General features: G+C 46.2%; 2 protein-coding genes across 2 annotated transcripts; one reads left to right on the forward strand and one right to left on the reverse strand.

The window, feature by feature from the left end:
• Nucleotides 1-40122: 40122 nt before the first annotated feature.
• DNTTIP2 (deoxynucleotidyltransferase terminal interacting protein 2) lies at nt 40123-60284 on the reverse strand. Its single transcript, XM_082269311.1, has 7 exons — nt 60192-60284; nt 52160-53892; nt 48736-48874; nt 47260-47355; nt 46985-47149; nt 46312-46421; nt 40123-40253 (listed from the first exon to the last, which is right to left on the reverse strand). Exons 1-7 carry the CDS (start codon nt 60249-60251, stop codon nt 40160-40162), a joined length of 2397 nt encoding a protein of 798 aa, XP_082125437.1. The 5' UTR covers nt 60252-60284; the 3' UTR covers nt 40123-40159.
• A 152-nt stretch (nt 60285-60436) lies between these two features.
• On the forward strand, nt 60437-115989 carry TFAM (transcription factor A, mitochondrial). Its single transcript, XM_082269546.1, has 7 exons — nt 60437-60641; nt 82350-82534; nt 83929-83999; nt 95846-95995; nt 100922-101017; nt 107578-107634; nt 115447-115989. Exons 1-7 carry the CDS (start codon nt 60565-60567, stop codon nt 115678-115680), a joined length of 870 nt encoding a protein of 289 aa, XP_082125672.1. The 5' UTR covers nt 60437-60564; the 3' UTR covers nt 115681-115989.
• Nucleotides 115990-144179: the final 28190 nt, after the last annotated feature.

Raw genomic sequence — 144179 nt, forward strand, 5'->3', positions numbered from 1 at the left:
CCTTTTCACCTAGAAACCCTGGCTGGGGGTTGTCGTTCTTGGATAAGTCCCTATCTTTCCACGACTTTAGTAAATTTACGTGGTACACCTGCTCCGGCTTCCGCCACCCTGGCTGGTGTACTTTGTAATTTACTTCCCCTATCTTTTCGAGTACCTCATAGGGACCTTGCCACCTAGCTAGGAACTTGCTATCTACTGTTGGTACTAGTACCACTACCCGATCACCCGGGTTAAAGTTCCGGACCCTAGCCTGTCGATTGTAGATCCTACTCTGGGCTCGTTGGGCTGCCTCCATGTGTTCCCTGACCAATGGCATCACCTTTTCCATCCGTTCCTGCATCTGGGTGACATAGTCAACTACACTTTTGTAGGGGGTGGGTTGTTGTTCCCAGGCCTCTTTGGCTATATCCAACAGCCCGCGAGGATGCCTACCATATAACAGTTCGAAGGGCGAGAACCCCGTGGAAGCCTGAGGTACTTCTTGCACTGCAAACATCAGGTAGGGTAGAAGCAGGTCCCAGTCCTTACCATCCCTGGAAACTACTCTTTTTAACATGTTTTTTAATGTTTGGTTAAATCTCTCGACCAGGCCATCTGTCTGGGGATGGTAGACGGATGTACGTAATTGTTTTATGTGGAGCAGCTTACGAGTTCTCTCATAACCTTGGACATAAACGGTGTCTCTTGGTCAGTCAGGAGCTCTTTAGGCAGCCCCACCCGGGAAAACATTTCCATTAACTCCTTAGCTATAAGCTTGGCGGATGTATGTCGCAGGGGTATCGCTTCCGGGTAGCGAGTGGCGTAGTCAAGGATGACTAGAATATGTTGGTGACCCCTGGCAGATTTTGGAACAGGGCCGATTAGATCCATAGCAATTCGCTCGAATGGGACTTCAATTATTGGGAGAGGTATTAGGGGACTACGGAAATGGGGCTGGGGGCTAGTTATCTGACAAACCGGACATGACTTACAATACTCTTCCACTTCTCTGAATACCCCAGGCCAATAAAACCTCTGTAGTATGTGGTCCTGTGTTTTCTGCCACCCTAAGTGTCCCCCAAGAACATGTTGGTGGGCAAGCTCCATAACAAGCTTGCGGTACGCTGTGGGCACCACCAACTGTTCAACCAGTTCACCCCGGATTTGATTCACTCTATATAACATTTCCTGTTGAACAATAAAATGTGGAAACATCAATTCAGCCCCAGGTATTTTGGGTTTACCATTAATTATTACAACATTCTCCCAGGCCCTGCTTAGGGACATATCCCGGTGTTGTGCGGTCCCAAAATTTTCCCCGGAGACATTGAGGTCTGCCAACTCAGGGCCGGATGGCAAGTCCTCCACGTCTCCCACCATTACATTTAGTGGGGTTGTGTCCCCCTCTATCACAGAAACTGTGGTCACCCCTACCGAGGGCCCTTCGGACTCTGGCCCCCAGGGCTCTGGCCTCGCACTGGAACCAGGCCATTCTGCTAGGGTTGTCCCTGTCTCAGGCTTGTCAGACCCTTTTAGCGTAGGCCACAGTTCCGAAAAACCTGGAAAGTCCCTTCCGAGTATTAGTTCATGTGGCAATTTGGTAGCGACAGCCACCTCATGGGTCCACTGGCCGGCCGCTGTGGACAAAGTTACCAGCGCTGTGGGATAGTCCTTTAAGTCTCCATGAATACATACGACCCCGACTCTGCGGCCGGTATACTCAGCAGGCCGTATTAACGCCGTTCTTACCAGGGACACCAGACTTCCTGAGTCCAGCAGAGCCTCCGCCAAAGTGTTTACCACCTCCACCTGACACAGATGGTTACTGCCTATCACCTCACCGGTGCCTGTGGCGCACAGCTTTCATGCATACAACGAGTGGCGGTGTCCATAGTTAGTCTCCATAGGCTCGTCCTGTTGTGGACACTCAGCCCTCACGTGACCTGGCTCCTGACATCGCCAGCAGACTATTGGGGCCGGGCGTACAGGGAGTACGTCCTGAGTGTGTCTCATTGCCATCAAGCGTTGGGTCTGTGGCGGAGATTTCCGGGGTTTGACTGGCCCCCTCCCCCCTGTACATCCCTGCAAGTTCTTGGTGGCCTCATAGCGCTCCACCAGGTCAACCATATCCAGAGCATTGTCAGGAGAAGCCTGGCCGATCCAGTGCTGGAGGGGATAAGGCAAGGCCCTCCAAAACATGTCAGCCAACAAGCGGTCCAGCATATCAGTGGGATTTAATAGATCAGGCTGCAGCCATTTTTGCAATCTGTGCAGTAAATCGTAATATTGTGGCCGGGCCGGTTCGGCCGCTTTGTAGCCCCACTGATGCACCGGCTGAGCGTGGACTAAGACATTTACGCACAATCTCGCCAGGATCTCACCCTTTACGGTCGGGTAGTCGGCAGCTTGGTCATCTGTCAAATCGAAAAACACCTGCTGGGGTCTGGATGCCAGGAACGGAGCGACCACCTCAGCCCACTGGTCACGGGGTAGTTTCTCCCGGACCGCCCCTTTTTCAAATATGGCGAGGTACGTCTCGACGTCATCCGCGGGAGCCATCTTCGGTATTGCTGCACGGACCGCTTTCCGGACATCATACACTCCCCGAGACACCTCAGACTTTTCCAAAGCCAACACATGTTGCAGCAGCCGTTGATTAGTCTCCTGCTGTGCACACATAGCCTCCTCATGTCTTTTTTGCTGTTGCAGGTTGGCCTGGGCAAGCTGCCTTATCATCTCCTCCATCTTTTCCTGTGGCTGCAGCTTAGCAGGCTTAATATAGGACATGTAAAGTCACGTTCAGCAGAACAAAAATATTTTGGCGTCTTACGCCAGCCTCACTGCGTTTGCCCGCATCCGAGCACCAAATGTGGGGATTTGCTCTTGTAGGTAGGATTTGCAGGTGCAGTATAGAGGCAAAACAGATGATTCTTTAAGTAAACCAGGAGTGTTTTATTTACACTTCAGGAACACAAAAGTAACAGTCTTTTTTGGTGTTAACTCACACCCAACAAAAAGGAAAACGACAGTCTTTTAAGGCAGGTTTAAACACAGCAACAAGTCCATTCACCTGTGTCTCTTTGGTGCTGTTCACACACAGCAACGGATCAGTTCACCTGCTTGTGACTTTTCCAGCCTCAGCACTCACTTCCACAGCCTTCTGGTGCATGGAGATAATTCCCCCTCACCTGTTAGCCTGTCTGCCTTATAAACCCCAGGCAAGACCTGGCCTGGAGCGTGGGGAGCAGCCACCCACCCATACCTTAACTGCTCCCAATAAGAGCCGGCCCGGATTCGGCTTTGCAGCCACACTAAAATAAAGAAAAAGGTCAAACAGCACTAGCTGCTGCCGACACAGAATTACCGGCTCTTATCTCACCGAGGCCAGGAACCTCGGTGACACGTATCTTCCGTCGACCACGGATCCATGTGCCCTGCCACAATATATATATATATATATATATATATATATATATATATATATATATTTGAAAATGTATCTAACCTGATGTACTGACTGCCTATCTCATTTCTTGAGGTCAAAAATGCCAGGACTGTACAAATACCCCCAAATGACTCCTTTTTGAAAAGTTCATAGTCCAAGGTATTTATTCGGAGGCATGGTGAGTTTTTTGAAGTAGCAATGTTTTGTCACGATTTTTTTGAAAATTAATAAATTGAATCATGTTTTTTTTTTACAAAGTTGTCATGTTAACAAGTTATTTCCCACACAGCACAGGCATACTTATAATTACACCCCCAAACACATTCTGCTATGTGTTTGGGGATAGAGATACCACGTGTGGAGTATGGAGATACCACGTGTGAGACTTAAACTACCCAACACATTTTTGAAGGCCCTGGAGCACCAGGATAATGAAAACACCCATAAAATGACCTTATTTCAGAAAGCAAATACTTTAAAGTATTTTCGGAAATGGCATGGTGAGACTTTTGAAAATGTGATTTTTCACTACAGGTTTTTGGAAAATGTTTTTTTTTTACATAAAGTTGGCAATTTATTAAGATTTTTCTCACTTGCAGCATGGGTATACATAGCATTACACCCCAAAACACATTCTGTTCTCCTCTTAAGTATGATGATACCACTAGTGTGAGATTGTTTTCATTGTCTGGGCTGATAATATACTGTACTAAACATTGTATATTTTGTATCACACAAATTAACCAATTGTGTCAAAACTAATCTAGTGTTATGGTCACCTCTACACTAGCGGTCAGGGAATATGATGTAGTATAAGTATAGCATCATCTATAGCAGTCTCAGTTCCTATAAGCCAAGCAAGCCTAGCCTAAAGATACATTGGATGCCCCCAGGAATGCCACATTCACTGACCTGGTGTCTCGCAGGAACCTAGTCAGTTGTATGTGCTGATGGGTCAGGTGCAGGATCAGTTCAGGCAGCCCATCAGAAACATGATCAATAAACAGGTATTCACCTTGGACCAATGTAAGTATGTAAGTGTCATACCTGTTGTGTCCCCTGGAAGTTACAAACCACTGTATCAGGCACCATTACTACAGTGATCTTCACTAGCTTCCAAGTACCAAGTAGCTGCCCTGCTGCACTCTGAGCACAGGAGGTCACCCGCATGACAAGGTCATTTTCTCAATGAATGCACAGGTTTCTTTAGTGTAGGAGGTGTAGAAACGGGGTGATGACATCCCTGAGGCAGCCCATAGATGAGCCATGTTTTTTTTTTTTTTTTTTGTTTAACAAGTGGGTTGAGCAGGAAAAGATGACCTGGTTCCTCTAACCACACACACTATGTGGATGGGGGAATCCTCCCTGCTGAGGTATTGTATTCTGACAGCAGCGAGACTTCCCCGCCATCAGAAAACACCGATCATCGCTGATCAAGCTGGGAAAATCCAACAGGGTAAAAGTAAATTAGTAGATTGACTTCTATAAAACCTCCCTGCCCACACATTAATTGAAATTCATCCAGTCTCTGCTGGACCAGCCAAATTTGGATGAATGTAATGGCCAGCTTTAGCTGTGTTCACTTAGCTGCAGGGCAGCTGCTAAGCCCAGGACCTAGAAACCAATGGGGATCACTGTAGTAGCTGTGCCTACTACAGTGATTTTTAGCTTCCATATAGACTGACCAGGTATGAGATATACACACTTATACTTATTTTGGTCTAAGCTGGTCAATGTAATTATGCAATAAATTCCATACCTAAACTTCAACTTTAATAGAACAAACATTCAGTAAAGAGACAATGCAAGTCTCCTGTTTAGATCTGGGCTCATTCATGAAACCTGGCTTACAGCTGTGATTTGTACACAGTTATCAGATTGTACAAGGCCGCTGTGATTGGTCCTGGTACCATGTGATCAATCACAGAGATCACACACTAGTAAGCAAGGCATCATGAATGACAGCCTTGCTTACTACTGTGACTGTGATTGGCACAGTGATCACATAGTACCAGGCCCACTCACAGCAGCTCAGTACTGTGATTGGTTATCTGCTGTGTCTGGTGGACACAGGGGTAACAGACTGCGTAGCTGTGTGCCCTTCTGGAAGGACGTACAGGTGCACCTGACCAGCTGTTTATGTACATGGGCTGGGCTGGAAGCAATTAAAAAAGGTTTGGATATATTATACATGCACTGCTCATAAAAATTAAAAGAACACTTTGAAAACACATCAGATCTCAACAGGGAAAAATATCATGCCGGATATCTACACTGATATAGACTAGGTAATGTATTAGGAACGAAAGGATGCCACATCGTTTGAAGAAAATTAAAATGATCAACCTACAGAGGGCTGAATTCAAAGACACCCTAAAACTCAAAGTAAAAAAATTATGCAGTAGGCTATTCCATGTTGTAGAAATTTTATTGCAGCAACTCAGAATGGTACTTACTAGTTTGTATGGCCCCCACGTGCTTGTATGCATGCCTGACAACGTCAGGGCATGATCCTAATGAGGAGACGGCTGATGTCCTGTGGTATTTCTTCCCAGATCTGGACCAAGGCACCACTGAGCTCCTGAACAGATTGAGATGCAACCTGGCGGCGTCGGATGGACCGAAACATAATGTCACAGAGGTGTTCTATTGGATTTAGGTCAGGCGAGTGAGGGGGCTATTCAACGGTATGCATTCCTTTATCTTCCAGGAACTGGCTGCATACTCTTGCCGCAAGAGGCCAGGCATTGTCATGCACCAGGAGGAACCCATTGCACCAGCGTAGGGTCTGACAATGAGTCCAAGGATTTCATCCTGATACCTAATGGCAGTCAGGGTGCCATTGTCTAGCCTGTAGAGGTCTCTGCGTCCCTCCATGGATATGCCTCCCCAGACCATCACTGACCCAGCACCAAACTGGTCATGCTGAACGATGTTACAAGCACCATAATGTTCTCCACGACTTCTCCAGATCCTTTCACATCTGCCACATGTGCTTAGGGTGAACCTGCTCTCATCTGTAAAAAGCAGAGGGCACCAGTTGCGATTCTGGTGTTCAATGGCAAATGCCAATCAAGCTCAACAGTCCCAGCAGTGAGCAAAGTGCCCACTAGAGGACCTTGGGTATTCAGGCCCCCCTCATGAAGTCTGTTTCTGATTGTTTCGTCAGAGGCATTCACACCATTGGCCTGAGGGAGGTCATTTTGTAGGACTCTGGCAGTGCTCATCCTGTTCCTCCTTGCACAAAGGAGCAGATACCGGTCCTGCTGATGGGTTAAGGACCCTCTATGGCCCTGTCCAGCTCTCCTAGAATAACTGCTTGTCTCCTGGAATTACCTCCATGCTCTTAAGACTGTGCTGGATGACACAACCAACCTTCTGGCAATGGCACATATTGATGTGCCAGGATGGAGGAGGAGTTGGAGTGCCTGAGATACCTCTACAGGGTAGAGGTAGCTCCTCAGAATCATCTTAGATCCTCATTTGCCCATTGTAGGTGCTTTGGGCTGTGAACGTGGGTCAGATGGGCACCCTGACTGCTCTGCAGCTATGCAGACCCATACACAACAAACTGTGATGCGTTGTGTGTTCAGTGATTTCCAGCTTCCAGGGCATCAGCCAGATATAGTATATACATACAGTGGGGATCGAAAGTTTGGGCACCCCAGGTAAAAATTTGCATTAATGTGCATAAAGAAGCCAAGGAAAGATGGGAAAATCTCCAAAAGGCATCAAATTACAGATTAGACATTCTTATAATATGTCAACAAAAGTGCGTGACAGACAGCCCAGAAATCTCAAAGAACTGGAAGACTTTTGTAAGGAAGAATGGGCAAAGATACCTCAAACAAGAATTGAAAGACTCTTGGCTGGCTACAAAAAAGCGTTTACAAGCTGTGATACTTGCCAAAGGGGGCAGTACAAGATATTAACTCTGCAGGGTGCCCAAACTTTTGCAGACGCCATTTTTTTGTTTTCTGTAATTTTGAAAGTGTAAATGATGGAAATAAAATCTAACTTTTAAATAATAGGAGTAAGAATATAAAAAACCCACTCAACCCAGCGCTAATATAAAAGAAATTCTAAAAACAAAGCAGCCGCTATAAAAATCAAATAATATCAAAAAGGTGTATAATGAGAAATGGAGGAAGCTCACATACACTAGCAGCGCTAATTATATTAACTTATGTAAACAATACATCAAAAAATTATAAAATTATACATCAAAAAAATTATTCTCTGTAAATGATGTCCATGCAAAGTCAGTAATGTCCATAAATGATAGGTGATACAGTTCATATACTGAATGGGGTCCTGGAGTGCAAGCCCATGAACACCCAATGGTGCTTCCTGTTAAGGTGGACCACCGTCACCACACCTCAAAGTACGTGCCCCCTTAGGTAGTAAAAACTCACCACAGGATGGCAAAAGGGACGCCTTATATGGGATATATTCCACAATGTGGTGAACGAATTCCAGGTAATACCTCTCCGGATTGACCAAAATCTGATATATAATCAGGACTTCCGTTCAGCATAAACTGCACCAGACACCTCAGATCATGTATGGGAAAAGAAAGGGGGAAGACCCATAGTGTAATTCCATAAAACAACACTTTATTAGAATTCCCAATCCCCCATACAAGATACACTCACAATGTTCAAACTCAAATAGTAGCATGTAGAAAATATGTGGAGCCCGTCGTGTGCCGGTAGACTCACCGCTGCCTATTAAGGAAAGCCAGAGCTCCCGCACACCGACTCTGCGTGACAGCTGATGGATGCGTGCTCACGCCCTTACATGTTTCGTCACACGGACTTCTACGGAGGGCGCGAGCACGCACCATCACGCTCCTCTCAAATACACATACCATCCGGAAGAGGGAAGAGATATCATCCAATCACCGGCTCTCGCCCGTGACCGCCCATAGAGAGACACGTGGACCAATCACCGGCCCGTGCCCCAGACAGTCCCCTTCACCTCCAACCCGGAAGGTAAACATTCTCACTCTGGAAAGGCAGCGCGACTCGAGCCAATCAGCGGCATATGACCGGACCAGCCCCTTTGGGACCCGCGGACCAATCATTAGCTTAAGCCACGGCTCGGACCGTCACCACCATAACCCGGCAAGAAAATATGCCTAACCATTTTCATTGGATAAGGCTCATAAAAAAACTCATGTATCCTCTCCTCACCGGTACACACGATGCCCGGAAATAAAAGTACTTCCTACTTGGATGCAAGTGACCAGATCCCAGGAGATTCATATACATATAACAGAAATTGTACCAGTTGTATTGTCTACAAGCGCGGGACTCCTTATATAGGTATTCCCGTGGGTATAAATTTCCTTTATCAGATTAGCATATACATAGGCAGATCTATGCTCCATGTTATTGTACATGCTACTTTACAAAGTATAAAATCTATTATAGACATATAAAAATAAGTGATTAAAAAGCATATAATCAAAAAAACTTTAAAACCGATATATTGAATAAAAATTATGCAATCCTCTTATTTAAAAGTATACATATTTAAAAATAACACGTCACAAAAAGAAGGCAAAACCATGTCAAATAAGTAGATAAACACATGGGAAGGGGAGGATTAATTTTTTTAAACCCCGCCTAGGTGGCAAGTAAATCACAGACAGGTGCGTAACAATCAATAAAACTCAGGCCATCATTATTTTTCAAAAATTAAAATTTAAACACGCATCTGCCTACTGCTTTTAGTAGTTGCTTATAAAGCAGTTAATATCTAGCTCTACGTTTAACCCATAAGGGTGCAAAGCGTTGGTAAGGTAGATCCAGTGAGTTTCTCTCTTCGAGAGTTCACGCACTCGGTTAGAGCCCCTCCACACTGGATCAACTTTCTCGATCCCCCAAAATTTAAGATTTGTTGGATCTTTATTGTGGTGTCGTTTATAGTGCATTGAAACGCTGTGATGTTTAAATCCCTTTCTGATGTTGGCAAGATGTTCCGCTATGCGTACACACAGTTTCCTCTTGGTGCGGCCTACATAAATAAAACCGCATGGACATTCCATAGCATAAACAACGTGTGTGGTATGACACGTGATGAGATCTTTAATCTCAAATGTTTGATTGTTGGCCAAAGAATGAAAGGAGGTGAAATTGCGTAAGTGTGTCCGTACTTATCTGCAGGCCTTGCAATGTCGACAAGCATAAAAGCCACTTCTCTCATCCCAAAACATTCTTGGCTTGACTGGGGGATCCAGCACCTTTTGGACCACCTGGTCCCCAAAGGTTGGACCCCTCCTGTAGATGAAAGAAGGAGAAGGTGGTAAGACTTTACCCAGGATGCGGTCCATACACAGCACATTCCAATGAGTTCTTACTACATTTTCTATTTGTTTATGTTGTGTGTTGTACTGTGTAATGAAGCTCCACTCATGATTAGTAGTGGAGCTCCTGTTACTAGGCGCCAGACATGCATCCTGGGACAGTTGGGCTACTTCATTAATGTCCCTATCAAGATGTACGGGATTATAACCCTTGTCAATGAACCTCTGTTTAATCACTGCGGCTTGGGCCAAGAAATCACTGTCCAGTGAACAATTTCTCCTGACTCTCAACAGTTGGCCTTTAGGAATATTTTTTAGCCAACTGTTGTGATGACCACTCTGAATGGGCAGATAGCCATTCCTATCTGTGGGTTTGAAGTAAACCTTCGTATGTAAGATGTTATTCATTAACATAACTTCCACATCAAGATAGTGAATGGATATCCGACTCCAATTAAACTCCAAACGGATATTGTTATGATTGGAGTTCAATTCAGATGCAAAATTGTCCAAAGTGCTTTCAGGTCCCGACCATATGAAAAATAGGTCATCTATGTATCTGCGGTACATAATGAGCTCTGATCTTTGTGCTCCATATATGTAATGATCTTCCCATTCCCCCATGAAGAGGTTCGCCAGACTCGGCGTGAATTTCGCGCCCATCGCAACTCCTCTTTTTTGGTTATAAAACATCCCGTTATACCAAAAGTAGTTATGCGAAAGGCAAAACTCGAGTACATGTTGTAAGAACCTCTTCTGGGGGTCAGGAATATCCGATCTTTTACTAAAAGCCCAATTGAGGGCTAAAAGGGCATCCTCATGTTGAATTATTGTATATAGGGATGCTACATCCGCAGTTACAAGAAATATATCTGAATTGGTGGGCAAAACTACCTGTTTTAAGGACAGCAGGAAATCTTTTGTGTCCTTCAGATATGACCTTAATTGTATAACACTAGTCTGAAGAAAAAAGAGTCTGACGAACCTCTTCATGGGGGAATGGGAAGATCATTACATATATGGAGCACAAAGATCAGAGCTCATTATGTACCGCAGATACATAGATGACCTATTTTTCATATGGTCGGGACCTGAAAGCACTTTGGACAATTTTGCATCTGAATTGAACTCCAATCATAACAATATCCGTTTGGAGTTTAATTGGAGTCGGATATCCATTCACTATCTTGATGTGGAAGTTATGTTAATGAATAACATCTTACATACGAAGGTTTACTTCAAACCCACAGATAGGAATGGCTATCTGCCCATTCAGAGTGGTCATCACAACAGTTGGCTAAAAAATATTCCTAAAGGCCAACTGTTGAGAGTCAGGAGAAATTGTTCACTGGACAGTGATTTCTTGGCCCAAGCCGCAGTGATTAAACAGAGGTTCATTGACAAGGGTTATAATCCCGTACATCTTGATAGGGACATTAATGAAGTAGCCCAACTGTCCCAGGATGCATGTCTGGCGCCTAGTAACAGGAGCTCCACTACTAATCATGAGTGGAGCTTCATTACACAGTACAACACACAACATAAACAAATAGAAAATGTAGTAAGAACTCATTGGAATGTGCTGTGTATGGACCGCATCCTGGGTAAAGTCTTACCACCTTCTCCTTCTTTCATCTACAGGAGGGGTCCAACCTTTGGGGACCAGGTGGTCCAAAAGGTGCTGGATCCCCCAGTCAAGCCAAGAATGTTTTGGGATGAGAGAAGTGGCTTTTATGCTTGTCGACATTGCAAGGCCTGCAGACAAGTACGGACACACTTACGCAATTTCACCTCCTTTCATTCTTTGGCCAACAATCAAACATTTGAGATTAAAGATCTCATCACGTGTCATACCACACACGTTGTTTATGCTATGGAATGTCCATGCGGTTTTATTTATGTAGGCCGCACCAAGAGGAAACTGTGTGTACGCATAGCGGAACATCTTGCCAACATCAGAAAGGGATTTAAACATCACAGCGTTTCAATGCACTATAAACGACACCACAATAAAGATCCAACAAATCTTAAATTTTGGGGGATCGAGAAAGTTGATCCAGTGTGGAGGGGCTCTAACCGAGTGCGTGAACTCTCGAAGAGAGAAACTCACTGGATCTACCTTACCAACGCTTTGCACCCTTATGGGTTAAACGTAGAGCTAGATATTAACTGCTTTATAAGCAACTACTAAAAGCAGTCGGCAGATGCGTGTTTAAATTTTAATTTTTGAAAAATAATGATGGCCTGAGTTTTATTGATTGTTACGCACCTGTCTGTGATTTACTTGCCACCTAGGCGGGGTTTAAAAAAATTAATCCTCCCCTTCCCATGTGTTTATCTACTTATTTGACATGGTTTTGCCTTCTTTTTGTGACGTGTTATTTTTAAATATGTATACTTTTAAATAAGAGGATTGCATAATTTTTATTCAATATATCGGTTTTAAAGTTTTTTTGATTATATGCTTTTTAATCACTTATTTTTATATGTCTATAATAGATTTTATACTTTGTAAAGTAGCATGTACAATAACATGGAGCATAGATCTGCCTATGTATATGCTAATCTGATAAAGGAAATTTATACCCACGGGAATACCTATATAAGGAGTCCCGCGCTTGTAGACAATACAACTGGTACAATTTCTGTTATATGTATATGAATCTCCTGGGATCTGGTCACTTGCATCCAAGTAGGAAGTACTTTTATTTCCGGGCATCGTGTGTACCGGTGAGGAGAGGATACATGAGTTTTTTTATGAGCCTTATCCAATGAAAATGGTTAGGCATATTTTCTTGCCGGGTTATAGTGGTGACGGTCCGAGCCGTGGCTTAAGCTAATGATTGGTCCGCGGGTCCCAAAGGGGCTGGTCCGGTCATATGCCGCTGATTGGCTCGAGTCGCGCTGCCTTTCCAGAGTGAGAATGTTTACCTTCCGGGTTGGAGGTGAAGGGGACTGTCTGGGGCACGGGCCGGTGATTGGTCCACGTGTCTCTCTATGGGCGGTCACGGGCGAGAGCCGGTGATTGGATGATATCTCTTCCCTCTTCCGGATGGTATGTGTATTTGAGAGGAGCGTGATGGTGCGTGCTCGCGCCCTCCGTAGAAGTCCGTGTGACGAAACATGTAAGGGCGTGAGCACGCATCCATCAGCTGTCACGCAGAGTCGGTGTGCGGGAGCTCTGGCTTTCCTTAATAGGCAGCGGTGAGTCTACCGGCACACGACGGGCTCCACATATTTTCTACATGCTACTATTTGAGTTTGAACATTGTGAGTGTATCTTGTATGGGGGATTGGGTACTCTAATAAAGTGTTGTTTTATGGAATTACACTATGGGTCTTCCCCCTTTCTTTTCCCATACATGATCTGAGGTGTCTGGTGCAGTTTATGCTGAACGGAAGTCCTGATTATATATCAGATTTTGGTCAATCCGGAGAGGTATTACCTGGAATTCGTTCACCACATTGTGGAATATATCCCATATAAGGCGTCCCTTTTGCCATCCTGTGGTGAGTTTTTACTACCTAGGGGGGCACGTACTTTGAGGTGTGGTGACGGTGGTCCACCTTAACAGGAAGCACCATTGGGTGTTCATGGGCTTGCACTCCAGGACCCCATTCAGTATATGAACTGTATCACCTCTCATTTATGTATATTACTCACTTTGCATGGACATCATTTACAGAGAATAATTTTTTTGATGTATAATTTTATAATTTTTTGATGTATTGTTTACATAAGTTAATATAATTAGCGCTGCTAGTGTATGTGAGCTTCCTCCATTTCTCATTATACACCTTTTTGATAAAATCTAACTTTTGTTGACATATTATAAGAATGTCTAATCTGTAATTTGATGCCTTTTGGAGATTTTTCCATCTTTCTTTGGCTTCTTTATGCACATTAAAGCGGAGTTCCGGGCACAGAAGTCATTTTTTACTAAACATACCCCCGGGACAGTCAGGGCTAGCACATTCCACAATGGCTAGCCTCTGATCTGTCCCAGTTCGCACTTACCTTTTAGAAGAAATACTTACTTATAAAATTTCTTCCACAGCGTTTCCATCTCTCTTGTGGGCAGCTGAAGCCGGCGCGCTCCTCTTCTGTGTGTCTGTTCTTGTCCCAGAATGCGCCTGCACCGGCCCCTCTCGTCACTTCCGGTGCGGCGCCGCATTCCTCACATTGTAATCGCTCTGCAACGTAAGGGGGCACACTGTAATCGCTCTGCAACATAAGGGGGCACACTGTGATCGCTCTGCAACGTAAGTGGGCACACTGTGATCGCTCTGCAACGTAAGGGGGCACATTGTAATCGCTCTGCAACGTAAGGGGGCACACTGTGATCTCTCTGCAACGTAAGGGGGCACACTGTGATTGCTCTGCAACGTAAGGGGGCACACTGTGATCGCTCTGCAACGTAAGGGGGCACACTGTAATCGCTCTGCAATGTAAGGGGGCACACTGTAATCGCTCTGCAACGTAAGGGGGCACACTGTGATCGCTCTGCAACGTAAGGGGGCACACTGTGATCGCTCTGCAATGTAAGGGGGCACACTGTGATCGCTCTGCAATGAAAGGGGACAAGCTTTGAGCGCTCTGCAACGTAAGGGGGCACACTGTGATCGCTCTGCAATGTAAGGGGGCACACTGTGATCGCTCTGCAATGTAAGGGGGCACGCTGTGATCGCTCTGCAATGTAAGGGGGCACACTGTGATCGCTCTGCAATGTAAGGGGGCACACTGTGATCGCTCTGCAATGTAAGGGGGCACACTGTGGGCGCTCTGCAACGTAAGGGGGCACACTGTGATCGCTCTGCAATGTAAGGGGGCACACTGTGATCGCTCTGCAACGTAAGGGGGCACACTGTGATCGCTCTGCAATGTAAGGGGGCACACTGTGATCGCTCTGCAATGTAAGGGGGCACACTGTGATCGCTCTGCAATGTAAGGGGGCACACTGTGGGCGCTCTGCAATGAAAGGGGACACGCTGTGATCGCTCTGCAATGAAAGGGGACACACTGTGATCGCTCTGCAATGAAAGGGGACATTCTGTGATCGCTCTGCAATGAAAGGGGGCACGCTGTGGGCGCTCTGCATTGAAAGAGGGCACACTGTGGTCACTCTGTATTGAAGTGGGCAATGTGATATGCAGGGGGGACAGAGGACACTGATGTAAGAAGAACATTGTTGCACCACCACTACAACCACCAGGAGAGGAAGGGAGCACGTGAATCAGATGAACTGCGCACTGTAAGTCAATATTCTTTTTGGTTACTGGGATTTGTACGCCTCTATAGCTGATGGTATTTTTCACTGCTGTATTATGTACTGTTGGGATTTGCAGTCCTCTATAGCTGGTGCTATTCTGCAGTAATCTGTATTGCTCCATTCTTGTTCTCTGTAGAGATGTGACACCTTCCTATTCAACAAATTCACCTGACCTTTCTCTTCATTTTTAAAGCCTTTACAAGTCTTTGAAAGCACGTAAAGAAACATGAAACAGAGCACATTAAACTTTTTCATTAAAGCAAAAGCTCAACCTACTATAGTGGAGTCACAATCAAACCCTATAGAAAAAGACTCAATCAAGAATCAAGAATCAAGAGCAAATCCAGCTGCTAGTTGTAGTTTGCCTCACAACTCAACTGCCTTAACACCTAAGAGGAAAAATGATGGTGATGCTGACAAGACGTCTAGAAAACGCCCTTTTAATACTCATTGGCTGGAACAATTTTCATGGCTTATTTTCTCAGAGGATACAGATACAGCTACGTGTAAAGTTTGCAGTCGGTTCCCCCAAAGTTCTGATGCAAAATGGAAAGAAGGGATAAAGGCTCCATTTAAAAGGGAAACCTTTGTATGGCACGAGAAAAGTAATAAGCACAAGGAGAATGTTGATAAAGTAAAGGCTAAAGACAACCCTGAGGAGAGACCTTTAGCTGTATGTGTCAGAAGAATGGACGCAGCAATGTTTCAGCACATGACACACGTGTTTAATATCGCTTATTATGTAGCTAAAAATGAGAAGCCATTTCGAGATTTTCCTGATTTATTAATGTTAGCTGCTTATCTTGATGTGCCAGTTCTGCAGAAGTATGGAAATGATGTGCAGTGCAAACAATTCATTCATTTCATTGCAAAAACTATCAGAGAAAGTCTTTTGGAAAACATTAAAAAGTCAGCTTTTATTGGTATCATGATTGATGGATCTACTGATCGTAACTCCACTGAACATGCAAACATGTATGTCCGTTATATTTCAGAAGGAGAAATAAAAGAAGATTTTTTGGGTACTTTTGCTCTAGAAAGAGCTACAGCTCAAGGTTACTTCATAAGATTGACTGGCTTTTTGGATAGTTTACATCTTAATTACAAAGGCACTTCTTGGGTTGCAGGTTTGGGAACGGATGGGGCTGCAAGCATGCTTGGCCACAAGTCTGGTTTGGCAGTCCAGATGAAAGACATCTGCCCACAGATGATCAGTATCCATTGTGTGGCTCATCGCTTGCAGCTTGCTATCTTGGATGTTTGCAAGGAAGTGCCATACCTAAAAACATTTGATGATGTGGTGCGGCGTGTTTTTAGATATTATCATGGCTCTGCCAAACGCCTAAAGCAACTAAAAGAAATTGCTAAATCTTTAAGTGAGGAAATCTTGAAACTAAAAGATATACACACGTGCGTTGGTTATGCAGCAAAGTTGATGCTTTGCGTGCTTTTCTTCAAAACTGGAAAACAGTGGTGAGGCATTTTGAGCAGATATCAACTGAAGGATCAATTGATTCTGCTAAGGTTAAAGGTATCCTGAAAGACCTAAAACAGGTGAAGTTTGTGAAACTTTTGTATTTTCTACTGGATTTTTATGGCAAACTGAAACCATTGTCAGAAGGTCTTCAAAACAAGGAACTTATGATATGTCACATAAAAACCAAACTGGAACATGCCGTTAAAATTCTCCAGGATCTTTGTAAAGGGAGAGGTACAAATGAACTTGAATTCCTAAATAAGTTTACAGGTGATGGAACACTTCATGGACTACAGCTGACCAACCTTGAAGCCGGTGAAAGAGAATTTCAGTCTATACGCCAAACAGTATTGGCTAAAGCTGAAAGATATCTGATTTTGAGGCTTTCTTCAGTTTCCTCAGATATTGTGCAATCTTTTAATATATTTGACAGCCTGTCCTGGCCAGACAAAGCACACATCCTCAATTTTGGATTGACTGAGTTGCACAGAATTGCAAAGCATGTTTTGCATGAGTTTGAGGACAATGTTGCACTTTTAGAAGCAGAGTGGAAACTCTCCATTCAAAGTGGACTTTCTTTCAATGAGACTTTGAAAAGAATGAACCAGCAGAAAGAGGGATTCCCCACAATCCTCCGTCTGGTCAACTTTTGTGCCGTATTGCCCCCAACAACAGCATCATGTGAACGTGGCTTTAGCTACCAAAACAGAATAAAGATGGTGTATCGTTCATCATTGGCATTAGAGACTTTGGATGACCTTTTGATGATTGCTGTTAATGGACCATCACTCACGGATTACAATCCAAACACAGCCATTGATAAGTGGTATTTTTCATCAGAAAGGGGACGTTACACAGGGCTTGCTACTTCTGTACAACGCACGCCATAGAAAATCTCTGTCTGAAATTGGCTTCATATTGTTATGTCATATTGTTTGGCATGAAGGGAAGCCCTGCTTTATTTGCCTTAATGCCACACCTATACTCAGGGAAAGCATTTTTTTGCTTTTATGTTTACATTGATACTGTTAAAGTTGTTGTTAATAATATTTTTTTTGTAACTTAATTCTGAATAAAACATTCAAAACAGTGTAATTTTATGAGATATTTTACGGGGGCGTGTTTAGGGGCGGAGCAGGGTAGGGTTTGGGTGGGGCAACAAGTGGTGAGTAACTCTTAAGGCCTGGCTAGTAGCTCATGACTTGAAATTTTGAGCCATATTTATATATATATATATATACACACACACACACATGCATACACACACACATGCATACACACGTACACATATACACACATAAATACACCCACACATTCCCATGCGCGTGTATGTACATACTCCTAGATAAATGCAAATCGGACAATACTTTAAAAAACACAAAATTGTCTCATAATACCGCCTCGTTAAAAGAAAAGGGAGACATAAAGCTATTGGGTTATTTGAGTAAAGTTATGCATTTCTAGTTCCTCATTTAACCCATTAGGTGACAACGTATTAAGCCTAAAAATCCAGAATGCCTCACGTTTACACAATAGTACAAATCTTTCATTATTTGTTAAGAGTTTTCCCAGAAATATGTTCAATTGCTAAGACTGTTAAAAGCTAAAAATCCTTATTGTGATGAACTAGAAAACGTTTGGGAACGCTGTTTGTTGCTGCCACCCTTAATTAATTTTCTATGTTCACCGATTCGCACACGTAAAGTGCGTGTAGTGCGGCCAACATAAAAAAGATTGCAAGGACATTTTAGCAAGTAAATAACGAGCTCAGTCGAACAGGTAATAAAGTGTTTATGTTAAAATTATGGAATTAATAGTCCGAAAACATAGATGTGCCATGTGGGATAGATTGGCACGTAAGGCACTCTCTTTTTCTGCACAGAAAAGCTCCTACCCTAATATCAAAATAGGATCAGATGTCCATTGTGTGTTCCATCTTGGTATTACAGATCTTACTTGGCGCTATAACATTTTTAAGAGTCCTAGCCTTTCTAAATGTTACTTGTGGATTAGGGGCCAGAAAATCCGCCAATTTAGGATCTAATTTTAAAATGCTCCAGTGTTTATGGAAAATCTTAGTAATTTTCCGATACTCATTGTTATAATGTGTCACGGACCTTGCCAATATAGCATTATCCTTCTTTTCTTTATATATATCTTACTTGTAGAGGGTGAGAACGATTTATGCGATTGGTAGGCTTCTTCCAAAAGGGTATCAGGAAAACACTTTTCTGATAATTTTTTGACTAACAAACTGCCTTGTTCGATATAGTCATCAGTTTTGGTGCAATTTCGTCGCAGTCTTTGAAATTGACCACCAGGGATATTATTTTGCCATGATGGATGATGGCAGCTGGCATAATGTAGATAAAAATTGCCACTTCAGCTAGCTGTACAGCTAGCTAACCTTAAAGCGGTAGTATACTCCGCTATATGACTTTTACCTACAGGTAAGCCTATAATAAGGCTTACCTGTAGGTACAATTAATATCTCCTAAACCTACACGGTTTAGGAGATATTCAACCTGCATGCAGCCGCTGACGTCTGCGGCGCATGCGCTCTGAAGGTCAGGCGGACCTTCAGAGTTCCTTGCTGGATCTTGCTGGAAAGTGAAACTTTGTGACTTCACGTCATTGTGGCTGCGGCCACTCACAGCAAAAGTTTTGCGCAAAAGTTATAGCATCTACAAACTATGGTGTAAATACTGGAATTTATGCAGCTTTTACTTTCTGACTGCCTATCTCATTTCATGAAGTGCTAAAATGGCAGGGCAGTAATTACACCCCAAAATATATTCTGGTGCTTCTCCTGAGTACAGGGATACCACATGTGTGAGAATTTTTGGGAGCCTAGCTGTGTACGGGCCCCCGAAAACCAATCACCACTTTCAGGTTTTCTAATGGCGTAAATGTTTGAGTTCACTCCTCACTACCTATCACAGTTTCGGAGGCCCTGAAATTTCAAGATAGCACAAAAACCCCCCAAATGACCCCATTTCGGAAAGTAGACACCCCAAGCTATTTGCTGAGAGGCATGGTGAGTCCATGGAATATTTTATATTTTGCCACAAGTTTTGGGAAAATTTAATTTTTTTTTCTAATTTTTTTTAACACAAAGTTGTCACTAAAAGATAAATTGCTCACACATGCCATGGGTATATGTGGAATGACACCTCAAAATACATTCTGCTGCTTCTCCTGAGTACAGGGATATGACGTGTGAGACTTTTTGGGAGCCTAGCTGTGTACGGGACTCCGAAAACCAATCACCACCTTCAGGTTTTCTAATGGCGTAAATTGTGTATTTTACTTCCGCACTACCTATCACAGTTTCAGAGGCCCTGAAATTTCATGATAGCACAAACCCCCCCCCAAATGACCCCATTTTGCAAAGTAGACACTCCAAGCTATTTGCTGAGAGGCATGGTGAGTCCATGGAATATTTTATATTTTGCCACAAGTTCCAGGAAAATTATTATTTTTTTTTCATTTGGGGGGGTTTGTGCTATCTTGGCATTTCATGGCCTTCAAAACTGCGATAGGTAGTGAGGAGTGAAATCAACAATTTACGCCCTTAGAAAGCCTGAAGGCGGTGATTGGATTTCAGGGTCCTGTACGCGGATAGACTGCCAAAAAGTCTCACACATGGGGTATCCCTGTACTCAGGAGAAGCAGCAGAATGTATTTTGGGGTGTCATTTCACATATACCCATGGCTTGTGTGAGCAATATATCATTTAATGACAACTTTGTGTAAAAAAAATAATAATAATTTTCCCGAAACTTGTGGCAAAATATAAAATATTCCATGGACTCACCATGCCTCTCAGCAAATAGCTTGGAGTGTCTACTTTGCAAAATGGGGTCATTTGGGGGAGTTTTGTGCTATCTTGAAATTTCAGGGCCTCTGAAACTGTGACAGGTAGTGCGGAGTTAAAATAAGCAATTTACGCCATTAGAAAACCTGAAGGTGGTGATTGGTTTTCGGGGTTCTGTACACAGCTAGGCTCCCAAAAAGTCTCACGCAGGTGGTATCCCTGTACTCAGGAGAAGCAGCAGAATGTATTTTGGGGTGTCATTTCACATATACCCATGGAATGCGTGAGCAATATATCATTTAGTGACAACTTTGTGTAAAAAAAAAAAATGTCACATTCCAGAAACTTAGGGCAAAATATAAAATACTCCATGAACTCAATATGCCTCTTAGCAAATAGCTTTGGGTATCTACTTTCTAAAAAGGGGTCATTTGGGGGGTGTTTGAACTGTCTTGGCATTTTATGCTCAATCTTAGCCACACATCATCAGATGCAGCCATGCCCTTCCGAGGTCCCTCAGGAAGGACAAAGAGGGAATCCGTCTTCTGAAAGGACTCCGTAGACGACAGGTAAACCCTGATCGCCCTGACAACATCCAAAGAGTGCAGAGCAATCTCCTTAGGATGCTTAGGCTTCGTACAAAGCGAAGGCAGGACAATGTCCTCATTAATGTGGAACTCCGAGACCACCTTAGGAAGAAAGGAGGGATGCGGACACAAAACCACCTTATCCCGGTGAATCACCAAGTACGGAGAACGGCAAGATAACGCTGCCAGTTCCGACACCCTGCAAGCCGAAATGATCGCCACCAAAAAGGCAACCTTCTTAGACAGCAGAGGCAACGATATTTCCCGAATGTTTTCAAAGGGAGCACACTGTAAGACGGACAGAACCAAGTTCAAGTCCCATGGAGGTAAGGGCTCCTTCCTGGGAGGAGCCAAATGTCGCACACCTTGAATGAAGGTGCGAACCAGGGAATGAGACGCCACAGGAAGTTGAAAAAGAATAGCCAGTGCGGACACCTGGCCTTTGATCGTGGCCAGCGCCAGGCGCTGGTCCACACCAGACTGGAGGAAGGCCAACACCCTTGACACCGATTGCGAGCGAGGGGAGAACCCCCTGGACTCACACCAGGCGAAATAAGCCTTCCAGGTATGATAATAGATTTTACCGGAGGAGGTCTTTCTAGCCTTGACAAGGGTAGGGATGACCTCAGAAGAGAGACCCCTGTCCTTCAGGACCTGGGTCTCAACAGCCAGGCTGTTAAAGCCAGTGACCGTAAAGCAGGATGGAAGATCGGACCCTGAGACAGGAGAACAAGGTGAACCAGGTGAGAACCAGGTGAACAACGTCGGCGTACCAGGACCGGCGTGGCCAGTCCGGAGCCACCAGAATCACCAGGTGCGGTTCCGAGACCAATCTGCGGAGGAACCGGGATAGTAACTGAATCGGAGGAAAGGCATATATCAGACGATACTGATGCCAAGGGGCTACCAACGCGCCCGAGCACTCCTGGTGCCCCCTTGGTGGTTGATGTAAGCCACCGCGGTAGCATTGTCCGTCTGTACACGGACAGGACGGCCCGAAGACGGCCCGACCACTGGAAGAGACAGAGTTTTATCGCTCGCAGTTCCAGCACATTTATCGGGAGGGAGGACTCTTCCTCCGACCAAGTGCCCTGGGCAGACAGGTTGCCCAGGACTCCACACCAGCCTGACAGGCTGGCATCTGTGGTAATCACCGTCCACACCAACGGACGGAAGGACTTGCCTTCCGCCACCGACGGGAACTGGAGCCACCACAGAAGAGCCAATCTGGTCTGACGACTCAAGGAGACACACAGATCCAGGGACTGAGGCAGTCTGTCCCACCTGGCCAGGATCTCCGCTTGGAGAGCCTGTGTGTGAAACTGAGCAAAGGGTATCGCCTCGAAGGCTGATACCATCAACCCCAGACCCCGCATACAGGTCCTGAGTGACGAGGACGGGTTGTCCCTGAGGGACCTGAGCTCGTCCTGCAAAGTCCGGAGCTTGTCCTCCGGCAAGAACACCTTTGCCTGAGCAGAGTCCAGAATCATTCCCAGGTAGGGAAGAAGAAGCGATGGAGACAATGTCGATTTCTGAACGTTGATGGTCCATCCAAACTCCTGGAGCGTCTGCACCGTGGTGGACAGATCGCGCACAAGGTCCTGGCTGGCACGTGATCTCAGAAGTAGATCGTCCAGGTAACCCAAGACCGCAATGCCCTGAGCCCTCAGCAGGCCCAGAACTGGCGCCAGCACTTTGGTAAACACCCTTGGTGCCGAAGCGAGACCGAAAGGTAACGCCACAAACTGGTAGTGGTCCTCTGCGATAGCAAACCGAAGGTACCGCTGATGACCCATGAAAATGGGGATGTGCAGGTACGCATCTTTTAGATCTATCGAGGCTAGGAATTCCCCTGGACTCAAGGAGGCCACCACTGAAAGGAGAGACTCCATACGGAACTTCCGAACACGCACGAAGCGGTTCAGCGCTTTCAGGTCCAGGATAGGACGCACTTTGCCCTCCTTTCTGGGCACAGTGAACAGATTCGAATAAAACCCCCGAAACCTGTCCCGATGATGCACCGGGACAATCACTCCCTGAGCAAGCAGGTCCTGCACCGCTTGATGCAAGTCCTGCAGACGCCCCGGAAGCAGATGAAGATTGGAGGGAAAGAATCTGTCCGCCGGCCGGGAAAGGAATTCGATCTTGTATCCTGATAGAACGATTTCCAGAACCCACCTGTCCGATATCCGGAGCAAGGTTGGAGGAAACCACGCAAACGTCCCCCCACCCCTGAAATGGGTGAGGGCGCCCCTTCAGGCAGAGGCGGATTGACCCGCCGAGCCAGCATTGCCGGACTTCTGCTTACCCACCCAGGGCTTCTTCTGACTGCCCTGGGCCTTGAAGGGCTTGCCCTTGGATTGGTTCTGAAAGGCACGAAAGGACCCCTGATTGGATCTAGGAGCAGAACCCCGCTTGCCTCGAAAAGACTTGTTCTTTGGGTTCTGGGGCAGCATAGTGCTCTTGCCCCCACCTGGCGAGAAGGCGAGAACCAGCATAGGGAAAATCAGCAACTGTTTTCCGTGAGGACTGGTCAGCCGACCAGCTCTTCAGCCATATCAGCCGCCGGTTAAGCACCGCGACACTAGAGAGGCGAGCCACTAAGGGGGCCTCATTCAAGGCTGCTTCACACAAATACATGACTCCTTGGTGGATTTGATCCACCATTTCCAGCCGGGCAGGCGGAACACCATCAGACACGAGATTGCTCCTAGGCATCTTAGTCCAATCAGCCACCGCCTGAGCCAACAGAACGGAAGCGAAAACGGGTTTGAGCAACGAACCCGCCACCGTATAGGAATGGCGAGCTAGAGACTCCAACCGCCGGTCCGTGGGATCCCGGAAAACCGGGGTATCCTCAGTAGGAACCAAGGTAGCCTTGTTCAACACGGCCACAGTGTGATCTACCTGTGGAGGCACACACCATCGTGATTCCGTAGCCGGCGCAAAAGGATAAAGCAATTTGAACCGACTAGGTACCAGGAATGGACGTTTCAACGTGCGCCACATTTCATTAACAGTGTAATGAAACTCAGCTGGGCAGGGAAAAACCTGCGCCGACTTGCGGGTCCTGTGCGTCCCAAATGAGGACACAACGCCCGGAGGACAGGGCTCATCCTCTAAATGCAAGGTTTCCTTAACAGAAACAATTAACTCATCCGTGGTCGCCCGTTCTTCAGGTGACCCTGGGGAGGAGGTATCAACCCCCTCCATCTCAGCCTCCCCCTCAGACCCCGAGGGGTCCAAGGATGAGCGGGACCCTGAAAAGGGCACGCTCGCAGCAGCAGCCATATCCCCATCTGAATCAGAGGAGAGAGACAATCTGGGCCTCTTTTTTGCAGCACGTTCAGACATCAGCATTTCCATATTAGACACCAAAGTCGCCACCACAGCAGCCAAATCGGGTCGCAGCGGGGCCACAGGAGAACTGGGGACCCCCACTAGAGCTGGGGGGAACTTGCTTTCCTGAGAATCCATTGCTCCAATTATCAGAACAAAAAACAGTGCAATAAAATGTGTACTGTCCTTTTTAAAATTGCTGCAGTATGCGCAGCCCACCGCTACAGTTACAGTGACAAAGACCCCCAAAAGGAGAAGAGAAAACTGAGCCAGAAGCGATAATACAGAGGAAAATTGAGAGCGATAACCTGCAGAGCACCGCAGAGTGTTGCTACCGATGTCCTGCTGCAGATGGAAAGGAAGTGCTGCTGAAGTAGGCTGGACTATAGACTGCCAGACTTGGGGAAAATGGCTGCCCCATAGGAATGCATTGGAGGCTACGCCAAAATGGCCGCCGAACATGCGGTCGGACCGATCGTCCACCTCCCACAAAATGGTGGTGGATGGCGCCAAAATAGCAGGCAGTGTCGCCCCAGGGGAGCTACCCATGGCCAAGATGGCGGACCGCGCGAATATACACCGCTGCGGTCGCCACAAAAAAAATGTCTGCACCCCCAACAATGCACCGAAGTGACACAGGGAAAGGGACCCCCAGACAACATACAGTATCTGCACAAGCGATCCCCGCAGGGATCGCACAGGGAGTCACACAGGCACAGACATGGGGAACACGCAGCAACACAGACTGCCACCCCAGACAGAGGCCCCACACAGAAGTACTTACCTGTACCAGATGGCGTGGGAAGCCTCTATGCACGGACAACCCCTGTCCTCACCTGACAGGGAGTGCTGTGAGCCAGGGACATGACACTGCAGCACCGCAGATGTGTCCTGTGAGGTAGCCACCTCACGGCTGCATCCCTGCAGCGAACAGGGATAGGTCGTTCGTAATGCCAGGGCGAACCATAGCTGAACGCTCGATGGCGGGATGGGGGTCCATCTGACCCTCCTGCCCTGGGGAACCAGGGCGGTCAGTCCGAATCCCAGCACCGCATGATCCATCTTCATCCGAAGAGAAGACTAACACTAGAAGCTGACAAAAATAAACAGCTAGTAAAGTAAGAAAAAAACTGACATTTTCAAAGAAAATCAAATAAAAGATTAGGAAGGCTGAGACTGAAGCCCCAGCACAGGGAAGCCTGACTACTCCTGACGCTAGGCAGATTAAAACTGAGTTGGGAGTGGTGATGCAGGAGGGGTATTGACCAAATGGGACAGCCCCCATGGGTGTGTATATGCTAATGCTTTTGTCTTTGGACTAAGTCTATATGCCTAGCTACTCCTGCGGATGGGAAGTCAATACCCAACAGTGATGACTTAGAGGAGGCGGCGACTGTCGGAGGACGTAAGAGAAAATTCCATGTATACCTAATGGTTTTTTAACCGCGGTGGTGAAATCACCTCCTACAGCACTGCCATCAGAGATTTGCATATATGCTGAGCGCAAACGCTGTTTGTATCAGAATATATAAAATCAGTGTGGCAGCCGATGAGTGTACCTGCAAGGCAAACTGGTTAACAATAGAATGAAAAACAAAGTACAGTAAAAGTATAGTAGGAAAAGTAGAAGTAGAAGAGCAGAGTAAGAACAGAAAAATAACTCAAACGACAACTATTTTTGGCTTTTTTATTTTATATTTTTTTGTAACTTTTTTTTTTTTTACACTTTCTTTTTTCAACTGCAACTTTCCAGGTTAGGGTTTCTCAATATGTCGATACATCTTTGGAGACCCTGTGTTAGTGTGCCCTAAACTGTGTCGTGCTGTACCCTACGCTAGTACTCCACTAGTGTGTGGTAGCGTTGGAAACATTTCCCGATGCAGAGACCAGGTTGGTCAGGACAGAAGGGACAATAATAGCAGGTGTCAAGCCTAAATCCGCACCTGCTACAGACACGACATCTTCTTTGGGAGTGTCTTTGGGTAGGGGTACGTGGGAGGACATATGGAAAATGCCTCTCATGCAGCTGGCTCACTGCATCTGGTAGGGGAATTTGGACAGGAGCACCTCCTCGATATAGGTAGGCTCCGATGATCTCTTCCTGGAATTCTAGGAAGGATCCAGTTCGTCCTGACGCTTTGTATAGCACAAAGGCGTTCAGCATAGCCAATTGGAATATATAAACAGACACTTTTTTGTACCAGCGTCTGGCTTTACGGGCAACTAGGTACGGCGATAAAAGCTGGTCGTTGAGGTCCACCCCTCCCATATTAAGGTTATATTCGTGGACACAGAGGGGTTTCTCCAAAATGCCAGTTGCCGTAGGAATTTGGACCGTTATGTCTGCGTGAAGGGAGGACAGAACAAAAACATTCCGTGTATCCCTCCACTTCACTGCAAGCAATTTGTCCGTTTTCAAGCAGGCTCTCTCCCCCCCGACTAAGACGGGAATTTACAAGCCGTTGGGAGAAGCCCTGGCGATTAGGTCGCACTGTGCCACATGCGCCAATTTGTAATTCGAGCAGTGACTAAATAGTGGTACGCTAGAATAAAAATTGTCCACGTACAAATGGTACCCCTTTCCGAATAAGGGTGACACCAAATCCCAAACTATCTTGCCGCTGCTCCCTATGTAGTCTGGGCAGTTGGGGGGCTCCACAGAGCTATCTTTTCCCTCGTAAACCCAGAAGCTAACTGTATAGCCTGTGGCCCTGTCACACAGCTTGACCCCGTATCTGGCACGCTTGCTGGGGAGATACTGCTTCATAGCTGGGCGGCCAGTAAACTTAATCAGGGACTCATCAACACAGAGAACTTGTTGGGGGGTAAACAAGGCTGCAAACCGCTGATTGAAGTGGTTTACGAGGGGCCGAATTTTGTGGAGCCGGGCATATTCAGGGTCTCCCCAAGGACGACAGAATTCATTGTCGTTGAAGTGCATGAACCACAGAATTTGCTTGTATCTCGCCCTGGACATGGAAGCAGAGAACACGCGCATATGGTGAATTGGGTTAGTGGACCAATATAACTGCAACTCACTCTTTTTGGTTATGCCCATGTTAAGGGAAAGGCCCAGAAAGGTTTTAAACTCTAAAACCGTTATAGGTTTGTAGCCGAATTGTCTGGCAAGGGGCGAATTTGGGTTGGTGGCAATGAATTGACCAGCATATACATTGCTTCGGTCAACAATAGATCTTAAAAGATCTTCTGTGAAAAACAGCTCAAAAACATTCAGGAGAGTAAAATTGTCTGTTTCAACGTGGATTCCAGGTTGGGCAGTGAATGGGGGGGGGGGGGGGAGTACGGGAGCTGTAGTATCAGTGGGCTGCCAATTAGGATTTGCCAGCGTATCAGGGAGGGCACTATGGGCTCTACGGTCCTGCCTTCGAATTTGCGGTGGCTGAGGGCCACTACTTGTGCTAGCCACCGCACCAGCTTCAACTGCAGTTATGGGACTCGCCACGTCACCAAGTGATATTGCAGTGCTGGTTGTTCTAAGTCCAGGGTGTACTAGGCCGCTGGTGCTTGCCAGTTCACCAGAAGGTTGAGCAGCACTAGTACCGACACTCTGCTCCATACGAGCACCCTGCAATTGCTGCACCTCAGCGACTTCCGAATGGGTTCGGATACACCTGATCTTAACAGGGACCCATCTGTCAGGGAGCCACTGTTCTCTAAAAGGTTCGTATACTGACCCTGATTCTGCCAGTGAGGCTTCCCCATCACTCTCATCTGACATGGTCAGTATACTGTAGGCCTCTTCACTACTGTACCACCGTTAGGACATTTTAGCAACTAAATGTACAGGTACAGTAGTGTGACACACAGGTAAAAAAGCACCTGGTTGTCAAGGACTATTTCAACCGCTACCAAAAAACTGCTAATGCTTGCAAGGATCAGGCCTGACTCTGCTAACACAGCGGTTTTGGGTTTTTTGGAAGTGACAGTAATCTATTGATTACTGCACTTGCCTGGGTGGGGTGGGTGGAGAGGCTAAACGAAGGTGCTGGCAGGAATCAGTGCTGATCGTGCAAACACAGCGTTTTTGGAACACTAAACTATGGGGACGCTAGTATAGTTCTGATCAGATATTGATCTGTTCAAACACTATACTAGTAATGGAGGTGTGTGTGTGTGTGTATGTGGTAATCAAGGGGTTAACTAATATTTCTAACTATGCGCCGGGGATCTGGGCTCCTAGACTGATACTAACTAATGTCACCTGTGACACTAATAGTGATCAGAAAAAAAACTGTACACTATAAAAGTGACACTGACAGGGCAATGAAGGGGTTAAATCTTTATGGGGGGTGGCCTAAAAGGAACGGTCGCAAGCGCTAAACCAAGTCACGCTATTACAGAAATATAGGCAAATGCTATATACTGTTTATAGTGTGCAATGTGACAGGGGGTATAGGGGTTAACTGGGGGTGATCAGGGAGTTAAATCTTTATGGGGGGGTGGCGGAGACCCTAAACCTGCTTGGGACAGAAACGAACTCGCTAGCGCTAACTGAAGTCACAATCACACTAATACAGAAAACCACTATATTACCTGAATATAGTGTGCAATGTGACAGGTGGAAGGGGTTAACTGGGGGTGATCAGGGGGTAAATCTTTATTTTGGGGGGGTGGCGGGTATCCTACACCTAAAAGGAACGGTCGCAAGAGCTAAACCAAGTCATATTAATACAGAAATATAGGAAACTACTACATACTGTATACAGTGTGCGATGTGACAGGGGGTGTAGGAGTTAACTGGGGGGTGATCAGGGGTTAAGTGTGCTAGCTAGGTGTGTGGAAGTGTGCTTGGTGCAGTACTCAGTTTTGATCCTCTCTTCTCTCAATGAATCCAAAAAGGATTATGGGAGGAGAGAGCGGGTCATTTCTGTGCCTGTGTTTAAATTACACAGGCACAGGTCAGTTTCTGATTGGGCAGGACCGATAAACAGGTCCCGGCCAAAAATCATTGGCCTGGACCTGATGACTGATCGGTTCTTAACCCAATCAGATCATCAGTGGGGCCGGGAGCGAGCCCCAGAGCGGTGGGAGCGAGCGACGTAGTACTACGTCACTTTGCCCAGGAGCGCCTGCTGCAGTAAAACTGCGGTGGGCGGGCCTGAAGTGGTTAAAGAGGAGCTACAGCCCCCCACCAAAATAATTAAAAGTCAGCAGCTACAAATACTGTAGGGATTCAGCGGTGTCATCGCATGGGCAAATCGTGCTGCGCATGGGCAAATCGTGCTGCGCATTAATGGTCCAGGTGTGGCAAGGGTTGAACTTTCAGCTGAGTTCGCCACGGACAACACAGCAAAAAATGGGAGCAGGTACCTGTCCCCCTCCCACAATGTGCCAAATGAGACGCCATAGGGGGGAGAGAGGAGGCAGACAAGCAGAGCTTCTCCTTTTGGGTGGAGCTTTGCTTTAAATACATTACTGAAGCACCTCCATGAGTCCATGTCCATGAGGTACCATGCATGCCAACCCTGTATACTGGTCGATTGACTTCTAGAATGTCTTGGATCTAGGATTTATTAATGCTCGTTTTATACTGGATTTCTGTATGTGTTTAGCACGGATTTATTTTAATAAACTATCAAGCAGTATTACACTATGTGGCTGTTTTATCTTTCCTTAACCACTTAAGCCCCGGAAGATTTTACCCCCTTCCTGACCAGGGCCTATTTTGCGATTCGGCACTGCGTGAATTTAATGGACAATTGCGCGGTCGTGCGACGCTGTACCCAAATGAAATTGATATCCTTTTTTTCCACAAACAGAGCTTTCTTTTGGTGGTATTTGATCACCTGTGCGATTTTTTGATCATGCGCTATAAACAAAAAAAGTGCGACAATTTAGCAAAAATAACAATATTTTTCAAATTTTTTTTATATGAAATCCCCCCCCCCCAAAAAAAAATCTAAATTTAACATTTTAGGCCAATTTGTTTTCTGCTACATATGGTTGGTAAAAAAAAAAAAAAAAAAAATCGCAAAAAATGGATTTTTGTAAAATCTTACCGTAAAATCCTTTTCTCTTAGCTCATTGACAGACGTAGTCCTCGGTGATACAGCACCTTCGGGTTATGTTGCCTCCACAGGAGCAGGACTAGACAGGAAATTAAAAAGCTCTGGCCACACCCTAGGGGCAGTCCCAGAGGGTATATCCTCTCTCTCTCTGCCTCAGCAAATCAGTTATGTGAAAAAGCAGTCTTTAGAGATTTTAACCCAACCCAACTCAAAAAACAGAGGGGCGGGGACTACGTCTGTCAATGAGCTAAGAGAAAAGGATTTTACGGTAAGATTTTACAAAAATCCATTTTTCTCTAGCGCTCATTGACAGACGTAGTCCTCGGTGATACAGCACCTTCGGGACGTCCCAGAGCAGTATCACAAATGAGGGGTGGGAAAATGAAAATCAAATCCCAATCTAGAAGGCCCAACCGGTGCCAACTAGAAGTTTACAATGCTCATCCTTAATGATGAGACTCAACAAAAAAGAGAAAAAATTTTTTCTCTTTTTTGGGAGGGAGAAAAGGGAGATTTGTCAAGGTCTTTTTGGAACCTAGGTCAGCTGACCAGCATTTTAACCACAGCACACGTCTGAGGATGACCGATGACATAGATGCATGCCCTAATAAGGGAGTAGTGTCCAAGGCTGCGTCACAGATAAACTGTAGCCCTTGTATAATCTGTTCCATCAAATCAGATGTCTCCTGGGGAATATCTTTTCCCCTAAGGTCTAGGCGTACCATTCTCGCCCATTGCAGAAGTGTCTGGGAAACTAGACCAATAACAATTACTGGTCTAAATGCTGACCCTATCAGAGAGAAGATGGTGCGGGACTCTGCTTCCATCTTTCGATCCACCGGATCCTTAAAGGACGAAGTGTCCTCTACTGGGATAACCGTGGCCTTATTCAGCCTGGAAATAGGTGGATCCACCACTGGTGGTACCGTCCATTTCTTAATGATGGATTCCTCAAACAGATAGCGTCTAGCAATACGCTTGGAAATAGTAAAGGTACGTTTAGAATGCTCCCATTCTCCTTTAATCTGATTACCGAAACACTTGGGTACAGGAAAAACCTTCACCGTTTTGATGGGCTTATTAGTACCAAAAGGAATCTCTGTTTCAGTTGCCTCTGCCGGTAAAGCCTCAAGTTTTAAGGTTTCCTGCACTGCCACAACTAGTGCGTCCACCAATGCTTCTTCCTGAATTATAGCGGGATTTTACAAAAATCCATTTTTCTCTAGCGCTCATTGACAGACATAGTCCTCGGTGATACAGCACCTTCGGGACGTCCCAGAGCAGTATCACAAATGAGGGGTGGGAAAATGAAAATCAAATCCCAATCTAGAAGGCCCAACCGGTGCCAACTAGAAGTTTACAATGCTCATCCTTAATGATGAGACTCAACAAAAAAGAGAAAAAATTTTTTTTTTTTTTCAAACAGAAAAAACCCTCGAGGTAGACCACCGGTCTCCTCAAATTGCGGCCTGCAAAACCTTGCGGCCAAATGAGGCATCCGCCGATGCCGTCACATCAATTTTATAGAACTTTGTAAAGGTATGTACCGACGACCAGGTGGCCGCCTTACATACCTGGACCACTGACGCCTGATGGCGAAAGGCCCAGGAAGTACTGAGCGCTCGAGTGGAGTGCGCCTCAACAGGGAACGGAGGACTCTGACCCTTAATAGAATAAGCCTGTACCACCGTTTGTCTAATCCATTTAGCAATGGTCGCGGCAGATACAGGCAAACCCTTTCTGGGGCCATCCGTGATCACAAAAAGTGAATCCGTCTTACGGAATGATTCCGTAGCTTTCAGGTATACCCTGATTGCCCGAACCACATCTAAGGAATGCAACGCATGTTCCCGATGATGCTTGGGCTGAGGACACAAGGAAGGTAGTACAATATCTTCATTCAGATGAAAATCTGAAACCACCTTAGGAAGAAAAGATGGCTTAGGATGAAGTACTACCTTATCCCTATGAATCACTAGGTATGGGGACTGGCATGATAATGCAGCCAGTTCTGACACCCTGCGAGCAGAAGTAATAGCCACCAAGAAGGCCACCTTCTGGGATAAAGTAAGCAAGGGAATCTCCCTGATGTTTTCAAAGGGAGGTTTCTGTAGAACCGACAAAACCAAATTAAGATCCCAGGGCGGTAAGGGCGCGCGGACTGGTGGAGCCAGGTGCCGCACCCCCTGGATGAAATTCCGCACCAAGGACTTGGTAGCTAAAGGCTTCTGAAAGAAGATTGCTAATGCTGAAACTTGACCCTTGATGGTGCTCAAGGCTAGCTTCTGCTCAACCCCTTGTTGCAAAATGGCCAATATTCGAGTCACCGAATAGGCACGTGGAGGAAATCCTAAAGATTCGCACCACGCAATATAAGTCTTCCATGTGTGATAATAGACCTTGCTGGAAGTCGCTTTCCTTGCTTTAATAAGGGTAGGAATGACTGAAGCTGACAAACCTCTGTCCTTCAGTACTTGGGTCTCAATGGCCAGGCCATTAAAACCAGCGACTGTAAAGCATGATGGTAAATTGGTCCTTGAGACCACAGACACTCCCTGAGACGAGGTTCCCACGGAACGTCTGCGACTAGCATGTCCAAGTCGGCCAGGCCGGCTTGAGGAGGCCAGCCTAGAATTTCTAGGACCACTGGCGCTGATAGAATCTGAACCAGGCGTCCCTAGAGGTATCTGGCCCCGACCATCCGAGAAAGTCTGGTCGTTTTCTGTTCCCACACATTTATCAGATACCTGATTGTTATCAGGAAGGGTGATCTTTTCTGGTTGAACCTCAGGGACCGAAGTCACCCGACTAGAGGCTACTTGGCCTATCTGGTCAACCAGATCCAATTCCTGTGAGGTATAGGGACTAATCTTAGGAAAAGGTAAAGGAAAAGATCTATTCAGGGAACGGTAACTACCGCTTCCTGTAGTACTTAAATGTTGGAAGGGAAGAATCGCACCGGTAGTAGTGGTTGATGCTCGATCTAATGTCCTGAATACCGGTGAAAACGTCCCCCCACCCTGAAACCGGGTGGGGGCGCACCTTCAGGCTGTGTACTCCTTTGCTTCGGGTTTGGCTGGGTTGGTCCTCTGCTTGTCCGACCAGCCCTTCTTGAACCCTCCTGGAGGAGTCTTGCCTTTCCCACTTGTACCAGCCGGGCGCCCTTTATGGGCGGTAAAGAAAGGTCCTCGCTTGTTGCGAGGTCCCTTAGCTTTAGCAGCCTGTGGCAAAAAAGTGCTCTTGCCCCCAGTGGCATCCTTAATGATTTCATCTAGGTTGGCCCCAAATAGACGATTCCCCTGAAAAGGGAGATTTGTCAAGGTCTTTTTGGAACCTAGGTCAGCTGACCAGCATTTTAACCACAGCACACGTCTGAGGATGACCGATGACATAGATGCATGCCCTAATAAGGGAGTAGTGTCCAAGGCTGCGTCACAGATAAACTGTAGCCCTTGTATAATCTGTTCCATCAAATCAGATGTCTCCTGGGGAATATCTTTTCCCCTAAGGTCTAGGCGTACCATTCTCGCCCATTGCAGAAGTGTCTGGGAAACTAGACCAATAACAATTACTGGTCTAAATGCTGACCCTATCAGAGAGAAGATGGTGCGGGACTCTGCTTCCATCTTTCGATCCACCGGATCCTTAAAGGACGAAGTGTCCTCTACTGGGATAACCGTGGCCTTATTCAGCCTGGAAATAGGTGGATCCACCACTGGTGGTACCGTCCATTTCTTAATGATGGATTCCTCAAACAGATAGCGTCTAGCAATACGCTTGGAAATAGTAAAGGTACGTTTAGAATGCTCCCATTCTCCTTTAATCTGATTACCGAAACACTTGGGTACAGGAAAAACCTTCACCGTTTTGATGGGCTTATTAGTACCAAAAGGAATCTCTGTTTCAGTTGCCTCTGCCGGTAAAGCCTCAAGTTTTAAGGTTTCCTGCACTGCCACAACTAGTGCGTCCACCAATGCTTCTTCCTGAATTATAGCGGGAGAAGAAACGTCCTCCTCACTGTCTGAGGGGGCTTTACCTGAGACAACAGCCCTTGCAGAGGAACCTGCAACTGCAGTGACCATCTCTGAATCTGAGTCAGAGGTGTCAGATAGTATAGGGGTAGGCGGGGGTCGCTTCCTTGACCCCCGTCCCTGACAGGCCGCCTCCACCCGAGCCACCATAGACTCCAAGATTGCTGTAAATGACTCTACACTCTGTGCACCGGCGGGTCCCGTGGCCCCCTCGAGGGAAACAGGTGGGGGAATATGTGTGGCAGGGTCCATGATAATTCCAGTCACTTCCTGGATAATATAATTCAAAAATAAAAAACTTTTTTTTTTTTTTTTTTTCCAGACCCCCAGCGCCACAAAAAGCCCCTTAGTGTTACCTGCTAGGGATCCCTATCGATTGAGAGAGAGAGAGATAGACCCCCAGGCTCACCACTTGATGCTCAGAGTCTAACTGCAACAGGTTACAGCGCTGTCTTGACAAACAGGAAGTCTTTTGGCTGGCTGCCCAGGAAGAAAGGAGGCGGCTCCGCCCCTCTGCACGCCTTCCGGCGCCTCCCCTAGCTCCACGAGGTGTTTGGATCACCTCAAACATGGCCGCCCCCATGCTGGAGACACGAGGCTACGCCAAAATGGCGGCTCGTGCGATCCAGCAAAAAAAATGGCGGCGGCCTGTACTGAATAGCGGTGTGCTGCAGGGCACACAACACTCTTCTGCATGGGGATTTGGCGTGGTTGGCGGTACCGGCCCTGGCGGACCGCATGGCCATTCGGGAGGCCTGCTAATAGCTGGAGATCTGATTAGGAAGACAGTCTACATGTCCGTGGCTTCTGACTGGTAGGTAGCTTATTCTTATCACCGTAAGATTCCCAGAATGCCACTGATTACAATCTTTTTAACATGTATACAATTAGATTGTTAGCTCCCAAACCAAGCCTCCTGGCTTTTTGCACATAAAATCACACTCAAAGTAGGAGGATCTGTGTCATTTATAGGATAGAGAGGGACTCTATCTTACCATACAGAGAGGGGCCCGCGTTCACCACAAGACCCGTCAGGGGAAAAGGGGGAACACACTACTCACCATACCGGAACCAGGCGGGCACCAACTCCTCACAGTACCCCTCTCCACCGGGGCGGGAGGGCTGTCGACCGATATGGACGCCGTGACTCATGGTCTTTGGCGTTTCAGCGAGACGTTTAACTCGCGGGGTCAGTCCTTTAATGGGACTTTGTCGCGGCCGACCCAGCGCGGAGCTATGGCCTGCACGCGCTCGTAGGCTGAACTGGGGTGACCACCGGATCTCAACATCCAGCCCGTCGCCCAGTTCAGCTTTCTTGCTTGAAGATCTCACAGGAACACTGGAGAAAAAAAGCTGTCTAAAAAATCTTTTAAGAAAAAAATCTTGCTAGGACCTAAGATCCCAGCAAGGTATCTAGGTCCTTACTCCTAACTAGACAGAAAATAACTGATTTGCTGAGGCAGAGAGAGAGAGAGGATATACCCTCTGGGACTGCCCCTAGGGTGTGGCCAGAGCTTTTTAATTTCCTGTCTAGTCCTGCTCCTGTGGAGGCAACATAACCCGAAGGTGCTGTATCACCGAGGACTACGTCTGTCAATGAGCGCTAGAGAAAAGCTTATTTTGATTGGTTTGCGCAAAAGTTATTGCATTTACTAAGGGAAAGATTTTTGTCATTTTTATTTTTTAACGAGTAATGGCGGCAATCTGCGTTTTTTTTTTTGCGGGACTGAGACATTGCGGCAGACAGATCGGACCCTTGACTGACATTTTTGGGGGTACCAGTGACATTATTACAGTAATCAGTGCTATACATGTGCACTGTTACTGTAAAATTGACACTGGGAGGGAAGGGGTTAACTTTATTGGAGAGGGAGGGGGTTAAGTGTGTCCCTAGGGGCGTGCTTCTAACTGTGATTGGATGTGGCTGTGTGTGTAACAGCAGAGATCAACGGTCCTACATAGCAGGACCGTATGATCTGTGCTTTTACACAGGGGAGAATGACAGGCGGCTGTGTTTACATTAGCCGCCTGCCTTTCTCCCTCTCCACCCGACGATCGCGAGTGACCGGCGGACATCGGGTCCGTCGGTCACACACGCGGGCTGCCTAGGGAACGAGCGGGGGCGGGAGCGCGCCTCCGGCGGCACGCTCGCTCGCCCCCTATTGGCTCACAGGCTAGTAATGTACCTGTACGTCAGTTTGCCTGTGAGGGGCTGACCACCGCCGTAAATAGTCGGGCGGCGGTCGGCAAGTGGTTAATGGGCCCTACTCTGGAGTAAACTTTACCATCAGCCATGACAATAACACCACCTGCAATATAATAGAGGAAGCTGAGTGGATCTTCTAAACTTGCATAGCACACCAGTCTAGCCCTCTGGTAAGGAGGTATTTTATAACAATACTGGTGGAGGTGCACTTGGGTGATCAAAACGCACATCAAATTACACTCGCTGTTATTGGATGTTCATCAAGGAATTCACCTGCATTATTTTGAACAGTGTTCATTAAATCCCCTTGCCAAAAAAAAAAAAAAAAACAAGTTATTACCTTGTAAAGGGACCAATTACATGATTAGTGTGCTGTACATTGCTCCTGTGCAGAGAGCAGACCTACAGGGAACCCAGCCAGCACAGGCTGCCTACAGAAAACTAGGGGAACGGATACATGACCAGTCACCCAGCACAAGGAGAGAGAACAGCAAGTTTTATGCTGAGTTGATGCACAGAAAAAGAAACCACACACAAAGCACACAGAGTCAAGTAAAAGTACTGTACCTAGTTTCTTGCATATAGACAATATTTGTTTATTTGGGACTTCTGTTTTAATATATTTCCTACTCGGGTAAGCTTTGGAAACCTTATATAGCTAATTTTGAACTTTAAACCACTCCACAAAAAAATCTGGCCCCTCCATTTCCTATCAGTTCTGACGTTGGTAGAACAGGCTGGACACTACAACACAACTTCATCCCCTAGCGGCTTCTTCAGGCCACACAAACTGCACTCCTGGGCAAGGCACTCTCTCATTCTACATTGGAACTCAGCCACTGCAGCTACAGAGGGACAGAATACAGAGTTTCAATGTCTCAGTGCAAATGAGAGGTACACAAATTTAGTGTCCAGAGTGATTGAGGGGGTAGCGTTTCTTGCACAAGGATTCCCCCAGAGCTGCAGGTGTATTATTATACAGGATTCATAGAACACCAACAGTTTACACAGCGCTTTACATCATAAGACAGTACAATTACAACACAGTTTATTAAAGTAGGAATTTAGAGGGCCCTGCTCATTAGAGTTTACAATCTAAGGAGGGTCAAGAGAAACAAAAAGTAATAACTGTGGGAGGTGGCCTGATGAGTTTTCAGGGATCACCTGAAAGTGGACAGAGTAGGATAGTCTGACAGATTGAAGTAGGGAGTTCCAGAGGATGGGTGAGGCTCTGGAGAAGTTCTAAAAGGTGAGCATGGGAGGAGGTGACAAGGGAACTAGAGAGCAGGAGGTCTTGGGAGGAACGAAGACAACAATTTAGTTGGTATTTTGAGACTAAGTTAGTGATGTAGTGTATGAGTTGTGGATGGCTTTGAAAGTTGTTATGAATTTAATTCATTGGGTGAGCAGAAGGCAGCAGAGAGATTGTCAGAGAGGGGTAGCAGACACTAAACGGTAAGGAGGGAGTCCGGCGGCAGCCTTCATGATAGACTGAAGGGGGATAGCCTATGTAAGGGTAAGCCAATGAGGAGGGAATTGAAGTATTTGAGGCGATCAATAACCAGGGAGTGAATTAGAAGTTTTGTGGCGTCATTGGTTAGGAAGGGGGATGTCTTGGAGATGTTGCAAAGATTGAAGAGGCAAGCTTCGGACAGTGATTGGATATGGGCCAAAAGAATAGTTCAGAGTCAAGGATTACACCTAGAACCTTGGTGTTTGGGGACAGGTTGATAGTTGAGCCATTGATTTTGACTGAGAAGCCAGGGGAAGGGGCACGGGGGGGGGAGGAAATATGAGCTCGGTTTTAGATAGAGGTTATGGAAGTGGTGTTCCATGCACTCTGATCAGTCTTAATGGGGGCTAGAAGTTTTCCCACTCTGTCTCCGTTCTACTGAGTATGGGGGGGGGGGAAGAGTTCAGAGAAGGCCACCATGGGAGAAGAAAGCAGGAGAAGCAATGTTGGATTCATGAAGCCAATTTTCAGTAGTGGCAAGTAGGTTTAAGGAATTTGGGATAAAGTGGTCATGGAGGGAGGTGAGTTTGTTACAGACAGAGCGGGCATTCCAGAGGGTGCAGAAGGGGGGGGGGGGTGATTTGGGAAGAGGAATGGAAACTAAATTCCGTGGATTCCAGCTGCTGCCAGAGGGTGTAGGGTGGAGCGTTGGGCACAGATGATGGAGGCCTAGGGTTTGGGGATATGTTACCAGAAGTTACAAAAAGCAGAGTAATAGCAGGACGATCGCCGCAGCTCTTCCCCGATCGTCAGGGAATCGAGTCTGGAGATCCGCCCGCTTGTGTAAACAGAGCGGGCGGATCTCCTAAGTGACAAATTGCAGTGTTCAGCGTAGCTGAACATGCGATCTGTCCCTGTGTCACTCAGTCACCTCCCCCCACACACGTCAGTAAGCACCAGGCATACATTAAACCTCCCTCTCCAATAAAATTAACCCCTTCCCTGCCAGTGTCATTTTTACAGTAACAGTGCATATTAATAGCACTGATTACTGCAGTAATGTCACTGGTACCCCCAAGTGTGTCAAAAATGTCAGTCAAGGGTCCGATCTGTCCACCGCAATGTCGCAGTCCCGCAAAAAAAAAAAAAAAAAAACATCGCAGGTCGCCGCCATTACTCGTTAAAAAAAAACAAACACCAAAAATGACAGAAATCTTTCCCTTAGTTAGTAAACGTAATAACTTTTGCGCAAACCAATTTAAAATACGCTTATTGTGATTTTTTTTACCAAACATAGGTAGCAGAAAACAAATTGGCCAAAAATGTAAAAAAAAAAATTTGATTTTTACATTTTTTTTTGGGGGGAATTTCATATAAAAAAATGTGAAAAATAGTTATTTTTTCAAAATTTACGCTCTTTTTTTGTTTATAGCACAAAAAGTAAAAATCGCACAGGTGATCAAATACCACCAAAGGAAAGCTCTGTTTATGGGAAAAAAAGGACGTAAATTTTGTTTGGGTACATCGTCGCACGACCGCGCAATTGTCAGTTAAATTCGCACAGTGCCGAATCGCAAAAAGTGGCCTGGACGTAAGACAGCAAAATCCTCCGGTGGTAAAGTTGTTAAAAAGGTATGAAATTGTATAGAATGCTTTTTGGAAAATGTTTCTCAAGGTGAACTCACACTTTATATACAAGAAAGCCAACACAAAAGAAAAATGCCACTGATGCAGGTCTTCAAATGAAGAATTTATTTCTAGTATGCAAGTTGGATCAGAATACCATAATATCTGTATTTGTCAGCTAACTTTTCTGGGATTTGTTTCACTGAATGTGTTTCTGATGACAGTGTTCTTTTATACAATGGGCAGTCTCCAAAAAAAAAAAAAAAAAGAAATACTTCTAATGATTCATGTGGTGTGTTAGATTGCATTTATGCATATATCCAAAAGAAGCAATTAAAATCATCAGACTTGTTTCAGTTACAACCCCATCCCAGGGCTTTTATTGCACATAATTTAGTCCAATATTTTTGTCTATTTTACCCATACATTTGCTGTGGATTGCCTCAGCAACCTTATAAAAATAGGTCTTTCACAGGCACTTATGTACAAAACCTAATGAAACTTAGGTTTGGGGTCTCGCTCTCAGCAGTTTGGTGAATCAGCTCTTTTCTTACTGGTCTTTAAGACAATATACAAAAAATGGAATAATATTATGTCCGAAATTTTTTCTTTTTACGGTTCTTCTTGCCCTCGGCGCGGGCAGCCTTTTCTGCTATGATCTCCTGGTATTTCTTTTTATTGTATCTAGAAAGGAAAACATTTCATGTTGAAAAGGCTAAACAGTAGGAGTATAGTGTAAGAGTTGCAAAGCAATTGTGACAAAAAACTGGTGCTTTAGTTTTGTCTGGCTACTGGCTTAGATCTATTTTGCAATACCAGAGTTCACACTTCTCCTTGGATAAAAAAAAATTAGACTGGTCAACGATGGCTAGATGCCCAGGCCATATTTAGCAGAATCAACATGTGTAGGTTAACTTAATAACTCTGACAACTTTGCACACATAAAATCATTTTTTTTATAAATATATATTTTTAAATAAATATAAAAACTTTGTTTGGTGCACTGTTAAAAAAAAAAAAAACCCCCAACATGTTCTGTTTTTATTTTAAACCTTAGAAACATTTTTTTTTTTTTTTTTACTTTTTTCCTTCTAGGTTTTAATTAAAATTTTAATACTATAATCTGATAATTACAACAATTAATCTATAGAACTGCAAAAAAAACAATGCTGCCTGAAGGTGGCAGTATCTGGAAGCTAAAGGCTTTCATCTTCTTAAAGCGGAGTTCCGGGCACAGAAATGATTTTTCAACAAACATAACCCCGGGACAGTCAGGGCTGGTACATTCCACAATGGCTAGCCTCTGATCTGTCCCGGTTCGCACTTACCTTTTAGAAGAAATACTTACTTATAAAATTTCTTCCACAGCGTTTCCATCTCTCTTGTGGGCAGCTGAAGTCGGCGCGGTCCTCTTCGGCGTCTTCTCCCAGAATGCGCCTGCACCGGCCCCTCTCGTCACTTCCGGTGCGGCGCCGCATTCCTCCACAGCTTCTGGGCAAGCTGTTTAGCAGGGGAATGCGGTGTCGCCCGCAGCAGCGATGACGTTCAGCTCCCAGGAATCATCGCGAGACAGGAAGTGACGGCGGAGCCGCGGCGCTGAGGGAGGAAGTACACTGAGGTGAGCATTTACGATCTTCAATTACAAGGGGAGTAAACAAAAAAAAAAAAACCTAACTATCCAATTCCTTTTCAGGTGATGTCGAACTAGCGGACGGGCACAAAAAAAAAATATCGATTTTGTGCCCGGAACTCCGCTTTAAAGTCGTAGTAAAGTCACAATGTTGATTTTTACCTATAGGTAAGCCTAAAGTAAGGCAAATCTTCTAAACATGAACCTTTTAGGAGAAAACTGGATTTTTGACTTACCGTAAAATCCTTTTGATTCATTGATGGATGCAGCCCTCATCTATATCAGTAGGGTTATACAGCCCCCTACAGGAGAAAGACACTAGGCAGAAAAAAAGTTCTGACTATGCCTATGGGCAGTCCCGGAGGAGGGTACACCCTCTCTCTTCCTGCATAGGATGTCCGTTTTGTATCAAATAGAGGGGCGGGTACTGCGTCCGTCAATGAACTTAAGAGAAAAGGATTATAGGGATTTTAAGTCAGAAATCCAGTTTTCTCTATAGTTCATTGACGGACGCAGTCCTCTGATCCATATCAGTAGGGACGTCCCAAAACAGTGCCATAAATGAGGAGTGGGAACAGCAAAAAAAAAAAAAAAAGAACTCATCAGAACAAAAAATGAGACCCACCTGCAACAAACAGTAAACACCCTTAAGGATGGCCAAAAGCCCTCCAAAACTGCAGCCAGCAAAACTTTGCAGCCAAAGGAGACATCTGTAGATGCAAGCACATTCACCTCATAAAATTTGGTAAAGGTGTGAACAGACGACCAGGTAGCGGTCTTGCAACCTGAAGCACAGATGGCTTTATGGCGAAAAGCCCAGGAAGCACTGGGCGCCCGAGTAGAATGCGCCGAAACAGGAAAAGGTAGGACCTGACCCTTAATTGAATAGGCCTGCACGACCATCTTTCCGTCCATCTGAAAACAGTTGCAGCAGACGCAGACAGCCCTGTTCTTGGGCCATCAGTGAATACAGAGAGAACCTGACTTACGAAAAGACTCAGTAGTCGCCAAGTACACCTTGAGTGCCCGAACTACAGCCAGAGTATCCTGTGAGATCTTCAAGCAACTATGCCGGACTGGGCATCTAGATTCAGTGGTCACTCCAGTCTGGCCAGCGAGCGCATGCAGGCCTTTGCTCCGCGCTGGGTTGGCCGTGACATAGTCCCACTGGACGGGGACTGGCCCTGCGAGTTACACATCTCGCCAGATCGCACACGACAGGGTCTAGGCCTATGTCGCAGCGTTCCTATTTGGCCGACAGCCCCCACACTTCGGTGGAGAGGGGTCCTGTCAGGAGATGGCACCTGCCTGTCTTCCTGGTACGGTGAGTAAACGTTACCCCCAACTTCGCTGGCGGATTTTGAGGTGGACACCGGCCCCTCCCTGGGATGGTCGGTCCCTCGCACTCCTGGGTTTCCCTCTGTCCTGTTGTGCCTCCCCCTCCTCCTCCCCCTCCCAGTGGGGGACTGTTTGGGCCTACATTGAGCTGGGACCTCGTTTGCAGGCCCCATGGGGGACCGGAGAGTGCGCCGTCCGTGTCGCTAGGCCAATCGTGCGGGGGTGTAAAAACATGATTAATCAGCGCTGACCAATAAACAACTGATAACCCCAATTAATTGCTAAATAGCTAGATAAGGGGCTGCTGACAAAGTGTATTCACCTAACACTAAAAATATTCAAAAATAGTAGAGTATGTAGCGCCAAAGGATAAATAGTTCCTTGCTGCTCACAGGTATTGACTGACAGCAGCTGAAGCCAATGCCTCTCACTGCTTTCAGCCAAGCCTATGAGAGCCGTGGAGAGAAGCTGCTGCAGACATACACAGTGCTTGACTAAGATCGGGCTGAGGGGGTATCTGCATGTAAAACGTTTTTACCCGTTTTACCTTAATACCGAGAACGCATTAAAAGGTAAAAAAAAATAATAAATACTAGATTTTTGTAAGATCTTACCGTAAAATCATTTTCTCTAAAGTCCACTGACAGACGCAGCAGCTATGCTTCCTGACTATTGGGTTATGCGCCATCTACAGGAGTAGTACTAGGCAGTAAAAAATAAAGTCACTGACACGCCTACAAGGGATGTCGTTCACAGCATAACCCCACATACACTCTGCCACAAGCCAGTTTCGTAGCAAGCAGTGAAAAGAAGACAAAACCATCCCCAGTAAAGAGGGGCAGGTGCTGCGTCTGTCAATGGACTTCAGAGAAAAGGATTTTACAGTAAGATCCTACAAAAATCCAGTTTTCTCTATCGTCCATTGACAGATGCAGCAGCTATGCTTCTTGACCATTGGGACCTCCCAAAGCAGTGTAGGCATGATGGGTGGGAAAAACGCAACCAAAAAACAGGTAACGTATTTACAAAGGCTAAAAATAGCCAACTGGGTAACAAAGTTCAACCAGGAACAACAGGAGCTCACCCATAGAGAAAAAAATATAAACCCCTGAAAGAGAAAAACTAAGTTCTTTAAACAGCAGCCTCCAAAACCTTGCGGCCAAAGGATGCATCCGAAGATGCCAACAAATCTACCTTGTAGAATTTTGTAAAAGTATGCACGGACGACCAAGTCGCTGCCTTACACACTTGTGTAACAGAGGCCTGATGATGAGAAGCCCAAGAGGCACTCAGCGCTCTGGTAGAATGCAGCAGACGCAGCCAAACCCTTATGAGAGCCCTCAGTAAGGACAAAAAGAGTGATTTCCTAAAGGACTCCATGGCCAAATGGTAAACCGTGATCGCCCGAAACACATCCAGAGAGTGCAAGTCAATTTCCTTGGGAAGTTTAGGACAGAGTGAAGGCAAAACAATGTCTTCATTTAAAATGGAAATCAGACACCACCTTAGGAAGAAAAGACGGATTAAAATCGGAGAACCACTTTATCACTGTGGACGACCAAATAAGGCGAACGACAGGAGAGTGCCGCCAACTTAGACACTCTTTAGGCAGAAGTAATAACTACCAAAAAGACAACTTTCTGAGATAAAGGCAGAGATATGCCCCTAATATTCTCAAAAGGAGGTTTTGGAAGAATAGACAAAACCAAAGTCAAATCCAAAAGGAGGCAAGTGGGATCTTCTCGGAGGAGCGACATGACACATCCCTTGAATAAAAGTGCGAATTAAGGTATTAGCAGCCAACGGGCATTGGAAGTATATTGCCAAGGGCGACACTTGGCCCTTGACGGTGCCCAAGGCCAACCGTAGCTCAACTCCTTCTGCAAGAAAGCCAAGACTCTAGCCACCGAAAAAAAGGCGAGGGAGGAATTTTTGCGATTCACACCATGAAATATACATCTTCCACGTGCGAAAGATAAATCTTTCTGGAAGTCGCTTTTCTAGCCCATTTTTACTTATTTTAATCAGGTCTTAGTTGCCTTGTTATATTTGACGGTTATTACTTTTGCATGTGTGCGCTATCCTCTGTAGTTATGTCTTATGGTTTTCATAGCAGCCCCATCTTTAGAAATGCATGTTCAGGGTGTGCCCCCCCCCCCCAACCCTTTTTTTGTTTGTTATACATTCAGTCCCGACCAGACTCCTGGGGTTGAGCACCCCACCCTCCCACACCTGTACTTTGTTATCAGTGTCCACTAATAAGCAGATATAGGAGGGAGTTCCTTATAGTGCATTTCAAGCACATCTCTCCCATGTAAGGAGTAAGTATCTCCAATGGTTTAGAGAAATTGGATTTATCCTTAATTTTATGGATAAGTGTGAGACCCACTGACAATGGGGTACTTTGACATAGCGGTGGGCTTGAGCACGAATTGGCCATATGGTGGGACCAAATCCCCATTTTTACTTATTTTGATCAAGGCTTAGTTGTCACTGTATACCCCCCCAGGCATCGAAAATATAGGGCCCCCATGCGGGAGCAGGGAGGGCAGGGCCGGAATCCTGAGAGGCCAGGGGGATCTTTTAGGAAAAAAGGGTCCTATTATACCCAGGAGTAGGCCCACATCCCCCCCAGAGGCCACTAGGGACATGGGGGCTCTGTTTACTCGCATATACCACGGATCGGGTGGGTTCCGCTCTGGACTGACCACCTCCCACTCCGAGTGGGGGTGCTGCCAGCTAAGGGGTACGCTACGACTCAGGGCATTCCAGGTTGATGCGTCCCGGCGACACATCCACTCGCAGGCTCATCCCCGTCCACAGGGGCTCTGTCGTGGTGAGGCCTAGTGCAGGACTATAACCTGCTCACGTAGGCCAGGTTGGGAGACCGCAAGGATCTATATTGTCCAGTGCGAAACCTCAGCCAGAGGCTTGTAGTTCACCAGGAGGATCCCCCTGACACTAGCTAGCGTTAGTGAGTAAAGATAAATAAACAAATATTCTTAAAAGAATAAAAAACTGAGACCGAAGTCCCAGCAGGAAACCTAGGTCCGACTCCTTCACTAGGCAGCAGGGAACTGGCTTGTGGCAGAATGTGTGTGGGGTTATGCTGTGAAGGACAGCCCCTGTAGGCGTATCAGTGACTTTTTTTTTTTTTTTTACTGCCTAGTACTACTTGTAGATGGCGCATAAGCCAATGGTCAAGAAGCATAGCTGCTGCGTCTGTCAATGGAGGATAGAGGAAAAAAAGAAAATAACCTTTACAACCACTTTAGTCTCCCTGAACAAAGTGGCTGGGAAATAGCAAAAACTACCTTGGACAAAAGGGAAGTCTGGGCCTTAACACCGCTTTGTGCCTACGCAAAACCAGAAACTGTTTCTTGCAGAATAGGTCAAAGGTGTAAACTAAGCCATAGGGAGTCTGAAGAAACGGGGCAAGCACTGAGGCAAGGTTTGTGGACTTTGTGTCCAACTTTGATGTTCAACAAAGCTGTGTCATTTGCACAACAATAAATTGCTCAGCAAGATCTTTTTATTTAGACACAATAAAAACAATTCAGTATTTTAGGGCCAAACAGGGTCTCTTGTGCAATCTTAAAACATTGCTTAGTTGTGGCTAAACAAAAGGCTCTTTCTGAGCCGTTTCTGGAGAGTGGTTGACATACTTTGTCTTGTATTTGTGAACGGGTCTAGTTACTGAAGTACAGTGAGTGATTTCTTACAATAATTCTGATGCTCGTCTACATTAACCAACAACAATTTATAGAGTATTACCTTCTGAACTCAGAATCCACAAGAAGTTCCTCCACAATTGTTCTCTTTCGTTGGCTTTTAGGAATTCGAGAATGGTAGTAGTCTAAGGGATTGTCTACCACAGTTCCAACCTAGAATAGAAACAAAAATTATTACGCAGCCTAAATAACAACATGCAAACCCACATGCACTGGCAATCTAGCTCATATCAGCAAGAACCATCTACATTGTTTTCCTTTTTTTTTTTAAATGCGTAAAATAACTTAAAGCGGAGTTCCAGCCATTCACTCACCTGTCCAACGGTCCAGCGATGCGGCCGCCCGAAGCCTCGATCCTCTCCCTCGGCGCCGGCATCACTGCTGTGGGCACCCGGCTGTGACAGTTGCGGCTTCACAGCCGGGTACCCACTGCGCATGCGCGAGTCACGGTGCGCGTCTTGATTGGCCTGGCAATCTTCTGGGACCTCTGACGTGTCCCAGAAGATTGCAGGGAGGGAGGGGGAGATGAGAACTTGCGTTCAGGGCGCCGCGGAGCTCCGAGCGGAAGTGGGAGCGGGTACCTGTCAAAACTAGGTACCCGCTCCCCCCCCCCCAAAAAAATGACATGCCAAATGTGGCATGTCAGGGGGTCAGGACTCCCTAAAGCGGAAGTTCCAATTTTGGGTGGAACTCCGCTTTAAGTCTAGCATCAGTACCTGGAAATATTTGGGGAAGCCCTCTCGGTCATTCTTTTTGTAGAAACGTTTGGGGTCCATGGCTGATCTCATTTTCAAAGCCTTTAGATCATTCTTCAATTCTTCTGTCATTTCTGGAGCCTTCATGTCAAACCAGCCCCGTCCAGTTGTTTTCTCACGTTCCTCCTATAAATCAAATGCACATCAATTTAAGACCATAGTAGTCTCAGTCACAATGCTGTTAAAACACAGATAGGGTAAATAAATAAAGCTTAACTGAATATAACAACACTTACTTTTCTCTGTTTTTTCAGCTTTTTCAAAGACTCTCTATAAGGTGGGACAGATTCTTTCTTCTCAAAGTCAGGAGTTATTACACTTTTCTTTAGGAGCTGAAATTAAGAAAAATAGGTTTAAAGTAAAATAGCACAAAGGGATCCTTGGTGCATCTAAAAATAAACTGCTACATTAAACAGTTTGTAATTTTGTGCAACTGTGATATACAGCAGCCTTGCTGAACCAAGTACATAGATGAAGGAAATGCAGGATATTCGTTTCAATTAATGGCAATGTATAAAGGATTTGTGGGGCTTTCTGCTACTCTTCACATTTTACCGGGACACTTTAGCCCCTTTATTCAGAAAAGAAAAGCAGCACCCAATCTCCCTCCTTCAGATGGCTGTTAAATCAAAGTTTCTGCTAGGTTCTCCCTCTTTAAAAAACCCATAATGTTCTGTGAAGCCTGTGTCATGGGAGCACCATAAAAAATATGTTAAAAACGAACATTACGATTATATATATATATATATATATATATATATATATAAAAATCTGCTGAAAAATGTATATTACTAAATTATAACAAAGACCCCAAACTGTTCCAGTTCCCTTTAAATCACAACTCACCTGTGTCGCCTATGTAAGTGATAGGTCTAATTTTAGCTTTATTACCATGAATAGACATAATAAAACACCAATATTCAACCGTAACTGAACAAAACGCAGTAGGAAACTAAGGTTAAACTCAAGTTGTTGCAATGCATCAACATGCACATTATCATGTTTTCCATAACGGTAGACTATTAATTTAAATGAGCTGCCTATCACATCAAACAAGGTGCATGCACCATTTTTGTACACACTACATGTGTGTTACCATGCATTGTGTACTGTGCAATGCATATGCAAGGTCAACACACATTGACATGAAAACTCTGCTGTTTTAAAGAGGAGCTCTAGTCTCCCCCGAAAAATTACTAGTCAGCAGCTACATATACTGTAGCTGCTGCCAAGGATACTTACCTATCGAGGGATCCAGCGATGTCGGCACCCGAGCTGATTCTTCAATTAGCTTTAGGTGCAGGCATCTTAGGTAAGGGAAACCGGCAATTAAGTCTTCCGGCTTTAAAGCTTGTTTCCTACTGCGCATGCATGAGACGCATGGCGCTTTGTGAATGGTCCTGCAGCCTTCTGGGCTCTGTGTGCTTCCCAGAAGGCTGCGGGGGGGGGGGGGGGGGGGGACGAGGAGGGGCTGAACTTTCTCATAGATCGCCGTGGCGATCTGTCGTGGAAGTGGGAGCGAGTACCTGCCAAAACCTGGTACCCCCCAAAAAGTGCCAAATGCGGCAGTGGAGGGTGCAAATTAGCGGAGCTTTTCTTTTTGAGTGAAGCTCCGCTTTAATTATAGGGTGACGGATACCCAAAAATGTGAAATATATTTTACATTTACTATTATTTATTAGTGCTCTGTATGTGCGTACGTATCATCTTACCTCATCTTTTTTTTTACTTTCTTTTTTCATTTTGTCTTTCAAGCTTGGACCAGGATTTGCCTTTTCTGCATCAAAGTTGATATATAAGCCACCCAGCTCCTTAATATTCAGTCCAGTGTCAATACTGGTTGACAAATCACTGGAAAAGAAAAAACAGAACTTTAAGAGTAAAAAAAAAAAAAGTGGCATCTGTGGTCAATGGCAATGAAAATGACATATCTAATGTTTGCCAGAAATTCTTTTCACAGCATGGCATGGTATTTAGTCTAAAATGACACACCTTGATGCTTCTGCAGCCAACAAGCAGATGGTCTTTAAAGTGTTTGTTAAGCCCCCCCCAAAAAAAAATAATAAAAAATAAAATAAGATCCTTATCCTTTAAGGCGTGAATAGCATAACAGTGATTGTGCTGCAATTCTTCTCTTCCTAACTGGTAATAAACCTGGTTAATCCGGCCAGTTCCTGAGTCCTCCTGCCTCTGCCGACCACGATAATCAAGGCTGCTGAGCCCTGACTACCGTGGTCAGGTTATGTGTCTCTCATCCGCAGCCCTTGTCTCTTCCCCCTCCCTTCCTGTCCGCATGAAAGCATTTCCTCCTCGCCCCTCCACCCTCTATTCTGCTGCATAATCCAGCAGCTTTCAATACATGTAATGCAGATATCCAGCCATTACCAAAACTGTATGTGTTAGTTAGATATGAATAGGATAAATATAGTTTCTGACACAACTGTGCGGTCCCGTGATCCTCGGTGCTGGCTGGCCTCAACCTATGGAGAGAAGCAGGAGGGGCGGAGATTCCCCTCTGCTGGCCGGCTGACGTCACGGGGGAATCTCGGCCCCTCCCACTTCTCTCCGTAGATCGAGGCCGGCCAGCACAGGGGATCACGTGACCGCACAGCTGCCAGAAACAGTATTTATCCTTTTCTTATCTAACAAACACATACAGATTTAGTAATGACTGTAGATCTGCATTACATACATGTAAAGTCACTTTAGTGACAAACACTTTAACAAGAGAGTAAAGCTAGCCACAGATGGGTCAGTTTTTTAAATAAAAAAAAAAAAAAAAAAAGAAGAACTGACCCAAATTTCCTGTCCACACACTTGAGGGGGGTGAGGGAATCCTCTGCCCTGCATCATTGTATTCTGACAGTGAGGAGAGCACAGTGCCCATACACGGATCGAAATGAGGCAAGTCCCTGCTGAATTGGCCAAATTTTGATCCATGTAAGGCCAGCTTAACCACTTCCATACTGCAGTACGTCATATGATGTCCTGGGCTTTAAGTGTGGATATCTGAATGATGCCTGCTCTTGCAGGCATCATTCAGATATTTTTTTCAGCGGGCGATTCCCTGCACCAAAAGAACAATCATAGCGGCTGTTCAGCCGCTTGATCGTTCTTACAGGTGGCGGGAGGGGACATTGCCCCGCTCCCGCCGCCCTCCGGTGCTTCTACCCACTCGCCTGTGCGTTTGGCGAGTCGGAGAAGCAATCAGCCGCCTGCGGCAGTTCACCATAGATACTGCCGATGACCAGATGGTCCCTGGAAGTCTCTGACTCTTGGAGGCCCAGGCGCGATGTGATGACATCACGCCCAGCCTGGCAGTTCTCAATAGTGCCCAGATCTCGGCTAGGATAGCCGAGATCATTTTTTTTTTTTATTTCAGGCTTTCCAGCCTGTAGGGTTTTACTGACCCCTGATCTCTCCATAAAGAGGACCTGTCATTCACTATTCCTATTACAAGGGATGTTTACATTCCCTGTAATCGGAATAAAAGTGATCAAAAAAAAAAAAAAAAATTAAAAGGGAAAGTGCAAGAAAAAAAAAAAAATTAAAGTGCCCCCCGTCCCCAGGACGCAGAAGCGAATGCCGGCGTACATTGCGGACACATATGTAAACGGCTTTCAATCTATACATTCAAGGTATCACCATGAACATTAGAGCGAGAGCAGCAATTCTAGCCCAAGACCTCCACTGTAACTCTAAACTGGTAACCTGTAAAAAAAAGCACATCCTATGGAGATTTTAAAGTACCGAAGTTTGCCGTCATTCCACGAGTGTTCGCAATTTTAAAGCCTGACATGTTAGGTATCCATTTACTCTGTGTAACATCTTCTTTCACATTAAGCAAAAAAATTGGGCTAACTTTAGTGTTTTTTTTTTTATTTCATAAGAATGTTTTTTTTTTTTTTAAGTTTGAAAAATTTCTGCGCAAATACCGTGTGACATAAAAAGTTGCAATGACCGCCACTTTATTCCCTAGGGCAGGGATGGCGAACCTTGGCACCCCAGATGTTTTAGAACTAAATTTCCCATGATGCTCATGCACTCTGTAGTTGAGCATCATGGGAAATGTAGTTCCAAAATATCTGGGGTGCCAAGGTTCGCCATCTCTGCCCTAGGGTCTCGGCTGAAAAAAAAAAAAAAAAAAAAATATTATATTATATATATATATATATATATATATATATATATATATATATATAATGTTTGGGGGTTCTGAGTAATTTTCTAGCAAAAAAATTATGATTTTTACATGTAGGAGCGAAGTGTCAGAAATCGCCCGGTATGGATGGAAGTGGTTAAAGCGCATTTTAACAATAGGGTCATTTGTACACCACACACCTGAGAGTTCCACTACCTGCCACAAAAAAAAAAAAAAAACACATTACAAGCATAAAGGATACCTCGTTGTTGAGGAATCCTGAAGGCTGTCGGTGGTGACCATTCTTTCTAAAAATGCTAGTTCTCTGGCTGTCATGATTTTACAATGGCTTCAATGCCAGACACAACAAAGCAACAAGTTAAAGCGATGTTCCAGCATCCAGCCTTCCCCTCCAAAAATTAAAAGTCAGCAGCTATACATACTATAGCTGCTGACTTTTAATATTAGGACACTTACCTGTCCTGGAGCCCAGCGATGTCGGCACTGCAGCCGATGTTTCCATCGGCTGTGGGTGCTGCCGCCACCATTGCCGGTGAGGGAACCCGGCAGTGAAGCCTCACGGCTTCACGGGCGGGCCCCTAATGGGCATGGGCGAAGCGTGCTGCACATTCGGATTGGCTCGGCTGTAGGGGGAAGGAGGAGGGGGCCAAACTCCCGAGGGAAAGCGCCGCGGCGCCGTCTCCCAGAAGTGGGCAACGGGTACCTATCAAAAACAGGTACCTGTTTCCCCCTCCCCCCCTGAAAGGTGCCAAATGTGGCACCGGAGGGGGGAGGAGAAAGCAAATGGGCGGAAGTTCCACTTTTGGGTGGAACTCCGCTTTAAGGAGATCAGGAATGGCAGACCCCATATTTCTTTCATGACAGGCTCACTCAAGAGTTTTTTTTTTTTTTTTTTTTTAAACAATTAATAAATGACAATACATATTTGTATGAAATTTGTATAGTGGGTAGCAAGCAGTTAAAAACACACTTACAAGCCTCTTTTAGGTCGGTTTAATAACTCTTCTTCTTCATTAACATCATCATCCACCTCTTCATCCATAAAATCTTCCTCCTCTTCATCAGGCTCAGACAGTTCCTCCTCTTCACTTTGCTCTCTCTCTGAGTCTTTGTCATCTACATAATATTTTTTACTTGAATCAAGCCCCGGAGCTGTATCAATTATAAAAAGTCCATCGTCTACTGAATCTTGGGATTGCTCAGTTAAAGTCTTTTTAGTTTTTTTCGTTTTCAGGTCTTCATGGTCCTCTTCCAGTTCCTCCTGGATCTCCATTTCTTTATCAGTTTCTTCCTCACTGTTTTCTGATTCTTCACTTTCATCACTATCAAGCAGCAAAGATATTTCCACACCCTTAGTGACATTGGATGGTCCAATTTGGGACTCTGTGTTTAGATTTGAAAAATCTTTGTTTGAAATCTCAGCAGTCTCACTGTTACTATCATCCCCATCTTTGTCTTGATCTTGGAGTTGTGGCTCACTCATCTCTTCTGTAAGATCAATCACTTCATTTACCTCATTTATTGTTGACTGAGACGGTTCAGGTAATTTTTGATCCAAAACTGAACTATCTTCTACAGACAAGTTTGAATTTCCACCTTCCAAAGATTCTCCATCGTTTGGTTGGTCCAGACAAGCATCTTTGCTTGAGAACCCCTTACTCTGAGAGTCCGTGTCTGAAAGTACTACAATATCACTGCATTCATTTACAATGTGATTTCTCAAACTCCTACGAGGAGTGGACAAGATGTTCTGCTCTTGCACGGAGGACAAAGGCTCTATAACCTTTACTCCGCGTAAACTATACCTTTGTTTTTTTGGCGAATCTTGTTCTTGACTGCTGGTTTCACTGACACTCTTAGCATTACCTGCCTGTGGTTTACTCTGAATTCTCCTGCTAGAACGTCTGGCCTGTGTTTGAGAAACAAAGTCGGAACTGCAAGACTCTGCTTCGGATAATTCTTCTTTCTGGGGTTCACTATTAATGGAGAGTGGATGGGTTGCTTCAGATGTTCTTGTAGACCTGATGGCAGTATTTTGCAACCCTGAAACAGAAGAGCAGATTGATTCAGCCTCAGATTGATCAGAGACGGGTTCAGAAAGCAAAGCAGACTTCCTACTTCTTGCTCTAGTTGAACGTGAAGCACTTGCTGGCGTCCTCCTGCTAGCCCTTGTAGAAACAGAAGAGCAGATTGATTCAGCCTCAGAATGATCAGAGACGGGTTCAGAAAGCAAAGCAGACTTCCTACTTCTTGCTCTAGTTGAACGTGAAGCACTTGCTCGCGTCCTCCTGCTAGCCCTTGTAGAAACAGAGGAGCAGTTTGATTCAGCTTCTGATAGCTCCTCATCTTCTTTAGACTCCAAGATAGGCTCAGTTATAAAAGCAGAAAGGTGGCTCCTCAATTTCCTAGCGGAGTCTGTTATGCTTCCGAGACTTTGTCTACTTCGTGTAACTCTTGTGGAAGAATTGGATGTAGTAGATTCTGCCTCTGAGACATCTGCATCCGATTGACCACTCCTATGCCTACTACGAGTGACCACCTGAGACGGACCCTTTCTAGAATCATTCTTGGAAGGGCTGCCAGTTGTTACTGTAGATTCATCACTCTGATCTTGACTATTTCTACCACTGTCCTGTGCCGAAGAGTCGCTCCTAACTGTTCTTTGTGCCCGCTTTGGAGAAGACATTGTTGCAGGTTCCACTGCAGTCTGAAAAAAAAAATAAAAATGATATATCTTTACAGGAAAAGACTAATGGGAAAAATGTAAACAATTTTTTCTATATTCATTTTTGAAATATCAAAATGAAAACTAAATATAGTATTGTTCATGAGTTTGGTGGGCTTATTTCTGCTCCATACAGGTACATAGTCTGGTTGAAAAAAAGACACAGGTTTAACCTAAAGAAAAAAAAAATAAAAAACAAAAACAAAACACACACACATACACCTCCATATATAAAATCAGATACCCACAGGGGATCCAGAGGAAGGCAAAAACAAAACATAATAAAGCATGATCCAATTTGCTCCAGCAGGAAAAATAAATCCTTCCTGATCCCAAAGAACCAATCAGATATTCCCTGGATCAGCTTTACATATAAATATTAGTCAATCCAGTTACACGGGGTGTTCACAATTATTAGGCAAGTGAGTATTTTGACCAAATCATCGTGTTTATGAATATTGTCTAACTCTGTATAAACTTGAATGCATTGCAGGGCTTGACACATTTGCTTTGAATCTAGGAGCCAGCTAAAAAAGTTATCTGCTTGGGTGTAACTATTTTTTTCAATAAAAGGTTTTATTTATTTTACTAAAGAGTCCCCTTTTGTGATGATTTATTTTTGGTGACAGGTTTTCTTTAACAAGACATCAAGGGTCAAAAAGACCTTGCAAGTCTCCCCTGTGCTCCAGTGCATTACATTCCTTCCTGGCCTTGATGGCCATGGAAACTGTAAACAGGGACCCGGAAGTGAGGTGTCATTTCACTTCCTAGTCAAGTAGACACGACACACGTCCGCTCTTCTCCCTCTCCTCTACCTGGAGGCACCCGCTAAGCTGGTTCCGGGCCTGAAGATGGCCAAGCAGAGCCTGGGATACATAGCGGCGCACGTGGGATGTGGGGATAATTTGGGCGGCAACATACCTGGAGTGCTCAGAAGTACAAGGTGTTTGGTGTTCAGAGACATGGCCAAGGTAAGGAAGGCTGAAAGTGGACCACCACTGAACAAGACACAAGTTGAAATGTCAAGACTAGGCCAAGAAATACCTGAAGACAGATTTTTTCAAAGGTTTTATGGACTGATGAGAGTGACTCTTGACCGACCAGATGGATGGGCCTGAGCTTAACCAGTAATGGGTACAGAGCTCAACTTTTACTCAGATGCCAGCAAGGTGGAGGTGGGGTACTGGTATGGGCTGGTTATATTAAAACTGACCTAGCTGAACCTTTTCAGGTTAAAGTTGAACTCAAAATCAACTCCCAAACCTACTGCCAGTTTTTAGAAGACACTTTCTTCAAGCAGTGGTACAGGAAAAAAATTTGCATCTTTCAAGAAGAGCATGATATTTATGCAGAACAATGCTCCATCGCATGCATCGAAGAACTTTACTGCATGGCTACCCAGTAAAGGCCTTAAAGTGATTGCAAAGTCTTTTTTGGCAAAAAAAAAAAAACATGCTATACTGACCTGCTTTGTGCAGTGGTTTCCCACAGAGCATCCCGATCCTTCTCTTGTCAGGTCCCTATTCAGCTCTCCTAGCCCCTCCCTCCTGTTAAGTGCCCCCACAGCAAGAAGCTTGCTATGGGGGCACCTGAGCCAAAGATCCCTGTGTCCATTCAGACACAGAGCCACAACCCAGCCCCTCCTCTACTGATTGGCTCACTGAATTTGAATGACAGCAGCAGGAGCCAATGGTGCCGGACTGCCATCTCAGCCAATCAGGAGGGAGAGTCTAGGGCAGCCGAGACACTTTTGCAACATAGCTGGATAGAGATGGGCTCAGATAAGTATTAGAGGGGCTGTTGCACACAGGCGGCTTTTTAGCTTAATGCATAGAATGCATTAAGATTAAAAAAAACCTGACTATACAACCACTTTAAGGATGAAAGAATAATGACATGGCTCCCTTCCTCACCTGACCTTAACCCTATTGAGAACTTGCGGGCCCTTCTTACACGGGAGATTTACGGTAAAGGAACACAGTAGACCACTCTAAACAGTGTCTGGGAGGCTGTGGTTGCTGCTGCAAAAAGTTGATCTTCAACAGATCAAGAAACTGACAAACTCCATGAATGGAAGGCTTATTATGACTTATTGAAAAGAAGGGTGGTTATATTGGTCACTGTTTTCTTTTTTAGAAGTCAGAAATGTTGTTTAGTAATTTTTGAGTTGCTTGTTTATTATTCTCACTTTAAGTGCCGGTTCACACTTATGCGATGCGGGAAGGCTGCAAATTCGCAGCCTGTTCCCGCATCGCAAGCGCACCCCTGGCAGTTCACACTGCCATATGCGATACGCTGGGGGTGTCAATGAAATCTTAACGACACCCCCAGTTTGATCGCATATCGCAGTGTGATCTTACAGTTCGCACAGGATCGGATCGCACAAGTGTGAATCACTGTGCGATCCGATCCTGATGCGGCTGCAAAAAAGGGTCCTGTGCGTCTTTGCTGCGGGGCGAATTTAGCCATACAAAGTGTATGGCTAAACTCGCACCGCACAGCCGAACGCATGTAATGAAGGAGCAGTGCGCTCCGACATTACATGCGATCGCCGCAGCCGCACTAGTGTGAACCGGCACTAACAAATGAAAATTTTTTGTTTTCATTTAGTTGCATAATAATTCTGCACACTAAGGGCTCTTTCACACGGAGCGGACCGCATTGCTTTGAATATTAAAATAGAATTATTAAATAGCGCTTTTGGTTTGTGGTGCTATACAGTGCAATTCCACTTTAACAATGGATAGACCTATATTCCACTGGGTTTAGTACACCAGTTAGAGAAGTGAATCCATGCTAAGTACTCCTTCTGTCTCACCCTGTATATGGCTTGTAATTACACTGACCCCCTAGGTTTCGTTCACACAGGTAGTCCATGAATGGGCCATGTGTTTGAGCTGCCAGGCCCTTCATGCAGGCAATCCATTCCAGTCTATAGGGATGCAGCAGATGTATGGACACAGCAGCTTGTCCCAATCTGACAGACGTGCAGATGCCTATGCCCCCGGATTGCAGACAGTGTGCTTTTGGGGCTGCGCAACTGCATGCCTAAAACAAAAAAATCACGCGCTTGGTAAACTCAGGGTGGGGTCTAATTGAATAAACCCTAGTGGGACTGCTGCAGACTAAAAAACAGCTGAAACAAGGCAAATCACTTTGCAGTCGCTTTCCTGTCATACTGTGATGTGTGGCTGTGTCCTTCCAGCTGCTTCTTCATCCCAAAAGACTTGAATAGACTGCCTACATGCAGCACTTGGTGATTCAAGCCACATAAACACACGGCCCATTCATGAACTATGGATCTCAGTCTATTTCTGTCTGTGTAATATGTTTTTGGAACGATCTTCTAAATCAGTGGTCCTCAACTCCGGTCCTCAGGGCCCACTAACAGGCCAGATTTTAGGTATTACCTTGGGGAGATGCAGACTAGAGTACTGCAATCACTGAGCAGCAAATTATATCACCTGGGATGCATTTCAGTTATCTTGCAAACCTGGCCTGTTAGTGGGCCCTGAGGACCAGGGATGAGGACCACTGTTCTAAATGACTGAGGGGGAAAAAAAAAAAGATCTATGGACAAAAGATACACTATAAAGTCTAACCTTTGCTAGATTTGGATACAGTAACAAGGGGAAAGGAACACCCTGCCAAATTTTTATGGCTGTCTATGCCCCCGATAAGTAGATTTGCACTCTGAAATTGTCCTGATCACTAATGTCACTAGGAATGAAAGGGAAGGATGAATCCAACAAATTTTCGAGTTCCCATCAGGACAGGAATAGAGGAGGAATCCTAGAATTACAGGTACTTGTATAGCGCCATCAAATTATGGAGAGCTTTACATTAGGGCTATTGATTCCTCTGACAGCTATCTAAGGGCTCAATTACACAGACAGCCAGGAGCAGTAGAAGTAGACAGTGGAAGCAGTTTTATTGCCCCCCCCAAGGAAAGGCATGGAGCCACTCACAGCTGTACATATGCCGCAGTTTTGATGCTTTATGGCAAAAATTAAACAGCATGTCAGATTCAGCAAGTGGTACAAATGCAAACCATTTAAAAGATATATAGGCGATTTTATTTTTTTCAATCATACTTACCTAGGTGGCCGCAGCATCTGTCCTCTGGTGCCTCCAACACTGAGAGCCGAGCAATCTAACACCCCTGATTGCTCAGAGCTCCATGAGCAGAAAGTTGCTGACTCTGCTCTGACCCCCACCCCGTGCTCACTTAAGCACTGAGCTGAGGAGGAGGGGGAAGAAGTGTCACACGAACGATCCGATCAGATCTGCCTTTCAGTTTTTTAGGCGGATCTGATCAGATTCCTCCATGCATCCCTATGCGGCAGCGGATGTTAGCGGAGACACCTGCGCTGACACCCGCTGCTATCCGATTCCGATCCTGTCCGTGAAATCCGAACAGATGGAAACCCTATTTTCCATCCGTCTAGGGGATCGGATGAGAACGGACAGGCGGTCCGCTCTCATCCGATTCCCCCATACAGAGCAGCACGCAGAGCGCAGAGGGAGATGTCACCTGCCTGCTCAGCAGGGATTGGCGGATCGATCCCTGCTGAGCAGCACGGAGGAGGACTGTGTGAAAGGATCTTAAGGCTCTCATTGTCGCCATCTTGCTTGAGCCTGGACTGACTCTGATGTCTGCTGAATCCTGGCCACAGGAGTGCAAAATGAAGTGCATTCCTGTAATCCACAGGAGAAGTACTGCAAATGAGCTTTGGCTGTACTTCTCCCTTAGGCATTCAAGGCAACGTAGCAACAGCCCTGGAACCACGTCCAATGCAGCGATGGGTCAGCCTGTTTAGGGGTAACGCCAAGACGGGAGGACGCAACATATTGCCTCCACATCGACTGACAAAAGACCCATGAAAACAATCCACTGCAGATCGCTTTTCAGAGGGGGTGGCAAGGGCTGCAACAAGTTGGAACAATTCCTAATCGGGGAAGATATCCTGCCAATTCCTGTGGAGGAAACAAGACAGGACATTAAATGTCATTAACCAGACACATGAGCAAACTGACAGCAGCTTTAACCCTTCCCTACTCCATATAAAAATCAGGAAAGTTTGCGCTTTAGATCTGTTTTAACCGGTTGCCGACCGCCGCACGACTATATACTGCGGCGGTCAGCCCCGGCCAGGCAGAGTGACGTATCGGTACGTCACTCGCCTGTCACTGACTTGCGAGCCTATCGCGGGCGGGCGCGCGCCAAGTCAGTGCGTGTGACCGGCGGACTCGATGTCCGCCAGTCACACTGCGATCGCTCCTGTGAAGGGAGAAAGACAGAGCAGCTTGTGTAAACAAGCTGCCTGTCAGTTCTCCCTGTGTAAAAGTGAAGATCTGACCGTTCTACTATGTAGAACGGTTGATCTTTGCTTTTACACCAATAGGAATGTCCCTACACAGTAGAAAGCACGCCCCTAGGACACACTTAAACCCTCCCTGTCCAATAAAGTTAACCCCTTCCCTGCCAGTGTCATTTTTGCAGTAACAGTGCATATGTATAGCACTGATTACTGCAGTAATGTCACTGGTAACCCCAAAAGTGTCAAAAATGTCAGTCAAGGGTCCGATCTGTCCGCCGCAATGTCGCAGTACCGAAAAAAAAAAACGCAGATCGCCGCCATTACGCGTTAAAAAAAAAAAACACCAAAAATGACAAAAATCTTTCTCTTTGTTAGTAAACGCGATAACTTTTGCGCAAACCAATCAAAATACGCTTTTTGCGATTTTTTTTACCAAACATAGGTAGCATAAAACAAATTGGCCGAAAAATGTTAAAAAATTTTGATTTTTACTTTTTTTTTTGGGGAATTTCATATAAAAAAATGTGAAAAATATTGTTATTTTTGCAAAATTTACGCTCTTTTTTTGTTTATAGCGCGTGATCAAAAAATCGCACAGGTGATCAAATACCACCAAAAGAAAGCTCTGTTTGTGGGAAAAAAAGGACGTCAAATTCGTTTAGGTACAGCATCGCACGACCGCGCAATTGTCTGTTAAAGTCACGCAGTAAAAAATCGCAAAAAAAACCCTGGTCCTTTAGCAGCCAAATCCTCCGGGGCTTAAGTGGTTAAAGAAGATTTTACGGTGCCATAGACAGTGTGATGAGAACTGCTCCTGAGTGGAGACCTACGCTGGCCCATAGAACAGCATGGCTGGCTGCACATTTCATATTATTATCTAGACCCTACAGCGGCTTAGAAATGAATGTGCCAGTGATCTCCGATCATCCTCCCGTCCATATCACATCTCCCGTACACTACCTGCTCCCCTCCGCCGCCCTCCAGCGGATCTACCCTCGTGCCTCTCCTGGTCGCCACCATCTTTCCTGCTAGCAGTCACTTCACGCATGCGCACCACACACGCTCTACCGGGCGCACCATCGAAATTGCTCCCTGCGGAAACACAACCCTGTGCAAACGTTCCGTTGTCACTCCACAGTTCCGTCACAAGCACCTGATAATTTATGATGGGATTTAGAAATATAAGTTTTGTACAGTCCGGTATACAGTGCACAGGACAAGCAGTAAGGCGATAACAAGAAAAAGTGTAACTAGGCAGAACACGAGAGGAAGTGACGTTGACAAGCCCGGCATGCCTTGCGGATGAGCGGGATTGGAAGATCGTGCCGCAATCATGGTGTCCCTGCTGTCTAGAGGTGTCGGGGTCTTTGCCAAGTCGCTGGTCGGGCTCACCTGTTCACAGGCTGCAAGGTGTCACATGGAGGGGGATGGGAAGACTGTGGGTGATGGGTACTTCTCCCCATCTCCTGGCTGTACAACTAGTGAGAGCTATAGAACTAGAAGACCCAGCATTCCCTACAGGAACCCGGCTGTCACACACCATGTGTCTTCCAGCTATGCTGGGTCTCCGCTCTCTTATAGTTCTATGTGCATGGCTTGGCCAAATTATGGTTTATTGATTTACTTCCACCCATTGCAGGACGTACATAGTCATGCTTTCCCTTCCCTGAAACTCAATCCCTCTTTCCTTCTGGAACCGAATCCCTCTGTCCTCCCATCTGTCCCTCTCCTGGAACTAAATCCCTCTGTCCTCCCATCTGTCCCTCTCCTGGAACTAAATCCCTCTGTCCTCCCAGCTGTCCCTCTCCTGGAACCATATCCCTCTGTCCTCCCGTCTGTCCCTCTCCTGGAACCGAATCCCTCTGTCCTCCCATCTGTCCCTCTCCTGGAACCAAATCCCTCTGTCCTCCCATCTGTCCCTCTCCTGGAACCATATCCCTCTGTCCTCCCGTCTGTCCCTCTCCTGGAACCATATCCCTCTGTCCTCCCGTCTGTCCCTCTCCTGGAACCATATCCCTCTGTCCTCCCGTCTGTCCCTCTCCTGGAACCATATCCCTCTGTCCTCCCGTCTGTCCCTCTCCTGGAACCATATCCCTCTGTCCTCCCGTCTGTCCCTTTCCTGGAACTAAATCCCCCTGTCCTCCCATCTGTCCCTCTCCTGGAACCAAATCCCTCTGTCCTCCCATCTGTCCCTCTCCTGGAACTAAATCCCTCTGTCCTCCCATCTGTCCCTCTCCTGGAACCAAATCCCTCTGTCCTCCCATCTGTCCCTCTCCTGGAACCATATCCCTCTGTCCTCCCGTCTGTCCCTCTCCTGGAACCATATCCCTCTGTCCTCCCGTCTGTCCCTCTCCTGGAACCATATCCCTCTGTCCTCCCGTCTGTCCCTCTCCTGGAACCATATCCCTCTGTCCTCCCGTCTGTCCCTCTCCTGGAACCATATCCCTCTGTCCTCCCGTCTGTCCCTTTCCTGGAACTAAATCCCCCTGTCCTCCCATCTGTCCCTCTCCTGGAACCAAATCCCTCTGTCCTCCCATCTGTCCCTCTCCTGGAACTAAATGCCTCTGTCCCTCTCCTGGAACTAAATGCCTCTGTCCTCCCATCTGTCCCTCTCCTGGAACTAAATGCCTCTGTCCTCCCATCTGTCCCTCTCCTGGAACCAAATCCCTCTGTCCTCCCGTCTGTCCCTCTCCTGGAACCAAATCCCTCTGTCCTCCCGTCTGTCCCTCTCCTGGAACCAAATCCCTCTGTCCTCCCGTCTGTCCCTCTCCTGGAACCAAATCCCTCTGTCCTCCTGTCTGTCCCTCTCCTGGAACCGAATCCCTCTGTCCTCCTGTCTGTCCCTCTCCTGGAACCGAATCCCTCTGTCCTCCCATCTGTCCCTCTCCTGGAACCAAATCCCTCTGTCCTCCCGTCTGTCCCTCTCCTGGAACCAAATCCCTCTGTCCTCCCATCTGTCCCTCTCCTGGAACTAAATCCCTCTGTCCTCCTGTCTGTCCCTCTCCTGGAACCGAATCCCTCTGTCCTCCTGTCTGTCCCTCTCCTGGAACCGAATCCCTCTGTCCTCCCATCTGTCCCTCTCCTGGAACCGAATCCCTCTGTCCTCCCATCTGTCCCTCTCCTGGAACCGAATCCCTCTGTCCTCCCATCTGTCCCTCTCCTGGAACCGAATCCCTCGGTCCTCCCATCTGTCCCTCTCCTGGAACCGAATCCCTCTGTCCTCCCATCTGTCCCTCTCCTGGAACCGAATCCCTCTGTCCTCCCATCTGTCCCTCTCCTGGAACCAAATCCCTCTGTCCTCCCGTCTGTCCCTCTCCTGGAACCAAATCCCTCTGTCCTCCCATCTGTCCCTCTCCTGGAACTAAATCCCTCTGTCCTCCTGTCTGTCCCTCTCCTGGAACCGAATCCCTCTGTCCTCCTGTCTGTCCCTCTCCTGGAACCGAATCCCTCTGTCCTCCCATCTGTCCCTCTCCTGGAACCGAATCCCTCTGTCCTCCCATCTGTCCCTCTCCTGGAACCGAATCCCTCTGTCCTCCCATCTGTCCCTCTCCTGGAACCGAATCCCTCTGTCCTCCCATCTGTCCCTCTCCTGGAACCGAATCCCTCTGTCCTCCCATCTGTCCCTCTCCTGGAACCGAATCCCTCTGTCCTCCCATCTGTCCCTCTCCTGGAACCGAATCCCTCTGTCCTCCCATCTGTCCCTCTCCTGGAACCGAATCCCTCTGTCCTCCCGTCTGTCCCTCTCCTGGAACTAAATCCCCCTGTCCTCCCATCTGTCCCTCTCCTGGAACCAAATCCCTCTGTCCTCCCATCTGTCCCTCTCCTGGAACTAAATGCCTCTGTCCCTCTCCTGGAACCAAATCCCTCTGTCCTCCCATCTGTCCCTCTCCTGGAACCAAATCCCTCTGTCCTCCCATCTGTCCCTCTCCTGGAACCAAATCCCTCTGTCCTCCCATCTGTCCCTCTCCTGGAACCGAATCCCTCTGTCCTCCCATCTGTCCCTCTCCTGGAACCGAATCCCTCTGTCCTCCCATCTGTCCCTCTCCTGGAACCGAATCCCTCTGTCCTCCCATCTGTCCCTCTCCTGGAACCGAATCCCTCTGTCCTCCCATCTGTCCCTCTCCTGGAACCGAATCCCTCTGTCCTCCCATCTGTCCCTCTCCTGGAACCGAATCCCTCTGTCCTCCCATCTGTCCCTCTCCTGGAACCGAATCCCTCTGTCCTCCCATCTGTCCCTCTCCTGGAACCGAATCCCTCTGTCCTCCCATCTGTCCCTCTCCTGGAACCGAATCCCTCTGTCCTCCCATCTGTCCCTCTCCTGGAACCGAATCCCTCTGTCCTCCCATCTGTCCCTCTCCTGGAACCGAATCCCTCTGTCCTCCCATCTGTCCCTCTCCTGGAACTAAATCCCTCTGTCCTCCCGTCTGTCCCTCTCCTGGAACCGAATCCCTCTGTCCTCCCGTCTGTCCCTCTCCTGGAACCGAATCCCTCTGTCCTCCCGTCTGTCCCTCTCCTGGAACCGAATCCCTCTGTCCTCCCGTCTGTCCCTCTCCTGGAACTAAATCCCTCTGTCCTCCCATCTGTCCCTCTCCTGGAACTAAATCCCTCTGTCCTCCCGTCTGTCCCTCTCCTGGAACCGAATCCCTCTGTCCTCCCGTCTGTCCCTCTCCTGGAACCGAATCCCTCTGTCCTCCCGTCTGTCCCTCTCCTGGAACCGAATCCCTCTGTCCTCCCGTCTGTCCCTCTCCTGGAACTAAATCCCCCTGTCCTCCCATCTGTCCCTCTCCTGGAACCAAATCCCTCTGTCCTCCCATCTGTCCCTCTCCTGGAACTAAATGCCTCTGTCCTCCCGTCTGTCCCTCTCCTGGAACCGAATCCCTCTGTCCTCCCATCTGTCCCTCTCCTGGAACCGAATCCCTCTGTCCTCCCATCTGTCCCTCTCCTGGAACTAAATCCCTCTGTCCTCCCGTCTGTCCCTCTCCTGGAACTAAATGCCTCTGTCCTCCCTGAAACTCAATCCCTCTTTCCTTCTGGAACCGAATCCCTCTGTCCTCCCATCTGTCCCTCTCCTGGAACCATATCCCTCTGTCCTCCCATCTGTCCCTCTCCTGGAACCATATCCCTCTGTCCTCCCATCTGTCCCTCTCCTGGAACCATATCCCTCTGTCCTCCCATCTGTCCCTCTCCTGGAACCATATCCCTCTGTCCTCCCATCTGTCCCTCTCCTGGAACCGAATCCCTCTGTCCTCCCATCTGTCCCTCTCCTGGAACCGAATCCCTCTGTCCTCCCATCTGTCCCTCTCCTGGAACCGAATCCCTCTGTCCTCCCATCTGTCCCTCTCCTGGAACCGAATCCCTCTGTCCTCCCATCTGTCCCTCTCCTGGAACCGAATCCCTCTGTCCTCCCATCTGTACCTCTCCTGGAACTAAATCCCTCTGTCCTCCCATCTGTCCCTCTCCTGGAACCAAATCCCTCTGTCCTCCCATCTGTCCCTCTCCTGGAACCAAATCCCTCTGTCCTCCCATCTGTCCCTCTCCTGGAACCTAATCCCTCTGTCCTCCCATCTGTCCCTCTCCTGGAACCCAATCCCTCTGTCCTCCCATCTGTCCCTCTCCTGGAACTAAATCCCTCTGTCCTCCCCTCTGTCCCTCTCCTGGAACCAAATCCCTCCCCCCTATCCCTCTCCTGGAACCAAATCCCTCTGTCCCCCCCCCCCTGTCACTGTCCTGGAACCAAATTCCCCCCCCCCCCCGTCCTTCTTCTGAAACCGAACCCCTCTGCCCCCCCCTGTCCTTCTCCTGGAACCGATTTCCTTTGTCCTTCTGGAATCAAATCCCTCTGTTTCCCCCCCCCCCCTCTCCTGGAACCCAAATTCCTCTGTCCTCCCCGTCCTTCTGGAACCAAATCCCTTTGTCCCCCCCCCCCCCCTTTTCACTCTCTTGGAACTAAATCCCTCTCTTCTGCACTGTTCTTCTGCTGGAACCAAATCCTTCTGACCTCCGTCTGGAGCTGAATCCCTTTGTTCTCCACTGTCCTCCTGGATTCAAATTTCTCTGACCTCCCCCTGGAACCGATTCCCTCGGTCCTCCTCCACTGTCGTCCTGGAACCGGATCCCTTTGTCGTCCGCTGTCCTTCTGGAACTGAATCCCTCTGTCCTCCTCCGCTGCCCTCCTGGAACCAAATCCCTCTGTCCTCCTCCGCTGCCCTCCTGGAACCAAATCCCTCTGTCCTCCTCCGCTGCCCTCCTGGAACCAAATCCCTCTGTCCTCCTCCGCTGCCCTCCTGGAACCAAATCCCTCTGTCCTCCTCCGCTGCCCTCCTGGAACCAAATCCCTCTGTCCTCCTCCGCTGTCCTCCTGGAACCGAATCCCTCTGTCCTCCGCTGTCCTTCTGGAACCGAATCCCTCTGTCCTCCGCTGTCCTTCTGGAACCGAATCCCTCTGTCCTCCGCTGTCCTTCTGGAACCGAATCCCTCTGTCCTCCGCTGTCCTTCTGGAACTGAATCCCTCTGTCCTCCGCTGTCCTTCTGGAACCGAATCCCTCTGTCCTCCGCTGTCCTTCTGGAACTGAATCCCTCTGTCCTCTGCTGTCCTTCTGGAACCGAATCCCTCTGTCCTCTGCTCTGTCCTTTTCCTGGAACCGAATCCCTCTGTCCTCCTCTCTGTCCTTCTCCTGGAACCGAATCCCTCTTATATAGTTACATATAGTTACATAGTAGGTGAGGTTGAATAAAGACAATAGTCCATCCAGTTCAACCTGTGTAGGTGTGTGTGGCTGTAATCATCTCACATAGCCCTTAATGTTCTGATCCTTGAGATGTAAGTCTAAGAGTCTTTTGAAAGCCACCATACTACCCGCAGAAACCACCTCTTGTGGTAGACAATTCCACAATCTTGTAGCCCTAACAGTAAAGAACCCTCCTCGTTGCCTGAGGTTAAAACGCTTCTCCTCTAATCGCATTGTATGTCCTCGAGTCCTCATGCAATTCCTTCGAATGAACAGCTTTTTTTCTAAGCTGAGATCCTCATTAAGATATTTATAAATTGCTATCATGTCCCCCCTCAGACGTCTCTTCTGCAGGGAGAATAAATCGAGCGATTGCAGCCGTTCTGCATAGTTAAGGTCCTCCAACCCCCTAATCAGTTTAGTTGCCCTTCTCTGGACTCTCTCCAGCTCCAACACATCCCTCCTGAGGACTGGCGACCAGAACTGGACAGAATACTCCAGATGCGGTCGGACCAGAGTTTTATAAAGTGGAAGGATTATAGTCTTATCTCTGGAATACATCCCTTTCTTTATGCATGCTAATAATCTGCTGGCTTTGGCAGCTGCCGCTTGACATTGCATGCTGTTGCCTAATCTATCATCAACCAAGACTCCCAGATCCTTCTCCATTTTTGATTCCTCCAGGGGTTCCCCTCCTAATGTGTATTGTGTTTTTATGTTTTTAGTCCCCAAGTGCAAAACCTTACACTTCTCCACATTAAACCTCATTTGCCATGTACAATCCCCTGGTCCCTCTGTTCTCCACTGTCCTGGAACCGAATCCCTCTGTCCTCCTTTGCTGTCATTCTGGAACTGAATCCCTCTGTTCTCCACTGTCCTCCTTCTTGAACCAAATTCCGCTGTTCTTTCTCCACTGTCCTTGAACCAAATTCCGCTGTCCTTTCTCCACTGTCCTTCTGGAACCAAATTCCTCTGTCCTTTCTCCACTGTCCTTCTGGAACCAAATTCCTCTGTCCTTTCTCCACTGTCCTTCTGGAACCAAATTCCTCTGTCCTTTCTCCACTGTCCTTCTGGAACCAAATTCCTCTGTCCTTTCTCCACTGTCCTTCTGGAACCAAATTCCGCTGTCCTTTCTCCACTGTCCTTCTGGAACCAAATTCCTCTGTCCTTTCTCCACTGTCCTTCTGGAACCAAATTCCTCTGTCCTTTCTCCACTGTCCTTCTGGAACCAAATTCCTCGGTCCTTTCTCTACTGTCCTCCTGGAACCAAATTCCTCGGTCCTTTCTCCACTGTCCTTCTGGAACCAAATTCATCTGTCCTTTCTCTACTGTTCCTTCTGGAACTGAATCCCTCTGCTCTCCACTGTTCCTTCTAGAACTGAATCCCTCTGCTCTCCACTGTTCCTTCTGGAACTGAATCCCTCTGCTCTCCACTGTTCCTTCTGGAACTGAATCCCTCTGCTCTCCACTGTTCCTTCTGGAACTGAATCCCTCTGCTCTCCACTGTTCCTTCTGGAACCGAATCCCTCTGCTCTCCACTGTTCCTTCTGGAACCGAATCCCTCTGCTCTCCACTGTTCCTTCTGGAACTGAATCCCTCTGCTCTCCACTGTCCTTCTGGATCTGAATCCCTCTGCTCTCCACTGTCCTTCTGGATCTGAATCCCTCTGCTCTCCACTGTCCTTCTGGATCTGAATCCCTCTGTTCTCCACTGTTGTCCTTCTGGATCTGAATCCCTCTGCTCTCCACTGTCCTTCTGGATCTGAATCCCTCTGTTCTCCACTGTCCTTCTGGATCTGAATCCCTCTGTTCTCCACTGTTGTCCTTCTGAGTCCGAATCCCTCTGCCCTTTCTCCACTGTCCTTCTGGACTCCTAGTATCAAATCAATATGTCCTCCTGGAACTGAATCACATTGTCCTCTTTGCTTTCCCTCTCCTGGAACTGCATTTCTTTGTCCTTCCCTGGAACCAAATCTCTTTCCTCCTCCACTGTCCTGGAACTGAATCCTCCTCCTGGAATCAAATTCCTCTTTTCTTCCCTGAAACCAAATTCCTCTGCCCTTCTCCACTGTCCTCTTCCTGGAATAAATCCCTCTGTTCTCTTGCCCTGTCTCCCTCCTTGAACCAAATCCCTCGGTCCTCCTCCTGGAACTGAATCCCACTGTCATTGTCCTGGAACCAAGTTCCTCTTTTCTTCCCTGGAATCAAATCCCTCTGTCCTCCTCCACTGTCCTTCTGGAATTGAATTACTTTGTCCTCCTCCTGGAACTGAATCGCATTGGCCACCCTGCTTTCCCTCTCCTAGAACTGAGTTCCCTTGTCTTTCCCTGGAACTGAATCTCTCTGTCCTCCCCTGCTGTCTCTCTTCTATAGGTGGCTGAGAACACCACCTTAGGTCTGCGTGTTTTGCAGGTCGCTATGTGAACTTCTAACTCATTTCGGTTTACTTGTTTGAGACCAGTTGGCTTGTGACTGTATTGCCCTCCCCTCATATTCATTGCTTTGGTACATCCCTATCATAATGGCTAATTAAGATGTTTTGTGTCCCGAGTTAAGAAAATGGGAATTCTCTTTTGGTCATTGACTGACACAGCTTCTCGATTATTTAGAACCATAGGGTTATATCACCCCCTACAGAAGTAGGACACTAGACAGAAAAAAAGACTTGACTATGCCTATGGGCAGTCCCAGGTGGTATACTCCACTGGTAGCCTGATGTTTTATGGCTTCTGTGATTTGCTATTTGTCTTTTTATTATGTGCTATATTTAAAAGTCTACACTCGAGGCGCTTTTCTGATCTCCTTCTTTATCATTGCTGGGTAAATGCCAGGGCTCCAGGGAGCCTTGTGGAGCCACGTGTGGCGGCCACTTTGTTGTAGCCTATGTCTTTCTATGGCTGGCGGCCATGTTTGTGTACTCTGGTGGCCATTTTCTTTTTGTTAGTCCGGCATGCACAGGGAGTGGGTGCAATGACAGGGGAGCCTGTGGGGCGCCTTTCCCCTGGTGTTGACTCCTGGCTTTTTTCCTTCCCTCTTGAACACCGCAAGTGGAGCGGTGCTACTCTGGTGAGTCTGGTGGGGTCGCTCCCTCTCTTGGGTGCAGGTTGTAGGGTGCTCTGCTTGCTGGTGACCCGGGGGGTGGCCCATAGCGGAGTTAGACACTTTTTGTGGGGGTCCCCCTCCTAACATATGGAGTCTTAGGAGTAGTTTTCCCCACCTGACCCCCCCCCCCCCCTCTGAGGTTGCAGGTTCCTAGGGGTCCCAGCCCTCCATGGGTGCACTGACAGCGGTCCTCGGGTTGTTTCTTTGTCATGTGGAGGTTGCCTTTGGGCGGCGGGCTAGCGAAAAGCATCCCCCGCCTTCTCCTGCCTCGTCTGTCTCATCAGATTCTGAATCTGATTCGGCCGCTGCGGACATGGCCAGGGTTGGCGGCCACGCTCCCTGATTATCGGATAGGAGGATTCCTTCACACCTGTGTCTGTGCACAAGAAGGCGCTAGTTGCCGCACTGATTGTATCTGTGTGGGAAACTATTAAAATAGAGGATTCAGCTAATACTGCAGCGGAGGTGCTGGTCCCCTTTGGCACCCACATGCCGTCTCGCATGGCAAATGTGTTTCCTTATCTCCCCTGTTTTGACAAAATTGTCTCTGAAAAGTGGGAGGGCCTGAAACGTCCCTTTGTGGTTCCTACACGCTTTCGCAATGCGGTACCCCTTAAAGCGGTAGTATACCGCTTTTTTTGACTATTAACTACAGGTAAGCCTATAATAAGGCTTACCTGTAGGTACAATTAATACCTCCTAAACCTGCACGGTTTAGGAGATATTACCACTGCATGCAGCCGCTGACTAGTGCGGACCTTCAGAGTTCCTTGCCGAAAATTGCCGGAAAATGACATCACCGCGGCTCCGGCCACTCACAGCTCCGGAGCCACCGAACCCGGAAGAGACGCCAAGGGATCATGTTAACTCCCACAGCGGCGTCTGGGGGTCCGTGTCAGGGCTTTGTTCTAAGGTACGTTTTTCATAATGAGCTAGTGTGCGATGCATACTAGCTCATTATGCCTTTGTCTTGCAGGGTTTTTTTTTTTTTTTTTTTTTCATTAGAGTATACTACCGCTTTAAGGAGTCTCTCCTCAAGAAGCAGACTCTTCCACCAGTGGTGGACCCCCCTGTCTCCAGGTCGAACAAGGCAACCATGATTCCGGTAGAGGAATCCCTGGCTTTTAAAGATCCTGGTGACAGGAAGGCGGAGTCTGTGGCTCGCAATATGTTAACTATTGCTGGGTTGGGGCTGAGGCCAGTCCTTGCCATTGCCCTGATGTCACAAACACTAACTGAGTGGGCTAAACTTTTGCGCCGTGACCTGGAGGGTGAGCAAATCCCTTTCTCCTCTTGTATTGGACAGTGGTTACCAAGGATGTCGGTCTGTCATGGTATCCTCTGGTGGTCGCCACAGAAGCCCTGGTGGGGCCAGTGTCGTCTGATCTATGCCTTTCCTCCTCTCAAGCTTCTGCAGCAGCTTTTGTGCAGAATCGGTCTTGTTACGCCGGCCTGGTGCAGCTGGTTGCCAACGTCCATGGAGACCGCTTCCCAAGTGCCAATCTTCTATCCTGCTTTACAGTTGCTGGCTTGGTGGCCAGGCTGTTAAAAGCCAGGTGCTGAGGGATAGAGGTTTGCCTGGGTCAGTGATTCCGACACTGCTGAAGGCTGGAAAGTCTACCTCTGGGAAGATCTACCATCGTACGCGGAAAGCGTACATTTCGTTGTGAGAGTAGTTTGGACTTCGCCCTCATTCTTTTTTTAGTGGCTTGGATTTTTACTTTATTCAACAAGGTGTTGAGCAAAAATTGGACTTGAGTACCATCAAGGGCTAGGTGTCGGCCTTGACGGTCTTTCAGCGACCCCTCACCACCCACTCCCTGGTGCGTACCTTTTATTCAAGGAGTTCAACATCTGACTACCCCGGATCACTCTCCTCTACTGCCTTGGGATCTGTACTTAATGCTTTCAGTTCTGTAGAAGCCTCCCTTTGAGAATTTTTTGAGAGATTCCCCTGTTTCCGCTGTCCGAGAAGGTGGCTTTTTGTTGGCTATCACTTCTGCTCGCAGGGTGTCGCAGCTTGCGGCTTTATCTTGTCGTACCCTCTATGGTGGGCCGCAAAATAAGGTGGTTCTTCGCCCATGTCCGTCATTCCTTCCTAAGGTAGTGTTTTCCATTTGAATGAAGACTGTGTTGCCTTCCCTGTGTCCCAGGCCTAAATGTCCTAAGGAATTTGCTTTGCATGCCTTAGATGTGGTTTGAGCGATTCGGTTGTATTTGGCAGGCACTAGTCTTTTCAGAGGTCAGACTCGCTAATTGTGATCACGGACGGGCCAAGAAAAGGGCTGTCTGCTTCTTCTGCACCCATTTCCAGAAGGATCAGACAGACGGTGACTCAGGCCTATTCTCTCGGGGGTCAGGTTCCTCCTTTCCCTGTAATGGCACACGCTACTCGGGTGCTTAGTGCTTCTTGGGTCTTTGGGCATCAGACGTCAGTGGCGCAGGTTTGCAAGGTGGCCATCTGGTCGTCGGTGCACACTTCCATTGGCTGCAAAGTTTTGCAGGCTGCTGTTTAGAGGGTCTGTTCCCTCTTTGGGGGGTGTATTGGGGGTGTATTCAGATTGTTTACCTGGTTGGCTATTGTGTTTAGCCTTGGGATTTTTTGTTATCCCACCCCTCATTTTTGGCACTGCTTGGGGACGTTCCTAAAGTTCTCAATAAAGGAGAAGCTGTGTCCGTCAATGAACTAAAGAGAAAATGGGATTTTTGAGTAAAATCTATTTCTCTGAGTTCATTGATGGACACAGCACCCACCCCTCTATAGAGTTGTAATACTTCTGACACTGCTTGTTACCAAACTTAAGACCTATAGCAGAGAGGGGGGAGTATACCACCTGGGACTGCCCATAGGCATAGTCAAGTCTTTTTTTCTGCCTAGTGTCCTACTCCTGTAGGGGGCAATATAACCCAATGGTTCTGAAGCTGTGTCTGTCAATAAACTCAGAGAAATGGATTTTACGTTAAGTTGAAAATCCAATTTTTGTGGTTTTTCTGTAAAATCCTTTTCTTGGAGTACATCACGGGATACAGAGACCCTGCCATTTTGTGGTTCATGGCTTTCTACAAAAATGAAAGCCTTGTCTAATGTGGAGAGGTTATGCCTGTGAGGGAACTTCCTGCCTTGTTTTTTTTTTTTTTGCCGGTGTCCTGTCACCTGAAGGTGGCAGCATAACCCTGTCAAAATGGCTACTGAAGATGCTCTGTGTCCCCAGGTATACTCCAAGAAAAAGGATTTTACAGGTAAACCTAAAATCCCATTATTTTGAGTTTAGTGTTTCTTTAGGTATGACATGTTCTCCATGGATTTATCAGTTTTTCCTAGGTGTTGATAAATGTTTTTTTAAATACAGTGGCAAGAAAACGTATGTGGACAATAATTAAAATCTTAACAACATAAATCTTAACCACATAGATGCAGTGCAATGACCTAAGGAGAGCTGGTCACACCAGACATCCTACAAATGTGTCTGAGCTGAAACGGTTTTGTAAAGCAGAATGGTGAAAAATGTCTCCAGAACATTGTGCAGGTCTGATCCAGAGCTACTGAAAGTGATTGCTTGACTGCCAAAGGAAGTTTGACCAGCTATTAACGCCAAGGATTCACTTACTTTCTCCTCCAGCACTGTTAATGTTTTTTTCAATGTGCTCAATAAAAAAAAATGAGAATTTAGGGTTGTGTGTTATCGATTTAAGCACATTTCCTGGAATTCATACAATTTCGCAGACAGATTTTGCGCCAAATTATTCTACCTGTATAGATCTTTTACTTGAATATAGCTCGTGCTGTGCCACTTTTAGGACTTGGAAGAGACACTTTTCCAGAATATTTCTGAGCCAGTTTCTCTCTCTGTACGCCAAAATAGAATTTATTTTAATTAGCTACACTTTAAGTCAGGGCTTGACAAATTTTCCTGAAATCTAGGAGCCAGCTAAAAAAGTTAGGAGCCAGTTTTTTTTTTTTTTTTAAACTTACAACCAAGCTTTATTTAATAAAACGGATACTAAATTTACACATGAATACGACTAGAAACCCAATCTCCTCTATAGTGCAATTGGATGAAAACAGACTGTCTGTCTCTTTCCATCCGATGCCATCTGATCCGATCCACGGGATGGATAGAAAATAGAACCACCATCCGTCTGCTTTTGGCGGACAGGATCAGATGGCGGCAGATTACTGCTCCATAGAAGAGAATGAAGGGTCCGATCAGGTCTGCCTGAAAAACTGACAGGCGGACCTGATCAGACAGCCCGTGTGAAAGGGGCCTTCGGCTGTGGCATGGCGATGAGGAAGAAAAAAAAAAAAAGATATTATATATTTTTTAATAATAATTGGAAAAGAAGAAGAAGTATTTTTTTTTTTTTTTTTTTTTTTTTTTTACATTTAAAAAATAAATTAAATTAATAATAATAACCACACTCCCTGTCAAAGGTAACTAACTGGACAGGGAGATGGTAATGCATTGAGAACAAACAGGCAGTGGAAACAGTCATTACAACAGTCATTACTCCCGGACACCACAAGAGGGCGCCAGTTCCCAATTGGAAGCCTCTCATCTCAAATAGGCCGAAAAGCCGAGGCCTCAATTTTCGGACGGCGCGGAAGTCCGTGCAAAAATGACAGGACACCTTCTGCAGAGCACCCAAGGCGCCAGATCGCTAATTCTAGTCGCAAATGCGACCTGGCGCCCGGGTTTTGTCGAGCCCTGCTTTAAGTGTTACTAACCCCACAACAGTAAAATCAGTCTGTATATGCAGTAAAGCATTTTTTTTTATACTCACTGTGGAACCTAAGGGGTTAATCCTCTGCATTGTGTATAAAGGCTGTTTGATCAAGTCTATTTGGTCCTCCTCTTCTTTCACGGTCTCCAAAAAATAACCTGATATTTACAGAGCCAGGGGACGGGCTGCACATGCTCAGTTTGGTGTGTATTGCTAGAGAGTTTTTTTTTTTCTTGGGAGAGTGCATGTGATCAGCACAGGGCCAATCAGCACTGTCCAGACAGAGGATCAGGGGAGAACGAAAACTCGTTCAAGCTTACTAAGAACTGATACAAGTCATAAAGCTGCTATATACTTCTGATGAGAAAAGGTATTTATCCATTTATATTTACTAAATTAATTACCTTTCCATGTTCTGTGTACTGTGGGAGACCAGATGTAGTGAATGCAGGTTCTGGGTTTAGTAACACTTTAAGTAAGATATTACTGCTGATATGCTATATTGAATTTGGCTCATTCATTGAACCACAATGTAAAGGTGGCGCTTTGTAGACTAGTAGACTACTTGAATTTGGTGCACGAGTCGCTGTCAGAACCAAACGTTTTGCAAATGCTTCGTGATTTGACGCAATACATTAATAAGAGGGATTAATGACAGAAAAGAGGTGCAGCAGCTAAATTGAAATCCTCCTATTGCAATATAGTTTGTCTATCGTGATAGCAAATAAACGCAAACTAAATTGCACTGCTCCTAAAACAAAACTGGTAATAGTCCAAATTGTTTGTCTATATAGATTGTCCATGCAAACAACAAAATCCCCAAGAAAATACGCAGATAGCTTTCTGATTTCGTGATACCGTCACGGGCGTGGGGTGTGCCATTTAAAGTTTAGTCGAAAATGACAACTTCTGAGGCTAAGCCATGTTTTTGTTTTATAAATGCTGAACTTTAGTTCGGGTTTATTTGATATTACCATTTTGTATCCAATGGTGTGCTAGCTGCTGGTTTAAGGGATTTTACCCTAAGCGCCGGTTCACATAGGAGCGACGCTACTTTCAGGGGCGACCTCCGAGATCGCGGTGCGAGCAGCGCGCCGCGACCTCGGAGCGGCCGCCACGGACTTCATAACATTGAAGTCTATGGCGGTCGCCTCCTGGTCGCCCCAAAGAAGCTCCGGACCCTTTTTCTAGGTCGGAGCGACTTGTGTCGCTCCTATTAGAACGGGTCCACAGCTTTCCTATGGGAGGCGACCTGTGAGGTGACCAGGTCGCCTCACAGGTCGCCCTAGTGTGAACCGGGGCTAAAAGAGTGAAAGTTTTTAGTGTCTGTTGTTGTGACTTAGATGAGAATCCGCTCACATTTTATGGCAAATTACTTTAGAAAACCAGTTAATTACAAGGGGTCCAAGTACTTTTTCTTGCTACTGTATTTTTATGCTATAATGAATAGAATTCCACTATTCCCTGTTTTGTGGATTCATTTGAAATGAGTGTACTGTATATATTCATGTTGCCTATTGGCAGATGCACTTGGTGTCTTTAGTGAGACTATAAATTGTTTGGGAACTCTGTGATTATAGATAAAAAATGTTTTTCTCTTTTGTTAATTGACAGACACAGCTCCTGATCTTCATAACCATTGGGTTATACTGCCCCCTACAAGAGTAGGACACTAGGGAGAAAAAGAATCTGGCTACACCTATAGGCAGTCCCAGGGGGTATACTCCCTCTCTCCGCAATAGTTACTCAGTTTTTTTTCTGCCTAGTCAGGAGTAAGGACCTAGTTCCTTGCTGGGATCTTTCTCTGATCCCGGCAAATCTTTTCTTTTAAATATAATTTTTTTTCTTTTCTCCTGGTTTTTTCCTGTGAGATCTACAATCAACTGCTGGACTGGGCGATAGGCTGGATAATCTAGATCCAGTGGTCCTAGTCTGGCCAGCGAGCACGTGCAGACCTCAGCTCTGCGCTTGGTCGGCCGCAACATAGCCCCACTGGACCAGGGGCTGGCCTGCAATTTAAATGCCTCATGAGGTGGCATACGACCGGGTCTCGGCCAGAGTCGCATTGTTCCTTCTGGCCGACAGCCCCCCCTCTTAGATGGCAGGGGTTCTGTCTGGAGCGGTGGTCGCCTGGTTCCTTGTATGGTGAGTAGTTGTCCCTCCTGTCCCCCTGGAGGGTTTTGGGGTGGACGTGGGCCCCACCTTGGGATGGTCAGACTCCCGGGTGGGGGGATGCGCCACCGGTGACCAGACGATTGGCTGTGCAGGGGGGGGTTGTCCCGGGTGGGGGCTCCTGCCAGGGCCCCCCGTCGTGCCTGGGCCTGTCCTGGAGGCCTAGGGATCCCTCCTGGGTCCCTGGGAGCCTTGTGGTGCTGCCATTTTGCTGTAGCTTGTGTGTTTCTATGCACCGCGGCCATGTTTGGGTAATCTGGCGGCCAGTTTGCGGTAGTTTTCCATTGAAAATGGCGGCGGCGGTGACAGTGAAGCCCTGTGGGCAGCGATTCCGGCGGTGGGAGCCCTTCCTAATTCCCTGGTGCTAACTCCTGGATCTTTTCACTTCTGATTGCCGAACGTGGAGTGCAGATTATCCTGGTGGCTGCAGGAGCTGTTTCTGCTAGGTGGTGAGTCTGGTGGGGTTCTCTCCCTCTCTGCTGAGGATCACTTGGTGCTTTGTACCTGGCGACCCGGTGGAGCTGCCAGCGCAGTGAGGGTTGTCCCTTTGCAGTGTACACTTTTTGTGGGGTCCCCCTGGTGACTTATGGAGTCTTTGGAGCACATCTACCCACCTGATTCCCTTCTTTGAGGATGCAGGGCCCTCCAGGTCCAAACCATCTATCAATGCACTGATAGTGGTCCTGAAGTCCTTTGTTTCCCGGGTGGAGGTGGCTTTCGGGAGACAGGCTAGCAAAAAGCACCCCTGCCTTCCCCTGTCTCAGATCCTGAATCTGATTCGGTCGTCGCGGACGTGGATCACCCTGCTGGGTCTGCAACCACGCGCCCGGAATCCTCAGATAGTGAGGATGATTCCTCAACTAGGGATGCACCAAAATGAAAATTATGGGCCGAAACAGAAACTGAAAGTTCAGGATGCCCTTGGCCGAAAACCGAAACCAAAAATTACTTTTTTCCCCCCAAATGATTTTAAAATAGAACAGGGGCATACGCCAGAAACAGGCAGCGACGTATACCTGTAGCTGCCACCCTGTTGCAGTATATGTACTGTGACGGGTTGGCAAGTGGTTCATTTAATTGCCAATGGTATTTGTATTATGCAGCATGAGGGGGTTAATGTATTGCCACTGGTCACTGATGCATTAGTGACCGACCAGCTGCAGTTAATTAACCCCTTTGTGCTGCATTAGTGGCACCAATGTCAATGTTAATTTACACTGGTTGCACTGATACTGGTTGCACTAATGCAGCACAGAGGGATTAATTAACTGCCCCTGGTCGATCACTAATGCATCAGTGACCAGCAGTGGCAATATATTAACCCCCTCATGCTGCATAATACAAATACCATTGGTAATTAATCTCGCCTCAGCCCCCCACCCCAAAAGAGTTAATGATGGCAATCTGCTTAGTGCTTACTTGTGGTATTAACAATGTACTTGTTTCTTCCCGCACGCCGGCTCCTCCATGTCACAGGCAGGCAAACTCTCTGCTCCTCTCCTCTTGGGTCCTCCTTTCAAACTCCTGCCTCTGGCCGGTGGCCTGCCTCTCAGTGATGTCACTACTACTTGACTATGTATATGAACTAACACACTGGGCGAGCGTGCGGCCGCTAATAGCTGAAACTAAGTGAGCCCTTCACTTCCCTGTCAGCAGGGATACCCGCCTGACAGGGAAGTGAAGGGCTCACTTCGTTAAAGCTATAAGCGGCCGCTTGCCCGCCTGCCCGGTGTGTTAGTCCATATACACTTCACCTGCGCTGCTCCCCCCTTCCTCACGGCGGCCATTAATTTTCGGCATCTTTGACCATTTTTCGGCCGAAATGGCATAGGCCCATTTTCGTCCGAAAATATTGGTGCACCACTATCCTCAACATCTGCAACCATGCACGAAAAGGCGCAGGTGGAAGAACTGACTGTATCTGTGTGTGAGATCTTGAAGATGCGGGACGCAGCTGCGATGGAGGCGAAGGTTCCCTTTGGCACTCACAAGCCATCTAGAGCGGCAAAGATGTTTCCTTTCCCCACCTATTTTGACAGAATTGTCCCTAAATAGTGGGGACGACCAAAGCGTTCCCTTGGAGTCCCCAGACGATTTACTAGGCGTTACCCCCTATGAGGAGTCCCTTATTAAGAATTTGACTGTTCTACCAGTGGTGGACCCTTTGGTTTCCAGGTTGGAACAATGCAACCATGATTCCAGTTGAAGAGTCCCCAGCCTCTTTGGATTTGGCTCCCCTAGGGGCTCATCTCTGTTTCGGCATCTCTTTTGGCTTAAATGCTGGACTGCAGACCAGACTTCTAAAAAGGGCTTGACTGATCTCGCCTTTCAAGGGGATTGCCTGTTTGGAGCTACCCTGCATGACATCATTAAAGGTCTCACAGGGGAAAAGAGTACTTTTCTTCTGCAGGCTACTAAGGGCAAGGAACTTCGTTGTAGACGTGGGCCCTCCTTCTCAGCTCATAGGAAGTTTTTGTTGTACCCTCAGTCGACTGTCAAGGGCTCGAAGCCTTTCAGGGCCTCTTCTGGACGATCCGAACGAACCTGATCTGGCAATCTGAGAGGGGTCTTCTCCAGACCCATGGACTAGGCTCCTTCAGCATGAAGGTGCGCCCTCACCCTTATTGGGGCTGGGGGGGGGGGGATTTTGTTGGTTTCCGGACCCGTGGACTTCCCTGGTACAAGTCGAGTGGGTCCACTGAGTCGTTCAGTTTGGCTACAAGATATAGTTTCACTCTTGATCCCCGGCAAGGTTCTTTCCTTCCAACTTGCGCCTGTCCCCCAACCATTTCCAGGGTCTGTTTGTTTGGGGGCGCAGTACAAGACCTGTTGCTTCAGTGGCATCCCTGCATCAGGGGGATTTTATTGCCTGTATCAACATCAAGGATGCTTACCTTCTCATTCCAATATGCGCTGGTCATCAGCGCTTCCTCCGCTTTGCTGTGGGAGAGGAGCATTATCAGTTTGTGGCCTTACCCTTTGGTATCGCCTCTGCTCCTTGGGTCTTCACAAGTGTTAGCCCCGGTGCTAGCATTGCTACACCAACAGGGGATCGTGGTACTGGGCTACTTGGACGACCTCCTGCGAGCGAGTTTCCTACGTCTCTGGTGGATCACCTTACAAACTCGAAGGGAGTTTGGCTGGATTCTGAGTTTTCAGAAGTCTGCTCTGGTTCCATCCACAAAGCTGCACTATCTGGGTCTGACTCTGGACTCGGTCTTGGCCAGAGTGCTCCTTCCTCTGGACAAACCCCAGACATTGTAGGCTGCAATTCGTCTCCTGATGTCCAGCATATGGTCATCCCCTGGACTTGCATTCGGGAGCTGGGCCTGATGGTGTCTACCTTCGAGGCAGTTCCGTTTGCACAGTTCCAGATGAGGTCCATGCAAAGGGAGATTCTGGCCAAATGGGACAAGACTCCGCAGTCTCTGGACAATCATCCGGCTGAGTCGGGGGAACGAAGGAATCCCTGATATGGTGGCTTCATTCTCCGGAGCTTCAGCTGGGCAAATCCTTCCTCCCATTGTATTGGACAGTGGTCACCACGGATGCCAGCCCATCTGGCTGGGGAGGCGTCCTCAGCAAAAATTCTGCTCAGGGGATCTGGACACTGGAAGAATCCAGACTACCGATCAATGGCTTTGAACTCTGAGCGATCAGACTGTGCCTGGACCATTGGATGGATGGTCTTTAGGGATTTCCAGTGCCTATTCTATCGGACAATGCCACGTCCGTGGCTTATGTCAATCACCAGGGGGGCACAAAAAGTGTCCTGGCGGCTCTGGAGGTAGCCGGCATTCTAAGGTGAGCAGAACGGTTCGTTCCAGCCCTCTTCGCCATACACATTATCGCGGTGGAAAACTGGTTGGCGGATTACCTCAGTCGGCACGCATTGGACCAAGGGGAGTGGTCCCTTCGTCCGGAGTTGTTTCATCAGTTGTATCTCCGGTGGGGCATCGCCGAGGTGGATCTGTTGGCATCTCCGCTCCACAGAAAGGTGCAGAGGTTTGTTGCTCGGTCACAGGATCCTCTTGCGGAAGCCACAGACGCGCTGGTGGCCCCGTGAGGTCAGTATCGTCTGTTTTACGCCTTCCCTCCTCTCAAGCTTCTGCCACGACTTCTGTGCAGTATCGAGGCAGAAGGGATTCCGGTCATCTTAGTGGCTCCGGACTGGCCTCTCCGGGATTGGTACGCCGATCTGGTGCGGCTGGTCGCTGACGTTCTTTGGAAGCTTCCTCTCAGGGAGGATCTGCTGTCCCAAGGACCAATCTTCCATCCTGCTTTACAGTCACTGGCTTTAACTGCTTGACTGTTAAACACCAGGTGCTGATGAATAGTGGTTTATCTGGGCCGGTGATTCCAACACGGTTAAAAGCTATTAAATCTACTTCTACCATCGATCATTGTATGTGGAAGATGTACATTGTGTGGTGTGAGTCTCTTGAGGTTCATCCTCGCTCCTTCTCGGTGGCTCGGATCTGGGCCTTCCTTCATTAGGGGGTTAAACAGAAATTGTCTTTGAGTACCATCAAGGGCCAGGTTTCGACTTTGGCAGTCTTCTTCCAACGACCCTTGGCCACACAATCCCTAGTGTGTACCTTTCTTCAGGGTGTTCGATATTTGGTTCCTCCAGTGCGTTCTCCGTTGTCGCCGTGGGACCTCAATTTGGTGCTTTCGGTTCTCCAGAAGCCTCCCTTTGAGCATCCTCGGGAGATTCCCTTGCTTACGCTTTCTAAGGAAGGGTCTTTTTTTGGTGGCTATCACCTCTGCGCACAGGGTGTCAGAACTGGCGGCGTTATCCAGTCGTTAAGCTTACTTGGTGATTCACAGAGATAAGGTGGTTCTACGCCCCTGTCCGTCATTCCTCCCAAAGGTTGTCTCTGATTTTCATTTCAATGAATACATTGTGTTGCCTTCCCTGTGACCGAGGCCAAAACATCCAAAGGATATTGCCTTGCATGCCCTTTGTGATCCAGGCAATTAGTGTACCTGGCAGTTACGGAGTCTTTTTTAGGAAGTCAGACACACTATTCTCGCTCACGGATGGGCCTTGGAAAGGGTTGTCCGCTTCCTCTGCGCCATTTCCAGATGGATCAGACAGACGGTTATTCAGGCCTATTCCATCAGGGGTCAGCTTCCTCCTTTCCCTGTCAAGGGGCACTCTACTCGGGCACCAAGTGCCTCCTGGGCCTTCCGTCATCAGGCGTCAGTGACGCAGGTTTGCAAGGTGGCCAGCTGGTCGTCGGTACACACTTTCACAAAGTTCTATAAAGTGGATGTGTTGGCATCTGTGGATGCTTCTTTTGGCCGCAAGGTTTTGTAGGCTGCTGTTTAGAGGACCTGATCTTCTTTGAGGGTGTATTGTTTTTTCAGGTGGGCTACAGTTGTTTTGATTGAGCTCCTGTTGCCTGGTTGGCTACTGTTATGCTATGCTTGGGATTTTTTTTTTTTTTGCTGTTCCCACCCCTCATGTTTAACACTGCTTTGCAACATCCCAATGGTTATGACGATAAGGTGCTGTAACCGTCAATGAATGAAAGAGAAAATAAGATTTTTGAGTTACCGTAAAATCTATTTCTCTGATGGTTATTGACGGACGCAGCACCTACCCCTCTGTGGAATTGTAATTCTTCTGACACTGCTTGTAACAAAACTGAGTACTTATAGCAGAGAGAGGGAGTATACCCCCTGGGACTGCCCATAGGCGTAGCCAGATTCTTTTCCTGCCTAGTGTCCTACTCCTGTAGGGGGCAGTATAACCTAATGGTTATGAAGATCAGGAGCTGTGTCTGTCAATGAACATCACAGAAATGGATTTTACAGTAAGTCAAAAATCCAATTTTTTTTCTGAGTTTGGTTAATTTGCAGTTAGTCTTGTTCAAATCTTTCTCATCACCAGTATGCTCTAGTATAGTGGTCTCCAAACTGCAGCCCGGGGGCCAGATGCGGCCATTTGCTTGCCTTTATCTGGCCCTTGAGGCACTATTTAATCTGCTGATACCAATAATGGGCCATAATTCCCCCCACTGACAACAATGAAGGGCCACAAATCCTCCTCCTGACACTAATGAACAGACATTATTCCTCCCACTGACACCAGTGAAAGGGCACAATTCCTCCCATTGACACCAATGATGGAGCACAATTCTTCCACTGATACCAATGATGGAGCACACATCCTCCCACTCACACCGAAAATGGGGCTCTGTTTTTTCCCCACAGATGTCAGGACTTTTTCTTCTTCCAATGGCCACAGTCTGGCCCTCCTAAAGTCTGAAGACAGTAAACTGGCCCTTTGTTTAGAAAGTTTGGAGACCCCTGCTCTTTTTCTATAACTAGTTTAAATCGACTAATTTGAATCAAAGGTACATTTGTAACTGTGTGCTCTCTTCTAGGTGCAGCAGTCTTCCTAGTGCTTTATCAGCTGTGCAGTGTGTGACAGCAAGGTGGTTCTCGAAAAATCCAGTATTAAACAACTTCCCAACAGCTCCTCCACCAAAGGAACCCCCAAAACGTCCTCTGTCATCTTTTTTTCTCTTTTCCCGTCAGCAGCGACCGCTACTAAAAAAGCAGTACCCAGGTAAGTTCTTGTATATGGTTTTAACAGAAATGTCCAATTTGTGTAGTTCACACAATGCACAGTTGACACATATACAAGTTTGACAAGTTTGTATCAGAATTACATTCCACGAGTTTAACTCCAGTAAACTTATTTATTTTTTGTTCATTGACGGACACAGCTCCATATCTTCTTTGACCCTTGGGTTATGCTACTCTCCCTAGGAGTAGGACTAGACGAAAAAAAATTTGGTAACGCCCCTAGGGCAGTCCTAGGGGGTATACTTCCCACTTCCTACTGTAGGACTTCAGTTTTTTTCTGCCTAATCAGGAGTATGGATCTGGTTCATTACTGGGATCTCTGGTCCTGGCATTTTTTCCTTTTTAACCACTTTAAGACCGGAGGATTTTCCTGCTTAATGACCAGGCCACTTTTTTCAACTTGGCACTGCGCGACTTTAACTGACAATTGCGCGTTCATGCAACGCTGTACCCAAACGAAATTTACGTCCTTTTTTTCCCCACAAACAGAGCTTTCTTTTGGTGGTATTTGATCACCTCTGCGCTTTTCATTTTTTGCGATATTAATAAAAAAAAGAGCAAAAAATTGACATTTTCTACTTTGACAGTTAAAAAATTTCCAATATATTACATTTTTGTCATATATTTAGACCAAAATGTATTTAGCTACATGAAAAAATTCTCAATGAGCGTATTTTTAACCACTTTAAGACCGGAAGATTTTACCCCATTCCTGACCAGGCCATATTTTGCGATTCGGCACTGCGTTACTTTAACGGACAATTGCGTGGTCCTGTGACACTGTACCCAAATTAAATTGATGTCCTTTTTTTTCCCCCCACAAATAGAACTTTCTTTTGGTGGTATTTGATCACCTGTGCGATTTTTTAATTTTTGAAAAAAAGAGCAACAAGCTACTGCAAGTACCTGGAGGGACTTTTAAGCATCCTCTGCAATAGAATTTTAGTTTTAATGAGATACTCCCCAAACGTTAAGTACTTCTAAAGAGATGCAGACGCTGCAGCTTTCCTTATGAAAACGTGTGAAAATTTGTGATACTTCATTAATGTCACAGGATTTTAGGATTCCCTGACCAGCAGGCCTTGTAATTTGTGACAGGAATATCCTAAGAGGTTGCAGGTGACTGAAGGCTGGGCGAGTAATGTGGAAGTGGAATGTGAAAAATTGGGTATTTAGTAAACTTAAAAATATGACATTTACCTGTAATTGTATAGGAAGGAGGGGAGAGAAAGTGACTGAAAACAGTTTGGGTAAAGCTGAAAAGTCCACTCTAATATTGTATAAGGGATTTCCACAGAGAGGTGTATATTTTGTTTTGTACATGTGTGGTATTTTTAAGCTTGTTCAATGTATTTGTATTTTTATTATTTATAGAGGCGTCAGTGATTGAACTTTCCAAGATTGTTGGGAATGAATGGAGAGCACTTTCAGATGCTGACAAACAAGTAAGCTTTATGCTAAACTTTAATTATTTGTGGGATAAATCTGTAATTATAAAATTTGATCCATGGCATTGTCTGAGGCGGGCTGATGACGTCACAAACCCAACCTCAGCCAATCAGAGAAAACTGCGTTTTCCTTCATAGCATACAAAGCTTCCTGTGATTGGCTGAGCAGTGCTTTGCTCTGGTAGCAGGATGGAAAGTTCACGTCCTGCTGCTGAAACACAGTACTGTATACTGTAAGGAGCTGGGGCTACAATACAGTCTCTAGAGAGCCCCCAGCCGCTGCTACTTTTTGGTCTTTTTTAGTTTTTGTTTTTCTTTGCATGCGTTCTGCAAGGGCTCAAAGAAAACAATTGTTCTCTATGTGCCCTGTTTACACCATAAAACCAGTATCGTGTAGATTTTTCTGTGCATGAATCTGAAACTTGTATGCAGTTTTCTGAGTGGCAATAAACTGGCATGACCTCAGCATTGTGGTGTATACAGAACACAAAAGACACGCATGAAAACTGATGTCAACATGCATAAAAACTCACTGAAACTAATGAAAAACCGTGTCTCTGCAAGTGAACTTTGCACAATTTCCAATCGGTTTTTATGCACGTATGCTGTAAATGAACCCTAAAGTTAAAGGAAACATGAAGATCAGATTTAAATGTAAATGAGAGACACATTTTTGCTTTCACTCTGGCGTGTGCGCTGCGATATAACCTGTGGCACAATTGTTTGCGTACATGTGTGCACTTTTTACGTTTTTTATTTATTTTTGTTACCTTTTTAACATTTTTTACTTTATTGCTGCCACAAGGGAATTTAAAGACCCCTGTGTCATAGCATTGAGCAGGTGATAGGTTCTCTTTATGGACACATTAGGGCTCTATTCGACCCCTAATGTCTCTCCTGCCTTCTACCCCAGCCAAGCAGGCTTGTGCTCGATCAGCTGTTTACTTGGCTTTCTATCCGGGATATTGATAGCTCTGAATTGGAAGTGCTCAAAGCTGAGTGTTTCTGGTTCACGCTTTTCTCTTTCGTTTGTTGACTGACACAGCTTCTTATCTTCTTGACAGTTGGGTTATGCTGCCCCCTACAGGAGTAGGACACTAGGCAGGAATAAGCTTGACTACGCCTATGGGGCAGTCCCAGGGGGTATACTCCCACTGTCAGCTATAGGCATTCGTTTTTTTCTGCCTAGTCAGCAGTAGAGACCTAGTTCCTTGCTGGGGTCTCTGGTCCTGGTAATTTTTTTCCTTTTTACATGGAATTTTTTGCAATCTTTGTAATTTTGTTCCTGTGAGATCTACTATCAACTGCCGGACTGGGTGACGGACTGGATAATCTAGATCCAGAGGGTCCCCCCCAGTCTGGCCAGCGAGTGCACGCAGGCCTCAGCTCCTCGCTGTGTTGGCTGCGACATAGCCTCAATAAACGGGACTGGCCTGCGAGTTAAACGCTTTGCGAAGGCCGCATACTACCTGGCCTCGACCTGAGTCGCAGCGTTCCTCCTGGCCGACAGACACCCATATTCCCATGGAGCTGTGGTCTGTCAGGAGCAGTGCCCACCCCGTTCCTGGTATAGTAAGTAGCTGTCCCCCCTCTAACCCTGGAGGTTTTTGGGGTGGACTTGGGCCCCTCCCTGGGACGGTCAGACCCCCAGGTTCCCCTCCTTTCCACAAAGCATTCCCTCCCCCCCTTCTCGGTGGTCCTCTGCGGACTTGTTACCCGCTTCCCATTGGGTGGCTATACCTTTTACATCAGTCTGAGGTCTCAAACTGGGGTGTCAAACTGGTGATGGGGTGGGAACGGGAGCGCGCCGCCAGAGACCGAACAATCAACCTTTGGGAGGGGGCTGTACCTGGTCCTGCCAGGGCCCCCTTCCTGCTGGGATCGTGCTCCTGCGGTGCACTGTGCAGTGCCACCATTTTCTTGGGGCCTTTTGTGCTGTGGATCGACGGCCATGTTTGTGTAGCCTCAGCGGCCATTTTAATGATGTTTTCTCATTGAAAATAGCAGGGGCCATGTTTTTCGAAGCTATATGGGCGGTGATTCGGCAGTGGGAGCCCCTCCTCCCACTAGTGCTGACTCCTGTATCTTTCTCCTGATCGCCGCATGGTGTGCAGTTAGCCTGGTGCTGTAAGTGCCTGATCAGAGGTGGTGAGTTTTTTTTTGTGGGGTTTCTCTCCCTCTCTCTGCTATAAGCAGTGGTAGTGCTCTGTGCTGGGCCCTGTGGTACCGCCAGCGCGGTGGGGCTGTCCCTAGCAGTGTTATACTTTTTTTTTTTTTTTTTGTGGGTCCCCCTCTTCACTAATGGAGTCCCTGAAGCACATTTCCCTACCTGATCCCCTCTCGGGGGCTGCTGGGCCCTCTGGGTCCCATCAATCCCTGACTGCAGTGACGGCGGTCCTGAGGTCCTTTTAGTGTCCAAAGTGGATTTGGTCCTGGGAGAACAGGCTAGTAAAAAGCATCCTCCGCCTTCACCTGCTTCATCTGCATTAGATCCTGAATTTGATTTGGCCACTGCGGATGCGAGTTACCCTTCTGGGTCTGTGTCCACACACCGTGCATGCTCAGATACTGAGGATGACTCCTCTGCTCCTCTAGCCGTGCATGAAAAGGCGCTAGTGGATGCGCTGATTGTGTCAGTTCAGGAAACCTTAAAGATGGAGGATGCGGTTAATGCTGCATCAGAGGCGCCTGTCCCTTTTGACACCCACAGGCCTTCCAAGGCGGCGAGGGTGTTCCCATTTCCCACCTACTTTGAGAATATTGTCACTAAACAGCGGGGTTGTCCAAAAAGCACCTTTGCGGTTCCTAAGCATTTTGCGATGCGGTAGTCTTTTGTGTATTTACTATCGCAGTGGTGTCGCAAATTTTGACCGAGTGGGCTAAACGTTTACGCTGGGACCCAGAGGGAGCTCAGCTCCCCCTGCCTTTGCGGAGCTGGCGAATCAAATGGTCCAGGGGCTACAGTTTGTCTGTGATGCACCCTCCTTGATTTTGTGGTCCTTCAGCGTATTGTTTGGCTGAAATTCTTACCTGCAGTTCAGACTTCTAAGAAGGCCTTATCTGATCTCCCATTTGTAGGGGGTCACCTGTTTGGAGCCTCCTTGGATGACATCATTTAGGGCCTCACAGGGGGGAGGAGTACTCTTCCACAGGCTTCCAAGGGCAAGGAACCCCGTCATAGACAGGGACCTTATTTCTCGGCTCATAAGATGCCTTTTCGTCACTCAGGGTCTCAAGGCAAGGGCTCTAAGCCCTTCAGACTCTCCACCAGAAGTTCCAGGAGTACCTGGTCTGGCAAGTAACGAGCAGGTTCTTCCAGACCTGCGGACAATGCTTCCTCTGCATAAAGGGGCGCCCTCATCCCTATCTGGGGTGGGGGGATATCTTTGCTGGTTTCCGGATACGTGGACCTCTCTCGTAAAAGACAAGTGGGTCCACCAAGTCATTCGGTCCGGCTTCCCAATCAAGTTTTGGTCTTTTCCACCGGAAAGGTTCTTCCCTTCCAACCTGCGCTTGTCCCCAGATCACTTACAGGGTCTCTTTGGGGCAGTGCAAGACTTGTTACTTCAAGGGATGATTGTCCCAGGTCTGACTTCGGAACGTTTTTAGGGGTTTTACGCAAACCTGTTTACAGTTCCCAGGAAGGAAGGCAATGTACGTCCAATTCTAGACCCCAAGGCACTAAACTGCTTTGTACAGAAGTTCCGAATGGAGTCCATTCGCATGGGGTTTTTCTCACTTCTATCGACATCAAGGACGCCTGCCTTCACATTCCAATCTGTGCCGGTCACCAGCTCTTCCTCCACTTTGCCGTGGGTTAGGAGCATTATCAGTTTGTGGCGTTACCCTTTGGTCTTGCCTCCACTCCTCTGGTCTTCATGAAAGTGTTGGCCCCGGTAATAACATTGTTGTGTCAGCGGGGGATGGCTGTAATGGGGTAACTGGACGATCTTCTTTTGGGAGTGGAGTCTCCAACGGCTCTGATGGACAACTTGGAGATTACTCTTCGAACTCTGCGGGAGTTTCGGTTGGATTCTGAACCCTCAGAAATCTGCTTTAGTTCCGTCCACGAGACTGGACTTATCGGAGTTTGACTCTGGACTCAGCCTCAGCCAGAGTGATTCTTCCTCTGGAAAAACTCCAGAAATTGCAGGAGGCAATCAAGCGTCTATTGTCCTGCAGACGGTCATCCCTCCGGGCTTGCACGTGGGTACTGGGCCTGATGGTATCTACCTATGAGGCGGTTACGTGTGCACAGTTCCACAGGAGATCTCTGCAAAGAGAGATCCTGGAGAAATGGAACAAGAATCCTCAGTCTCTAGACAATCTGTTGTTGTTGAGAACACTTCAACAGGGAAAATCCTTTCTCTCCCTGTACTAGACGGTTATCACCATGAATGCCGGCTTGTCCTGGTAAGGAGGTGTCTGCGGCACAGATTCCAGACTGCCGATCAATGTACTGGAACTCCGAGTGATCAGACTTTGTTTGGATCATTGGACAGTTCGCCTTCAGGGGTGTTGGGTACGCATTCAGTCGGACAATGCCACAGCCGTGGCCTACAGTGGGGAGAACAAGTATTTGATACACTGCCGATTTTGCAGGTTTTCCTACTTGCAAAGCATGTAGAGGTCTGTCATTTTTATAATAGGTACTCTTCAACTGTGAGAGACGGAATCTAAAACATAAATCCAGAAAATTGCATTGTATGATTTTTAAGTAAGTAATTTGCATTTCTCGATTGTCCACCGACAGACGCAGCCACATCTCCATGAGCTGAGTGGGTTATGATGCCACCTGCAGGAGTAGTCTAGGAAGTGCGTTAGTACAAAACTTAACATGTACACGCCCATGGGGCTGTCCCTCCAGGCATAACCCCCACTGCCTTAGCCCAGCCCATCAGTTTGTTTCTGCCTAGAGAAGGAGTAGGACCTAGGTTTCCTGCTGGGACTCCGGTCTCAGTTTTTTTTATTCATTTCAGAATATTTTCTTTTTATTTCTCTTTACTCACTTGCTAGCTAGTGTTCAGGGAAGAATTTTCTTAGTGATCTGCAAGCAATAATGGCGACTGGGGCTTTGCACTGGATAATTTAGATCCTTATGGTCCCCACAGTCTGGCCTACGAGCATGAGCAGGTTATAGTCCCGCATTAAGCCTAGCCACGACGGTGCCCCTTTTCCAGATGGGGACAAGCCTGCGAGCGGATGCCTCGTTGGGAAGCGACGACCTGGAACGCCCTGAGTCGCAGCGTACCCCTCAGCTGGCATCACCCCCACTTTGGGTGGGAGGCAGTCTGCCCGCAGCGGAGCCCACCCGGTCCATGGTATAGTGAGTAAATGTGCCCCTGTTGCCCCTAAAGGCCTTGGGGGAATGTGGGTCCTCTCCTGGGAATAATGGGATTTGGGCCTCCCAAAAGATCCCCCTGGCCTGCCCGGTGACTGGTCCATGTCATATCCTCCCGGTGGCGCGTTATGCACGTGTTAGTGGTGCCAAAATAGTTTAAACGCCGATACCCTTTTGCTGAAAAGGTCTCCCAACCATTGGACGGTGCCGCCTAAGGTAGACCATCCTGTTTCCAGATTAAACAAATCTACCCTTGTGCCTGTGGAGGATTTCCCTGTTTTTCTGAATCCAGTGGACAGGCGGTGGAATCCCTTTCCCGCCATCTTCACGTGCTGGTGGGTTCCATTTTGAAACAGGTTTTTGTGTCTGTGTTAGTCTCACAGATGGTGACGGAATGGATTATTGGTTTGTGGGAGTCGTTGGACCCCGAGACTGTTCCTCTGGAACAGCTGGAACTGTTAGACCAGGTGATCCAGGCTCTGGTGTTCCTGTGTGATGCGTTTATGGATACAACTCCCCTGGTGGCCAGGGTTTCGGCCGTGGGCATTTTTTTAAGACGCATGGTTTGGTTGAAGAGCTGGTCGGCTGACCAAGCTTTTAAGAAAGCCCTGGCTGATCTCCCCTTTCTGGGAGAACGGTTGTTTGGTGACTCATTGGATGAGTTAATCAAGGGCCTGACTTGGCGGAAAGAGTACTCTTCTTCCTCAATCCTCCAAGGGTAAGACACCCTGTCTTAAGCGGGGTCCCTCCTTTTCTGCTCATAAATGTTGTTTTTTACGTGCCTCCGGGGCGAAAGAAAAAGGTAAGCCGTTCAGAACTTCTGGAGGAACTAAGAAGCCTTGGGGCAAGCCCAAAGCTGGTCAGTCCGGTGCTGCAGACAAGTCCTCTTCAGCATGAAGGAGTGCCCTTGCCCTTCTCAGGTGTGGGGGGACGTCTTCTCTTCTTTCAGGAACCCTGGACTTCCTTTATTCAGGACGATTGGGTTCGCAAACTGATTTGCCTTGGTACAAGATCGAATTCTGGTCCCGGCCAGGGGACAGGTTATTTCCGTTGAATTTGCACCTGTCTCTGGTTGCAAAGGGCAGTCCTGTTGCTGATGGAGTCCGATCAGTCCTCATTGCGGACTTGCATGAGAGCCCTGGGTCTGATGGTCTTGACCTTCGAAGCGGTCAAGTTTGCTCAGTCTCACACGAGACAGTTGCAGAAAGAGATTCTGGCAAAATGGAAAGAACATCCTCGGTCCTTGGACCTGTAGATTCGGCTGAGCCATCTCACAAAGTCGGCTCTCTTGGTGGCTCTAGTCACCTGTCCTGTGCCAAGGCAAGTTCTTCCTGCCGGTGTTTTGGTTGGTGGTCAGCACGGACACCAGCCTGTTAGGCTGGGGTGGAGTGCTGGGGAAGCTCTGTGCCCAGGAAACTTGGACAACGGGAGAGTCTTCTTTGCCTATCAATATTCTGGAGCAGAGAGCGATCAAGCTCTTCCTGCTTCCCTGGACAAGTTGGTTACGTGGCTCTCCAGTTCGGGTCCAGTCGGACAATGCCACGGCCGTGGCTTTCATCCATAATCAAGGGGGCACCAGACGTGCCCTGGCGGCCAAGGAGGTCGCCGAGATTCTAGTGTGGGCGAAACACAAGGTTCCGGCTCTTTCCGCAGTCCACATCCCAGGTGTGGAGTATTGGCAGGCAGAATTGCCTGAATCGTCAGGTGTTGGATCAGGGGGAGTGGTTCCTGCATCCGGAGGTGTTTCATCTCCTATGTGCCTGGCATGGGACTCCGGAGGTAGACCTGTTTGCGTTTCACCTCAACAGGGAAGTTCAGAGGTTTGTGGCCAGGTCTCGGGATCCTCTGGCCGATGCCACAGACGCTCTGGTGGCTCCTTGGAGTCGGTATCGCCTGATATATGCCTTCCTTCCGCTTGTTCTCCTGCTGAGGTTTCTTTGCAGGGTGGCGATGAAAGGCATTCCGGACGTTCTGGTGGCACCAGGCTTGCCTCTGCGGTCTTGGTTTGCAGAACTGCTAAAAATGGTCGTGGATCCTCCATAGCGTCTTTCTCTGTGGGAAGACCTTCCTGCTTTACGGTCGCTGGCCTTAACGGCTTGGCTGTTGAAAGCAAGGTGTTGAGGGATACAGTAAACCCCCCTCCATTGCGGGGGTTACGTTCCGGACCCAGCCGCGAAAAGTGAAATTCCGCGAAATAGAAAAACCCTATTAAAATGCATTGTAGGCATGATTATTTACTGTCACTGTACCTGTAGAAGCATTTTAAGGTCTTTAAACACACTTTTAAAACAATAGAAACTCATTTAAACACATAAAAGATACTTAGAGACAGAGCAAGAGCTATGAAAAACACAAAAATCTTTCATTTTTAATGATTTATATAGTAAAATAACATTACAAAAAAAACCGTGAATTACCGGGACCGCAAAAACTGAACCGCGATGTAGCGGGGGATTACTGTACAGGTCTCTCTGATTCGGTGATTCCTACCATTTTGAAGGCCAGGAAGTCGACATCTAGGAAGATATATCATCGTACGTGGAAATCGTACATTTCATGGTGTGAATCGCTGCAACTGCACCCTCGCTTGTTCTCTATAGTTAGGATTTTGGCCTTTTTCACATAAAGGGGTTGAGCAGCGCATGGCGTTGGGCATTATCAAGGGCCAGGTATCGGCCTTGGCTATTTACTTCCAACATCCGTTGGCCACTAATAGTTTGATTCGCACTTTCATTCAGGGGGTGCGTCATCTGGCTCCTCCGTGGAGATCCCCGTTACTGCTGTGGGATCTTAATTTGGTTTTGTCTGTTCTTCAAAAGCCTCCTTTTGAGAATATTAGGGAGATTTCTCTGCTTTCTTTGTCACAGAAGGCTGCCTTCCTAGTGGCTATCACTTCTGCTTGCAGAGTCTCAGAGTTGGCGACGCTGTCCTGTCGTTCTCCTTATTTGGTTGTCCACAGGGATAAAGTGGTCCTCTGACCTAATCCTTCTTTTCTCCCTAAGGTTGTGTCGGATATTCAACTGAATGAAGACATTGTGTTACCTTCCTTATGTCCTCAGCCTAAACATCCAAAAGAAGTTGCCTTGCACTCTCTGGATGTGGTTTGGGCGATAAGGGTTTATCTGACGGTTACTGAGTCCTTCAGGAAGTCATACTCTCTCTTTGTCCTTCTGGATGGTCCTCGCAAAAGTTTGGCTGCATCCGTTGCTACCATTTCGAGATGGATCAGGCAGATGGTTGTTTAGGCTTATTCACTCAAGGGTCAGGTTACTCCTTTTCCTGTGAAGGCGCATTCTACTGGAGCGCTGAGTGCCTCTTGGGCTTTTCGCCACCAGGCCTCTGTTATACAAGTTTGTAAGGCAGCAAATTGGTCTTCTATGCACACCTTTACCAAATTTTACAAGGTGGATTTGTTGGCATTTTCGGATGTCTTTTGACTGCAAGGTTTTGCAGGCTGCTGTTTAATAAGAGAATGTTTTTATTATTATTCTCTTTGGGGTCTTTTGCCCGGGTGAGCTCCTGTTGTTTGGTTGAGCTCCATGTTGCCCGGTTGGCTAGGTTTGGCCTCTTGGAGTTGACGTTACTGTCTCATCCCACCCCTCATGCCTGTACTACTTTGGGACGTCCTTCTCAGCTCATGAAGATGAGGCTGCGTCTGTCGATGGATGATAGAGAAAATAAGATTTTTGTAAGATCGTGCCATTCATTTTTTTTTCTCTGATGTCCATCGACAGACGCAGCACCTGCCCCTCTGATTGGGGTTGGTTCTTTTGTCTTCACTGCTTGCAACTAAACTGATGTGCTGGGCTGTGGCAGTGGGGGTTATGCCTGGAGGGACTGCCCCATGGGCCTGTATATGTTAAAAGCTTTGTACTAACGTACTGCCTAGACTACTCCTACAGGTGGCAGTATAACCCACTCAGCTCATGAAGATGAGGCTGCGTCTGTCGATGGGCATCAGAGAAAAAGATTTTACGGTAAGAACTTACAAAAATCTTAATTTTTTTTTTCTTAATATTTAATGTTGGTAATGTGTGCAAGGAAAACCAATAGAGTTTACAGTTTTTTTTTTTTTTTTTTTGTATTTTAAAGTTGTGTTGTTTGTCAAAAAGCAATATTTTTGTTTGTTAATGAAATTTGGTTTTATTTATAAAGACCTTAAATATCACAATGGCTAAATCTGTGTCTTTAGTGCATGTTCAAAATATAATATCATAAATAATAACGTATTCGATTTTTACTGCAGGAGTATATAATTAGTTTGGAAATTCTAGAGAAATGTTTAAGGGTCGGTTCACATTATTGCGAGTGCGGCGATCACATGTAATTCGGAGCTGCTCCTTCATTATATGCGATTGGATGTGCGGATGCGAATTAAGCCATACGCTTTGTATGGCTGAATTCGCACTGTATCCGCACCAAACTCGCACATGACCCTTTTTTTCAGCCGCATCAGGATCGGATCGCACAGTGGTTCACACTTGTGCGATCCGATCCTGTGCGAACTGTCAGATCGCACTGCGATATGCGATCAAACTGGGGGTGTCGTTAACATATAATTGACACCCCCTGCGTATCGCATATGGCAGTGTGAACTGCCAGATGTGCGGGTGCGATGCGGGAACAGGCTGCAAATTCGCAGCCTTCCCGCATCGCACAAGTGTGAACCGAGACTAAATAATGCATTGCAATTTACCTAACCTATTCGATGTATGAGATTTTATTCAACTAAAGTATGACCAAAACAAAAACAATTCAGATGACTAAAATGCAACTAAAACTAAAATGGCATTTTAGTCAAACTATAACTAAAACTAAATCGAAATTTGCTGCCAAAATTAACACTGCCTAGCAGTACTTATTTTTTTTTTTTTTTTTAAAGCCCGTAGCGTGTGAAACACACTCAAAAGACTTCACCCGGTGCATAAAAAGTGCACACACGCAAACGTGAGAAACACAAAAACTGCACAGGGTGTGCGAAAATGGTCTGGCCTCCGAAGAGGTTGGACCTATACCTTGATCCCCCGGGGCGCAAGACTCCTGACAGGGACTGAGGTACTTCCTATGGTTTGCCTGGCCGGGACCTGGCAAACCCCGTTCTCCAGGGGGACTGCCGAAACAGCCCACCCCAAGTCCTGGGTGGGGTTCCCCCGAAGGGAGACCCCATGAGAGAGGGCGAACTAAGCCAGAAGGCCATGTCCACCCCCTCCCAAGACTTTCAAGGTAGGCCCAGAGACCCACACCGTACTCATCGTGCAGGAAGAGAAGAGTGAAAGTGAAGTGACACACTACAAAGAAAAATACACACACAAAAAGGTGGGGAAGGGGAAGTGGAGAGGTGAATTAGTGCCTAAGTGAAAATACAAAGGCAGGCCTTCCGGCCAGAATAAAGATTCCTCTGGTCGAAGCCAAAAGGCCTAGCCCAAGAGGCAGGTGCTGAAAAAGTGTGTAGGTGCAGTGACCATGGTGCCGAAAAACTATAGGCGAGCTGCCCCTCACCAGTGAGAATTAAGGCACCCCTGGGCTGCCACCCCAGGGGCACATACACTACGGGCTTTTTCTATCTCAGCCCAAAGGATAGACCGAGTGTAGCCCTATCCCATCAGGAGGCATCAGAACATTGGACAGCTTAGGGTGAGCCTGCCTTCAACTGGGGACAAGCCTTTTGCAAGGCCAGATTCAACCCAGGAGGAAAGGCCCTCCCACCGCCATCCGCCATTCCTTATCAATCACATCCAGGAGCAGTACTAACCAGTCGGACAAGCTGGTTTTCTCGCTCCCTTCAAACTGATAGGGGCGGACCCATTCAAATCAGAAGGCAATGGAACCATCCGGCTTTCTCTGATGTGGCTTACTTCCCAGTCCCCCGGTAGTTCCGGAGCGCCCTGGTTCATTTCGGCCCCCACCGATACTAACCATCAGGCTCCATACCAACTGATAAGAACAGATACTACACTTGATCTTAGCCAAAAGGCCGAGAAGCGATAGCCTAGCAGTACTTATTTCCAAACTGATTTTTTTTTTTTTTACATGCTGACCTTGATTGGCTATGGACTAAATATTCATGCTGGTTTTCCTGAGAAGACTTTTTGGGTCATTGTGAGCTCTGTACTCTGCCTAACCTCAGGCAGACCTGTTTAAATAATTGGGTAACTTTACTATAGTCTGTACACATCTAGCACTCAGTCACCTGTACTCTTTTGTGGAGTCAGTACATAAACTTTATTGTTCCTTTTGGCATGAAAAAGGTTTGTTTAGGTGTGAGCTGTTGGACCTTGTATGCCAGAGTTGCTTGTTAATCCACACCTGGCACTGGATGTTGGTGCACTCTGAGTGGCCACAGACAGCTGGCAGGGTACATTCCTTGGTCTCTGCAAGGACTTGCATCACACTGCATGCAAAACAGTACAGAGCTTTTGCTTTGTTCTGTATGGCACGCAAAGCTCCTGCATTAGATATCTGTGAGGAGATAATAATTGCACCTTTTTTTTCTTATTTCCAGGTATATTTAGATGCTGCAAGGGTTGATATTTTGAAATACAGAGAACATTATAAACAATACAAAGAGAGTCTTAATCTTTTAGACCTGGCCGCACTGAAAGAGAAAAGGAAACAGACAAGGCAAACAAGAAAAAAAAGGAGACAGAAAAAGGTAAGGGATTATTGTTGCATAAGATAAGTAACTAGTATAAGCTGATCATACCTTAAAGTGTTTATAAAACTCTGACATAAAAATGAACAAAACATATCCTTCTATAAGTGTATATGTGCCTCAGTCCAAAGCACGAAGTGTGATTTCTGTCTGCAGTCTGGTGTCTTTGCTATTTGCATGAGCCATTTTTGGCAGGCCGTACAAGACTCCAACATTGAGGGGGAGGGCAACTCCAGCACACAACCTTTGAGTGACAGCCTAAATGTTGCATTTGTACCTATGATGCTGTGCAGAAGTTGGTGTGTCCCTTCTCTCCACTCAGATCTCAGATTACACTCAGCTCTCAGATTACACTCAGCTCTCCTCTGTGAGCTGTGCGCAGTGTGTGACATCAGATCCTCAACCCCCACCTCTGGAGAAGTGGTGTAACCTCAGGACTTTAAACAAATCAAGAGAAGGCTGCAGATAAACAGATGCAACGTATATAGGAATATTTGTTTTTTCACTTTTATATCACCTGAGGCTTGTCACTTCAGTAGGTATGTGTAAGGGTTTACAATCTCTAGTGTACCTGTGATTGGCAGGGCAGAGCAACAGGCTCAGTTAAAGTGGTTGTTACCGAAAAAAAAAAATCCTGCTCCTTTTAAGTCATGATGTATAGTACTGTGTTTGTGCCTTGTAATTTTTCCCTTTCTCTGTTGTAATATACTTGGCTGATCCTGCCTGTTCCTTTTTCCCCTTGTGTGTGCTGACCACAGTAATCATGGCTGCTGAGCCATGGTACCGTGGTCCATTTACGTGCCTTTGTCATCCTGCTCTCTCCTCTGTCTGTCAGCCAATCTCCTCCCCATTGTCTTTTAAAAAAAAAAAAAACACACACTAGTTAATAACTGCAAAAACCAGAGGGTATACCAGCACAGTCACAATGTGAATTTACAAACACTTCAACTTTCACCCTTCCGAACTATACACAAGTTCCTTTTTATTCATTTGCTTTGTTCAGTTGCCAAGGACAAATAGAGTAAGTTCTATATGCAGTCCAAGTTGTCTGCTGAAGATTACACAGGGCTAAGGACTTTCTCACTGTACTTATGTGAGTACCTGTGTAGCCAGGTATCAGTGCTGTCATATGGGCGATAAGGGTGTAAGTCATACACTAACGTTTAAAAGTTTAAGGTCACCCAGACAATTTCATGTTTTCCATGAAAACTCACACTTTTATTCATCAAATGAGTTGCAAAATGAATAGAAAACATAAATCAAGACATTGACGGGGTTAGAAATAAAAAAAATGTATTTGAAATAATAATTTTGTCCTTCAGACTTTCATCAAATAATTCTCCATTTGTAGCAATTACAGCCTTGCAGACTTTGGAATTCTTGCTGTCAATTTGTTGAGGTAATCTAAAGAAATTTCACCCTACGCTTCCTGAAGCACCTCCCACTAGTTGGATTGGCTTGATGGGCACTTCTTACGTACCATACGGTTAAGCTGTTCCCACAACAGCTCAATAGGGTTGAGATCTGGTGACTGCGCTGGCCACTGCATTACAGACAATACCAGCTGACTGCTTCTTCCCTAAATAGTTCTTGCATAATTTGGAGGTGTACTTTGGGTCATTGTCCTGTTGTAGGAGGAAATTGGCTCCAATCAAGAGCTGTCCACAGGGTATGGCTTCATTGGCTTGGCGTTGCAAAATCGAGTGACAGCCTTCCTTATTCAAAATCCCTTTTATCTTGTACAAATCTCCCACTTTACCAGCACCAAAGCAGCCCCAAACCATCACATAACCTTCACCATGCTTGACAGATGGCGTCAGGCACTCCTCCAGCATCCGTTCACTTGTTCTGCGTCTCACAAATGTTGTTCTGTGTGATCCAGACACCTCAAACTTAGATTTGTCTGTCCTTAACACTTTTTTCCAATCTTCCTTTGTCCATTGTCTGTGTTCTTTTGCCCATCTTAATCTTTTCCTTTTATTGGCCAGTCTCAGCTATGGCTTTTTCTTTGCCACTCTGCCTAGAAGGCCAGCATCCTGTAGTCGCTCTTCCCTGTGGACATTGGAACTGGCGTTTTTTGGGTACCATTTAATGAAGCTGCCAGTTGAGGACCTGTGAGGCGTCTATTTCTCAAACTACAGACTCTAATGTACTTGTCCTCTTGCTTAGTTGTGCACCGGGGCCTCCTACTTCTCTTTCTTTCCTCGTTAAAGCCCATTTCTGCTGTTCTCTGAAGGGAGTAGTACACACCATTGTATGAAATCTTCAGTGTCTTGGCAATTTCTCGCATGGAATAGCCTTCATTTCTCAGAACAAGAATAGAATTTGGAGTTTCAGAAGAAAATTCTCTTTTTCTGGCCATTTTGAGAGTATAATCAAACCTACAAATTAGGGATGCACTGAAATTTCGGCCACCGAAATTATCGGCCGAAAATGGGTTAACAGTGCCGAAAATAAATATGGCCGCCGTGGGGAAGGAGGGCGCAGCGCAGGGCAGGTTTTAAAAGTCCCGCCTCTGGCCGGCCGTCCGCCTCTTAATGACATCCCTACTACGATCTGTGCATTATGAATTATACCAGGCGGGGGGGGGGGGGGCGGGGCGAGCGGCCGCTACAGAGAGAACTAATGTGATCCATCCCTGTCAGCTCAGCGCGTCTATGTGTGAATGAGAACAGAACTGAGCTGACACCGGGCGGGCGGAGCGGCCGCTATTAGCTGTAACTATGTGAGAGCTTCCCTGACAGGCATGTATCTCCGCTGACAAGGAAGTGAAGCCCCCCCCCCCCCCCCCCCCCCGCCCGGTGTCAGCTCAGTTCTGTTCTCATTCACACATAGTCCGGCTGAGCTGACAGGGATGGCTCACATTAGTTCTCTCTATAGCGGCCGCTCCGCCCGCCCCCCCCCCCCCGCCCGGTGTCAGTTCTGTTCTCATTCACACATAGACGTGAGGAGCTGACAGTGAAGGATCACATTAGTTCTCTCTATAGCGGCCGCTCACCCCGCCCCCCCCCCGCCTAGTATGTCCATTCATAATGCACAGATCGTAGTAGGGACGTCATTGAGAGGCGGTGCCGCCGGCCAGAGGCGGGACTTTTGAATGCAGGACACCCGAGGAGGAGGACGCGGAGGCAGTGGGGTGGGGGGGGGAGCTGAGGCAGCTTACCAATGGTATTTGTATTATGAAGCATGAGGGGTTAATGTATTGTCACTGCTGGTCACTCATCTATTAGTGATCGACCAGTGGCAGGTAATTAACCCTTTTTTGCTGCATTAGTGCAACCAGTATCAGTGTTAATTAACACTGGTTGCACTAATGCAGCACAAAGGGGTTAATTACCTGCCACTGGTTGATCACTAATAGATGAGTGACCAGCAGTGACAATACATTAACCCCTCATGCTTCATAATACAAATACCATTGGTAATTAAATTAACCTCTTGCCAACCCATCACAGTACATATACTGTGACAGGGTGGCAGCGACAGGTGTACGTCGCTGCCTGTTTTTGGTGTATGCCCCTGTTCTATCCATTAAAAATTTTTTTGGGGAAAAGGTAATTTTCGGTTTCGGTTTTCAGCCAAGGGTGTCCTGCATTTTCGGTTTCGGCCCAAAATTTTCATTTCGGTGCATCCCTACTACAAATGCTTGTGCTCCAGACACTCAACTAGCTCAAAGGAAGGCCAGTTTTATAGCTTCTCTAATCAGCACAACAGTTTTCAGCTGTGCTAACATAATTGCACAAGGGTTTTGTAATCATCAATTAGCCTTTTAACAAGATTAGCTAACACAATGTACCATTAGAACACAGGAGTGATGGTTGCTGGAAATGGGCCTCTGTACACCTATGTAGATAGTCCATTAAAAATCAGCAGTTTCCAGCTAGAATAGTCATTTACCACCTTTACAATGTCTAGACTGTATTTCTGATTAATGTTATCTTCATTGAAAAAAAAAAAAAAAAGTGCTTTTCTTTAAAAAATAAGGACATTTCTAAGTGACCCCAAACTTTTGAACGGTAGTGTATGCTTTCCATACATGGAGGTATTGAATAGTAATTTTCACTCCCCTGTTGTAAAATAAAATTGTGGGAATGTGAAGGCAGGAAAGTTTGGGCAGCTGGAGAGGGAGGGGTAGTTTAGTGAACCATAGGTTCACTTTGGGGTCTATCCACCCTAATGTGAGTTAAAATTGCTTTTTTGTATGTGGTTCAGCGTGGGCTTAATTTTTCTTGCTTTGCAGCACTCTTTCTTATGCTCTAATTGTTGACCAGAGAAAAATAACTTCAGTTTCATGGTGATTATACATTAATTGTCTGTAGAGACCCTGAGCCTTCAGATTAAAAAAAAAAGATGAAAATGTCAGGTCCCTGCACTAAAAAAGGGATTGTGCTTACATCTCCAGCTGCCTGTATCGCCTGTCTATTCTCTGTTTCAGCACTACAGCTTCCATTAGGCTCTACAGCATTCACATGTCTGTAAGTATTGGATGCCTTCTTCACCGCATGTTTTGTGGTTTCATCCTTAAATTCCCTACATCATTGCTGTCCTGTAGTAGTCTAGAGAGTCAGGGGAAAAACCACAGCAGACAGAAGAGGACACAGGCATCCGTTACTCCCAGAAATGGTGAATGCTAAAGAATCTGATAGAGGCTGCAGCACTGAAATGGAGGGAAGATAGGAGACACGGGTCCCCAATAAGGTGAGTATGTTTCCTCTTTATTTAGATTTTATTTATTTTTAAGTGACAGGGTTTTTTTAAGATATTTTTAGTTGCACAGCAAGTTTCCATTTAAGAAGACCATGTTACTAGGGTCTTATTACATTTATAAGCAATTTTTATTTTCTACATTTAGCAGATACACATCTATTAAATAAGTAAAGCTGTGTTATGAACTGTTTGAACTAGTGTTTACATTTTATTATTTAGGAGCGCAAATTACTTGGGAGACCCAAAAGAACTCGTAGTGCCTTCAATATCTTCCTGTCAGAACATTACGATGAAGCCGAAGGCGATACTTTACCTGTAAGTGTATGCAAAAACATAGTACTTGTTTCTGAGGGTATTGCAAGAAAATATTTATTAACACATTTATATGCTGAATATTTACACCCCAGGTAAAAATTTGTATTAATGTGCATAAAGAAGCCAAGGAAAGATGGAAAAATTTCCAAAAGGCATCAAATTACAGATTAGACATTCTTATAATATGTCAACAAAAGTTAGATTTTATTTCCATCATTGACACTTTTCAAAATTACAGAAAACAAAAAAATGGCGTCTGAAAAAGTTTATAGCATGCACTGCCCCCTTTGCAAGGCTGAGACCTGCCAGTGTCATGGATTGTTCTCAATCATCATCTGGGAAGGTGATGTCAATCTCAAAGTTTTTAAATGCCCAGACTCATCTGACCTTGCCCCAACAATCAGCACCATGGGATCTTCTAAGCAGTTGTCTAGAAAACTGAAACTGAAAATAGTTGACGCTCACAAAGCTGGAGAAGGCTATAAGAAGATAGCAAAGCGTTTTCAGATGTCAATATCCTCTGTTCGGAATGTAATTAAGAAATGGCAGTCATCAGGATCAGTGTTAAACACAAGTTAAAGCAAGATCTGGAAGACCAAGAAAAATATCAGACAGAACAGCTCGCAGGATTGTGAGAAAAACAATTCAAAACCCACGTTTGACTGCACGATCCCTCCAGAAAGATCTGGCAGACACTGGAGTTGTGGTACACTATTCCACTATAAAGAGATTTCTCTATCGCTCATTGACAGACGTAGTCTTCTTGATTCTCAAGAGCTGGGTTATGTTGTCTCCGCAGGAGTAGGACTAGGCAGAATGACAAAACGTTCTGGCTCCACCCTAGGGGCAGTCCCTGAGGGTATATCCTCCCTCTCTCTGCTACAGGGAATCAGTTTTTTTCTGTCTAGTCAGGAGTAAGGACCTAAGCTCCTTGCTGGGATCTTTTTGGTCCTGGCAAGACTTTTTTTCTTTAAGAAAAAGACATTTTTTAGGTAGTGTTTAGGTAGTGTTTTTTTCCTGTGAGATCTTCAAGCAAAAATGCCGGACTGGGCGACACTTGTGGTCACCCCAGCCGGCCTACGAGCGCGTGCAGACCATGGCATTGCGCTTGGTCGGCCGCGACATATTCAAGTAAGTATGCGGGGCCGGGCGACGGGCAGACGGTAGTGCAGGCTTATTCTATTAAGGGTCGGGAGCCCCCGTTCCCTGTTAAGGCGCACTCCACTCGGGCACTTAGTGCGTCATGGGCCTTTCGCCATCAGGCGTCAGTGGTCCAGGTGTGCAAGGCGGCTACCTGGTCGTCGGTGCATACCTTCTCTAAACATTATAAAGTTGATGTAATGGCATCGTCTGATGCCTCATTTGGCCGCAAGGTTTTGCAGGCCGCAATTTGAGGAGACCAGTGGTCTACCTCGAGGGTTTTTTTCCGTCGGAAAATTTTTTCTTTAGCCTCATTCTTTGTTTATAATGAGCCTTTAAGACTTCTAGTTTGGCACCGGTTGGGCCTTCTAGATTGGATTTGATTTTGTCAATCCCACCCCTCATTTGTGGCACTGCTTCTGGATGTCCCAGCTCTTGAGAATCAAGAAGACTACGTCTGTCAATGAGCGATAGAGAAAAATGGATTTTTGTAAGAACTTACCGTAAAATCCTTTTCTCTTAAGCTCATTGACAGACGTAGTACCCGCCCCTCTATCATTGAGTTGGGTTGGGTTAAATTCTCTGTACTGCTTTAAACAGAACTGATTCCCTGTAGCAGAGAGAGGGAGGATATACCCTCAGGGACTGCCCCTAGGGTGGAGCCAGAACGTTTTGTCATTCTGCCTAGTCCTACTCCTGCGGAGACAACATAACCCAGCTCTTGAGAATCAAGAAGACTACGTCTGTCAATGAGCTTAAGAGAAAAGGATTTTACGGTAAGTTCTTACAAAAATCCATTTACTTGTACAAATATGGTCTTCATGGAAGAGTCATCAGAAGAAAACCTCTTCTATGTCCTTACCACAAAAATCAGCGTTTGAACTTTGCAAATGAACATATAGACAAGCCTGATGCATTTTGGAAACCAGTTCTGTGGATCGATGAGGTTAAATTGAACTTTATGGCCGGAATGAGCAAAGGTACGTTTGGAGAAGAAGGGGCACAGAATTTAATGAAAAGAACCTCTGTCCAACTGTTTAGCATGGGGGTGGATCAATCATGCTTTGGGGTTGTATTGCAGCCAGTGGCACAGGGAACATCTCACGAGTAGAAGGAAAAATGGATTCAATAACATTTCAGCAAATTTTGGATGGTAACTTGAATGCCATCTGTGAAAAAGCTGAAGTTAGAGAGAATGGCTTCTACAAATGGATAATGATCCTAAACACACCTCGAAATCCACGGGGGATTACATCGAGGCGTAAACTGAAGGTTTTGTCATGGCCTTCACAATCTCTTGACCTCAACATAATTTAAAATCTATGGATAGACCTTAAAAGAACAGTGCGTGGCAGACAGCCCAGAAATCTCAAAGAACTGGAAGACTTTTGTAAGGAAGAATGGGCAAAGATACCTCAAACAAGAATTGAAAGACTCTTGGCTGGCTACAAAAAGCGTTTACAAGCTGTGATACTTGCCAAAGGGGGCAGTACAAGATATTAACTCTGCAGGGTGCCCAAACGTTTGCAGACGCCATTTTTTTGTTTTCTTGTATTTTGAAAGTGTAAATGATGGAAATAAAATCTAACTTTTGTTGACATATTATAAGAATGTCTAATCTGTAATTTGATGCCTTTTGGAGATTTTTCCATCTTTCCTTGGCTTCTTTATGCACATTAATACAAATTTTTACCTGGGGGTGCCCAAACTTTCAATCACCACTGTTAGTGAAAAAAGAGCGAAAAGTTTGAAAAAAAAAAAATTTTTGTTATAGTTTCTGTTATAAAATTTTGCAAATAAGTAAATTTTTTTCTTAAATTTGGGCCAAAATTTATACTACTACATACCTTTGGTAAAAATAACCCAAATTAGTGGATATTATTTAGTCTATGTGAAGGTTATAGAGTCTACAAGCTATGGTGCCAATCATTGAAAATTGATCACCTGATGTACCGACGGCCTATCTAATTTCTTGAGGCCCTGAAATGTCAGGACAGTACAAATACCCCCCAAATTACCCCTTTTTGGAAAGTAGACATTCCAAGGTATTTAGTAAGAGGCATGGTGAGTTGTTTGAAGTTGTAATTTTTTTCCCACAATTCTTGGGAAAATAAAATCATTTTTTTTTTTTTTTTTTAACACACAATTGTCATAACAAGTTATTTCTCTCACACAATGTATGCATACTTGTAATTACACCCCAAAATACATTCTGCTACTCATCCTGAGTGTGGCGATACCAAATGTGTGAGACTTTTACACCGCCTGGCCACATACAGAGGCCCAACATGCAAGGAGCACCGTCAGGTGTTCTAGGAGCATAAATTACACATATAATTTCCTGACGACCTATCAAACTTTTGAAGGCCCTGGAGCACCAGGACAATGGAATTATCCACAAAATGACCCCATTTTGGAAAGCAAACACCCCAACGTATATTCTATGAGGCATAATGAGTGTTTTGAACATGTCATTTTTTTTCCACAAGTTTTTGGAAAATGTGGAAAGAAAATGAAAACGCGTTTTTTTTTTTTTTTTTACACAAAGTTGTCAATTTATAAGATATTTCTAATGCATAGGATGTGCATAGCAAAAATTACACCCCAAAATACATTCTGCCACTCTTCCGGAGTATGGCGATACCACATATGTGAGACTTTGTCACAGCCTGGCCACATTCAGAGACCCAACATGCAAGGAGCACCGTCAGGTGTTCTAGGAGCATAAATTACACATCTAATTTCATTACAACCAATCACACTTTTGAAGGCCCTGAAACCCCAGGACAATGGAAACCCCCCACAAAATGACCCCATTTTGGAAAACAAACACCCCAACACATAATCTAGGAGGCATGGGCTGCAGATAGGTACTCAGGTACTCTGATGAGCTGCAGACAGTTACTTAGTTACACTGATCTTCTTCAGAAAGGTTCTTGGGTATTCTGATGGGCTAGAGACAGGTACTCAGGTATTCTGATGGGCTAGAGACAGGTACTCAGGTATTCTGATGGGCTAGAGACAGGTACTCAGGTAATCTGATGGGCTGCAGACAGGTACTCGGGTACTCTGGGCCGGAGACAGGTACTCGGGTACTCTGGGACGGAGAGAGGTACTCGGGTACTCTGGGCTGGAGTCGGGTACTCTGGGCTGGAGTCGGGTACTCTGGGCTGGAGTCGGGTACTCTGGGCTGGAGTCGGGTACTCTGGGCTGGAGTCGGGTACTCTGGGCTGGAGTCGGGTACTCTGGGCTGGAGTCGGGTACTCTGGGCTGGAGTCGGGTACTCTGGGCTGGAGTCGGGTACTCTGGGCAGGAGACGGGTACTCGGGCGCTCTGGGCTGGAGACGGGTACTCGGGCGCTCTGGGCTGGAGACGGGTACTCGGGCGCTCTGGGCTGGAGACGGGTACTCGGGCGCTCTGGGCTGGAGACGGGTACTCGGGCGCTCTGGGCTGGAGATGGGTACTTTGGGCTGGAGACGGGTACTTGGGTACACGGGTACTCTGATGGGCTAGTGACTGGTACTCGGGTACGCTGATGGGCTAGTGACTGATACTTGGGTACGCTGATGACATGTTCTCGGGTACTCTGAAGGGCTGCAGAGAGGTACTCTGGGCTGGAGACAGGTATTCGTGTACTCTGGGCTGGAGACAGGTACTCGTGTACTCTGGGCTGGAGACAGGTACTCGTGTACTCTGGGCTGGAGACAGGTACTCGTGTACTCTGGGCTGGAGACAGGTACTCGTGTACTCTGGGCTGGAGACAGGTACTCGTGTACTCTGATGGGCTAGTGACTGGTACTTGGGTTCGCTGATGACATGTTCTCGGGTACTCTGATGGGATACAGAGAGGTACTTGGGTACTCTGATGGGTTGATGACAGGTACTCGGGTACTCCGATGACAGGTACTCCGGTACTCTGATGACAGGTACTCGGGTACTCTGAGTACCTGTCATCAGCCCATTAGAGTACCTGAGTACCTATCACCAGAGTAAATGATGGGCTGGTGACAGGTACTCTGAAGGGCTGGTGACAGGTACTTTGATGGGTTAGTGACAGGTACTCTTTATTGGGGGGGGGGGGAGAAATCAGTGTGTTTTGGGGTGCACTGTGATCGGTAACTAGCTGTTACCACAATCTCCTGCTCACGCAGGATCAGTGTGTGAGGAGGAGAACACGGTGACAGCTAGTTACTGTTTTCTCTGACATTTTGTGACCGGCTGTGATTGGACACAGCCGGTCATGTGGTAAAAAGCCAATTCCATTGGCTTTTTACCTAGATCGGGGATGGGCTCTGTCCAAGGGATCACACTGCAGGCCCCCGGAGGCGCGCATGGCGGAGAGAACGAGCAGCTCGCGCTGGAGCCGCTCATGTGATCGGCTGTGATTGACACAGCCGATCACATGGTAAACAGCCAATTTCTATTGGTTTTGCAGGCTTTCTTGTGCATCATCTTTAGAAGAGGCTTCATTCTGGGATGACAGCCATGCAGACCAATTTGATGCAGTGTGCAGCGTATGGTCTGAGCACTGACAGGCTGACCCCCCACCCCTTCAACCTCTGCAGCAATGCTGGCAGCACTCGTCTGTATATTTCCTAAAGACAAACTCTGGATATGATGCTGAGCACGTGCACTCAACTTCTTTGGTCCATCATGGCAAGGCCTGTTCTGAGTGACACCTGTCCTGTTAAACCACTGTTTGGTCTTTGCCACCATGCTGCAGCTCAGTTTTCAATTCTTCTTTTTTTTTTCCAAACTTCAGAGATATCTTTGCCATGAGGTTGAACTTCCAGTGACCAGTATGAGAGAGTGAGAGTGATTAACACCAAATTTAACACACCTGCTCCCCATTTCCACCTGAGACCTTGTAAAACTAACTAGTCACATGACACTGGAGAGGGAAAATGGTTAATTGTGCCCAATTTGAAAATAATCACTTAGGGGTGTACTCACTTTTGTTGCCAGCGGTTTAGACATTAATGGCTGTGTGTTGAGTTATTTTGAGGGGAAAGCAAATTCACACTGTTATACAAGCTGTACACTCACTACTTTACATTGTAGTAAAGTGTCATTTCTTCAGTGTCGTCACATGAAAAGATATAATAAAATATTTACAAAAATGTGAGGGGTGTAGTCACTTTTGGGAGATACTGTATATAGATATATGCACACACATACAGCTATCACAATTCAACAAGAAGCATTTTGGATCCAATTTTCTGCAGACTTTAAAAAATATTTTTTATGCAAAATATGGTTAGCAATATAACTTGTGACATTTTTGTAATTATGACGGTTTTAGAGTGTTCAAGCCCTTCTTCCATATACAGTATTGTTTGCAAAAAAAAAAAAAGCCTTAAAAACATATAGCAGAGAGCAAGACAGGGGAAGAAACTATTAATGTTATTACTGTCTTACAGGCAAAGACGAGGAGCTTAAAACATCAGTGGGAAAATATGCCTAGCTCAAAAAAACAGGTAAGAGTTATTAGCATGTGTCCTTTCCTGATAACCAACATCGTGGTAGCTTCCCAAAGGATTATGTTGTTTTGATGGTATAGCTTTTGAATATAATATAATCGAAACTCAAAGGCTCTAAATGTTTGAAGAAATCTTTCCATCAATGCTCTTTGCTGCAAAAGCGAAGATGTTCACATTGGTTGTATGTGGGCTTTGTTTTTACCTGAAACTGCATGGCCAAAGAAAAATTCAGAGCTTTGAATTGAATGATACCGCTGATGTATTAATAACTTGGGTCTCTTTAAGGCCCTGTGCACACTGGGCATTTAGCCCCTGTGCATAAGATTTTGACATTCTTTTGCAGATGGAAGTAAAGGAGCAAAGTGCAGCCCTACTGCTGACAGCCTGTAAAACTTTGAGCAGCTGAAAGATACTGGGGGTTGATGCTGCACTGAGTGATACGAATGTTTAGGGCAGTATGCACTTAGGGACATTTGTCCAGACAGAGTGCAGATTTCTTGCATTCTGGGCATTCCTCCCTTTACTTACCTAAACGTTAGTGCCACTTGGTGCCATGGCTGCTTTCAGCCTTTCATAGAGTTTTTCAGACTGCCAGCAGCGGGGCTGGACAGATGTGCCTTCTGCCTGAGAGGTTGGAATCTCATGCACAGAGGCTAAAAATGTGCATGATGACTTAGGTGTATGCCTAAGTACCTCTCTCCTGCAGGCTAACAAGGGTAAGGACCCTCGTCGTAGACGGGGTCCCTCCTTTTCAGCACACAAGAAGTTTTTTCGTCCCTCAGGGTCAGTCGATAAGGTGAAGCCCTTTAAGTCTCCCTTGGGCGGTTCCAAGCGACCCTGGTCTGGCAAACAAGACCACCTCAGCCTGAAGGTGCGCCCTCACCCTTATCTGGGGTGGGAGATGTCTTTGCTGGTTTCCGGACCTATGGCTATCCCGGATACCAGACAAATGGGTTCAAGAGTTCATACGGTCCGGTTACAAGATCGACCCCTGGTCCTGGTCCCCCTGGTAAGGTTTTTTCCCTTCCAATGTGCGACTGTCCCCAGATCGCTTGCTGGTGCTCTCTGGGGCAGTTCAGGACCTGGTACAACAGGGGGTAAAAGTTCCGGTTTCGTGTGCAGAATGTTTTCGCGGCTTTTATTCAGACCTGTTCACGGTTCCCAGGAAGAAAGGCAAGGACCTGAAGGCACTGAATTGCTTTGTGCGAGTTCAAAAATTCAACATGGAATCTGTTCGCACGGTGGTGGCCTCCCTACATTAGGGGCATTTCCTGGCCTCCGTAGACATCAAAGATGCCTACCGTCACATTCCAATCTATGCAGGACCCCAACAGTTTCTCAGTTTTGCAGTGAGAGAGGATCACTATCAGTTTGTGGCTTTGCCCTTTGGTCTCGTCTGTGCTCCTCGGGTCTTCACCATGGTGTTGGCGCTGTTACGGCAGCGGGGGATTTCGGTCCTGGGTTACCTGGACGATCTGCTTCTACATGCAGAGTCTCCCAAGGGGTTGGTGACAAATCTGAAAATCACCATTCACCCTGGAGGGTTTTGGGTTGGACGTGGGCCCCTCCTTGGGACGGTCGGACCCTCGGATTCCCCTCCTTCCCACCGGACCGCCCCTATGTCATCTGTCCCCCATCCTACCCCCCTCCCTCCCTCTCCACAAATGTTTTGGGCTGTTTGGGTGGTCTGATCCACCTCCTGGGGTGGGGCAGGGCGCTATGCTGGCAATGGGGGCCGGGGGGGGGGGGCTGCGCCGCCGGCAAACAGGCGAACGACTGTGTGGGGGGGTTGTACCTGATGAGGATACCCTTGGGGTAACGCCACAACTGCTCTCTGCTCACTGCCTCTGCTCCTCGGTTCTTCACAAAAGTGTTAGCCTCGGTGCTAGCTCTGCTACGCCAACGGGGGATTGCGGTACTGGGCTACTTGGACGATCTCCTCCTGGGAGCGGAGTCTCCTGCTCTGGTGAAAAACCTGGAGATTACAATACGAACTCTGCGGGAGTTCGGCTGGATTCTGAATTTTCAGAAGTCTGCCCTGGTTCTGTCCACAAAGCTGGAATATCTGGGCCTGACTCTGGACTCAGCCTTAGCCAGAGTGCTCCTTCCTCTGGGCAAACTCCAGATATTGCAGGCTGCACTTCGTCTCCTGCTGTCCAAGAGATTGTCATCCCTTTGGACTTGCATGCAGGTACTGGGCCTGATGGTGTCTACCTTTTGAGGCGGTTCCGTTTGCACAGTTCCATACAAGTCCCTGCAAAGGTAATTCTGACCTAATGGGACAAGAGTCAGCAGTCTCTGGACAATCAGACATGGCTGAGTCAGAGCACGGAGTCCCTACGCGGTGGCTTCGTTCTTCTGTGCTTTGGCTGGGAAAATCCTTCCTTCCCTTGTATTGGACAGTGGTCACCACGGATGCCAGCCTGTCTGGCTGGGGAGGCGTCATTGGCAAGCATTCTGGAAGTGTTTCATCACCTGTGTCTCAGATGGAGCACCCCCCGAAGTGGATCTGTTGGCATCTCCGCTCAGCAGAAAGGTGCAGAGGTTTGTGGCTCAGTCAAGGGATCCTCTGGCAGACGCCACAGACGCGTTGGTGGCCCCGTGGGGTCGATATCATCTGATTTACGCCTTCCCTCCTCTCAAGCTTCTGCCAAGTCTTCTATGCAGGATCGAGGCAGAAGGTATTCTGGTTATCTTAGTGGTTCCAGACAGGCCTCATCGGGCTTGGTACGCCAATCTGGTGCTACTGGTCATGAACCTTCCTTGGCAGCTTCCTCCCAGGGAGGATTTGCTGTTTCTAGGACCGATCTTCCATCCTGCTTTACAGTCGTTGACTTTGACAGCTTGGGTGTTAAATGCCAGGTGCTGAAGGATAGGGGTTTATCTGAGTCAGTGATTCCTACACCGTTGAAAGCTAGGAATTCTACCTCTAGGAAGATTTACCATCGTACGTGGAAGATGTACATTGCGTGGTGTAAGTCTCTTGGGGTTCTTCCTCGCTCCTTCTCGGTGGCTCGGATCTTGACCTTCCTTCAACCGGAGGGTTGAACAGAATTTGGCCTTGAGTATCACCAAGGGCCAGGTGTCAGCTTTGGCGGTCTTCTTTTAACAACCTTTGGCCACACTCTCTGGTGCGTACTTTTCTTCAGGGTGTCCGACATTTGGTTTGGGATCTTATTTTGGTGCTTTCAGCTCTACAGAAGCCTCCCTTTGAAAATATTCGGGAGATTCCCCTGCTTACGCTGTCCCAGAAGGTGGCCTTTTTAGTGGACATCACTTCTGCACGCAGGGTGTCGGAACTAGCGGCATTATCCTGTCGTTTACCTCTACCTGGTGATTCACAGGGTTAAGGTGGTTCTTCGCCCCTGTCCATCGTTGCTTCTAAATGTTGTCACTGTTTTTCATTTGAATGAAGACATTGTGTTGCCTTCCCTGTGTCCCAGGCCTAAACATCCGAAGGAAACTGGGGGGAGGGTACAGATGTAGAATTAGCCAGTGGAAAGCAAGTTTCAGAGGGCAGAAATGGGGGCATTAGCGGTAGGGTGTTCGGAGCTCCTATACCCAGGGTGGGTATGGGGAAAAATCAAGAGAGCAGCCTAAAAACATCAAAAGAGGATATATGTAACCGGTCAAAATTAAGAGGTTTGTATACCAATGCCAGAAGCCTGACCAACAAGATGGGAGAGCTGGAGCTACTGATGTTTGAGGAGGACTTAGATTTTGTGGGGATAACTGAGACTTGGTTTGACAGCTCTCATGACTGGATGGCGACCATTCAGGGGTATTCCCTTTATCGCAGAGATAGAGAAGGTAAAAAAGGGGGAGGGGTATGTCTGTATATTTAGAACAGTATACAGGTAAATATGAGGGATGATATTAATAATGGAGCTATGGACGAGGCAGAATCCCTATGGGTAGAGCTTCAAAGGGAAGGCACGGTGGGGAAGGTAATATTGGGCGTATGCTATAGGCCCCCCAACCAGAGGGAGGAGGGGGAGGCAGACCTAATTTTACAGATAGGATTGGCAGCAAGGATGGGAAATGTCATTATAATGGGGGACTTTAATTATGCTGATATAGACTGGGCAGAAGGAACCGCGCATTCAGCCAAGGCTCGGCAGTTCCTAAATGTTTTGCAGGACAATTTCATGGGTCAGATGGTGAATGCACCGACAAGAAACAATGCGGTACTTGACCTACTGATTACCAACAATACAGACCTGCTCACGGATATAGAAATACGGGGCAACTTAGGAAACAGTGACCATAGGTCAATAAGTTTCAGTATTAATTACAGTAATAGGAAGCAGAGGGGTAATATAAGGACGCTGAATTTCAAAAGAGCCAATTTCCCAAAACTGCGCTCGCTGCTAGAAAATATCAATTGGGATAGAACCCTGGGAACAAAGAACACGGAGGAAAAATGGGAGTGCTTCAAGAGCATACTTAACAAGGGGATTGACCAGTGCATTCCAAAGGGAAATAAATTTAAAAGAGCAAAACTAAACCCTGGGTGGCTAAACTCCAACATAAAAATGCATATTAGTGCTAAAAAAAAAGGCCTTCAAAAAATACAAGACTGAGGGGTCATTGGCAGCATTTAAGCATTACAAAGAGTGTAATAAGAGATGTAAAGTTGAAATCAGGGCGGCTAAAATAGAACACGAGAGACCTATAGCGGAGGGGAGTAAAAAGAACCCCAAGAAGTTCTTTAAGTATATAAACAGTAAGAAAGCGAGGCCAGAACACATTGGCCTCATAAAAGATGACAAAGGAAATATGGCCAATGAGGACAGAGAAAAGGCGGAAGTGTTAAATAATTTCTTCTCTTCAGTCTTCACAAAAGAATCGGGGGGGCTTCACTAACCCAGCTTGTAAGGCCGAACTAAACAACACACCTCAGGAAATACCGCCATGGCTAACAGAAGATAGACTTAGAACTAAACTAGAGAAACTTAACATAAATAAATCACCGGGACCGGATGGCTTGCACCCGAGGGTTCTTAAGGAGCTCAGCCAGGTGATTGCCAGACCATTATTCTTGATCTTTAAGGATAGTTTACAGACGGGTATGGTGCCAGCTGATTGGAAAAAAGCCAACGTGGTACCAATATTTAAAAAGGGGCCGAGATGTATCCCGGGTAACTATAGGCCGGTCAGCCTAACATCTGTAGTTTGCAAGATTTTGGAGGGGATGTTAAGGGACCACATACAGGACTTTAGTAATGAAAACTGTATTATTAGTAGTAATCAGCATGGATTCATGAAAAATCGTTCTTGCCAAACCAATCTATTAACCTTCTACGATGAAGTGAGCTGCCACCTAGATAAAGGTAAGCCTGTGGATGTGGTGTATCTGGACTTTGCAAAGGCCTTTGACACCGTTCCCCACAAATGCTTACTGTACAAACTAAGGAAGGTAGGTATGGACCATAAGGTGAGTACCTGGATAGAGAACTGGCTCCAGGGGAGAGTCCAGAGGGTGATGATTAATGGGGAGTACTCGGATTGGGCGGGTGTGAAAAGTGGGGTCCCCCAGGGTTCTTTCCTGGGACCAATACTGTTTAATTTATTCATAAATGATCTAGAGGAGGGCATATCTAGTACAATCTCAGTATTTGCGGATGATACTAAACTAAGCATGCCAATATCTTCTATGCAGGATGTGGAACCCTTACAAACAGACCTGAACAAAATAATGGGGTGGGCAACTACATGGCAGATGAGGTTTAATGTTGAAAAATGTAAAGTAATGCACTTGGGGGCCAGAAACCAAGCTACTCACTAGGGGGGGAACCTCTGGGTGAGTCTAGGATGGAAAAAGACTTGGGGGTACTGGTAGACAACAGGCTTGGCAGTGGCATGCAATGCCAAGCCGCTGCAAGCAAAGCCAACAGAATACTGGGATGTATAAAAAAGGGGATTCACTCCAGAAATAAAGAGATTATTCTCCCTCTCTACAAGACTCTGGTCCGGCCACATCTGGAGTATGCTGTCCAGTTCTGGGCACCGGTCCTCAGGAAGGATGTGCTGGAATTGGAAAGAGTCCAGAGAAGGGCAACAAAAATAATAAGGGGAATGGAGGACATCAGCTATGAGGAAAGACTACAAGCACTGAACCTATTCTCTCTGGAGAAGAGACGCTTGAGAGGGGATATGATATCAATGTACAAATACTGTACTGGCGACCCTAGCATAAAGAACAAACTATTCAGAGAAAGGAGATACAATAAGACACGTGGCCACTCACTAAAACTAGAGGAAAGGCGGTTTAACCTTATAATGCGTAAGGGGTTCTTCACTGTAAGAGCGGTAAGGATGTGGAATTCTCTTCCACAAGCAGTCGTATCAGCAGGGAGCATTGATAGTTTCAAAAAACTATTAGATGGGCACCTTAGAGACCACAACATACAGGGGTATACAATGTACGGTTAAAAGCAAACACGCACACACATCATAGGTTGAACTGGATGGACTGGTGTCTTTTTTCAGCCTCACTAACTATGTAACTATGAAATTGCCTTGCATGCTTTGGATGTGGTCTGGGCAATCAGGGTGTACCTGGCAGCTACGGAGTCTTTCAGAAAGTCAGAATCTCTTTGTGCTCACGGATGGACCTCTGAAAGGGTTTTCCGCTTCCTCTGTGACCATTTCTAGATGGATCAGACAGACAGTGGTTCAGGCCTATTCCATCGGGGGTCAGGTTCCTCCTTTCCCTGTCCAGGCGCACTCTACTAGGGTGCTTAGTGCCTTCTGGGCATTCCATTATCAGGTGTCCGTGATGCAGGTTTGCAAGGCGGCCACCTGGTCGCTGGTGCACACTTTTACAAAGTTTTATAAAGTGGATGTGTTGCCATCGGCGGATGCTCCTTTTGGCCGCAAGGTTTTGCAGGCTGCTGTTTAAGAGGACCTGATCCTCTTTTAGGGTGTGTTGTTTATTTCAGGTGTTCTCCAGTTGTTTGGTTGAGCTCCTGATGCCTGGTTGACTAATGTTTAGCATTGGAAATTTTTTTGTTGTTCCCACCCCTCATGTTTAACACTGCTTTGGGACGTCCCAATGGTTATGAATATCTGGAGCTGTGTCCGTCAATGAACAGCAGAGAAAATGGGATTTTTCACTTACTGTGAAATCCATTTGTCTGATGTTCATTGACAGACACCGCACCCACCCCCTCGGTGGCGGTATTTCTCCTGACACTGCTTGTAACAAAACTGAGTGGCTATAGCAGAGAGAGGGAGTATACCCCTGGGACTGCCCATGGGTGTAGCCAGAATCCTTTTCTGCCTAGTGTCCTACTCCTGTAGGGGCCAGTATAAACCAATGGTTATGAATATCAGAAGCTTTGTCAGTCAATGAACATCAGAAAAATGTTTTTGCGGTAAGTTAAGAATCCAATTTCTACATTTTTTTGGATAGCATAGGGAAGGGTTAACACCCCTGTAATGTTTGTTTTGCTGTCTGTGCCCCTGTTTAGAAGATTTTCCCTCACTCTTTGTCCCTATGACAATTAGATTTTGAAAATTTTGAGTTGTTGTAGAAAGAAAGATTGATGATAAAGCCTCAGTGGAGACACCTTTTTCCCCATAATAACTTACAGGAGTGAATTTCCTTTCCTAGGGGTAGATTTCCTCTCACTTCCTGTTTTCTACTTCCCTTTGTAAGTAGGATGTTTGTATCCCGGATGTTTTGTCTACTTCACCGACAAGAGGTTAATTCAATCTGCTTGCTTGGTATTGTGTTATATTGCCAGATTTTATATAAGTGCATTAGAACCGTTTCTGTTTTATTATTATTTTCTCTTTTGACAGGTGTATTTGCAGTTAGCTGAAGATGACAAAGTTAGATACCAAAACGAGTTAAATGCTTGGGAAGAACAGATGATTGAAATTGGTCGGGAGGATCTTGTTCGATATAAGAAAAGAAGATCTCTTTTGCAAAAAAGTGTTGTGTCGGCGGAGAGGGAATCTGAGAAAAAGGGAAAGAATAAGTCTTCTGAACCCGCTGATGGAAGGACAAGAGGTCCTAAAAAGCATGAAGAGTAAAGTCATAATGAGGTTTTACAGTACTTGAATACCCCACAGACTGTGTGCGACGTGGTTCCTTAAGGAGGACAATAGCAAGTGGCATACTGTCACTTCCCAACACATGCAGCAGCTTGCCTGTACAAAGGATTTGTCTCCATGTTTATAAGTGACATTTTATCCTACAAAGGAAAAGACTTTACATGTGTCCAGCCTTTTCATATCCTTCTCAGTCCAGTAAGATCATTTCGTTCTGCCAACAAATGATTTAACTTCTTTCATTTCAGCTATTTTGTGTGTTAATTAAATAATGAATCCACATTTACTGTGTTGCATTTGTTTTGTTTTTAGGAGACTAGCATTAAAAGAACCAGAAGTGCACTTTTCGGTTTTTATACTTTGTTGAAACAAATGTGTAAATCATTAAATAGTCCAAAATATGGTGACTGGTTGCATTTAGACTTCTAGATGTCAGATCTCATAAACGTCCCTTAGAATTCAGATCTTTCAATGAGAAGAGGATGGTGAAAGATTTGCTGACAGAGAAAACGGTCTCCACCTTTTGAAACATTTTACAATGACCTAAAGTGTGTATTCAATTTTAATTGTATTAGTGTTGTTCTTTCTGTAAAACAAGATCATTTTCAGCATAATATAATAGGGGACCTGCAGATGGCGCTGTTAGCACAAAAGAGCCTTATGCTTTTATTTATTTATTTTTTCATTATTTTTTTCATTTTTTTTTTTAATGCTTTTGTGTCTGTGACAGGATTAATTAAGCTCATGAGTTACCATTCTCATACCTATTTTTATGTTGATATCCTGATGATCCATGATCTAAACATGCCCAAACCTCACTTAGTCTCCCGAAACATTTAAAAATAATTTTTAGAATACCTTGCTCCTTTGTCAAATGATTTTGTTTTTTAAACCCTATGACATAATTACAAGGTCTGCTTAAAATTGCTAGTTGCACTCACCAGTGGTAGGGGCTGGCAGAGTGCCCTACATGCACCTGGCTGATGTTGGTGAGTTCTGCCACATTTCAACCTCCAAGCAGCTACTGCACTTGAATTCTGATGCACTCCCACAACGTAGGAGGAAAGAACAGGTGATGTCAAAGATGAGCTTTACGGGTATGATTTTTCATAAATATGGGCAAAGAACTTCATTCACAGAATTACCTAGGGCACATAAAACCTTGCTCAGCGTGGCAAATTTAAAACTTGAGTTTCAGCAGACCAACTCTGAACCAGATCCAGCTGGGCATTTTAGAACATCACTAAACATGCGAAAGGTAAATAATTAATTTAATTAAAAAAAAAATAAATGAATTAAGGACTTGTGTTTTTTTTTTTTACATAGTTACATAGTTTGTGAGGTTGAAAAAAGACATCAGTCCAATGAGTCCATCCAGTTCAACCTATGATGTATGTGTGTGTTTGCTGTTAACCGTACATTGAATACCCCTGTATGTTGTGGTCTTTAAGGTGCCCATCTAATAGTTTTTTTAAATTATCGATGCTCCCTGCTGATACGACTGCTTGTGGAAGAGAATTCCACATCCTTACTGCTCTGACAGTGAAGAACCCCTTACATATTTTAAGGTTAAACCGGTTTTCCTCTAGTTTTAGTTCCTTTCTCTAAAAAGTTTGTTCCTTATGCTAGGGTCATCACCAGTACAGTATTTGTACATTGATATCATATCCCCCCTCAGTCGTCTCTTTAACCACTTCCGGACTACCTGCCGCAGTTTTACGTCGGTACTTTGACCTTAAATACCAGGGTTAGGGCAGCAAATAGCTGCCCTAACCCCGGTTTTTTCTTACAGGGTGCGGTCCTCTTTCACATAAAAGTCGTCCCAGCGGCAGATTCAACGCAGGATAATTTTTATGGGGGACGGGAGAGGTGCCCCACCTCCCGCCGCTTCCCGGTCATTTTCCCCGCTTACTGGAGCCGTCGGTAGCGGGGAAAATGGTCCAGTCCAGCCATGTCCCAGGTAAGATGGGCCCCACTTGACCCTGGCCTTGGAGGACCAGAGAGAAGCCATACGTCGTGCTGAAAAAAGGCTTTTTTTGGGGGGGCTTTTAAGTGTAGATGTGAGATCTGAGGTCTTTTTGACCCCCAGATCTCACATTAAAGAGGACCTGTCCTGCTTATTTCTATTACAAAGGGATGTTTACATTCCTTGTAATAGGAATAAAAGTGATCAAAAACATTTTTTTTTAAAGGGACAGTGTAAAAATAAAAGGTAAAATAAATTAAGAAAAAAAGAAATTTAAAGCGCCCCGTTCCTCCGAACTCATGCGAAGAAGTGAATGCATACACAAGTCTCGCCCACATATGTAAACGGTTAGAGTGAGAAGTTAGGTGTTCTATCGGATTGAGGTCAGCAATCTGTGCAGGCCAGCCAAGTTCCTCCACCCCAAACTCACTCATCCATGTCTTTATGGACCTTGCTTTGTGCACTGGCCCAAATCATTTGGTGGAGGGGGGATTATGGTGTAGGGTTGCTTTTCAGGGGTTGGGCTTGCCCCCTAAGTTCCAGTGAAGGGAACTCCTAAGGCATTGACATAGCAAGACATTTTGGACAATTTCATGCTCCCAACTTTGTGGGAACAAATTGAGGTTGGCCCTTCCAGTTCAAACATGACTGCACCAGTGCACAAACAAGGTCCATAAAGACATGGATGATTGAGTTTGGAGTAGAGGAACTTGGCTGGCCTGCACAGAGTCTTGACCTCAACCCAATAGAACACCTTTGGGATGATTTAGAGAGCAGACTGCAAGCCAGGCCTTTTCATCCACATCAGTGCCTGACCTCACAAATGCACTTTTGGAAGAATGGTCAAACATTCCCATAAACACACTCCTAAACCTTGTGGACAGCCTTCCCAGAAGAGTTTAAGCTGTTATAGCTGCAATAGGTGGGCCAACTCAATAGTAATAGTGTAGTATTACAAAGATTTATTGGAAAAAGACATAAAACCACTCACAAATGTAGAGGAGTAAGTAAGCCTGTATAGATGTCCTGTGTGAAGCGTCAAATTTCCCCAGGCAACGGTGGAGGACGAGGAAGGGAGTCCGTGCTCCGTGATGGAACTGCCGGCTGAATCGGTAGCGGGGGCTTCCCAGAAGATGTAGGCTAGTTGGAGGACGAGTCGATATCGAGGCCTGGATCACAAACACTGTCCTGAAGGAGGAAGTGACGTCACTAACACGCAACGCGTTTCCGAGCTGGCTGGCTGCGATGACGTCTACATCTTCCGGGAAGCCCCTGCTGCCGATTCAGCCGAAAGTTCCATCACAGAGCACGGACTCCCTTCCTCATCCTCCAACGTTGCCTGGGGAAATTTGACACTTCACACAGGACATCTATACAGGCTTACTTACTCCTCTACATTTGTGAGTGGTTTTATGTCTTTATCGTATAAATCTTTGTAATACTGTGAATAATCAGAGCTGAATTGCCGTGTACTGGGACAGGGGGGATCCAAGCAGCAGGGCAGAAGGACTTGGCGTACTAGACACGCCCTGTGTACACTAATAACATTTATTTAGGCGTGTCTAGTACAACCAGAGTCTGCAACTGGTTAACCTCTTGCCAACCATGTAACACATGTGCAAGAATAATAAAAGACCTCCTCATCTAGCCAGGGTCAGTACGGGAAGAGGCACTAAAATATGTGTGATAAACATGACTGGTCATGATTATGTAATGCAGAATATCATGGAGCAGCAGGTATCCTGTGCCCAGCTTGTGCAGATGAGTTTTAATATGTGACTTCTCTGTATATATTGTACAGAACACACAGAGGGCAGGTACATTTCTCCAATATCTTGGCTGTGGTCCCTTTAAGGGAGACAGCTGTGGAGACGTTGCTGTACTCCAAACCTTGACTACCAGGACTCTGGTCCCAAAGGGTTTAAGCCCCACGCAGGAGAGGTTTGAAAGGCAGCAAAGATAAATCAGCACCTGTGTCAAGGAAGTAGTGGGCTGTCTGGCATCCCTGCCACAGAGGAGCCCTAACCCCAGTGTGGGACCAACATCTTGGCGGTGAGCCTACTGTAAGGCTCCATTCTCATATAGGTGTCTCGGATCGTGGGCAAAATCGCTGCAATTCTGCCCGTGATCCCGAATCATTGCAAATCGAGGGATGCTCATGCGATTCACGTGACTTGAAATGGCACCCCCAACACTGCGCGATTTGCCTCGATTGTTGCCCGACGAATCGCGGTAAAATTGCGGAAACAAAATTGTGGGACGCCTGTTGCCCAAAAAAAGTACAACTTCTTTTAGGCGACAGGCGTCCCGCGATTCTGCTTGCGCAATTTTAACTGCGACGACAGGCAGTTTATGCAAGGAAGCCCACGAGTATCTTGCAACTGAATGAATTTTGCATTGGGAAGTGGTCAAATACATCGCAGACCTTGATTTAGTAAAACTGGAGAGTGCAAAATCTGGAGCAGCTGTGCATGGTAGCTAATCAGCTTTTAACTTTTCAATTTAGCGTTGACAAAAAAAAAGGAAACCGAATGATTTCTATGCAGAGCTGCACCAGATTTTGTTGTTGGATGCCGGAGGAATCCAGACTTCCAATAAATGTCTTGGAACTTTGGGCAATCAAGCTGTGCCTGGATCACTGGATGGATTGACTCCTGAGGCTCCCAGTAAGGATTCAGTCAGACAATGTCATGGCAGTGGCTTATGTCAATCACCAGGGCGGAACAAAAAGTGTGTTGGCGGAACAAAAAGTAGCCGGCATTCACCAGTGGGCAGAACGCTTTGTTCCAGCCTTCTTCGCTGTACACATTCTAGGAGTGAAAAACTGCCAGGCGGATTATCTCAGTCGGCAGACGTTAGACCAAGGGGAGCGGTCCCTTCATCCGGACGTGTTTCATCTGATATGTCTGTGGGGGGCACCCCCGAGGTGGATCCGTTGGTGTCTCGGCTTAACTGAAAGGTACTGAGGTTTGTGGCAAGGTCACGGGATCTTCTGGCGGATGCCACAGACGCTCTGGTGGCCCGGGGGGGGCCAGTACCGTCTGATCTACGCTTTTCCTCCTCCGGTCATTCTGTTTGCTCCAGAATGGCCTCGCCGGTCTTGATACGCTGACTTTGTGCGATTGGTCGCTGATGTCCCCTGGAGACTGCCTCTCAGGGAGGACCTGCTGTCCCAAGGGCTGATCTGTCACAGGATTTGACGGCCTGGCTCTTAAAAGCCAGGTGCTGAAGAATAGAGTTTTGTCTGGGTCGGTAATCCCAACTACAGTGCCTTGCGAAAGTATTCGGCCCCCTTGAACTTTGCAACCTTTTGCCACATTTCAGGCTTCAAACATAAAGATATAGAACTGTAATTTTTTGTGAAGAATCAACAAGTGGGACACAATCATGAAGGTTCTTAATATGGAGCGCTGTATCCTTCAATGAAGTTAGAGAAATGGATTTTACGGTGAGTACAAAAATCCTATTTTTCCCACAGTGCACACAAGAAGATCTATTGATGTTTTTGTTGAACAAATGATTGAAAAAGCAAATATTTATTTTATTCTTATGCAACATATCCCCCTTAGGCCCCGTTCACATACAAGCGACGCTACTTCGCACCGCGCCACGACCTCGGAGCGGCCGCAACGGAGTGACTTGTGTCGCTCCTATTAGAACGGGTCCGCAGCTTCCCTATTGGAGGCGACCTACGGCGACCTGTGAGGCGACCAGGTCGCCTCACAGGTCGCCTTAGTGTGAACGGGGACTTAGTTGTAGGTACTATTTGAATAAAGATCTAAAGCTTGCGTGTTAAAAATGTGTACTTCATTATGCACATTTTTGTACGTGGTCATAAATGATACAGCTAATGTGATAAACTACCAATACTGAGGTAAACGATACAATTTTACATTCTCATTCACAGAGGTTTCCATGCTGAAATATTTCTAAATTTACAATATAGTACAAAGTAACAGGTTCACTTAACTTCCACCCTCCCCCAACTGCTTATACTAACCATCCATTCACCACCCAATGGCACTGTTTACCTATGGAACTCTATGGCACTCTTGGAGCTCACAAAGGGCTATGGACTCTCTCACCTTGGCTATGTAACAGCACTGGGGCTGGGTAATCGGACGCTCAAAGAGTTACAGACTCTCAATTTTCCAGTACCAGGTATTTCTTTTCACGCCAGGCAGTTGAACAAAACCATGAGAAAATAGAGTATTAAGTGAACCTGGATGGGCAGTTCACTTTAATAATACTGGAGTTTTCTAGTTGTATGTGCACAACAAAAAAAATGCTAATTAGGATTTATGATACTATATAAATATGTATAAATATTTTTTCATACTCCAGTCAGGTGATAATTAGACATTTCATAAGAATATTTTATAATTACTATTTTCTGAGAGTAGATTGAGCCCTAGGCTTTTTTTTTTTAATGTTTGCTAGGCTGACCTTGCAACCTCTGTTTGTAAGTTGAGTTTCACTATAAAGGACCTCACGAAGGCGGCCATTGCTGGCCTTGTTCTAAAAATGCTAGGTGCTTTTCTGTCTCTAAAATCTAGATATGAAGTGAGCGCTAGAGATAAATATTGTGAATAGCAGCTGGCACAAATAAAAGGAGAATATACAACCTCCAGATAACAGTATATAATATATATAAGTGCAGCGCTAATAAATTATAACTGTGATTCTAAAATTCTAAATGCAAAGAAAAAATATCTCATATAGTAATCAAAGTGTATATAAAGCCCAAAAATAGATTCCAAAGGGGTGAGGAGCAATCAAAGTCAATTGCCTGGCTTATTATATTCAAGTGATTTCTCCAGTGACGGACACAGGGTGCCAGAACACTCACCAGACAGAAGTCAAAAGACAGCCGTGAAATGCAAAAAGTGAAACACCCCCTGTGTTACCAAAGGTTACTTCATTGTGCTCTCCCTCCTACATTGAATGCACTCACCAGATGCTGGGATGCAACAAGCCCTGTAACGCTGTCAGTCAGAATACTGGAAGCATGGCGTGCTCTGACGGCCCTAGGGTCAGTTATCATACGAAATGTGCTGTATAAAAAAGCTCACCAGCAGGAGCCAAAATGATGCTAATATAGTGTAGTGTTTATTATAAATTAAAAGTACATGTACAGAAAGAAATAAATGGCCAAAAAACTCAAATGAAAGACCGCCGCTCCTAACATGAGGATGTGGCAGCCGAGACGTCGGCGTGTAGGCCCCTACCAACGTTTTACGTGCTCAAACACGTTGTCAAGGGATCCGCCTATCAGGACAAGACGTGAGCGTATAGGCCCCCTCCAGACGCCTTTCGTGCTCAAACACCTTGTCAAGGGATCTGCCAATCAGTAGGCGGAGCCCTTAATCTTGTCTTTGAGCACAAAACGCATTGGTAGGGGCCTACACACTCACATCTTGGCCGCCGCTTCCTCGTGTTAGGAGCGGCAGTCTTTCATGTGAGTTTTATGGCCATTTATTTCTTCATGTACTTTTAATTTATAATAAATATTTCACTATATTAGCATCATTTTGGCTTCTGCTGGTGAACTTTTTTATACAGCACATTTCATATGATAACTGACCCTGGGGCCGACTGAACCTGACTTCTGTCTGGTGAGTGTTCTGACACTCTGTGTCCATCACTGGAGAAATCACTTGAATATAATAAGCCAGGCAAGTGACTTCTGATTGCTGCATACACCTTTGGATTCTATTTTTGGACTTTATATACACTTTGATTACTATATGAGATCTTTTTTCTTTGCATTTAGAACCTTTATTTGTCTAATCACAGTTATAATCATTAGCGCTGCACTTTATATATTATATAGGCTTGTCTGTCTCTGGCTTTATCATTTCTATTGTTAAAGACTTGCAACAACCATGCAGAATAAGTGCCAGAATGTGTTTGGATTTCTTATGTCTTTACCTGTTTTGGGTCATCTACTATTTTCAAAGGTCAGAATGGAAGCCTACATGTTTTCCTGACTGTGGTGTACTTTGACAAAATTTCAAATTCTTGGAACTTTTTAATTTGTTGCATTTAAATTAAACCGCCACAGGGAGATGTAAATGGTTCCCTCTTAGTATTTGTAATTGTAGCACTGCCCCCTTGAGGACTGCTGGATAACACACCTTTGGGTCCCCCTGGGTTACCGTTAGCAACATCGGCATTCACAGATTAACACTTTACTTCTTTGGCTCAGTCAATGATCATTCCAGGGGTATGTAGTTGGTTTTGGTGTTTTATTTTAAATAGGGATAAGAGAAGGGAATAGTGGGATACTCCAAACTGAACTATTCACAATGGATGAGGACTCCTATCGGAGATGCAGCCTGGCTGTAGATTCACCTTGCCACTAGATAAATTTAGGTCAAGTCTCTGTTCAGACGACTTAGGTAGATTATGTTCGGGATACCTGCCTAGTATCCCCTTTCACTCCACAGACTGACACCCGTCCTCTGACTATTCTACACTGGGGTGGCCTGCTCAGGTCAGGCCCCTAGACACAATCCCCTGTACTCAAGATACTGTTTTTCGAGGGTCTCTAGTGTCTCTCTCTACCCCTCCAGTCAGTTCTCCTGGACTTCTGGGTTCAGTTCCTGTCTTCTGGTCCCCAGGCCGACTGCCTGTGACCGCGTGCCACTGCTACAGAGGAAGAGGCAGCCGCCACCCTCCCTGTGGAACTCTGCTCACCAGCCAAAGACCCCACAGCACATGTGCTCCTGGCTTTTATACAGTATCCCATAATGCACAAAGACAGACAGTCTCTACCAATCACTGGGATTGTATCAAAGCCTGTGTATCCATTGGTCAGGTTTCCTCCCACTGTCCAACATGCCTCCCTATTGGACAAGTGTGAAACTAGACCCAATGAATCGCACACTTAGCATCCTGAGCAGACCTAACTCACAGATCCTGCTCTCTGGTAGGCAGAAAGCAATATAGATTTCCCTGCTGCTTCTATGATAGGCAGACAGAGCCAAAAACTATACTTTCTCACTAGCACCTACCTAGGAGGGTGCTACATAATATTAAATTAACATTTGGTTAACAATGCTGATCTCCAGGTATGATCTTTATTGCACACTTACATTGGCCCAGCTTGGACTAATAAATTAATGCAAAATTCCTACCTGAGAGGTCACTGGAAAAGCTGACTGACTGTAGAAGTCACTGCTACTACAGTGATAGCCACGATCTTCTGGGTCCTGTGGAAGCAGCTGCCCCTCTGCACATTGACCACAAGGTGTCGCTTGCTCGACATTCTTAAAACTCCTTGTATTTTTACATTAAATACAAGGCATTCTATGATTGGACAAGGTAGAGAGGAGAAACAGTGATATTGCAATCTCTACCTTTTCCAATCAGAGAACACCTTGTATTCAATGGAAAAAAAAAAATAATAAAACACTTCACTGATCATATTAATACATTTCACCTTGCAGAAGTAAAACAATATAGATGGTCTATGTGTGTATTTATACCTATGAAAGGGCTTCTGTTATAAAGTGTTAAAGAGGAGATTTAAAACAATTAATAAATAAATGGTATCCCAGTATATAATTTATCTCGTATCTGCTTAACCACTTGCCGACCGGTCACGTTGACCGTACTACGGCAAAGTGGCTCGTTCCCGTCCAGCGACATAGACCTACGTCGCTGGACTCCTCCCCCTGTGGGCAGCGCGCGCGCCGCCGGAGGCTCGCTCCCGCTGCATTCAGTCACAGCGGGAGTCAGGCCAGGGGAGGAGCGGCGGCGATCGCCGCTGCTCTTCCCCGATCGTCTGGGAATGGATTCTGGAGATCCGCCCGCTTTGTTTACACTTAGGATCTCCTAAGTGACAGGCAGGGTCAGATTGCAGTGTTCAGCATAGCTGAACCTGCGATCTGTCCCTGTGTCACTCAGTCACCTCCCCCCACACACGTCAGTAAGCACCAAGCATACATTAACCCCTTCCTCTCCAATAAAATTAACCCCTTCCCTGCCAGTATCATTTTTACAGTAACAGTGCATATTTATAGCACTGATTACTGTAGTAATGTCACTGGTACCCCCAAAAGTGTCAAAAATGTCAGTCAATGGTCCGATCTGTCCGCCGCAATGTCGTAGTCCCACAAAAAAAATCGCAGATCGCCGCCATTACTCGTTAAAAAAAAAAAACACCAAAAATTACAGAAATCTTTTCCTTAGTTAGTAAACGCAATAACTTTTGCGCAAACCAATCAAAATACGCTTATTGTGATTTTTTTTACCAAACATAGGTAGCAGAAAACAAATTGGCCAAAAATGTAAAAAAAATTTGATTTTTACATTTTTTTGGGGGGAATTTCATATAAAAAAATGTGAAAAATATTATTATTTTTTTTTTATAGCGCAAAAAGTAAAAATCGCACAGGTGATCAAATACCACCAAAAGAAAGCTCTGTTTGTAGGAAAAAAAGACGTAAATTTCATTTGGGTACGGCATCGCACGGCCGCGCAACTGTCAGTTAAATTCACTCATTGCCGAATCGCAAAAAGTGGCCTGGACGTAAGACAGCAAAATCCTCCGGTGGTAAAGTGGTTAAGGGCCAGTTCATACTAGTGCGATAGCAGACATCGTAAGTGATTCGCACCACATTGCTGTTCAGATCACATGTGATGTCTGTGCAATGCAAATTCAGCCCTACAAACTGTATAGTTGAATTTGCATTGCATTCGGACCAAACTCATGCAGATCCCTTTTTTTTTGTCTGCACCAGAATCAGATCGCATGGCTGTTCACACATCGCATGTGCTGCGTTTTGCAAACTGATTGCACAATCAGTTTGCATGAACAGGTTGCGATTTTCATGCAGTGCAAATTTTCAGCAAATTCCCTGTGATCTAATGTGAGCCGGGCCGAAATCTACCTTTTTGAGCAACACATTTGTTACAAGGTAGTAGTTTTAATAGTATTTGTAAATAACAATTTGTATTATTTGGTAATACAGTAACTCCAGTTTTAAAAAAAAAAAAGTAGGATTTGTTTTTTCCCCAAAACTATCAAAAAGATAATTTTATTACTGTTGTAACAGAGATCCCATCATTTATTGTCCCAATGATAACGCTATTCACAGGATAGGAAGTGATGGGGATTCTTCCTAGAGGGGTCCCATATAGCACTGAACACCTGACAAAGGTTCCAAGCCTTCCACACTTGAACCAGAAAATGTTTTGGCATAGGTACACGTTAATCAATGTCAAAAAGCTTCAGCTAGATGGCAGTGTTGCTTTGAGTGTGAACATTATGAACTGTGAAGAATAAGATGTGATTTCTTTATCTATGAAAAAATATAAAGTCAGCTTTCTCAGGCTGCATGTAATATGAAGTCTCTATAATAGGGGTAAAAAAATGCACTTATATATATAACCCCACTTGTTAGGATTAGATTGTTGCTTGGTTGTACATTTGTTTGGAACTGTTTTTTTTTTTTTACAAGTGCATAGCTTCCAACTGTCCCTGATTTTGAGGGAATGTCCCTCACTTGGAACAAAGTCCCTCTCTCCCTCTTCCCAATTTGGCCTGATCTATATAGGTTTATATAAAATGCACTATTTTCAAAAAAGTGTTTTACAGTGCTAAACCTTTCATCCGTTTTAAAAAAAAATAGCTGCATTTGTAAATCCCAATAACCTATATAAAGAAAACAGTGGTAAAAAAAAGCACTTGTGGCTTTAAAGGGTAACTCCACTTTCATGGGGATAAAACAATATAGTGTATACAAATCATGTTGTCATTGAAGGTATATAAAAAAATGACCTTTCCTTTTCAATTTGCAGCTGCTGTAATTTTCTGAAAATGCAATGCAATATGGCTACCTGGAGCTGTTCTGTACACAGAATGTGTACTGACCACACCCCAGAAACATCATTTCCTGCTTGTGTGATTGGCTCACCAATTTTCCCAGAAGTCTGCCTAAGATACAAGTCAGATTTCTGGCATCCCCTGCAACAAAAATGCCATTTTTGGTGAGATTCTTCCAATAGGAACACGTCTAAAGGGATGCAGGCCCAGAAGATTTCCTCATTAGAGCCCTGCAGCTGCCACAGCTGATAGATAATTATGAAACCACTCCCATTAGACCCACTCAGCACAGAGGAACAAACCATGATTTCTTCAGAATAACAAAAGGTAGTAATCTGCAACAAGGTTTGTTAAAACCCTTGCAATGTACAGAGATCACCCAGAGGGGAATGTTTTTTTCTACACAAAAGTGGAGTTATGCTTTAACCATTGTACATTTTGTACAATTCTCCTTTAAGAGGGCGTGACAGGGGGTGTGTCCTATGCCTACATACTTTTGCTAATAGGTGTCCCTCGTTCCCATCTCAGAAAGTGGAGAGGTATGCAGGTGGCCATCTTTGATTTGCAACAGATAACCTTTTACATTTACTAGATTGTAAGCTCTAGTGAGCAGGGCCCTCTGATTCCTCTTGTATTGAATTGTATTGTAAATGTACTGTCTGCCTTCATGTTGTAAAGCGCTGCGCAAACTGTTGGCGCTATATAAACCTGTATAATAATAATAATAATAATAATAATTATAATACAATTATTACTATAGCAACAGGAAAAGCCACCAACACTACACCCTTGCCCAGTCTTTGTAAACCTTTTTGCCATGAAGGAACTCTTAGAAAAACTTTCAGTTCTCAGGGATCACTAAAAATGATTTCTACAGTTCATGGTACGATTGCATGTTCATTAGGTTAAAGAGAGTTTGAAATTATTAATGTAGAATGGGGAAAAAAGGGGAGCATTATATAGCACCCCCTTTTCTCATGGGATGGCGGCAGGAGCAGGTTTTATAAGGTATTAACTTTCATTTTGTTTGAGGGGATTGGGGTCATTACCTCTGAGGTAAGGGTTAGATGACCTTTTCCTTGAGAGGTCAATTAGCCTCCTTCCCGCTCAAATTTCCCACTCAGAGCTATCCTTGTATCAAGGGAGAATGGGTTAGCTGACCTCTTCCCTGGGGTCAAGTGGCTTCTTTCCGCTCATTTATCCCGCCTAAATAGGGTATTTAAGGAGCGCCTCAGCAGTGTGAATCCAATCGCTTCAGAAACGGAACTGTGGTGTTCCCTTCCTCCCCTTGGTTGTCGCAGCAAAAATATTATGTGGTAGTGTCACCTTTGTTTGTTGCAAAGGAGGACTGAATTAGTTTAAGAGCTGGTTCACACTGGGGCGACTTGTCAGGCGACTTGGTCGCCTGCCATAGATTAGCACAGGACCCGTTCTAATAGGAGCGACACAAGTGGCTCCGACTTAGAAAAAGGGTCCTGTACTACTTTGGGGCGACCTGGAGCAACCTGCATTGACTTCAATGATATGAAGTCCGTGCATGTCGCTCCGAGGTCACGGTGCGCGCTGTGCACCGCGACTTCACAGGTCGCCCCGGCAAGTCGGATCGCCTCAGTGTGAACCGGCTCTGAATGTGAGTGTTGTTATTTATCATATGTTAATTCCTGTATTAGTGGATAAATATTTTGGCGCAAATCTGAGTCGTAGCGGCTAGGTTTTTTTGAGTGTTATGAATATTTATTATCTTTGAAAACTAATAAAAAATGGCCACGGCCTTATTTATTCCAACCCAATGTCTGGTGGTCTTTTCATTTAGATAGATTAATTCAATTTTGTATGGTATATATGGGTATGTGAAATGGCATGACCGATGAGCCCAGCTGCTGCGGGTGGCCTCATTGTATTGCCCCACCGTTGGAGTGTGTGTCCTGGTCTGCTGGCTCTGCTGTATCCCTGGTGTTTAAATGGTAAGCAGGTGGAAAGGTAAGTCTTTTCTCCCTCATTTTGATCCCCTTACTTGCCTGGTGATCTAGTGATCGTTGCTGGCTTCCCTGGTGGTATAACGTGTTATACTGCGGCTCCTTGTCTCTCTGTATCCTTCCTGGTGGTCCGGGAGGCTCTTTGGACTCTATGGGCTGGAATGAGGGGGGGGAGCGGGAGATGCGGGCGGTCTTGTTACCTTATCCCTCCATATGTTTCCCTTTTCAGCTCCTCTTCTAGGTCTGAGCAACCTCAGGGCACGAGGGAAGATCGCCATTCTAAATTGCAGCATGTTAAATCGCTCTTCCTCAAGACATGGCTCCTCATCTAAGTCCAGATATTGTAGTAAAGACCTTCACCACCTAGGTCTTCACGCCAATCCAGCGAGGCAAAATGCTGGGGCTGTGGTGTCTGGATGCTGGACGTAAAATCACTATGCGACTCCTGTTATTCCCGTGCAGCAGGTGAAAGGGGAAATTCTGACCAACAACTTGAATCCATGGTCAAACGCATAGTTAAGGACTCTCTGGCTGATCTTAATGTGCGAAGGTCACCAGCGCCAGAGCCATCTGTCTCTCCTGTTAGAGATTCTACTGGCGGACGGGTCCTGAAGTCATCCGAGCCTAGCCATCCTTCAGTGTTCGAGTCGGAGAGCGATTCGGATCAAGATGAACGCAGTTTGGGATTCTCCTTCAGTCTGGTCCCACCCTTGATGAAGGCTGTCAGAGAGACTTTAAATTGGGAAGACCCAGTGGTCTCTGCCCCCAAGCAGAGAAAATATTTCAAACAGCTAAGCAGAGAGCGACTGAATTTTCCGTTCCTGCCAGAATTGGGGGAAATTATTATGGATGACTGGAGCAAGGTGGAGAGGAAGAACTCCATGCTCTCAAAACTGGCTAAACTTTATCCTTTTAAGGAAGAAGAAGTGAAACATTTGGAATCTCTTCCCCTAGTGGATGCGGCAGTTATGAGGCTAGTGAAACATGTAACTTTGCTTCTTGAAGACACCGTTTCCTTCAAAGATCCCCTTGATAGGAGAATCGACACGGATCTGAAGCGTGTTTATCTGTCAGCAGGGGCTGCCTGCAAACCAGCACTAGCCCTGGCAACCCTATCCAAAGCCATGGAAGTCTGGGTGGATAATGTGGATGATACCCTCAGGGGTTTTTCTGAAGAGGCAGCCAAGAGTTCCCCTATTCAGGAATTGAAACTGGCTTTGGCCTTCCTGGGGGAGAAGTCTATTGATATTATCCGCTTATCAGCACGGGGGATGCTGTCCTCTGTTACTGCGAAGCGTGCACTTTGGTTGCGCCCTTGGTTGGCTGATCCTGCTTCTAAGCAGTTGTGGTGCCGCATTCCCTTTGAGGGTTCTTCCCTCTTCGGGAACAAGTTGGACAGCGCCATCTCCCGGGCTACGGGTGGTAAGTCGGGCTTTCTCCCTCAGGATAGGCGTCTTCTTGGTCAGAAGAGACTACCTCCTAGGAAGCCAAACACTGACCGTGCCAGGGAAGCACGTAGTTATAGGCCGGGAAGGGAGTTTGGAAGAAATTGGAGTTCTAGGCAGACTTCTTTCCGGAAGGGCCCCAAGAGCAATCCGTCTGGGGACAGGGACACGCCTAAGTCCTTTTGAGATTGGGCCCGCTCAGAAAGGACGGGTGGGAGGTCGTCTCTTCCACTTTCGGCATGTCTGGGCGGCCTCAATCCAGGACTCTTGGGTTGTCAGCACAGTCTCTGCAGGACAATCCTGGACCTTCACCAGTGTGCCCAGAGACATATTTGTTCCTACCTCCCTTCCTTGGTCAGGCGAAAAAAGAGATATTCTGCTATCTTACGTCAACTCTCTAGTCACTCAAGAGGCAGCGGTTCCAGTGCCAGAGTCCGAAAAAGGCTCAGTGTGTACTCACCTCTTTTCATGGTTCGCAAGAAGAGCGGCGCCTGGAGACCAGTAATAGACCTGACGCACTTAAACCGCTTTATCAAAGGGGAGAAGTTCAAGATGGAAACCTTGTTCTCCATTCAGCAGGCTGTTCAACCATGGGACTGGATGGTCTCCGTAGACCTGAAGGACGCATACTTCCACGTGCCAGTGGCAGCGGAGTTCCAGCGATTCCTAAGGTTCTCAGTCGGCCAGATTCATCTGCAGTTTGTGTGTCTCCCCTTCGGGCTTTCCACATCGCCTCGTACATTTTCGAAGGTCTTGTTAGCGATGGTAGCTTTGATAAGGTTGAGAGGAGTCCGTCTTTATCATTATCTGGACGACCTTCTTCTGCTTGCCCAAGACAAGTCTGTAATCCTAGATCATCTATCTCTGGTAATCTCGTCTCTGGAGAAGTTCGGGTGGATCCTGAACAGGGAAAAGAGTCACCTAATCCCTACACAGTCCCTGGTCTTTCTGGGTGCTCTGTTCAACACCAAGGACAATACCATCTCTCTTCCAGAAGAAAAGATCCCAATAATTCAGGACAGGGTGTCTCTGGCTTTGCCGGCTTCCCATCTCACGGCTAAACAATGCCTGAGGATAATTGGCACGAAGGTGTCAACAGCCCCTATGGTGAAGTGGGCTCTCTGGAAAATGAGACCTTTTCAGAGGGGTTTTCTTCAACAATGGAAGGGAACCAGCAATTCTAAGCGAATATTCATAACCGCAGCCATGAAGAGCTAGCTTCCTTGGTGGTTACAGCTGAAGAATTTGCGCAAATGTCACTCCATAGCCCCCATATCTTGGGTAATAGTGACATCAGACGCCAGCAGCACCGGTTGGGATGGTCATTGCGGAATAGAGATGGCACAGGGGAGATGGGATTTCCAGTCTCGCCAGATAGTTTCCAACATCCTGGAACTTCAGGCGGTCTTTCAGGTACTGCTAGCCTTCGGTCACCTTTTTATTTATTTTATTCAGGGCACCTCAGTCATGCTGAGGCTAGACAACACGACCGCAGTAGCCTATGTGAGGAGACAAGGTGGAACTCGCAGTGCATCCCTGGGAAGTAGAGCCAATAATGACCTGGGCTCAGAGAAACCTGGTCAATCTGTCAGCAGTGTACATACCAGGGGCTCAGAACACACAAGCAAATTTCCTCTCCAGAACACAGCTCAACAACAACGAGTGGTCTCTCCACGAGGATGTGTTCAATTGGATCCTTTCCTTAGGATTCATCCCAGGGGTAGATCTCTTTGCCTCCTTCCACAACAGGAAATTGGAGAAGTACTATTCGAGGGACAGGCATCCCAGAGCGTTCGGGGTGGATGCCCTTACAGATCGCTGGAAATTCCGCAAGGCCTACGCCTTTCCCCCAGTACCGGTCATCTTCCAATTTCTACGGAGAGTCAAGACAAAATCGGTGAGGTCAGTGGCAGTTATCCCCTTTTGGCCCAACAGGCCGTGGTTTCCTCTGGTGTTTCCGCTCAGCTATCGCGACCCAGTACCTCTTCTTCTCAGACCGGATCTACTGTCTCAGGGCTCCATATTTCACCCGTGCCCAGCTCGTCTTCACCTTCAGGTCTGGTTTTTGAGAGGGAAAGGCTGGAAGAGTAAGGATGTCCTGAAGTGGCCATGCCAACTCTCTTGAGTGCTAGGAGACAGAGCACGAATAAGACTTATGAAAGAATCTGGTCTAAATTTACTTCCTTCCTGGAAACCAATGGAAAATCTTGGTCAACACCTTCTGTGCAGGATATCCTGTCTTTCCTACAGTCAGGATTGGAGTAACCCCTTTCAGTGAGCGCCCTGCGAGTGCAGGTTTCAGCTATCTCCGCTTTCACGGATGTTTCATGGGCTGAGATTCCCCAAGTGGGACCTTCCCTTGGTCCTTGACTTCCTGTCTTCAGTTGACACAAATCCCAAGGAACCCATCTCGGTTAAAAAACTCAACCTCAGGGTGGTCTTCCTAGTAGCTGTCACTTCTGCGAAAAGAGTCTCAGAGATTCAAAGTCTCAGAAGTAAGGAACCTTTCCTGCCCTTTTTCCCGGACAGGGTTGTTCTTATCCCGATGCTCGGGTCAAGGCCTAAAGTCACCTCGGTTTTTCACGAGAACCAGGAAATTGTTCTTCCTACCTTCAACTCATCTGCCGAGTCTCTGGAAGTCCATCCGCTGAATGTCGGCAACACGCTTAAACAGTATCTGGAAGTTACAGCTCCTTTCCGGAAGACGGATTACCTCTTTACCCTTTTTTCAGGAAAGAACAAGGGTATGCGTGCCTCTTCGAGATCAATTGCCTCCTGGATAGTAGAGGCCATTCAATGGCTTATAGAGAGAAGGGCTTGGTTCCTCCTAAAGCGGTGACCAGGGGCGTACCTAGAGCATTTGGCACCCGGGGCGGATCATATATCTGGCACCCCCCCCCCAGGCAACGAACATTGACGTGTCATGTGTAAAATGTATGGAGACCCCCTTTTACATTACACAGAACCCTTACCCCTGGACCCCTTTACATTACACAGCCCCCGTACCCCTGGACCCCTTTACATTACACAGCCCCTGTACCCCTGGACCCCTTTACATTACACAGCCCCCTTACCCCTGGACCCCTTTACATTACACAGCCCCCTTACCTCTGGACCCCTTTACATTACACAGCCCCTGTACATTACACAGCCCCCTTACCCCTGGACCCCTTTACATTACACAGCCCCCTTACCCCTGGACCCCTTTACATTACACAGCCCCTGTACCCCTGGACCCCTTTACATTACACTGCCCCCTTACCCCTGGACCCCTTTACATTACACAGCCCCTGTACCCCTGGACCCCTTTACATTACACAGCCCCCTTACCCCTGGACCCCTTTACATTACACTGCCCCCTTACCCCTGGACCCCTTTACATTACACAGCCCCTGTACCCCTGGACCCCTTTACATTACACTGCCCCCTTACCCCTGGACCCCTTTACATTACACAGCCCCCCATTGGAACCCTTTACATTACACAGCCCCATCCCCCATACAACCCTTTACATTACACAGCCCCCCAATATAACCCCTTTACAATACAAAGCCCCCACCAATAGAACCCCTCTACAATAAATCCCCCCATAGAACCCCTCTACAATAAATCCCCCATAGAACCCCTATACAATACAAAGCCCCCCCCCCATAGAACCCCTATACAATACAAAGCCCCCCCCCCATAGAACCCCTATACAATACAAAGCCACCCCCCCAAAAAAAGAACCCCTTTACAATACAAAGTCACCCCCCCCTCAAAATAACCCCTTTACAATACAAAGCCCCCCCCCCCGCCCCCCCCTCAAAATAACCCCTTTACAATACAAAGCCCCCCTGCCCCCCTCAAAATAACCCCTTTACAATACAAAGCAACCCCCGGCCCGCCCGCCCCCTCCCTCCCCCCTCAAAATAACCCCTTTACAATACAAAGCCCCCCCGCCCCCCCCTCAAAATAACCCCTTTACAATACAAAGCCCCCCCCCTCAAAATAACCCCTTTACAATACAAAGCCCCCCCCCCTACCTTTTTAGGAGGAGAGTGGAGGAGGAGGAACTGTTTAAAGCAGAGAGGATGTGAGAGACTCACTGTCACTCCCGAGCCCTGAATACACAGTGATCGGCGCCTCGGCGGGAACTGCAGAAGTTACTATGCTGGTTAATGAGCAGGTGATTGGTTGATAGGTGGTCCTAGCAACCAATCGCCTTCTCATTAACCAGCATAGTAAACTGCGGCAGCGCCGATCGCTGTGTATTCAGGGCTCGGGAGTGACAGTGAGTCTCTCACATCCTCTCTGCTTTAAACAGTTCCTCCTCCTCCGCGGTGGAAGCAGTCTGGCGGCCGGCCCCGGGTGTCACCCTGATCTTCCCTGACACACTGACACCCCCCTAATGTGTGGCACCCGGGGCGGACCGCCCCCCCTATTGGTACGCCACTGGCGGTGACTGCGCATTCAACTTGTGGTGTTGCTACTTCATGGGCAGTTTCAAGACATGTCGCTCCGGATGTGGTCTGCAGAGCAGCGTCTTGGTCGTCCATTCACACGTATATGTCGCATTATTGTGTTGAGCCAGCGGCTCTTTCCTCTGTTAATTTTGGTACTCAAGTGTTGTCAGTTGCAGGTGTTAATTACATTTTTCAACATCTGCCCACCCTGTTGTGTTTTGGCGAGTTATTTCCCAAACGTATGCTGCCATGGGGTCTGTCAGGAAAACGGAAAATTGTTATCAAATACTTACCGTAATTTTCCTTTCCTGATGGACTCCATGGCAGCAGGAGTCCCCTCCCAGTCCTGAGTAGGCTAGTTACAGAACACCGATGCTGAAAGGGAGCAAGGATTTATGGGAGTGGGGTCCTATGGGGTAGGAGTGGAGGCAGGGCTACCCAAACGTATGCTGCCATGGAGTCCATCAGGAAAGGAAAATTACGGTAAGTATTTGATAACAATTTTCAGTTTTTCTCCTTCACTGATGCACACTGATAGGCTGCACTGATGGGCTATGATGAGGTGGCACTTATGGGCACTGATGAGGTGGCACTGATTAGGAGGTACTAATATGCTGCACTGATGTGTGGCACTGACAGGCGGCACTGATGAGCACTGACAGGCGGCACTGATGGGCACTGAGTGGTGGCACTGATGGGCACTGAGAGGCAGCACTGACGGTCGGCACTGATGGGCAGCACTGATGGACGCTGATGCGCAGCACCATCAGTGTTTAATGTTCCGGTACCTTTGGTACCCTAAATTACACTTTCCACAAGTGTATGCGCCCTACCATTTACTTTTGGAAAGGTGCGCATACACCTTTAAGACTGGAGCTGTCATCACTCAGCGCCGGACTAGATGGCTATTTAAGGCGTCGGTTCTCACTCACATGTGTTCGTTCAAACACCCTTATCTGGATGCTAACCTTGCTTGAAGCTTCCATGCTTGCAAGCTTACTTCGCTGACGGAACCTCGCTGCGCTGATCCCTGTATCCCGCTACTGGATCATCCGCCTCTCCTGAACCACCCTTCGGCTGTATCGCTAATAGTGCTAAGTACCCCACAGGGGAATTCTCTATAAACTTATACTAAGCTTACACTATCTAGCTCTGCATAGTAGAGACTGTTTATCACATCTGCATAAACTAGATTGCTAGCTCTTGAGACTACTGCTACTTTTCTGCACTGGGTTGATCTCTTTTGTATGTCCACCTGCTATTCTATCATCTGCTATCATACAACATTGCTAAACCTTCCTGCATCCATCTGCTACTGTCTCACCTTCAAGTGTCTATCACCTACCACCTCCACTCAACCTTCATCATTGTGTTACCACATGCATAAAGTCACTCTAAGAACCAGCTTGCTAATTGTGTGTATTTACTGTCTGAAATAAGACCTTCCACACATGATGAGTCATTGAGGTTGGGAATGGTGTCTCAGCATATCTCTTACATGACTGCTGACGTGGAACTATTTCTGCAGCTGAAAATCCACACCATATAAAAACGCAGGAGCGTTACAGATTGAACGAACCAAAAAATGGATTCAGCAGAAATAGTTCCAGAAATAACCACTCAGGTGACACAATTAAAACAGCAAGTATCTGCGTTAATACACGCACTTGCTGAATTAAAAGAAGACAATCAGGCTCTGTCGCAGCAGGTAATTAGACTGACGCAACTTACCTCTGCTCAGTCCCCTGAACCCAAGATAAATCCCCCTTTGGTATTTACAGGCGATCGCAAAAAATTTCGCGAATTTAAAAACGCATGTGAGTTACTTTTTTTGCTAAAACTTCGTACCTACCTTACTGATCACATTAAGGTTTGTACTATTATTTCTTACCTATCAAGCGATCCTCGAGCCTGGGCAGATTCTCTTTTTGAGAAAAACGACCAGCTTCTCAACTCCTATGCCTTGTTCCTGGCAGAGCTCACTAGCCTATATGATGACCCCAATAGGCAGAGTACTGCTGATCTTCAGTTAAGATCCTTGAAACAAGGAAGGAGGGCTGTGGAAGACTTTGTCGCAGAGTTCAAGAGATGGACCCTTGATTCAGAATGGAATGATGCATCTCTGAAAACCCAATTTAGGCTTGGCCTATCAGAAGCCGTTAAGGACGAGCTCGCCCGAGCGGATCTGCCAAAAACCCTGGATGCATTAATACAACTCAGTATTACCATAGATAGAAGACTACGAGAAAGAAAGGCTGAAAAGATGGGAATGCCATTATCCGTTTCCTCTCGGAGTCTGGCCGTTCCTATGGAGGTAGGAACCATACGCCCACCGCTATCAACTATGGAAAAAGCCAAAAGACGAAATGAAAATCTCTGCTTGTACTGTGCATCCCCGGATCACAAGATAAACGTCTGTCCCCTAGTCAACAAAAAGAAGGGTGAGTGTTCACATGTCTCTCTAGGAGGATTGACAACTTCATTCACTAACCCCTACATTTCTGTTTTTTTGACATTACAGTGGGACCAGAACAGGATTACTACTAAGGCCATGATTGACACAGGATCTTGTGGAAATTATATGGATATATGTTTTGCTGCTTTAAATAAAATTCCTATTATTTCTAAACTCAAACCTGTCTCAGTAAGTCTTATTACCGGTGTTCCGTTATCCTCTGGTCCGATCACCGATCAGACACAAGCACTTCTAGTCACTATTAACGAGTCTCATAGGGAGACTTCTACCTTCGATTTAATACCATCACCCCACTTTCCCATTGTGTTGGGACTTCCCTGGTTGCACACACACCAACCAACCATAGATTGGAAGAAACGGTCCTTGACCTTCCCTTCTTGTTATTGCGAGGAAACGTGTAACCTCCCGTTTTCCGGGAAGATTCTGTCTGTGGTGACAGATGAGATTGCACCACTATGTTATCAGGATCTTTCTGAGGTTTTTCTTGAGAAAAATGCTCAAGCATTACCTCCTCATCGAGACTATGATTGTAGCATTGATCTACTCCCAAATAGCAAATTGCCGTTCGGTCATGTTTATCCTCTTTCACAGGATGAACTTGCCCATCTCAAAACCTATTTGGATGAGAACTTGGAAAAAGGTTTTATTAGACCTTCCACTTCTTCCACAGCAGCAGGACTCTTTTTTGTTCGCAATAAAGATTCAAGTCTCAGACCTATCATCGACTACAGGAAATTGAATGCTATCACAATAAAAGATCGCTATCCTCTACCGCTTATCCCAGAGCTCATTGAGCAGGTGCGTGGAGCTACCTATTTTTCAAAATTAGACCTGAAAGGAGCATACAATCTCATTCGAATCCGTGATGGACACGAGTGGAAGACTGCGTTCAGAACTAGATACGGATTGTTCGAATATCTTGTGATGCCATTCGGCCTATGCAATGCCCCTGCAGTTTTCCAACGATTTATAAACTATATTTTTAAAGACTTACTAGATGTCTGTGTTGTGGTATATCTGGACGATATACTTATATATTCACAGACCCTGTCTGAACACATAAGACATGTAAGACTTGTATTATCGAGATTGCTTGCACATAATCTTTATGTGAAGCTGAAGAAATGCTTGTTCCATAAAGATGAGGTACTCTTTCTAGGCTACATCATATCCAAAACAGGAATCGAGATGGACATGAGTAAAATATCCTGCATTCAGGATTGGCCTACACCAACTACACGCAAGGCGCTACAGCGATTCCTGGGATTTTCAAATTTCTACAGGAAGTTCATAAAAAACTTTTCTGCTATTGTGAGACCCCTCACACAGCTCACTAGCATAAAAATACCATTTAAATGGTCAGAAAAAGCAAATAAGGCTTTCCACTTGTTAAAGACAATGTTTACTTCCGCTCCCATATTACGCCATCCAGACCCATCCCTCCAATACATTCTGGAGGTAGATGCGTCAAACCTGGCAGTAGGAGCAATACTCTCTCAACGACCTACCCCCACTTCACCACTTCATCCAGTCGCCTTTTTTTCTAAATCCCTGAGCAGTCCCGAGATAAATTACCCCGTGGGTGAGAAGGAACTGCTTGCTATAAAATTGGCTCTGGAGAATTGGCGACATTTACTCGAAGGCACCCAATTACCAATAATTATATACACGGACCATAAAAACCTCCAATATCTTCAGACTAGCAAAACTCTCTCGCATCGACAGGTACGATGGTCACTATTCTTTCTAAGGTTTAACTTCCTAGTGACCTACACACCTGCAGATAAGAACAAAAAGGCGGATGCACTATCACGACTAACTGAAGAAAACTACTTTGAAATTCCTTCCGTTCCTATAATACCTCACAAACGCATTATTGGAGTTGTCCGTTCCTTGAAGGAAGAGGTTCTGCATGGTATAAGGTTGGATTCACCCCCACCACAACTAAATACTGATGCAGAAGGCTTCCTCTACTACAACGACAAACTTTACATACCACCTACCCTACGCACCAAGATCTTGGAATTATCGCATGATGTGCCTATGGCAGGACATATGGGTATGACAAAGACTTTCAATTTGATTTCTCGGCAATTCTGGTGGCCTGACATGAAAACATCTATACAAAAATTCGTCTCTTCATGCAATGTCTGTGCCAGGTCCAAAATTGACACTACGAGACCATCCGGTCTACTATGCAGTCTACCAATACCCCAAACTCCATGGGAGGTTCTGTCATTGGACTTCATCGTAGAATTGCCTCCTTCCAAAGGATTTAATACCATCTTGGTGTCAGTGGACCATCTGACAAAGATGGCACATTTCATTGCTATTCGCAGACTACCTTCATCCAAACAAACGGCAGAACTCCTGATGAAACATGTCTTCAGATTACATGGTATCCCAAAAACTCTTTTGTCTGACCGTGGATCCCAATTTATTTCTAAATTCTGGCAAGAACTATGTCACATACTACGGATTGAGCGGAAGCTCACTTCTCCTTACCATCCGCAGACCAACGGACAGACTGAAAGAGTCAACCAATGCATCGAGCAGTATTTACGTTGTTACACTTCTTACCAACAGGATAATTGGTTGGATCTTCTCCCCCTGGCAGAATTTGCCTACAACAACGCAACTCACAGTACAACCAAGCAGAGTCCGTTCTACTTGAACTATGGGTTCCATCCCTCTATTCTCCCTCCACGCATCCTTCCTTCAAATAACCCAGTAGCCTCAGACTATCTTTCCCAAATAAAGGATTCTCTGGGTTTACTAAATACTACCATTGCACACGCTCACAGTCAACAAAAGAAGTACTATGATCTTCGTAGAAGACCTTCTCCACAGTATACTATCGGGGACCTCGTTTGGCTCTCAACAAAAAACTTGAGACTGAAGATCCCTAGCAAAAAGCTTGGACCTCTGTTCTTGGGACCTTTCCCAATCAAGAAACTTATTGGAAAAGCTGCAGTGCAGCTTACATTGCCAATGGACCTAAAAATCCATCCCATTTTCCATGTGTCGCTACTAAAACCCCATGTTCCGGACCAAGGAATAAGGCCTAATATTCCACCTCCCCCTCCTGTACAAGTTGAAGGTGGAGAAGAATACGAGATAAAAGAGATTCTGGATTCTCGTATCTACAGAAGAAGACTTCAGTACTTGGTTAGATGGAAGAACTATGGGCCCCAAGACGACACCTGGCTAAACACCTCTGACATACATGCCCCTAGATTAATCCGCAATTTTCATGCGAGATACCCAGACAAACCAGCTCCAGAGGCCTTCAGGAGCAGGCCTTAAGGGGGGGGTATTGTAATGTTCCGGTACCTTTGGTACCCTAAATTACACTTTCCACAAGTGTATGCGCCCTACCATTTACTTTTGGAAAGGTGCGCATACACCTTTAAGACTGGAGCTGTCATCACTCAGCGCCGGACTAGATGGCTATTTAAGGCGTCGGTTCTCACTCACATGTGTTCGTTCAAACACCCTTATCTGGATGCTAACCTTGCTTGAAGCTTCCATGCTTGCAAGCTTACTTCGCTGACGGAACCTCGCTGCGCTGATCCCTGTATCCCGCTACTGGATCATCCGCCTCTCCTGAACCACCCTTCGGCTGTATCGCTAATAGTGCTAAGTACCCCACAGGGGAATTCTCTATAAACTTATACTAAGCTTACACTATCTAGCTCTGCATAGTAGAGACTGTTTATCACATCTGCATAAACTAGATTGCTAGCTCTTGAGACTACTGCTACTTTTCTGCACTGGGTTGATCTCTTTTGTATGTCCACCTGCTATTCTATCATCTGCTATCATACAACATTGCTAAACCTTCCTGCATCCATCTGCTACTGTCTCACCTTCAAGTGTCTATCACCTACCACCTCCACTCAACCTTCATCATTGTGTTACCACATGCATAAAGTCACTCTAAGAACCAGCTTGCTAATTGTGTGTATTTACTGGCTGAAATAAGACCTTCCACACATGATGAGTCATTGAGGTTGGGAATGGTGTCTCAGCATATCTCTTACATGACTGCTGACGTGGAACTATTTCTGCAGCTGAAAATCCACACCATATAAAAACGCAGGAGCGTTACACAGTGCCCACAATCAGTGCCCATAATGCTGCCAGTCAGTGCCTAGATGAGCAGGCACTGATGGGCACTGACTGGCATCACTATTGGCACTGATTTTGGGCACTGATGGTGGGCACTGATTAGCACTTGATTTCACATTTGTGTAATCAAGGCACTGATGATTAGTGCCCTGATTACATGTCTTTGTCTCCCCTATGAGGAGGAGCCGCTGATCAGCTTTCCTCGCCTCACACACTGACAGTGTGAGGCGAGGAGAGCCGAATAATGGCACTTTCTCATTTATATGTGATCGGCTGTGATTGGACACAGCTGATCACATGGGTAAAGAGTTATGTCATTTACTCTATACCGAGATCGGGGTCGCGCTGTCTCCTAGCAACACGGCGCGGCCACGATCACCGCTCTACGCGCCCCCGGGGGCGCGCGAGGGAGGCAGTTCTGGGCTGCCGTCGCTCCCTGTGGATCGCTCCCCGTGGAAAGAGATCAACGGTCTGCTGTTGTAAACACAGCAGACCGTTGTTCTCTCTGGAATGAACACAGAGTGCCTGTGATCCCCCTATTTAGGATCGCAGGGCTCTGTGTTGATTCCACAAGTCCCTCCCCTATACAGTTAGAAAGCACCCCCTAGGCTCACACTTAATCTTTTGATCTCCCCTGGGTTAACCCCTTCCCTGCCAGTGTCATTATTACAGTAATAGTGAATATTTTTTGCACTGATTGCTGTAGTAATGTCACTGGTCCCCTCAAAAGTGTCAAAAATGTCAGTTAGAGGCCCGATCTGTCGGCCGCAATGTCGCAGTCCTGCTAAAAATTGCAGATCGCCGCCATTACTAGTGAAAAAAATAAAAATGACAAAAATTTTCCCATAGTTTGTAGACGCAATAACTTTTGCGCAAACCAACGTTTATTACCAAAAATATGTAGCAGATTACAAATTGCCCTAAAATTATGGAAAAATTTGATTTTTACATTTTTTTTTATTGGAAATGAAATGTTATATAGCAGAATGTGGAAAATGAAATGTTTTTTTTCCCAGCATTGTAGCTCTTTAAATTATTGCAGAGGTGAGCAAATACCACCAAAAGAAATCTCTATTTGTGGGGAAAAAAAGGACATCAATTTTATTTGGGTACAGCATCACATTAACCGCGCAATTGTCCGTTAAAATAACACAGTGCCGAATCGCAAAAAATGGCCTCGTCATTAAGGGGGCAAATCCTTCCGGTCCAGAAGTGGTTAAGTAAACTTAGGCTAAGTGAGTGCATGGTAAGCATCCTGGCTACTGCAGCTGTATTAACAGAGTAAATGGTACATGTGGCTTCTCAGCCGTCTGTTCGGTTGGCAGCCAGGACTATTTTTTAAATTACAGCAGGGTGTGTCAGTGTGAATGAAAGGGCAGCATGCCTATTTACAACAGTTCTTCTTTCACAGAACCACCCTCTTTTCAAATGTTCTGTTTCTTATGGGATTAATGAACAACATGTACCAATTATGTAAGAGTCAGGAAAATCTAAGGAAAGAACTGCAGTAACTGCAAATATTTCAATAAATGTTAGTGTTCCCTGTGCCCTTGTCAGCTTCTTCTGTTACCCTCTCCTAAAAAAAAAATAGCATAAAATATTCTTACACATAATTCAATGTTATCCCAAAAGTCCTCTTTAATCGTTTTTAAATCTGCAACTTTTGTTAAAATAATAGTGGTGGTCCTGCTAAGAAGGTGACCTTCAGTCTATTTTTTAAAGTTCCACCTATTACAATTCCTCCCCCTCGTAGAATGCAATTGGGCATAATTTTTTTTTCTTTTTGCTGTCCAAATACCTCTTTTTTAAATGGTCTTGATCAAATCTTTCCTTTTTTCACCTAGGCGAATGACAGTCTCTCCTACCGTTGACTCCTGGGATATTAGCATCATAGATACAGGAGTCTTAGGGCAGCTTTGTTTTTTTTTGTTTTTTTTTTATTTTTATTTGTGAGATTACCATCATTGAAGGGCAGAGGAGGGTGGAGGAATATGGAAGAGGGATAGGTTATGTGAAGGAAAGCTGTGTCCTTAGTATGCAGGTATGTAATTTAGCAGCACATCATGGAGTTGCAGTTGCTGCATTTCTCGGAATGGGTGCTGAGTTTGCCCCGAGTTAAAATTAGGAATCGACCGATTATCGGAAAAGCCGATATATCGAGGGCCGATATGCACTTTTCCTGATATATCGGAATCAGCCCCAGAGGTTAC

This window comes from Pelophylax lessonae, assembly GCF_965119305.1.
Source record: "Pelophylax lessonae genome assembly, chromosome: 9".
NCBI classification, from domain to species: domain Eukaryota; kingdom Metazoa; phylum Chordata; class Amphibia; order Anura; family Ranidae; genus Pelophylax; species Pelophylax lessonae.

Coding starts and splice junctions, on each gene's coding strand:
- DNTTIP2 (XM_082269311.1), bottom strand. CDS start 60,251: ATGGTGGCGACCAGGAGAGGCACGAGGGTAGATCCGCTGGAGGGCGGC. Junction 53,893..60,191: donor AGGGCGGCGGAGGGGAGCAG/GTAGTGTACGGG, acceptor TTTTTTTTTCAG/ACTGCAGTGGAACCTGCAAC. Junction 48,875..52,159: donor AACCGACCTAAAAGAGGCTT/GTAAGTGTGTTT, acceptor TTTCTTTTCCAG/TGATTTGTCAACCAGTATTG.
- TFAM (XM_082269546.1), top strand. CDS start 60,565: ATGGTGTCCCTGCTGTCTAGAGGTGTCGGGGTCTTTGCCAAGTCGCTG. Junction 82,535..83,928: donor ACTAAAAAAGCAGTACCCAG/GTAAGTTCTTGT, acceptor TATTATTTATAG/AGGCGTCAGTGATTGAACTT. Junction 84,000..95,845: donor TTTCAGATGCTGACAAACAA/GTAAGCTTTATG, acceptor TCTTATTTCCAG/GTATATTTAGATGCTGCAAG.